The sequence below is a fragment of the Musca domestica genome, unplaced genomic scaffold (genome assembly GCF_030504385.1).
Source record: "Musca domestica strain aabys unplaced genomic scaffold, Musca_domestica.polishedcontigs.V.1.1 4, whole genome shotgun sequence".
Classification (NCBI taxonomy): domain Eukaryota; kingdom Metazoa; phylum Arthropoda; class Insecta; order Diptera; family Muscidae; genus Musca; species Musca domestica.
Window position 1 is genome coordinate 17,310,853 of NW_026712328.1, and position 101,394 is coordinate 17,412,246.

A 101,394-nucleotide genomic window follows, 5' to 3' on the forward strand; every position below is an offset into this window, starting at 1 on the left:
TTTTTATGTTTAAAAGCAAACATTATGTAAAATTTCACGATAAAACCTTGTGTCGTGTCCTTCGTTTGGATGATTCAGTCAATCGATCAGTCATCGCCTTATTCTTTTTTTTGTAATATGTTATAATTAATGAAATTAAAATGTTCTACTCGATAAATAAGTTTAGTTGCCTAGAAACCAGTTGCTATGCAATAAGTACAAATTTTAAATGAAAATTAAATTTTATTACTTTTTGTTAATATCATATTTTGAATAAAAATGCTTGAAACATTATTATTTTATTGTATATGTTGTTGTATGTCCTATATTTACAACCGATTAATTGTTTTTTTCTTTACTTTTTTAATTTTTCTTTTTATGAATATATATATATTTTTTCAACATTTATCTAATTGCTGGTTTTGTTTTTTTTTTTCTTCTTATGTGTCTGTTAAGTATTTCAGTGTTAAATTGAGTTTTGTTATTTGTTTCATTTTCATATAATAAATAATTAAAAAAAATGATAACTGAATATCACATAGATTGGTACGAGTATTAATTTGTTATGTGTTTGTGTTGTTCTTTTTCTCTAAATATATGTATATATAAATGTATAAGGATTATCATAACTACAAATATGTATATATTTTGTGTATTTAGTAAAATACATATTTAATTTTAATTAAAGCCATTTAAGCATGAAATTAAAATATTTTTAATAATTGAACAATACACATTTCGAAAAGTTCTATGTTGTTTGTTTTTGTTGTTTTTAAGTCTACATCAAATATGAAATTTCGATGAAAAATCTTCCTAGAACATCCAATTGTCAAATTTGCCGCGACGTGTAGGTTTCCTGTATTGTCATAGTTGCAGTTGTTGTTACAAAAGCCAAGGCGATGCAAGCGCATATTGTAAGCATAATTTTTTTAAGATTGAAAAATAGAAAAAAAGAATATTACACATATTATTGTATTTGATAAATTCGTATAAAACCAAGATTAAAGAGAGTAGAAAAAAAAAATAAAAATAAAACAAAAATATTTATTTTTACAATTTTTATTTCTTATTTTATTATCAATTTATTGTAGATTAACTTAAAAGATTAATAAGTATTAATTTCATGTAAAATATTAATTTATAATACATATATATTACATTATTAAGTTAAGATAGATTTAGAATTAAGTATTCTTTTCATATACACAATTAAAAATCAATCAATAAAAGTACATATATAAATTATATAGTTAAATATTTATAGGCTGATAATGTCCAGATACATATTTTTTGAAAAATTTTAAAACAATAAAAATACTATGCAAACTACGTGAAAGAAAAAATTATAGTGCTGAAGTGCAACAGCATAATTTTATGCTTTATGTTTATGATTTAAAAATTGATAAGTTATTATTGTTTAGAAACTTACTGAAAAAAATTCCTATAAATGTTTCCTCAAATAAAGTCATAGTGGATCCCATGGTACAATAAATTACCAGCTTATTACAATTGCTCTGTTCAGGAATTGCAAAGAATGTAAATACAATTCTATAGTGTTTTATGCCTAAAAGTATGCCCATACATTTATATTTCTTCGAGCTTGTACCAGGCGTTTACACAAAACAAATTGTCTTGGATCAGAGAAAGACAGTAAAGGTGGGAATACATAATGCGCTTATCTGGCTGGCTTAAGTCAGCGGCTGGCTTCTTCGGCAATGAACAAAGGAGCCTAGGGCCAAAATCTAACTAAGTCAACCTAAAACTCTTTTTTCATCTACGAAAAAGCCAGCCGATGACTTAAGCCAGCCAAATATGCGATTTATGTATTTCCACCCTAAGACTTATCAATGTTTTGTATTTTAACAATTAATACATGAAGTCTATTTGTCTTTGGCTAGCATTTTTGTAATGCTAGGAGAAAAACATAAACTTAGTATAGGTGTTGGTCGGATAGGTAAATCATTACAAAAACAATTTAAGGGGTAGCTTCAAGCTAAATTGACGTGAGAGAACCTATAGTACAATAATAATCTGAAAGTAGGACAGGTACAGTCAGAACTAAGGTTATGATACATAACAAGGATGGCATCTTGAAATGACCTACTTATATCAAACAAGTAAGCAAAGGCTATAGTCGTGCGGGGCCGACCATGTGATACCCTACAACACTACAATATGTTAGAAGCCCACTTTTGTCCAAATCCATTTTGGAAGATTTCCTTTGAAATGATGTCATAGAGCACTGCCCAGATATTACCCCTAGCAAATTGACCAGGGACATTTGCCTAATATTTACGCACTCCGTCATGCTGTTAGTTATTGTGGTCCATTTTACAGCTAAATAAAATCCAATGTTCATCCAAAATGCTAGACTTGTTTCCAGTCCTTAACCCTCTTCTAATGTAAAATTCCGTGCCGGTCTGTTAGTTATTGTGGTCCATTTTACAGCTAAATAAAATCCAATGTTCATCCAAAATGCTAGACTTCTTCCCTGTCTCTCTTCTAATGTGAAATTCCGTGCCGATTGGTCTCAATTTTGTGATCAGGAAAATTGTTCTGTTTTTAGTTCATTTGAACCCCTATATATTTTGCGATCATCTCCAAAAGCAAGAGGCCCCTCTGCATCTCCAAATTTAGACTCATCTATATGATTTGCTTGTCTATGATATTTGGCTATAATCGGCAACGAAATCAGCAAAAAAAGCCAGAATTCGCCTTTTTGTGTATTTTGGATATCGCCTGTGAGTTATTTTCAGCGTTTTGGTAGAATGGAAATGTTGGTATTTTTTCACACAAAAGTAGTGGTCTATTTAACTCGCTGTCCTAAACTGTTACTTCATTCGAAATTGCGTGTCCTTTAGTTTCTATTTGTGACCTTTATAATAGTTGCAAAATCAGTAACATTTTTAGTTGTTGGTCAATTTCAACCCCTAAATATTATGCAATCATCTCCTATTCAGGTCCTAGCCCCACCACCATTCTGAATTTCGTGAAGATTGGGCCATAATTGAGACCTGTAGAGTGATTACAAATTAACATGGACAGACGGACGGACGGACATACATAGCTAGATCGACACAGCTCGCCGAATTGGCATTCGCTCAATAAATTTGGTTGGAACTATACGAATAATATCATTTCAGAAGAGGATAAGCTATGAACAAAAACAATCAATAATTTATCTTGTACGAACGATTTTTTCAATTGACTCGATTTCTTGTGAACTGAAATTACAGACGGGTTACACTGAAGTGTAGTACCGAATTATGTGGAAACTGAATAGTTAATGGCGAAATAATTTAACGCAGTCACATCAAAGTTAATGGACAATTACTTTTTCAAAATCGCTAAAAATCAAAATCATTACAAAAATTTTAAAATCAGGAAAAAAATTGAGAAGCATTTTTCAACTTCGTAAAGACCTTGTAACATTTGCTGTAAAAAACCAGCGAACAAGTTGAAGATTTCTTTCTTTTCCCTATTTGTTTTTCTTTTCTGTCAATTTTATATAATGTACGTTTTTTTTTTTTTAATTTGGCTTTGAATTCAATCGTTTTTGGTGAATAAAATAAAGAATTATTTTCACCATATAAAAGAAAGTCGTGTTGGTTACTACACTTATAAATCAAGAACGGCTTGACGGATTTTGACAATTCATACAATTTCGGAATGGTATCTTGGTAAAAAATCACATAAAAATTTGCCAATAAAAAATATGAATAAAAATTGTGATTTTTTCAATTTGACATTTTTTTTAATTTGATTTGAATTCCGAATGAATAATATCAAAAATGAAATAAGTGCACAATACGATATTAAATGGCGATATTTCATGTCTAAATTGGCATCTACCTTTAAACTGCAGGACCTACATCGTGCTTCAGCTTGAAGATGCAAACACATCTATACAAACAGTGAACGACAGAGCATTATGGACCTCATTTCAAAACGTGGACCTACTTCTATAACCTCCAATGAGAACTCAAAATACCGAATATAAAGGGTGCAAAATATGAGAGCGAATCGTGCATTTAGTAAGAAACGGATTTCTTCCTAAACTTTCAAGATACCTTAAATCGCTTTTGTTGGTCATGATAGGGTCATAACTCCCGGATAAGGGCACATCCCGATTTCAAGTATATTTTACAGTTTAACTATATTTTTCGTACTAATATAGGCAAATGTTGGTAATTTGAGAAGAAACCACCCTTATAAAACTGACCACGTTTTGCTATAACTATGGTATGATTTAAGCTATTTTCGGGGTCTTGGCCACTTTATTCAATTTCTTGGGGCTTATTTGACATCTTTGTTTCTGAGGAAGAAACCTTAGTAATTATATTTGACTATTCTGAAATCATTCTGCCTTCAATTATGAGGTGAACATAACTAAATACCATGCAACACTGTATTCTAAACGTTGGAAGTACAAATTCCAAACTACAGGAATATGTTTGGTATTGTATATAAACATATATATATATATATATATATATATATATATATATATATATATATATATATATATATGTATGTATATATATATATATATATATATATATATATATATATATATATATATATATATATATATATATATATATCGCCCGACCTATCTACATTAAAGTTTTGTTCCAATATTTATTGTAACAAACAAATACGAAATAAAGGCCTGCACAAGACGAATTGTGTGAATTATGCTTTTTACGACACACTGATTTTGTCTATTCAATCATGCGCTATGTATTTGATAGGCAATGACAACCAACAACATCCCGATCGTGCCATGGCTGACTCGAATATTTGCATGGTGTTCTCCATAAATGCAGATGACATCGAACCATGTCATCGTCAAATTGTGAGGATGAGGATGTGTTTTTGTGTGTGCTGTAATTTTGAAGTAACAAACACCGCGTGAATATAAAATTGACTTCAATAACAAAATGTGCATAGACTTCAACAAATGAATATAAAAAAATGAAATATATACTGCACAATCCCAATTTATAGGTGATTATCATAAAATTTTGGTCATAAAAAAGAGGTAAATATTGTTTGCCTATTTTCTATCTACAGAAAGCGTTCTTTTAAAATTTAAGTTTGTGGGCAGAGATTTGACTCTCATTCAATAACAGAATATGCACAGAATTGAACAATGGAAGTATATAGTATTGTTACGTCTATTACAATAGCACTCATTCTCATTTACACCTCACTACCGGAGGCAAACTTTTATGAAATTATAATCAAAATAAGAAAATTTTTCAGGGGATTATTGTTTTTAAGGATTAACATTTTAGATTGTTTCGTCAATAACCACGAAATGTGAAAATTCTGTGTGGACCAATTAGAAATACCTTTAATATTTTAGTATTCGCAAAGAAATTGTACATTACAATTTTTTTTCACATATCGGAAAAGCAGGTAGCGATTGCGCTGTGCCTTCATCACGTGTGTGTCTTTTTCGGTGGCAATTGTTTCATAATTGTTGTTGGTTTTTTGGATAGAACATTTCTGTATGACACATTATTCAACATTCCCTTTTATTGGCCATTACATGTTATGACGATGGGTTTGAGTGTGACCGACATGACGAGACATCGAGCATTTAGTTGGATGTCAAGTACTGTATGCGTTTGATCAAACAGGGCACAACATGACGAGCGTTTTCTCTCTATGGCATAAATAGAGAAAATTGTCACAGTTGCAGCCCTTTAATACGAAATAGAATATCCAATAAACGCTACGAAGATACCTTTCATTTTGAATAGAAATTGGTTGTTTGTTACAAAATTACGCCAATACTGTATGTCCATCAAAATTTTCGATGGCGAAACTTTTCAATTTTATTTATTTTACAAAACATTTTGTTGTCTATGTATATTAGGTAGTTTTGACGCAAGTTACCCAACCTTAAACTTTTTCTTCTTGTTAATTGCTATATTTTACCCAGTCTCTAATTAAGTTAACTCGAAAAAGGCATACAGGATTAGATAGGTCCACCATAGGATTTAATGCAATGAATGTCCAGTGAAATTATAGTATCAGTTGAAACAGATTTCATAAGCATGCGAAGTACTCAAAATTGGATAAAAGTCAAATATCAGCAGACCATTAAAAAATCAGCTCCATACGAATTTTTCCTCTCTTAAATTGTGAATATTTTACGAAAGTGTCTGACATAAATAGTGGATTTTTTAAGAAAAAATTTTTTAATGACGATAATTAGAGTTCAGGTATTAATTATTAAAATAACGTGTCTTTGTGAAGAAGGCTTCCTGACAATTACAGAAACACAAATATTGTCCGCTCCTTTCTTTGCTTCTTTATCCTGTTTTTGATTTCGTTTTTCAGTAAAATTCAATTGTCTTCCTTTTTTCCCACATATTGTCTTTAAAAAAATGACAGGTAATGATGAAAATAATTGAACTTTTATGCGTGTTATTGTAAAATACATCTAAACTCCACGATGTTTTTTTTTGTATTGGAACTACACTCGTTGACCCATTGGTCCATTGTGTTCATCCTAATTTAGAGAAGAATAAGAATAGAATAATAAAAGGGAGGGAAACGAGTAGTGAAGAAGTTTGAATTTGAAGATAGGAATAGATAAGGTAGTCGGTTCGTATCGACGGCGTAATTAGCGTGTCGTCCTTAACCATTTTAGTCTGGAGAATGACCTCTGGCTCGGTTTCGGAGTCCTGACAAAGCCTGCAGTATTCAGTATCGTCACCCCCACTCGGAAGTCGTGACCCTTATGTTGCAGTTCTGTAATTAGGCCCACCACAAGCTTCAAGTCCACTTCATCATGGATCACTCATATCCTTGATCTTCTTTCGGAGTTCATCGGCCAAATATTTTTGGAGACATTACATCCCCTTAAAGTTAGCCAGTTCTTTTGAAATCAGCCAAAAATAATGTTTGTGCAGTATTTGAAAGAAGTGGCATAAAGGTGGCTTCACTGAACTCTCAATCTCTAGATCTACTGACCCAGATCCGCGTCTGGCCAATTCATCAGCTGATTCATTGCTAGATATGTTGCAGTGTCCAGGGACCAACAGAGTTTGACAAACGACTTAAACTTTTCCAGAGCATTCCTGCAATCCAGAACTGCCATAGATTTGATTGTAAAAGAAATTAAGAGCCTTCAGGGCTATCGACATATATAGTCACCGGTCCATTCATCTCATTGATTCTGTTTGCCAGCAGCTCTATGGCCTTCCTTACAGAAAGATTTCTGCCTGAAAAACGCTGTAGTCGTAATTTAGTTTAAAGGATCTTTGGATACTTAAGCTTTCACAAAAGACCCCAGCTCCATTTTTTTGTGGTTAGTTTTGATTACTTATTCATTCCTACTTTCATTCTCATAGTGTTGCCACACTGAATAATGAGATTTTCGTAGTTCACCAAATCGTACGAAATCTAAAGAAGCTAAAACAAAAACGATCAGTTTTGAATTACGGAATTCAAACTATTCCGATTCTGTGACATGCCTGTTTCTGGATTTGAAAACTTTGGACTAAAAATAATAACACCATTCTTAAAAATAAAATAAGAAAACATTACTTCAAAGGGGGAATGTCTTGATATTATGTATATTTGAATTATTTAAATATTACAATGGATTTCAAATCCTTTAATTTTATAATTGAAATTGTTATAAAAATTAGACATGCAATATACTAATTTAACAAAAGAAGAGTAATAGTAGTAGCATGATTATTATAGGAGTTTAAAATAAAATAAAAAAACAACACATTAAAAAACTTACAACAAATAATGTATATAAGGTAATGTATAGTATTTGGAATAGAATAAAAGCAGGGTATATATGTTATATGTATGAATTCATGCATTTGCATATATTGCAGTATAAGCTTTAGATACCACATTATTATCGCATTAAATATAAACTGTAAAGTGGAAAAGTTTTTGAAAAATGTACGCTCTCTCAATAATAAGTTACAATTTTAATAGATTTCAAATCGCCTTTAGATAGGGAATAATTGATTTAAGGATAAATAATTTCTTCTATACCAATATAAGATATTAGATGGCTATACTATAAATGAAGCACCTTGGTACAAAAATGTTTTATCCCCAACTTAAAAAACAACATGATATGCATGGGAAAATAAACAAGTACACTTCAGATGATAAAATATCAAGAAAAAGTGGTTACACTTTCAGATTGTTTCACTTATTATTTTCGATATGAACATTGTTTTAAAGCGCCTATCATGGAATGTTATTTGTGAAAGCAAAGAAAAAAAAAACACGATATTGAATGAATGTCCTTTACCAATATTATCCACTTTAAGATCGTACATTTAATATCGATAATAAAAGTGTTTGTTATATTTTTATGATTCTTGTTTTCAATTAAGTTGATAAGAAAATAATAAAAATACATGTATATGTGTATCTATCTGTAAGGATCGGGATGTATTCGTATATATACTATCTATTAACAAAAAAAATACTACTGTAAACGAGCATTATGTAACCACTCGATATATGTAAATAGTCTTAAAATATAATGCCACTTGCAAGGTGAAAATATTTTCTTTGTCCTTACACTATGAACAAACGACTGAACAAAAGTCGGAGGGGAAAAATAATGAGCATTAACAGGGAATATTAAAGTTTTAGTTCTAAACTGGCTCATTCATTGTCCAATAAAATTAGGGTGGCATCAGGACAAATCAGAAAATCAAATACATAGAGTAATAATTCATATATAACATCACACACACACAAATACAAAAAACAAATGCCATACATTATTCACTAAACAAAAATAAAAAAGAAAACACAATCTTTTTTAAACTTGGGTCACGCACTGTGCATATTTATCCAATTCAGCACGAAGAATTTTATTGCGATCACTTTCTTCACGTAATGACCGTACAAGATCGTCTATTGTACGCTGTTGTGCATGGACCAACTTTTCCAATTTTTCCACTCGGGATTCCAAGTCGCACACCCGTTTACCATCCACTTGCTGCTGTTTGGAGGAGGTAGCTGTGGCGGTGTGACTATTGTCCATTGGGTGATGTGAATGATGATGATTGTTAACAACGGTGGGAACATCGGAGGAGGTTGTGGAGGAAGAGGTGGTTTTGGCAACAGAAGATGGTGCATGCGAATTGGTGTGATGTGTATTGCTGCTGGTCGCATCGGCGGGGGAAACGGAGGTGGTGTTGGTCATTTTCAAAACGTTTCGAGATGCTCCACCCATTGAAGGCGAGGCACTGCGATTACGTATCGATAAACTATTTGGCCGAATTCTGACATCGTCCACGCCCGTGTTGGAGGTTGTTGAGCTGGTGGCGACGGTTGAGGCATTATTATTTGTGGAGGTTGCTGCTGCCAGCACAGCGGCTGCATCACTGACCATTTTAGCACTTAAACTCTTGGTCATGGCATCGGTGAGAGTTTTATTGGTTACATTGCTGCTGGAGCTACTGCTACTACTACTCTCCACTACCATTGATTGTTGCATTATACTAGTACTGGAAACCGATGAGGATTGCACTTTTGTTGACGACGTAGCCGTCAGTGAGGAGTTTGTACTCGATACTGTTTGATTGGTAGTCTTGATGTCTTCGCTGATCAATTTTGAGGTGCGATCAGCCAATAAAATACCCGAGGTACCCGCACCACCATCAACATTCGGAGATGTTTTCTTTCTCACTTGTGATGCTTTCAATTCTTCCATCCAAGGAGCCTTTTTCTTTTCCCATTCGCGAGGTTTTGGTTTGGCCAATTGTTCTTCTCCCGTCGAATTATCATCGGATTTAAGTTGATCATCGCTCTGTGCCGTATCACTGCCATTGCCGTTCACATACAATGAATTGTTATTGCTCTCGCCCATTGTGCTAATGGCTGCCGATGGTGGTCTACGCTTTGGCGCCTTAACGCGTCCAGCGCGCATATCAGTTAAGATTGAACCGCGTTCAACACGGTCAAAATCAGAATCAGCAGCAATTGTGGCGGCTCTTCTCATAACTACGCCGCTGTTGTCGGATGCCACAGCACTTGGGGATAATTTACTACTACCAACACCGTCGGCATAGTCATGTGATGCTGCTGTCGTTAATTTGTTTTCGACACTTTTGACCTTTTGTTTTATACCAGATAAAATATTGCCTGCAAAAGAGAAATAAATAAATGTTTAATTAAAACAAAATTAATTTTTTTTTTGGTTAATATGATTTCTCAAACTTAAGCCTGAAATAATTTTTGTAATGCAAATATCCTTGACGAATTGTTGGATAAAAGAGAATTTGAGTCTTCAAAACTGCATTTTTTAGGACAACTGAATACGAAGAGAAGCTGTTCTGTCTATGAATTTCCATATTATATCTTTAAATTCATTAAAGTTTTAGGAAAGTGTTATTGGTCAATACGACATATCTTTTAATTTCTTTAAGAAAATTTGGAGCAACGTTTTCAGACCAGGTTATATGTGGAATTTCCTTAGGTTAGGTTATCTAGACCGCAATATTAGGTCTATGACCAATATGTACATGTGGTTTTTGATGCAAAAGTTAATAAAAGTTAAGATTTTAGAAGCGCTTTGCTACTGAGCACTGCGTATTTGATTGTTCTACTTCAAGGCTAGGCAAAGAGTATCCCTTGGGATATCTGTGTATTCACCAACACAATTGTAAAAAATAAATTGTTTTGAATTTTCTGTCAAAATGGTTTTGGGAGAATATTTAGTTTTGTTCGAGCAGTCGATGGGGAGGGTGCTGTCGGACATTTTTATGAATACACCGTAAGAAATATTGGAACACATAAATATATCTTACTACATATTTGAAACAATTATTTCCGAAATTGTAGAAATTAGAACTGTTAAGGTTATCTTTTTCTATTGAATTCTATTTGACAGAATTTGTATACGAATTCACATGTTAGGAATATAAATTCATTTCATATTGATCGACAAATTTATTGTCCTTCCAAATTAGAGACATTTTCATATCCCTTGATTTCTATGAAATGATATATACGTTCTTTGTCATTCATACGTTTATATCTTTGTCATTTATACGTTTGTCATTCTGCTTGTGATTCATAGAAATAATCTTTTAGGACCCAACACAGGATATGAGTTTTTGATCAGAGTAAAATTCTACGACTATTTGCATATGTCTGTATGTCAGCCTGTGGTTTAAGGGTGGCTTTTTAAAGGGTCAACTTTGATGGTTATTAAACACAAATAACATCAAAATTATGTTAACTTATATATTTTTGAAGGACATTTATATTATTTTTTATACCCTCCACCGTAATATGGAGGGTATATTAAGTTTGTCGTTCCGATTGTAAGACCTCGAAATATACATTTTAGATCCCACAAAGTATATATAATCATGATCAGCATAAAATTCTATTTCGATTTAGTGATATCCGTCCGTCTGTCCGTCTGTAAATGAAGTAGATTAATTTTGCTCAAATGTATATTATGTCTGCAGAACTTTTGGTATTGGAAATGGGCCATGTAGGTTCACGTTTTAGTATTGCCTCCATATAACGGTACACCCCGATAATCGGTATTTTGATGATTTTAATTACATTATTCACCGTTTCTTTTATTCAAGTTTCGCAATTGAGTATTGTAATGGTTTATGACAAAAGTTGCCTGTGCAGGTCCACGTCGTCTTTTTGACTCTAATATAACGGCAACATTCGGTATTTTTAAGATTTTAACAGATTTTATTTTTTCGAAAATTGACAAATTCGTTCCAGATGGTGGAGGGTATTCAAAGTTCTTCCAGGCCGAACTTACAGCTTTGTTACTTGTTTTATATTAAAATTAATCATAATTGAAATAATTGTGCAAATATATCTCCGAATTGTCTAATCAAAATATTAATTTTTACCAACAAAGTTGTTTTGAAAACCGAAAATTTTAAATTGAAATTTTAAAGATAACAAATTATTTCTCACTCTGTAAATAGAGGCGAAAAATCACTTGTAATATTTTGTTATTTCAAAACACACAAACAATTTTTGAGGCGCTCTTGCTAGCCCTGCTCTACTTTTTCCTTGTTCTCATATAGACAGCGGTAATAAAGGATGCTACTTTCTCTGTTCGTTGATCTATACTGTTTGCTTATGGAGATTGGTAAACATATGATCAGATTATTTATTGATAGATGTCAATAGCATTGAATTGCATATAGTGGAATGAACATTGAACAACGAAAATATCAATATCAAGAAAGAGTATCGAGCCGAAAAATTAGTACGTGCATGTACATCGACTCAGGATCGCCAGTTGTAACGTCGGGTAATTCGAAAAATCAAAAAGTTTGAAGATAAGGAAGGCTGTGGAACGAACGAACGTAATGAGTTAAACCATTCGTTTGCGGAGTCACAAAATTTGGCCTGCAGATTCCTTCAATGAAAATACATACAGTACAATCGCATAGATGGGTTCATCAGCGCTCTAAGCTTAATTTTACACAAAATATATATGAATGAAAGTGGTACCATATGGTATTGTCGCCACAATTGGGTGAAACAGCGAAGTCGCCCAGGTCATATAGACATTCAACCGAATCTAAATTTTGTTTACTGTACAAAGCGGCTGACCTAACTTGCAGACATATCAAGAGTTGAGTGCAACAAAAGCGGTATGCGAGGCATTGGGATCACACAGCCATTCACTGGATAGGTCACTGAAAAAATTGGTGAACCAACTCTCAAGCATACCAAAGTAATAGAGTTGACAAAGTTAGTCTGTGAAGTGATACCAAATTCCAAAATAGGCAATACTTTTTCATCCATAAAAATGTGTAAAAGTTGCAAACATTTAAGATTTTCCCAATTACAAATTTCGACCTGTGTATTCTATTGCAGTGTTACCTTATTAGAATAAAGAAAAAATTATATTTATTTCAAAAGTATAATGCATTATTCCACTCACCTGTAATGCTTGTCACAGTTGTGGTCTTCTTAACGGGTAAAGTTGGCTTTTTATTAAGTACTGGCGGTGTAGTCTTTGTTGATTTTTCGTCCATGTTCTCCATGCTTTTGCGTAGCTCACTTGTGGCTCCTATTGACGAGGTAGTAATGGTGGTATTCGTATTGTTGCTGCTACTAATCGACGACGATGTAACTACCTTTGTTTCCTGGTGTTGGGTATGCATTTGCTGTTGTTTTTTAAGTGCCAAGCGTGTCGCAACATCGGATGTATTGGTCAAATCTAAGTTTTTGTTCTCCAGCGATTTGCGTTGGGCAGCTACATTGCCGGTCGGCAAACCGGTCTCCGATAGAATATCGTTAAGGGAATCACGCGAACCAAAACTATCCTTGCGATTTGACGATTGGGTCGATGAAGAACTGCCAGACTTTTTGATTTGAGTTTTTACCGTTGATGTCGTTGACCCGGTATGGGTGGTGGCAGTGCCCAAATTATTGGTAATGGTGGTGGAGGTCGTCGTCGTAAGATTTGATGATTTGGCAGTCCTGTGGCTTTGCTGAGGTTGCGTTTGTTGTGTGTCATTTAAAGGCGAAACTGGAAGAATACAAAAATCAAATAGTTATTTCAATATTTTAATGTAGAATTTCGAATATTTTAATCGAACTACTTTATAAAGCTATATATATTTAACAGTAGTTTTTAGTGTGAGCAAATAGCAGGCATAACTATGTATATTCAAATTTCAAATTTCTTGATTTTGTTTAATTTAGTTTTCTTTTTTATTTATATATTATTTATTTAAACAAATTGAACTCAACGCATTGTAACAGTAGCAGTTTGGAACTACTTTTCCACATTTCCACAATAACCATACAAACTCAGCAAACAAAGAAATTGTAAACACTAAAACAGAAAATAACAAAAGCTTGGCCAAACACTTTGCTGCCGGTATGGCTTTACTACTATCTTCTATTTCTAATCTCTACAAATGGGTGGGGGTATTGTTGTTGTTTATGCTTGTTTTAATTTCCAAAAGATTAATAAAAAATAATTTTTTTATCAGAAAAAGGGAAATGAAGAGGAGGAAGTTAGACATTTAGATATGCGGTATGGGAGGAGCCACCTTCCCCGCAGCCCAAAATGAACAATGAAAGAAAGAATTAATGTGGCGTACGGCTGAGTCTGATAGAGGAACTGATATTTGGTGAGTAAGTATAAATTAAAAAAAAAAATATTTGCCAAGGCAGCAATTCTATAAATGATTCATAAAGTAATTCATTAAATTTGATGCTATGGTTGTTAAACGATCTTCAGGAACTGGTTTGACGAGAAATTATTTCATAGAGAGTTTATCGGAAAGTATTCGAAATTAACGTTGGCTAGACTGTTAATTAGTTTGCAAAAAATGGATGGATTTTTTTTTTATAAAATTCGGTTAGATATATGAACCGTAAACACAATGGATTTTTACTCTGGGTTTTCACGACAAGAAATTTGAATGGTCTGAAAAAAATAAACAAGTTATTGGAAGATTAATTGGGTTGTATGAAATGCGGGCACTCAAATTTTTTGAGATTTTGTACTTTGTAAGAAGGCAAAAAGTTTTGTATAAAAATTATGCCTAGAATAAAATATAAATAGTCATGGTGGGATACTATCGAGGTCAGCTCTGGATTTTTTTCTGATGAGAAAAACATTGTATTTAGAAAGTATGAGTATGCGCAAGTTAAGAGTCCGGATGGAGAGATTCAATGGAAGATGAAAAGTCTTAACTATGATCTCGATGAAGGCACTAATAGGATATGAAACGATGAAGGAATATTTAACTGTGCATTTGCAGTCAATGTTGGAATCTGAAATATTTTAATTTTGTAATAACATTCAATTATAAAATATAACTGTTCTTGATGCTACCGAAGAAAAAATGTGAAAGTAGCAAGGAACTGGAAAAAGCAACATTCCCGCAGAAAGAAAGAATATCCGCGATTCAGCGGGATTAGAATGAAAGTCAAAAATTCTACTCACGAGTAAAAATAGTCAATGTTGATCTAAGATAACAAGAACAGCAAAATTATTGTGGAACGAAAAGGTATCTTGAAAAATTCTACTCACGAGTAAAATAGTCAATGTTGATCTAAGATAACAAGAACAGCAAAATTATTGTGGAACGGAAAGGTATCTTGAAATCAAATATGTGGGAACAATCCTAGACAATTGTTTAGGTAGTAACAGAGACTGACAGGGATAAGACTTACTCCTCAAGCTCAATAGGAAACACCTGGAAACACAGGCTCTGCTAGAATATACAGGAATCTTCGTCAAGGAAGCCTTGTTTGAAGACATGCTTTAGAACACAAAGCGAAAAGCTGTTGACAATTATACCAGCAATTTTTCTGAATAATATAACTCAATCTCTATCGGATTTGTCAATAATCAAGTTGATGTTATTGGAGTGTGCTTGGCACGGTTGATATAAAAACGCGCCACAAGCCGAAAAGACGTTTTGTGTTTTAGCATTAATTTGGATTTGAAGTTAGCTGTAGTTCGTATTTTTGCTTGGCTGAAGTGATGTAATCGGGGTTACAACCTATATTTTTCTGATCCAAAATTCCAAGGGGCAACATTACCATTTTATAAGGGGACGTTTAATTACAGGGTACCTAAATTCTTGACAGTTTTGCCATCTATATAGATAGCTCAGAGATAAAACAGGTGCCGAGAGTTTCTGTGGGGAGTCAATCCTGCAGCCCTAGTCAACTCCTTTCAGAGCATCGCTACACCTCTTTCAAAGGGCTTACCTAACGGCCTGCCCTTATGGATGTGTGCTATTTATAGGGTGGTAGTTCTAAAGTTTAGAAAATGGTGCTTTGTACATTATTGAATGGAAACATGACTCCATTCTCACTATTTCTGGCTTCTTGCGCAATCAAATCGGCGCCTACCCTAATTTAGACATATCCTTAGTTTTTTATACTCTTCCCCATCCGTCTGCATATGTATTTTTGAAAAAAAGTTAAATAGTATCAGTCGGTTTTGCTCATAGAAGCATACCTTCAGCCTATGTATGAACAAACAAGCCACACTGTTCTATTTATAGACAAGGCACGGTCGACGAAGTGGTTTTTGTTGTAACAGACAAAACCAACTTACATGGTTATGCTACTTCGTTCAGGTTGAACGAAAGCATAACAAGTGGAGAAAGATGAAAATGTTTATAAGTGCGGTTGTAAGATTTAGAAGACTTTCCAAAAGAATTTTAGTTTTATATAATTCTTTGGTTCCTCTTCTATTGAGCTTACGATCTCGTCACTTGGGTAAAAAATGTTTTTTGTCATAGAAGTTATTTTTAAAATAACTTCTGGGGAGAATATCCCAGACAAAAACAAGGGAACTGATGAGGATTGGTGGCTCTTTCCGAAACCTAGGTATTCCCTGCCTTACCCCCTGGTAAACATTACCATCGTTCTCCACTAATAAACAAACGTTGTTTTTATAAAAACAACAATAAAGGGATAAGCCTGACCATTTTGCAACAACAAAATATGTTTGATTATTTAAATATATTTTGACTTGTGTTATGATTATTCAACTTTTGACCCTCTATGGAATAGGCTCCAAATGAATGGGCCAATATTGTCCATTCCGTATAGAAATGGTCCGATCTATTGTTATCCTGTGTTGATGGAAATATTGAGATGTACTAAGCCTGGAATGGAATCGGATGTTAATTGATGAGCTTCATAATTATTCTGAATGTTGACCCTTTGTGGGGGAGGTAACAAAAAGAGTGGCCCGATCTCTACCATTTTTATAACATATAGGAAGGAATTTTCCAATCTCTACCGTCTTTATAAGAGTACCTGGTTTGATAGAAATATTCAGATATGCAAAGTATAAATGGAAGTGGATGTTAATTTTTATAAGCTTCATGGATAATCAGGTGCGAAAAAGGACAATATATATATATATATATATATATATATATATATATATATATATATATATATATATATATATATATATATATATATTGTCCTTTTTCGCACCTGACCAATGCATATATTAGGATTTAAAAAGGTGGAGCAAAATCGGATTATCGTTCCCCTTTCTGTGCAAAAAATATTTTTTGAAAATTTCGACCTTTTGTAGGGCAGATACCGGGAGGAGTGGACCGATATTGCCCATCTCCGAAGTGTATCTATGATTGATAATAATATTACGATGTACCAAGTTTGAACCAAATCGGGTACTCCCTTCGAGAGATATTGTGTGCACCATCCAGCCAGACAGGACGGACACCGCCAAATCGACTCCAAATTTCCTGAAACGGATTTAGTCCAAAGAGACCAAGGGTCTAAAACCGACTAGGCACGTTTTGACCGTATCAAGTGATATATACCCTCTCTAGCCATATGGCTAAAGGTGTAACTAGCCATATGGCTGAGGGTATAAAAAGAATGCGACCTGTACTTTATTGTCCGATTGAGATGAAATTTTTCACAAATCATTTGTTTCGGCTCAAGAAAGAGCCATATTAAAATTGGTGTTAATCAATCCAAATATATACATAGCTCCCATATAAATCTTCGTCCAATTTTAGTTTTATGGTGCGCCATATGTGTAATATTTGTGCAAATACGATGTACTTGGGCACATCTGATCGGATTCAGCCTAGAAGCAAGTACTTCAAATTATGTGAAATCGGTTCAGATATAGCAAAAGCTCCGATATATATGTATGTTACATCCGATTTTATGTTTAAGTCTCTCATAATCGTAATATGTACTCTACAACAACGATATAGCAGTTATCAGTTACACCTCAGAAATATCTCTGTCAAATTTGTCCTGATGGGTTCAGATTTTTTTGTGGTTCCTACTTATATGTTTATCCATTTTCACATTTATATCAGCCAGAATTGGGTGAATTTCGGCACATTCGACAGAATTTAGCCTGGAAGCAAATACAACAAGTTTGGTGAAAATCTGTTCAAATATAGCTATAGCTCGAATACCTATGTTTTCATTTAAGACTTTTCAAAGTCATATCATGCATTCTAAGGCAATGGTATTTCGTACGAGTGGTACAAAAGCCCCCGAAAAATTTAGTGGAAATCGATTCAAAGTAAGATTCCATACCATTAAATTTCAAACTGACTTTATTTTAAAATTTCACACAATGAAATCCATTACCGAAATTTTACATGGTATGTTTTCCTATATGAAACCAATAAATACTACCTATTTAAGTTGTTTTTGGACGGATCCCTATTTGAATGAAAAATGTTGTGTCTATTTGACAGGTTTTGGTTGGATGTAATAAGAAGTGGATTTAGGACCCTATGCCACAACATACCGAGTCAATAAATTCGTCACATAGCTAGGAGAGTATAAAAATATTAAAACGTAATAACAATAAAACAATTTTAAATTAAAATTCAAGCAAAATGCAGTCGTTGTTGTTGCTCATATACTCAGCGTATGTCCAAATGAGTCAGCGATATTTTTGTCATAAAGCTAATGATAAAATGGCGAGCTTTTTCAATACTATGATAGTTCGATTACACACGATAGAGCGCCAGTAGCGAGCAAATATTCTATGTTTTTTATTTACAAAATTAATTTGAGTTGTGACACAAAATTCTCAAAATAAAAAAAACACACACCCAAAACCGGATAGCATCGATTTCAATGTTTAGCTAAATAATTGCGAATATTATTAAGATTAATATCATATGCAAAAATTGTTTTACATATTTGACAATTTTTTATGTAAAGCCAGTCGGGTTATGGCGCAATATCCAGGGACGTAAATTGCAAATAGACCCTCATTACTAATCCCTCACACTGGGATGATGATGATGTAAGTAGTTGTTTTGAAGGTTATAAATGATGGCGATTGCAACCTAGGTATACGATTTTTTATTTCTGTTTAAAATACGTGACTGGATAACAAAATTTTTCGGCCGAGGGGGAGAAATACGAACGTCAAACTAAACAAGCAAACAAATAGGCAAACAAGATATTTCACATTGTTTAAATCAATGAATGAACGAAAAATCACAAAACAAAAAATGTGTCAATAATATTAGTTGCGAAAACTATTTTGTTTTTATAAACGTTATAAATAAAAAAACATTGTACTTCATTTCAATTTTTTCTTCAGATGTTCATCTTTAACAAGCTTAATTTACCCTTAGGGAAAAGCAGGGCAGTTCCCAAGAACGTTTTTTTTAATCAAACGAATCATTTCAAAAATATTTTTTTCTTCACAATTTCCAACAAACAATACCAACCATTCAGTTTGATGTCAGAAGTTTAGCAGGCGAGGAAGGAAATTAATCATCTAATTCCAGCACAAACTCCATAAAACACCGAAAGTATTTGTGTCTTTATTTGAATATCACACCCAACCAAAATCTTTTATTGATGATTTCATTTCATGGAGATAAAATTATTGATGCTTTGTTGTCTTCTTTTACTATCATTGGAATAAAAAATGACATCAAACGGCATTACCATATTTGGTTATTAAATTGTGTTTTGTCTTGGAATGCTGCCGGATTTGTGATTTCTTTATATTGTACAGTATCAACAAAATTCAATATTAAAACATTTTGGGGTTTGAACGAAACCGCATCGAACATTACTTTTTTGTGTTGTAGAAGTTGTTGTTATTGTTATTATAATTATTTATTGAAAAATCATCACTTATGCGACCAACCGACCAACCAACAAAACAGGTTGGGATAACAATAATAAACGACAGCATCACCAAAACAAATACAATAACTAGAATAAACACAAATTCAAAACCACTTATGTATATATATTTTTTTTGAATGATTCAAAACATTAGTTTTATATGTGTGTGTTTTTATAGATATTTATTTTTGATTTAAAGGTCACCGAAAAAGAAAACAAAGTTATTTCCCTTCTTGGGACACTGTGCAACATTTTTTTAGGTTAGTATGGGTTTGCAGGTCTGTGATAAGGAGAGTATTGGAAAATACCGTTTTTTTCAGTGAAGGCCTAAAGCTGCAATATCACTACAATTTTGAAGGTTTACGATAGGACTACCCTACGGAAAATCGTTCTTAAAGGGAACGAAGAGTACTAAGTGTTGTTACTGGGCTAGATACAACATTTAACATGTTAATTTGTGGATAAACAATATGCCATTTCACAATCGTTTAAATATCACAAAAACCCCAATATTTAATACTGTATCACTGGTTTCCATCCTGATTTAAAAAAGTATTATAACCGGTAACATACGAAGAAGAAGTCAAATATCAAACTAATCTAACATCGGGGAACCATATAAGAGATGCACAATTTTTCTGTATGTAGTTAACATTTTCATGGAATATTCAAAAAAAAAAAAATGATTGAGTTTTTGCCTTGTTAAGGCGACGATCATATGTTTTGTGATTTATGTGTTTGTTTTCTCTTTCGAGACGAGCTTAATGATCAGGAATTTGCAGTGAAAAGGAAAGCCAGATAGACACTATCACACACTCACCACTATGCGACGCGTTTCGCCGTTGGTTAAGCGGCTCATCAGGCATATTTGGTGTGGATGATGGCTTACAAGAGCCGTTCTCTGGAAAGTAGTATATATTTCGAACTTATTGCAAATTAGCATATGCAAATTATACACTAGAAACTCTCCAGGTTCGACTCAAGTTCTATTGGCAGATCTTTTTCACAGCAAAGTTTTGTTTTTGTAGTGATGGATTTTTTGTCCACAACAACTACATTGCTTCCAATGCATACACTTGTTTTAGTGCTGCTTTAGGAAGACGGGTTAATGGCTGGAGAGTTTCTAGTGTATAATTCGCATATGCTAATTTGCAATAAGTTCGAAATATATACTACTTTCCAGAGAACGGCTCTTGTAAGCCATCATCCACACCAAATATGCCTGATCATTAAGCTCGTCTCGAAAGAGAAAACAAACACAAAAAAAATTATTGCTAAATCCGTTGTAAATGGAATTAATACCTTCAAAATAGCACAAAACTGGCGGTATCGTTGTTTGGGAGCTATAGGAAAACGTGTGCTGATGTAGATTATTCGATTATTTTCCCAACATTTTCTGAATTCAATGAGATTTTAAATATAAATGAAAAGCCAAACGGAACGAAAATTATGATATGACCTCCATACTATATATGGCGCAAGGTTTAAAAATTGTAATTCAAATAAGGTTTATTTCTTAAAATAATCCAAAAAGTGTCAATATGTCAACAAATTGGGAAATATGGGAAATAAAAAACGTCTCGTTTGCGTACATTTTCGTAAAAAAGTAAACAAAAAGGTACTGAATATGGTAACATATTTTCCCTCCATAGTATGGAGGGTATATTAACTTTGTCATTCCGTTTGTAACCCTCGAAATACTCATGTTAGACCCAACAAAGTATATATATTCTTTATCAGAGTAAGATTCTAAGTCGACATAGCGATGTCCGTCTCTCTGTCTATCTGATGTAATAACGCTAGCTTTCGAACGAATTGATATAAAAGGCTAATTTTGCACATATGTGTATTTTGTTAGTAGGCAGGTTAACTTCGTAAATCTATACCGGTATTCGGTATTTTGAAGATTTATATCAAATTTTCTAACAGAATTGTTTCAATCTCGGTACTTTGCGTTATTAACCACCTCCTGCGGCAAAACATAGTCTATATAGGTCCACGTTTTCCTGTAGCCCCCATATAACGGTACCTCCCGATATTCGGTATTTTTACGATTTAAGACACATTTTCAAACGAAATTGTTAATAGTACTGGAGTTTGCAAAGGGTTCTAGTTCCGATTTTTTGTCCATATAAGTCCACGTTTTCTTATAGATCCCATGTAACGGTACATCATGGTATTCGTTGTCTGATGATCTTAGACTCGTTTTCTATTGGATTTGTTTGTAAAAAATTCCTGTGGTAGGCCCATGTTCCGGTACTTTCCAAATTTTGTAATCTGACGATTTTAGCCAAATTTCTTAGAGAAATCTTTAAAAATTCGGTATTTAGACTTTGCAATGGGTTCTGTCTTCTGTGGCAGATTTTTTTAGCAGTTTTTTATACCCTCCACCATAGTATGGATGGTATAGTTTGTCATTCCGTTTGTAACACATCGAAATATACATTTAAGACCCATAAGATCAGCACAAAATTCTATGCGATATGAAATCACACCAGCTTTCGAACTGGGAAATGAAGTAGGTTGATAAAATTTTACTCAAATGTATATTATGTCTGCAGGACTTCTGGTATTGAAAATGGGACATGTAGGTCCACGTTTTGGTATAGCCCCCATATAATGGTACATCCCGATTTTCGGTATTTTGGTGATTTAAGCGACATTATTCACCTGAAATGTTTTAAATTTGGCATTTGAATATTCGTAATGGATACTATAGCCTATGACAGAAAATTGTCTGTGCGGGTACATGTCTTCGTATAGCCCCCATATAACGGAAAATCCCGATATTTGGTACTTTGCTTATTTTAGCTACATTATTCACGATTTTTTTTCGCATTTGAATATTGTAATGGCTTATGACAAAAGTTGCCGACAGGTCCACGTCGTAATATAGACCCTTATATAGCTGCTACATTCGGTACTTTTAAGATTTTAACAGAATTTTTAACGGATTTTATATTTTGAAATTTGCCAAATTCGTTCCAAATGGTGGAGGGTATTCAATGTTCGGTCCGGTCGAACTTCCAGCTTTTTTACTAGTTAAATTTGGTATTTAAAACTCACAATAGGTAACAATCACTTTAGCCATCGATTTTACGACATTTTTACCAACTGATTTCACAGACAAAAATGGAAGTGAATCCTATTTTCAATCCCGATTTTTTCATTATATAAAGTTTTCTTTGTCGGTAGTTAGTACAACAAGATCAGATTTTTCGACATCAAAATGTTCTACAAAACAGGCAAATGATATATGGATATTTTTACTTATTTTTGTTCAATGTTGAAAATATTCATTGTAGATTTTGTACATGTTGGGAACGCATGTTATCCATTAATATACATTGATTTCAATTCATTCGATTACAACGCATATCGATCGGATTTTTGTTTGTTTTTTAATATATGTCTAACAATTATGGAAGGCATGAATAGTGCATATACAAAAATTCACTTTGGAACGATGTGCAATGCCTCCGAAAAATTATGCAGCACATGTCATGTCAACAACACTTTCACTTTACCTTTTACAAAATTTCTTTGTTATTTATTATTTTTTAAAAGCTAAATCCAAAAGCAATGCATTATTCTTTTATGGCATTCTATTGTTGTTATTTTCATTTTACACAGGGCGACCTACCATTGTCGCTTAGCCACTGTCTGCTTTGAATAACAACGTACATATAACGTTGTTAGAATTGATTTTATTTCGAAACAAATTTTGGTTGTAATAACTTAACACGTTCGAAGGCGGCGACTGAGACACGACTAAATTTAAAATATTCAAAATTGACATTTATCATGGCAATAGAGCCAGCTACTAGTACGTCATACACACACAGGCACGTAAATGAGAACGAACAAAATTGGTTCGCGCAATGCCTATTTGAAACGGTGGAATGTTGATATTGGTTTGAATTTGTCAAAATAAATGTTGCAAACGAAGATTTTCAACTGCGAAATTGCATGGCATTCAAAGAAAACCGGTAACCATCAAGGCATTGAGTAATAGCGAGCATGGATATGCAAAAAAAAACAAACAACAACAAAATATAGTGCATGGGGAAATACAACTACGACCAGATTAGAAGAGAGTCAATGCGAAAAAATCGGGAAATCATATAAAGGGAAAACGCAAAAAACATACAGGCCTGAGATAAGTTCAGACTAACATAGGAAAAATATAGACCCTATGCCAGCAAGGGAAAGGAGAAGCAACTGGTACACCTTTTCAAATATGGTTTGACAGCAGTACAGGGTGAGATGAAAAAATCTACAACCAACTTCAGACTACTGTCATTTTTAAGCCACTCGTCCGACAGCTGGTAAAATTAGTCCATTGACAGCTCATTATATTGTTTACAAGCGTACAAAAGCATTTTGGTGAAAATTTTCAAAAAAAAAAAAAAAAAAATATTCCTGATATTTGGCTGGAAAACCACAAATGGCTATGGTTAGAGCACTCCATCATTTAAATGTGAATAAATCTTTTGTGTCTCATATCATCGCTAGTTATCGTGATATTGGTAGCGTAGCCCGACGTCAAGTAAGTGGTGGCCGAAAAATGGCTTATGAGCTGAACATATCGCAATATTCCATTCGGCATATATTGAAAAATGAGCTCGGAGTAAAGCCATTGAAATTCCAAAAATTGCAAGAACTTACACCGCCACAGAAAGAAAATAGACACAAGTAAACTAAAGAGTTGCTTCGCTTGGCCGAACGTAGTGAACTACCGAATTTGGTTTTCTCCGATGAGAAAACATTCGTTGTCCTTTTGCCAAAGGTGACCGATTCGAATAAATCTAAACTTATTCTAAAATTTGATGCTATTTCCGACATTTTTTACTTTCATTCAATAAAGTTTAAAAAAAAAAGTTAAAAATAATGGCTAGGTTCACCTTTCATGGTAGCAAAAGGAGATATATGATAGCAGTACAAATTATGGTAGGTATGTGCACTGATGTAGGCTTCTTCGCACTAGATGTTAGTTAGGCAATAATACTAATATCGGAAGGAGAAGGCCAATACTGTCTCCTTAATTAAATGGGATAAAAATACCTATTTAAAATTATAATTTCAAACGTTTATTTGTGAGGTATCAGAAACAGTGAACGAACATGCTCTAGCTTCACATCATATTTTATATTAGTAGAAATATTGAAATAAGAGTGTTTTAAAGGTAATCGGAGACTTATTTTTCATTTAACTGGAGGTTATGATATTCATAACCTTGTTATTTTTTACCAGGAGAAGTAAACTGGCATTAACCAATTTTTTACCTGACCTAAAATTAATACTACCATTAAGATGCAAGAAATTTGGAGATAAGGTACCATTTGTGGAAAAAGAGGATTGAGGCCATATTACCTATCTTTGATAAAATAGTATAATGTGCAATGATTGGACCAAATCGGATACAACCATCGAGAAATGATTTTTCCCAAAAGATATAAGGTCTACAATGGATATTTAAGTGAGAAATTTTCAAACCGAATTAGGTAATACGCCATGTCTAGAATTAAGGCAGTAGTCTGTCGGTAATGATATATAGTGCTTATGTCATAATATTTATTACGATGTATTTATATATTGAGAACCAATATGTCAAATTTCAATTGATTCAGCTAAAAAATATATCACAAATCCTTAAAAGCAACATCCTGTATTCATCTTAATGAGCTTCTACTCTACCTATTCATCTTTCCATGAATGTATTGTCGATATACACTTGTAGGATAGAGCTATAAAAAATATCTAGCTGCTAAATACTACAGTCGTCATTGAGAGGATAATGCAAAACTTTACTCGACTGGTCAGCTATGTAGCCTCTCACCCTCTCTGGGAACGATAACATCAAATATTCTAATCTTTATGAGCGAAGTGATGTAGATGTTTTTTGCTCCTACTCCCCACATTAACTTCATTAGGCTATATTCCTTTCAATTGATTGGTATTTTTTAAGACTATTTTCATGATTTAGGATTTTATATTAGGATTTTTTATATTCCAGTGCATCGTTTTTATTATTTCTAATAACAATATTTTTTCACTTTAAAACACTGTTCTTTTGGAGGTTATTGAAATAAAACGAAAGACTTAAGACACAAACTTGACATCAAAGTCATTCAAAGCAGTGCATAGAAAAACAGCAGCACCCACACACACATACGCACAATGAACACAGATACACATTTTTTTATTTTGTCGTTGCACTTTCAGTCACAATGACAGTTCCGCCTATTTTAAAGATGTTGAACTAATTTTCATTTGTCAAGCATTTGATCACTGCAGGACGACATTGGCTACTGAGGAGGACAACTCCTGTTTTTGACATTTGAAATATCATTTCCTCGATTGATTAGATGTAGTAGAGGCCCGGTTATTCGAAATTGAAATCAATAAAAACGCGGACATTGAAAACTTGAAATACATATATTTTTTTTATTTAATTTAAGTTGCAGTAACACACCACTGCAAATTGAATTGATTTGTTTTTTCCAGGAGAGAAGTGAGTATTTGGCACACTTGATAAGCAGCAGAAGCAAGCAACACGTTTTTTGAAGCGAATCGAACGAAACACAAAAACAAAAGAAAAACATTTTGGTAGGAAAACAAGCACAAGGAAAATTAAAGGTAAACGGGAATAGGGTAGCCAACCAGGCGGACGGGCACTCATGCACACATAAAAGCCAGCAAGTTATCGACCTAAACCCTAAGTAGTGGGTACTGGTACCCTCCTCTTCTTTTGGACACGATTGCTGCTTACTTTTATTTTTACACAAATTATTTGTTTAAATGATTTGCTTGAGCGTTTTTTAGTCTGCCTGTCTGTCGGTTCGACGACGCTCGTGTTGTGGCCGTAACAAATGCACGTATCAAACTAACTTTGAATTGTTTGGTGGTCGATGATGTCTCGACCATAATGGGCAGAGGAATGGATAGACGTCGACGTCTATTTTTACTGATATTATGGTATTTGTTATTGTTGTATTTTTATATTATTATTATGATTACGCTAGAATATAGGTGGCAGTACTGTGTGAAACGAGTGAGGGTCTAGAAGTTAGGGAAAGAATTACAATTAAACATTGAATATAATTAGGGAATATGTTCTTTTTTGCATTTGTATGGGATTAACTCAACATTTTTGAGTTATGGGCAATGAGAAAGTGGTGTTGTAGTCATTACTCGCAGTGCGATAATAGGCTAAGTTGGCTACCACATCTTTGCTGGGATGCTTCAGGGGTCTATCAAGTGCAAAGTACAAAATTGTTTTGGACATATATTGTTTGATAGAACTTGGAGATTCATTTAAGATTCTATGAAAATGTTTACATTTTTAACGTAATTTTATGGCCATGTTACAGCCATACATTTTAAATTTATCACATTTTATGTTTAGAATTTTTATAGAAAATAAACGCAACACTCATAGCTTTGTGCTGACATATAAAAATAAAATACACGTTCGAATTCATATAAAGAGTAAAATTCGCTCGACATGTGTCATACATAAACATGAAAAACATAAAATGTAGTGTAGTATTGAGATATGGAGGAAGTTTTGAAAATCTGTACTTATGCGCAGGAAAAGTACAAAAATTTGATACAATTTCGGTTCGGGTGAATCTATGAAGCTGGAATGCTGAAATTTGGATTTTTTTAAATTCGTACCTATGTGCAATAAATGGTACTAAATTTGATACAATTTAAATTTTGGGAGAACCGATAGAGTTGGAGTCCTGAAATAAGTTAAATTACTATTGCATTGTAGGATTGAGTAAGAAGTTTTGGAAATTCGTACTTATGTGTACTACATTTGGTACAATTTGGATTTGGGTGAACCAATAGATCTGGATTTTTGAAATTGGTCTTATGTTTACTGAAGGAGTGTAGAATTGGGATATGGAGATAGTTTCAAAAATAAATTTGTTATTAGGATCATTGTTAGCGTGTAGGGTTGAGATTTGGATGTGGTTTTAGAAATACGTACTAAAAAATACTAAATAGTATTAATTTTGGTAAATTTTGTATTTGTGTAAGAGATTAAGTTGGAAGACTAAAATTTGGCATAGGATTAATTTTTGTGCGGTTTGGCTGATACTTGGAAATACGTAGTTAAAAGAAGGAAATTTACTCCATAGTATTAACTTCGGGATTTGGGGAAGGAATAGAGAGGGAAATCTTAAATTTGGAATTAGTCTTTGATGCTGTGTAGGATAGGTAAACTAAAAGGTTTTTCGAAATTCGAACAATATCATAAGTACTAAAATGCACTATGTTTGGTACCATTTGGAATTATGTGAACGGGTAATGGTAAAAACTTGAATTTTGATATAAGAATCAATTCCCGAAAATTGTGTTGATATAAGTGGGTGGTTTTGGAACTGTGTACAAAGAACTTAAAGATAGAGTAGGAAAGGATATAGAACTATGCATTTCGGTATAAGGATCACTTCGAAGTATATGCAATTGAGTTATATTTTTCAAATGAAAAATACAAAGCTACAAAATCTGTGTACCCATATTTAGAAATGAATTAGACAGAAATGAACCATTTTTCAAACACAAAGCAACTATTTTCTATGTAAACTGAAATTAGTGCTTCAATTTATAACTTGTAATGGTGGATGTTTTATTTAATACATTTCAAATCCATTTAATATAAATTCATATTTCCGCATACGAAATAGCAGGCATTTGTTAGTTATGAAATAAACATTTGATCATTTATTTATATTTTTATTTTTTTATCCCCTTATTTTATTTTCATTTATTTATTTATCCCCTTATTAGAAATCATTTTCACTGTTTTCTAGTCATTTTAGTGGTAATCTATATATTTCTAAGCCAACCCTCCCTCGTTAATTTCCACAAAGAACTACAAACGTGAAAGCATAAGAAAAATGAAAAAATCGTGTAAATATGAAATAGTTGAAGTTTACATTTCGTAGACTCATAAATATTCAAGGAACAAAATCAAACCATTCATATCAACGAAATGAAAAAGAAAAGAAAGGAGTAGTAGATATACAAAAAGAAAAAAGATGTGGTGGCAGTGGCAGACAGACTGAAGTAAAAATGTTTGCCATACTTCGCTGGCTTGCCAAAGCAAATAGAGGTTTATATAAATAGGTTTTATCTAAAGATGTTTATAGCAATTAAGATCGTTGAGGTCGTTACAAAATTATTGCACCTTTTACTTTCGAGGTTTTATTGTTTGTTTGTTTAGGATAAGTTTACATTGGTTTTTATCATATAATCAACAAGCCATGGAAGTGAAAGATACAATTAGAAAATATCCATAAAGATGATAAGTTAAGCGAAGGGTGGGGATTTTAAATTTAAAGAGAAAACCTGTTGCAGATTATTCTTCTGGAATATGAAGACTGTACGAATTATATCTTCTCTGATAGATGCAGAGAAATGTTACCATAACTAACAAATATAAGCCCGTAATTCAGAATAGAAGTGCGACGATAGAAATGTCATTCGCCGATAGTTATGATGTCATACTTTCAGTACCAGATTAAGTAACATTAACAAAAAATTTTTTCTTTTAAATGACCAGCAAATCAGTGCTTTAATCTTTTCCAACAATTTTAAATACACTATTCTTAGTTATATTCTCTGAAAATATTAAAGTCACACAACTTTTTGTTATTTGATCTTTACTTTCTAAAATTTGTCTAAATACACTGCTGATGTAAGAATATCTCAACTGTGATTCAACGCTCAATCGAGGGTGAGAGAAATAAAAAACGACGACACACACCGCGCATGTGCAGCTAGTCAGCCAGCCAACCACCAAAGTTGTTTTGAATTTCTTTTCCACAGTTTTTTGTACTTCTATCACTTTTTAGCCTTTATTTTTTACCGCCACAACATTTTTTATGGCTTTCGTAGTGAATGTTCTTTTACTCTCACCGTCTCTCACAGCCCATTATAATCTATTTAAAGATCATAAAATGTTCGTGGGAGAATGAGGGGCGACAAACAAATGTTGTTACAAAAACAACAATAAAAAAACTACAAAATGTGACGCCTCATACCCGTAGATTTCTCAATAGGCAAGCAGCTAGCCAGTTTAATACAATACTTAATGGTCAACAAGCTACCTTGTTGACGGGCTAATAACAAATATATTGAAAGGAGCCAGCGGTAGGTGCTTGGGAAGGGAAGACACATAGACTGGTTTTTCTTATATTTTTGTTTTGATTTTCAAATTCGTTGGTTTTTGTTGATGCAGTTGTTTCTTTCTATTTTGAGTGGAATGCCTGCCATCACTAGTGTCTGTGGTTTGGGTATTTTTTGTGTTGTTTTGTTTATCTATTCGCTTCCATGCGTTGTTAGAGTGTAGTCAGTGGTATTCAGTTTATTTAATTAATCGCCATAAGACAATATAAAAACAAAAAAGAGAACGACTCTTTAGGTAGAAACAATTTCTGCGGTTTTATGGAAATTAAATTGAGCACCAAAAAGTATGCAATGAAAAATTAAAAATATAGGTATAAAATTCGCTTTGTGGGAAACGACAGTGGGACAGCAGACAAGTCATAATAATATATTAATACATAGGAGCGAGAAAACTGGAACGATTTTTGTTGTTATTTTATTTTTATATGTTTTGTATTTTTTATATTAAAAGCAAAAAGATGTCTCTGTTCCAGAACCTCAAGTATCACTCGGTTTTCAGAATATGGCTCCAACATACACTTACAGGGAGAGATGAAAAACTGCAACCAACATCAGACTGCTGTCATTTCTAAGCCATTCGTCCGACAACTGTTAAAATTATTCCAGTGACAGCTCATTATATTGTTTACAAGCGTACAAAAGCATTTTGGTGAGAATTTATCAGAAAAAAAAGTTATTCGTGATGGAATTCAAGCGTGATAGTGTGATTTCTTTATATTTGACTGGAAAATCACGAAAATGGCTCGTGAGCTAAACATATCGCAAAATTCCATTCGGCAAATATTGAAAAACGAGCTCGGGGTAAAGCCATTGAAATTCCAGAAAGTGCAAGAAGTTACACCGCAACAGAAAGAAAATAGACTCAAAAGAGCTAAAGAGTTGACCGAAAGTGGTCAACTACAGAATTTGGTTGTATCCGATAAGAAAACATTCGTTGTCTAGCAGTTTGTAAACAAACAAAATGATCGTGTTTACTTGCCAAAGAGGCCAGCTGAAAATGTGCACCTTCGGTTGGCCACCAGAACTCAAGGGCCGGCCATGGTGATGGTCGCCATAACAGCCGATGATCACTCTCCGCTCGTATTAATCGACCGAGGCATCATAATAAATGACGAATATCATCGCGAAAATATTCTGGAGGGTGTATTAAAGCCTTGGGCACGCAGACATTTTCACCGCAGACCTTGAACATACCAACAGGACTCAGCACGCGCCACCCAAAAATGGTTACAAAATGAGTTCTTCGCTTCATTTAAAGCGCACAATGACCACCAAAATCTCCGGATACCAATCCGTTGGACTATTGTGTCTGGAGTATTTTGGAAAGTAATGTTGGCACTAAAAAATACCAAAGTGTCGATCACCTCAAGCAAGCGCTTCGCCGGGAATGGGCCAAAATACCGCAGAGCAACATTCGGGAAGGGTGTGACAGTTTCATTGGCCGTTTAAAGGCCATAATTCGTGCCAAAGGTGTCCAATTCGAACAAATCTAAACTTATTCTAAAATGTGATGCTATTTCCGACATTTTTTGTTTTCATTCAATAAAATTTTAAACAAATGTAATAATTATGGCGTTTGACTTTGTTGCAGTTTTTTTATCTTACCCTGTATATGTGTATACTAAGCGTATGCGATCAAAAGATATGATTTGTATTATGTACAAAGTACTATAGGAATTAAATTCTTTAAAAATCCACTCTTTCTCGTCAGAAAGCCTTATGAAAAATATTTCGTACCTAGAAAATCAACAATTTTTGTACAGGAAGACATTGTAACTAATATTCTTAAAAAACACGTCATTTATGTTTAAACGAATATTCTTTAAAAAATTAACAATTCTTAACCCGGAGGCGGAGGTTCAAGAATGAGTGAAATTTTAATTCCCATTATTGCATATCATCTGATTTTGGTAGACATATTGACATGAGTGAAGTCTGCAAAGATCCCAAAACGGGATATGTTTTTTTTATGCACTCCACCGTAGTCTATATCCGTAGAACTCTTGGTATTGAAAAAGTGTCATATAGATCCACGCCTAGCATAACCCCAAATAACTCTACCAGCAGAGTTAAGGCTTTTTTGGTTGTTTTAGTCACAAATTTAACCCGAATTTGCTGTGAATTGGCAGTTTGTGTTCTAAGTATGTTGAAAATTAACTTGCATAAACCTATATAATTCGAAGTTTTTGTATTGTCCCCATGTAATATTCGGTATTTTGTTTATTTGCGTTACACTTTTCACCAAATTTCAAATTTTGTATTTGATCGCTCAAAATTACCTAAACAGGTTCATATCTTTGTTTGCCAGCCCCCATAAAACGGTATCTTCCAACATTTGGTATTTTGTTGTTTTTTGGGTATATTTTTCAATAGAATTATCTGAAACTTTTTTTTTTCTTAAAAAAAACTGCCTTCTCTGGCAGATAATTGACTACGGATGTCCACGGTTTCGTATAGCCCCATAAAATGTATCACACTATATTCGGAACTTTTAAAATTTTAGTTGCATTTTTATAGGAATTTTGGACCATCTTAACACTAGGTATCGATTCAGTATTGAGTATCGATTTCAGATTTATGAGAGTTAGTTTCATAAATAATTATTTTTATAATCTCCACCATTGTATGGAGGTTAGATTAAGTTTATTATTCCGTTTGTAACGCCTCGATTTATACATTTTAAAACACACAAAGTACATATATCCTTGATCAGCATAAAATTCTATATCGATTTAGCGTTGTACGTCCGTCTGTAGAAATCAATATAGCTTCCGAACGAAATGAAGATACAATTTAACTCAAATGTGTATTAGGTCTGCAGGATTTTTGGAATTGAAAATGCGACGTAAAGGTCCACGTTTTGGTATAGCTCCCATATAACTCTAAAGGGCGATTTAAGTCCTATATCGATTTAGTTGTGATTATTTTAATCACAATATTAGTCCCAACTTTCTTCCAAGTATATAGGGAACGTTCTTGCAAAGGACTGTCTATATAAGTCCAAGTTTTGGTATAGTCCCCATATATCTATGCCTTGAGTTATTCGGTATATTAATAATTTTAGTCACACTTTTCACCAGAATTGGTTAAAATTTGGTATTTGGGTTCGTAATAAGTACTACCTCCTATTTTCGGTATTTTCTGATAATTCTGATACAACAAATTTATAAATATTATTATAACTTGATATTTGGAGTTCGTTATAGGCCTCGCCTTTTCCGGTAGATATTTACAACTTTCTTACCCGATCAAAGTTTAGTAAAATATATTACGATGTGCCAATTTTGGACTAAATCGGATGCTTTATACGAGAGTTAGCGTGCGCTCCCACAAGCCAGACAGACGAAAAGGTGGACATCCCTCGATCGTCTCCAAATGTCCTGAAACTTCCTAACGAGAATGATCTCCGTGAGGACCTCAATTTAGTACATCGGATGCACTACATCTGATAGAAAACTTCAAAATATATGTCCTTAGACTTATTAAGATATATTTCCGTGAAGATAAATTGAAAATTATAGGAGCAAAGATGCAGACCACTTGCATTTTATGTTGGTTTATTTTAAGGATTTTTATAAAGAAAAGTAAATAATCGATATTATTTTAGGATAACATAAAACATTAAAACAGCTTCAAATATTGAATAAAATATATATAACCTTCTAAGTTCCGGCCGAAAAGAAAGATCCAAATTGATTTTAGATACCATGCAAGTAAAGATGACTAAATGTTTATAATTAATGTTCCATTGTACCTCAATTCTCTTTTTATTTGTCTACTGCTGGTATTGAAGTCACAATCTTTTGATGGTTACGAACATTAATGGCTACATTCATTCTCAAATCTACATCAACAATTAATATTAATTCTTTTCTTTTTCCTACGCCAGGTCTCGAACTCAAAACCTTTGGTTTTGTAGTCGAACGCCAACACACTATGACGAAGTTACTTATTTCTTGGTAATGATGAAAATAGTTTTTTCATTTTGCAATATTTAAATTTTTCTCCAATTTTTCATTGACATTGGTTCATTTTTCATCATTTGTATTCTATTGACGATGAAGAAGATAGTTTGCTTACAATGAGTTGTTCGGCTCATGAGCCTCCCAATTTCTTACTGTTATGTTACGGTACATCTTGATTTGACGCATTTTCAATAGTTTAAGTGTTGTTATTCACGAATATGAATCAGGGAAATGTTTCGCCGATCAAATTTAAAACGTTTAAAAAACGCTTTTCTTAGGGCAATATTAAGTTTATTAATTTGGAATTAATTTGTACGTGCAAATATTTGAAATGATATAAATTAAAAACATAGCGCAACACATTTTTACTTAAAACACTCCTTTAGACCATGAATATATACAAAATATGATTGTAAATGTAGGGTTTGGGTCATTGTGGTATCTTATCCGCAACTAACGTTACATTTAGTCATAAATACTACGCAAATAAATGCAATGCCATAAATTTGTTTTTATTGCATCATAATACAACAACAACAACAACAAAACAGCAACAGCAGTAGTACTTAGAAATACAATCACGAACATAATAACAACTAAAACAAGATGAAGCTAAAAAATCGTATAGTATCCTCACAAGACCGACCATTCATTTCTTCTTATGAACGACAAGAAAAAAAAAACTATTCACTATTAAACAAAGTATAAAGTGTTTATGTTGCCGGATTATTGAAATGGGCCATGATCATTGGGTCTGAGTCAAAAATCCAAAAATCATCATATCTATCGGCAATACCAAGTGAAGAGTTAAACTTGCTCGAATTCGAGCAAGTGCACTAATATGAGTAGAAATACGTAAAAAAATTCCGCCAGACCGAAATATTAGCACCCTCCACCATTTTGACGGAACTCGAAAATTTCCAAAAAAAATTCCGTTGAAAAATACCGATATATGGCGGCTATACGAAGACGTGGTCCTGCAGAAGAATTTTTTTCATAAATTAGAAATTCCGGTTAATAATGTCTCTAATTTTATCAAAATACCGAATATCGGGAGGTATCGTTACATGGGGCCTTTACAAAAACGAAGACCGACATGGCCCAATTAGTAATTTATTCTGCCTACATGGCAAAATACACATGTGTGCAAAATTTTAGCCTCTATTTTTATTCGTTCTAAAGATAGCGTGATTACAACATACAGACGGACATCGTTATATCGACTTAGACTACGACTACGCTGATATGAATAAATATGTATTCTTTGTTGGTTCTAACATGAGTTTTTCAGAAGTTACAAACGGAATGGCCAAGTATATATATATATACAAATAGGGTATAACTCTATTTCGTCTATGTCACTCGAATAATAGCTGGTACTCGCTTGTTTCGAGTGCATTTTGTCACAGCTGCAAAGGAAACAAAATCAAAGACGCTGAAGAGTATTGCCGCCAATCTGTACCAGCAAAGCTTGCTTTTGCCGTTTCTGTATATAAAACCATAGATGGGCAAGTATGCACGCTTGCGTTTATACCTCTTATTTCCTGTCGTGATTAAAACATCAATGAACTGATATATAAGAATAATTTTCAAAAATCGTTTCTATAAAATAATTTATGAGCTAATTTTGAATATATATTTTGGTTTAAAAATTATTAAATAAGTCAAAATTCAAGATTCTCGTAAGACTTTCTCCTTGATAATTTTTTCCATCTATTATTAAACCCACCGGCCCCAGCTTCTGTTGCTTTTCTTGGTTTTTGTACTTCTACTCTTAGGCCACTCCCGCTCGCGAGTAAAAACAAGTGTTTTGGCGTTTTCCAGCAGAATGTATATTTCGACCTGACATGTAAGGCATAAAGTTAGGTCGCCCAGTTAGGTTGATATCTAGTCAGTTGGGAATCATTGAAAATGTCTTACATCAACATTTCTGACAACGTTCCCTAATCAGCCAACGAAATCCTTCAGGATAAAATTCTAGGGTAATACAATATAGATTGGAAGTTGAGGTTATAAAAACCACCGAGATATCCTTTCAGGATAAAGAAAATTAGTCAGTGGGTACACAAATGTAAGAAGAAGGAGCTTCTTCATGGGTCATAAATCTGACGCCATGAAGTACTTGATTGACAGGGATACTGCAGACTACATAAAAAATAACAATGTTGTAGAATTTCTGACTGGGTTCCGCTTTCACGACCGACTAGGTCAAAATAGGTGCCGACCTTCTTATTCCCCTAAGTAGGAATTCGACGACGATACTATGACAGATGGATGCTCCTACCCAGTAAAAACTTTAAAGATGTTTGAACCAAATGACCCATTAGAAGGTAATGTAAACAAACTACCCCCTATATTACCAGCAAGTTTAAGAGTAATCTATTTTTTTTTATAAAAGATAAAAACAAAGCGAAAAACTCTCTTTCCTCCTTACCAAGTGTCGAGTATCGTCGACACTGAGTGCGCGCATCCGAACACAAAACCGAAATGTGGTAAGTTCGAAAATTGTCGAAAAATCATTATTTGATATGGATGTTTTGCTGAAAATGAGCCTAAAATATTGTATATTTTGGGTTAAGCTGTAAAGAGCCTGCTGATTCATCAAATACTTCGGTATTCCGTAAGCGGATGATTTTTTAAAAGGTGAGACGGAAAGGAAGATCTTTGATGAGATCATTGACCAGGTAGTGGGCTTCGTATTGGCCCGATACACTTTTATGGAAACAGTTATTCTGCATTACTATTATACTTTATCTATAAGCTCAATATGTCAATATGGTCTGTATCTTAAGCTCCTAGAATTCCGATGCAAAAGATTTCAAAAGACAAAGGACTGCTGTCGGTCTGTACTTCTGTTCAGCAAATTCGAAAGTCTGTGTCTTGGAAATGGTAGAAGATATGAAATAATTACCGATGTCATAGACTTCTGAAGTAACAATTTCTTTTATTCCGTCAGCGTATATGCGGCGAATCGGGTTCTCAGCAAGCTTAAACGTTTCCTTTAGCAGTGTGAAATGAAACATGTTAGAATTTATTGGCACCAGAAAGATTGGACCGATATAATCCAATTTCACATCTCATTTAGTACTAAATGACATATTGGAATGTGCCAATTTTAAAGAAAATAGGAGACTAATTTATGGAGCGCTATGTGAATATTTGTTAATCAAAATGTTGATGCTTTTTGTGGAGGTTGTACCAGAAGGAGTGAACTGACGTATCCTATACTTACAATGGGTATATGGTTGGTAGAAATATTGAGATACACGAAGTTAGAAAAACCCCCTCTGATTTTTTCGGCATTTTATGAGACTTGTTATTATTCAAATTGTTTACATCTTGTAATAGAAACATTAAGAAGATATTCGAAGTTTGAAGAAAATCTGAATTATCTCGCATTTTATGAGATATATGGTTATTCAGAATGTTTATCCTATGCGAGAGAGGAACCAGAAGAAGTGAAGCTATTTCGTCCATCTTCTAAACTGACTTAAGGCTGATTCAAATATTATTAAGTATTATTACCTCCAGACGGTACGATATCGTTGTCATCATGGCTCATACGAGTAAAACTGAACACCTACATCGCGGTGCTTTCTTCCTCGCCAGGAATATGAAAATATCCGCCACTAATCAACGGCCACACTCTTCACCGCATTGTCTGCGGAGATGAGAACACAGACGAGGGAAATTTCATCCCGATCACGAACATATTCCGATCACAATATACCAGAGGTCACATTCGATAGGCAAGAAAATGAAATGTACGAACGACATTCTCAATGCGTTAGCAGGCAGTGTTTGGGGTGCAGATAAGTAGACTTTGTTGACTTCGTATAACGCGACAGGTCGGTCTATGGTCATCTATCTATGCGGCCCCAGGTTGTCGTGAAGATTATCCAGACCTGCCAAAATGCCGTCCTAAGATCTGCAACAGGGTGCCTTCTCATGACAGGAAAATCTACAAGATTAAACAAAGGCACATCTCGTACGTCAACTCCTTGCTTTCGTTGCTGTACCTGCTTGGGTACTATCGCGGAAGTCATCCAAACCATCATATGGGGGATAAAACTCCTCCATCTAGGCGTACCAAGAAGGACATACACCATCTAGAGAGGGAGAGGGAAGAAGCTTTTCTGTAAGAACTGAGTAGCATTTATTCTGATGCAGTCACTGATGCCATCAACAACAATGGTAGCTGAAGAATGTCGGCTGCGTAGACAATCCAGGGTAGTTTTGTGACAATTACTTTTAGGATGGTGCAGTTGTCTGTCCGGCGTGTGATAAAGCCCCGCAAAATATGCCCTGCCAAAGCTACCATACTCACTCCAGAAGATCTGTGGTTAAATCCTGCGAAGGTAATTTTAAAAACGAGTTATAACCGGATAAGCAGAAATGGAACTAATCATGTGTGGATATTAAAACAATTACAAAAACTCTAATTGTCGTAAAACGGATATCGTCCAAAGAGACGGTAAAAAATACAATCATCTATCCAATATTATTGTTTCACCTTTGCCTTCCTTTTCTTTTTCATTTAAACTTTTTTGGGGCTGATTTCCACCCCTGTGGCAACACCTCCCATGCTGATAACTTGCAGAACAACTTAACTTAAAGTCATAAACAATTTGGAAATATTTCCTGCAGTCAAATTGTGCTGCCACTTTTCGTGCCCCTGTTGCAAGTTGTGTGTGTTTGATTGTTGATGTTTGCGTCGTTACTGTTACTACAATTCCCTATTTTTTCTGTTTTGCCCAAAAACTCGTTTAGTTCAACATATTCGTACCAACCAAAAAACAAAAAAACAACGCATTCATGTTTTCAGGTTATTGGTTTGCATTATGCGTGCTTTTTTCCTGCAGCCATGGTTAGTGACACTATATATCGGTCGGTAAGCGGTAAAGTGGACTGTGCAGCGAGAGCAAGCGTAGGTTAGCAGCAAGGATGGATGGCTGTTTAAATTCTGTTTCCTGACTTTATTTTGACATTTGCAAACAGTGCAAATGACGACGACGGTGGTGTATGTTTGTTTACCGGTCTGCCTGGTGCGGCGTGCGGTGGCAAAGTCTTCGGCATGGTCTAGTGTGCATTAAGTATTGACTTTATGTTTCAGCGCGAAATGTCAATAAGTAGTGGTGGTTGCATAAAAAGTGCAGTTATAAAAACATGCAAAATGTTGCAAACTTGTTTTCCACTCTTCTGCTGCTTCTTCTTTGTGTTTTTGTGTGATGCAAATTCATTCATTGGCCAGCCAATATGCCGCAGATATCTGTTTCGTCTGTATTTCCGTGTGGCAATATTGAAATAAACAAATTACGTTTCTTTTTCTTGGCCACGATATTTTTACATAACTGTTGAAAAACAAACTCCATGGGTATGTCCACTTGTTACTCTTGCATTTAAATTAGCCAAATATTAATAAATTAGTTAAGGAAATGGCACCAGAAAATATTCGCTAATTAGTTGCAAGTTTTTAAAAGGGAAATAGATTTTGTTTCCGTTGACCATATTTCAACACGTTTTCAATAAATGTACATTTAAATAATTTTTAATAATAATAATTCATAATTTATGAGAAATTTGTTGGGAGAGATGAGCTTCTGTAACTTTAAATTGGTGGCATTTCGTCAAAATCTCAAGTCAAGATTTTAAAATAAATAAAACCAATTTTTATATTTTTTATTAATAGTAAAATTAAACTTTTGTGGGTTGGTGATTTATTTCCAAAATAAGTCTTCACAAAAATATGTGTTTCAATTCGATTTTACAAACCCAGCGTGATGAAAAACTTTTACTATTTACGTTAATAACATAAAATATATTAAAAAGATTATTTTCCAGTACTGTCTCTAAATTTAACATATGGATTTTAGCATGGGAACTTTTTAAGGGGAAATGAAGCTGCCGACATTGCAAAAATGCTCAAAAACTACTATGATAATGAAGAGAGCTGCTCTCATATTAAAGGGAAGGAGAAGGAGATCAATTAGCTACATTAAAATTGAAAGCATTTGTTTTTGAAAGCGTTATTAATTTGCTTGCAGATTTCGTCAAACGTGAACCAACAATATTTTTCGATATGCGTTTTATTTAGCTAGTAACAAAACAACAAAAAACGCTACTACTTTGACAAAAAAAATTAAATAATTAAAAATCTTATCTTTAGAACAAATTTCTTTGTTTTTTTTTTTTTCTTTGATGTTTCATTTTACATACAAAAATTATTGAAAAAGTTGGCCATACGAGTGCCAAACATTTCAATAGAAGCCTTTTCCAAACTGAATTCTGTAAAAAGTTCAAGTATATAAGTGTGAAAGTGTTATAAATTTATTATTGTGTAAACTAAAAACGAAAAATAAAAAACAAAGTGAAAACAGAACGAAAGGAAATGAAAGAAATGCAAATTCAAAACTAAAACTAAAATGCTTCAAGTTTCAAAGTAAAAACAAGTGCATAATAACTAAAAAACAGAAAAGTGTGATTTGTATGAAAATGTGGGCCTTGTTGGTATTTGTAAATCCAATGTGAAGTGGAACACCGCAGAATTTTTTTATAGACGTGGTTTTATTACGTCTTTTAATTATTATAATTATATTACCTAATTGCAGAGGATATTCTATATTGAAAAATAAATCTACATATTTCTGAGGCTATGTCTATATTTTTGATATAGGTATTAAAATGGATTTTAGATTTGAAAGACGTATAATAAAATAAATTAAATTTATTTTATAACTTGCCATGTTAAAAGCCTGCAAAATAAATTAAAATTATTTTATAACTTAGCATGGAACCCATACCATGTTAAAATAATGCAAATAAATCGTTAAAACTGTTGAAAATAACTCCTAGAGAATTTTCTAAAGATTGTCGTAGTAAATATTTATCACGAAGGAAAACGATTATGTGCTAACCCGGATTGCACACTGTGATGGAAAAAGAATGAAAAACTTTTGCGAGAAACGTGGTCAGAAAATCTCGTTGTAGAGAAAGGGAGCTTATTTAGCTATTATTTTCTTGGCAGCACTGGTTTAAACAGCTCACGCACGTTTCGTGTTTTGTTTCACTTTCGAAAATCTTGACCACCATGAATCGTCTTACAAACAAATAATGCTAGCAGATAATTGAGTTCTATTATCAAAATTCCCAGCTTGTTAAGAAAGTTCATCACGCGCTTCAGGTGTTCAGCGACAAAACTAGTTTTTGGTTCAATGAGTACGTAAAAAATCAGACTTGTCGATTTTAGGCTGAAGATCAGCCAGTAGCATTGCAAAAGTTACCAATGCATCTAGAAAAAGTGACAGTTTGGTGCGGCTTATGGGCTGGTGGCATGATTGGAGGTACTTATTTAAAAATGCTGATAATCGTAACATAATTGGGAATGGTAAGCAAATGCAAGATCATGACTTGCATGACATGCGGTTTCAACAAGACGGTAACACCCAGCACGCGTAACAATGGATTTATTGAGAGGCGAGTTCGGTAAACATTTTAATTCACGTTCGGGACTGATCAATTGGCCGCCTAGAACGTGCGATTTAACGCCTTTAGACTTTTTTTGTTGGGCTATGTTAAAGCTCATATCAATAGAGACGAGGTCCCTTCATTTGACGCATTGAAAGACAACATTGAAGAATTTTTTCATAAGATACCGATCGACATGTTGGTAGGTGTATGCCAAAATAGGACTAAGCGGATGGACCATTCGTAAAGATGCATTTAAAATTTATTTAGCAAAATTTGAAGTCTTTTTGCCTTTCGGATGTTAGAGTTCAAAGGGCCCACCGTACATTAATTAAAAACGATTAGACCGGGCACAAATGAAAGATCTTTGAGACTGCTTTCAGAATATATTTCAGGCAAAAGGAATTTCAAATCTTATTTTTTTTCGAATTGTCTGAAATTTTATCAGCAGACTTTTTATTTAAGCCCGATATTTTTACAGAAGATTTGAAAAATGCCTAAATCAGAAAACTTTTTTTCTGAAAATACTCGATGAGGTATATCTAGAGCCCATTCATAAGCTCGCACCATTTTCAATTTTTATATTATGAGTCTTAAATAAGCTAAGCGGTTCTAATTTCGTTCGGATATGTTTATACCCTACATCATAGTATAGAGAGTGTATTAAGTTTACCATTCCGTTTTTAACACTTCCAAATATATATTCTTGATCAGCATAAACTTGATTAAGCGACGACCGTTCGTCTATCCTTCTGTGGAAATCACCCTAGCTTCCTACGAAATTAAGTCGGTTGATCAAATTTTTTTGAGATTTTTTTAATTCGACAAGACTTTTGGTATCAAAATAGGATATGTAGATCCACGTTTTGGTATAGCCACCATATAAGTGAACGGCCACAATTAAGTTGTTTTGGTTGTTTTAGACACAATTTTAACCCGAATTTGTTGTAAAATGGCAGTATTTCCCAACATATAGGCAATATGCTTGCATATAGGTCACAGTTTTGGTACCATCCCCAAAAAACTGCACATCCAAATATTCGTTATTTTAGGACTTAGCTACATTTTTCAAGAGAATTACCTCAAACTTGGTATTTGGAGTTGTTGATATGTACCACCTTTTCTGGCAGATAATTTGCTGCAGGGGTATACAATTTCGTATAGACCTCATATAACTGTACCTCCAGATATTCGGTACTTTGATGTCTTGTTCGGTATTTTTATGTTTACCTTCCATGGCAGTATATTGCCTATACAAGTCCACATGTTCGTATAGCTCCCATATAACTGTACCTCCCTATATTCGTCACTTTGACGATTTTAGACACACTTTTTACTATTTCAAATTCGAAATTTGCAGTTCACAGTGGGTACTGCTTTCTATGGAAAAATTGCCCACACAAATTCACGTCTACGTATACCCCAAGCATTTTGCAGCATTATGGTGAGAATTTCCCAGAAAAAATGTTATTCGTGATGGAATTCAAGCGTGATAGTGTGATTTCTTTGTATTTGGCTGGAAAACCACAAGTGGCTATCGTTAGAGCACTCCAGCATTTAAATGTGAATAAATCTTTTGTGTCTCGTACCATCGTACGTTACCGTGATACTGGTAGCGTAGCCAGACGTCAAGGAAGTGGACGGAAGAATAATACAGCAACAGAAATGGTTCGAAAAGTAAAGGAGCGACTTGATCGAAACCCGCGTCGCAGTGGAAGAAAATGACTCGTGAGCTGAACATATCGCAAAATTCCATTCGGCAAATATTGAAAATTAAGCTCGGGGTTCAATACTATTTTCGACATTTTTTACCTTTTTTCAATAAGATATTACAAAATAATGTATAAATTATGGCGTTTGACTTTGTTGCAGTTGTTTTATTTCACCCTGTATTCAAAATAACCTAACTGTGTTTGAAGCATCTCGTAACACAACACATTGGTGTTGAAACTAATTGATCCAACATTGAATTTAACCTTACTCGAAGATTATTCCAATCATTCGATCTATGAAGAAATTGACAAAGCTTCCAAAAATGTTGACAATGTCAGATATATCTCAGATTGGTTTGTGACTTTCATGTCGTTTACATTTTATAAAAGTTGGCTAAACTACCACAATTTCTCAATTATTATTATCATTAGTTGCAACATATCGATCAATAAATTAAAAATCATCGGAGACGCCAACAATCACAACCGTGCTGGTTTGTTCGTTCATTCCTCCCATGCCAGTCACATTGGAGGTTATTAAATATTTTTCAGCGGCAAATTGGTGCCGATGGTGGTGGTGATGGAAACTGTCACTATTTCGTTGTTGTATTAGACGGTCGGTCAGTCGAACAGTTCGGCGATATTTGTTTTTCTAGTTTATGATTATTGGCAAATGATGGTTGTGGCAGACCAAAGCCATCTAAATGCGCTGTTATCTACTACCTGGCAATATGAGGAGGCATAGCTATAATGCTTTAATGGCGGTTGACTTTCTTCGTATAAGAAAAAAAAAACTATATTATGGAATTTAATGGAAATATAAACGATTATTGATATGACAGAGGAAACAGTGGAACCTCATAGAAACAGCCCGATGTTATATATAGGAAACATGTGATTGTCGCAATGGCTTCCACTGTTTACAATTAACAAACTATGCTGGATACAATTTTTGAAACCGAGCAAAAAAGCAGGAGCTTAGCTAAAACTTTCACTTAAGAAAATATGAATCGTTGACATCAATTGAGCAGAAATTATGATTATATCAGCCATAATTGATATGTATTATTGTTGTTGTTGCTGTTGTTGTTTGAGATTAGACAACATTGTAGCTTCCTGTGGAGCGAAAACGACAAATGATATTTTAAATTATTTTTGCGATTTTGTACGGAGCATACATAATGTCTTGTGACAAATCCGAATTAATGGCATATAAGAAATATTGAATTCCTAAAAAGTAAATTATTCCTGAATGGAAAATGCATAAATCATGCTGAACGCCACATATACTGTGGCTTACACAGAAGGCTAAACTAATCTGGCCACTAGACCCAGTTTGCGTATTGACATCGAGCACGATTAGGAAAAAATATCCCTCCGAATCTCAGTGGAGACATTTACAATCGTGACAGAACAATGCACTCCGAGTTGCAACAGGAAACACAGAGTTCCCAAAGGTGTGTTGAAATCTTCGGATCTGTTTAAACTCTACCTTTCCGAAATTCCGCGTTCTCCAAACGGCATCGAGGTCAATAACATGTGGATACAAAAGTTGCTGTCTTCTTCTAACCGAGGATTATGAAAATATCCGCCACTATATCACCGGCTACACTCTTTAGTATATACACTGTCGAGATGAAAATGCATTTGATCGTGCAGATCAAAGGACGCCTAATCCCAACCAAAAACATGCGGTATTCATGGAGGTAGCTGGCAGCTTGGAGAAGTAGCCCTTTTTCTACATTTTATAATGCGATAGGTTGCGGTCTGTACTTAGCTATGTTGCTCTGCAATTAATAGTGGAAACGTAGTTAACATGAACATGAGGGTGCCTCCTCATAACACCAGATGAGGAGACGATTATACTTCCCATACGTCAGTATAATCAAATCTTTCATTTCAATACTGTTTGAGTGTTACAGTGGGAGTCATATGGTGGATAGAACACTTTCACCCAATGGAATAAGGAAGGACCTTTGCGATTTAAGCGTGTCAGGATAGACCTATACGATCTGTCAATCATCTTATGAATGCCGTTCTCAGAGTCTATCCCCACCCATTACAGACAAGAACGTAGGCTGCCTAGACACACCAAGGTCCAGTTAGGTTCTGACTAAAGCATTCGTCTAGATGCACATCGATCGCAAATTGATACCCCACACGATGACACAGACTCACACACACAAAACATCCAAATTCACTCCAGAAGGGCTTTGGTTACACTATGTATAATCCGCAGACTTTTTAAATCTGAATGTAGAAGTAGAACTTAATTAGAAGATTTTTGAAAAATGAATGAATTGCTATAACAATAAATAAAACAAAGTTCCCCTCAACTCAGTCACTGACAGGAAAAGTGAACTCAGTCACTGCCAGGGAATTCGAAACCTTCTCAGATATGATAATAAAATCAAATCCACCGATTAGCAGGGGGATATGCTAATATTCAGTGGTTGCAGGATAGACCTTTGATTAAGCAACAACGAAAGGCGGTTAAGGAAGAATAGAAGCATTTACACCAATATGGCGTCTTAGGAAATAAACTAACCGTAAATGTGTTTTTTAGGATGACAACTTCTGGAAGTTTGAGTCGAATTAAGCACTAAACCAAATAGCATATCATAGTTATAAGAAAATACCACCCAAGTATTGCGAGCTCTATTGGGAGAAATATCGTCCACGGGTGGAACTGGATCCATCAACCTAAAAAAATGTACACTTTATGGGACCTTAGGTGAATATTTAATACCAAAAAGTATAGGAGATTGCGCAATAAACTTGTAATCATGCCATACAAAATCGGGAATTTATTTACAAATTTAAAATTTATCCATTTGAATAACAAAAAGTACTTTAAAAAATATCATACCTTGAGAAAATAACACTACATACGAATAGTTGTAGCAATAATAATAGTCAATCTCACCACCCCACATAATATTGCATCATGGCAATGTTTATAAGTTGACGGCGGCAATATGTTTCCATTGAATTTCTAATAAGGTCTTGTGAATTTGATACTCAAGTATAGTCCACTTTTCAGTGGCACAAATAAATTCATATATGGGTGTATTTATATAGACCTCCTCTAAAAATATAATACCTCCTCCCCCAACGACCCACTAAAGTGACATACAACTGTTAATTTACACACCACGTGCTGCAAACAAAGCTCGACTGATGTGAACTGAAATGCAAGCCTTGTTATTGGCCGTCCGTCCATAGCCATAAATTGCTTGGTTCGTATTACAATGACCGATTGTGTGTATGCACCCAGAGCTTCGCACTTGTTATAGCAAATATTCACTAGTTATGGAATGATTCAAACCAAAATATTGATAAGAAAACTAAAATAACACAAACAAACTTAGGATAAAAACAAAAAATTTTTTTCTTTCTTGATAAAGCTCAACTAAATATAAATAAAAAAAAACAAAACAAAAAATAGTCATACATAAGAATTGAAGTGATTTTAGTGCAATTGGTGACTCACCTTCGGTCGGTGCTATAAGCTTAACAAAATTATCGGGGAATACACCAACTTTGCCTCTCAGTTCACCTTTCCACCAGCCCTTATCGGGCAACTCCATACTGTGAATGGTAATGATGTCGCCCACTTTTAGCTCCAATTCGTCATCATTTTGTGGCGCATAGGGAAATTCCACACGACAATACTCTCTTTGGGGTTTCGGTGGTAAACTCGGAGCCACATCATCTGCAGCAGCCGTCAGTGTTGTAGAGTTGGCCGCAATTGTGGTGTCTGAATTGAGTAGATCCTCTTTGGAATTATGAAAACTAAGGCGGTTCAATTTCTTCGTTGTCGAGGTGGAGGTGGATGTTGCAGCCGACGCCACGTTAGATGCTGCGGTTTGTGTGTTCAATATTGATGTGGAGCCCAGCACAGTCCCACTGCCAGCGCCTGCTGTTGTTGTTGTTTTCGCCAAAGATGGTGGCCGTTTGCTGGCAAACACCGGTGATGGTTCTATGACTTTAACGAAATTTGAAGGAAAAACGCCAACTCGATTATAAAGACGTCCACGCCACCAGCCTTCTTCGACCTAAATAGTTGTAGAAAACGAAGAAGGAGCCAATTAAAATATAATGAAAAAAGATTCAATTGAGGCCACAGCAACAGTCAAAAGACACACAACCCCTCAAGAAGGAAATGCAACTAACCTAACCAGGCAACCAACGCCAGCCAACGAACCGAAAGGAATTGCTTTAGTTGTTACTAAAGTTTGAGCAGCTACAGCTGTTTTATGTCCTTGTTCGTACGTTGTTGTTGCTGTTTGGTTTCCGTTGAGGGTGTGTTTTAACGATTCCTGTTTTATTCAAGTTGTTCTATTTTTTGTTTTGTTTACTAACCTCCCCAAGGAATTCAATGACATCACCCACAGCCAGTGACAGCTCGTCGTCATTGACTTTCGTATAGCTGTAGATAACTTTACAGCGCCGATTACTGGTCGATGTTTTGTCTCTGAAAAGAAAGCAAGAAAGAAAAAATAAACAACAGGCAATTAGTTTATAAGGATATAAATGAGTGACAGTAAAAATGTAAAAATCTGTTGAAATATATGAATATACGTTGTGTTGTAGGTATGTGTTTTTTTCTTTTTGTACCTTGAGCCTTATGAGTACAGAGAGTATATATCATTTGATACGACCATAAGTCTGTTTGAACTTAACATCTGCTTGGGCTTAACGTCCGTTTTTTGGGACATTTGAAGTCGACATAGCTGTGACTGGTTCGCAGTGTAACTTTCACGGAAAGTATCCGATTTAATCCAAAATAGGTACGTGCTAATATTTTTATCAACTCCAGAAACGTTCAAAATTTTGCGAATACATTTTGAAACTTTTTGTTACAGTTCTGCGACTTGGTGACTGTAACGGTTAAAATCATAAAGTATGTGCCGCCGCACTGACGTCATGAGGGTGATTCTGTAACAACTATCGGGGCAGAATTCTTTCGCAGTGTTAGATTTTAATTTACAAACGAAACTCCCAGTTCGTCATTCGTTTTTAGCTTCTTAAAATAATCATTTTAGATCACACAAGTTACAGGGTGAGATAAAAACAGCAACAAAGTCAAACGCCATAATTTTTATTTATTATTTTTTTAATTTTATTGAATGAATGCTAGAAATGTCGGAAATAGCATCCAATTTTAGAATAAGTTTAGATTTTTTAGAATTGGTCACCTCTTTTAGTGCCAACCTTGCTTTTCAAAATACTCCAGACACAATAGTCCAACGGATTGGTATCCGGAGATTTTGGTGGTCATTATGCGCTGGAAATGAAGTGAGGAACCACATTTTGTAACCATTCTTAGGTGGCGGGTGCAGAGTGCGATGGTGCTGAGTCCTGTTGGAATGTCCAAGGTCTGCGGCCATAATGTTTGCGTGCCCAATGCTTTAATACATCCTCCAGAATATTTTCGCGATAATATTCGACATTTATTCTGATGCCACGGTCGAATAATACGAGCGGAGAGCGACCATTGGCTGTTTTGGCGGCCCACACCATTACCATGGCCGGCAGTTGACCTCTTTGGCAAGTAAACACGATCATTTTGTTTGTTTACAAACAGCTGGACAGCGAATGTTTTCTCATCGAAGAAAACCAAATTCCTTAGCTCTTTTGAGTGTATTTTCTTTCTGTTGCGGTGTAAGTTCTTGAACTTTTTGGAATTTGGAATTCAGCTCATGAGCCATTTTCTGAGGGTTTCAATTAAGTCGCTTCTTTACTTTTCGAACCATTTCTAATGATGTTGCTGTTTTCTTCCGTTCACTTCATAGACATCGAGACACAAAATATTTATTCACATTTAAATGCTGGAGTGCTCTAACGATATCCAGTTGTGGTTTTCTAGCCAAATATAAAGAAATCGCACTATCACGCTTGAATTCCATCGCAAATAACTTTTTTCTGGAAAATTCACACCAAAATGCCTTTGTACGCTTGTAAACAATATAATAAGCTGTCACTGGAATAATTTTAACAACTATCGGACGAGTGACTTAGAAATGACAGGAGTATGGAATTGGTTGCAGTTTTTTCATCTCAGCATAAAATTCTACATCGATTTCGTGATTTTCTTCTGGTTTACATATTGAAATCCCTATTGATTCCATACGATATAAAGTAGATGGGTACAATTTTATTTGTTTTAATGGCTTGTTTGCTCAAATAGCGACATATCACAAAAAAGTAGATTTTGCACATTTATGTTTATAATGTTTATTTAAAAAAGAAGACTCTACATTAAAAAGGTGATATCTCGTAAACGATATAATCAACTTGGTTTATATACTGCACAGAGATTTAGGGGTATTGAAACTGATAATCTGCACAAACGTTAGTAGAGGTGTAATACGAAACCCCGGCTCAAAGATTATTGTGTACCCAGTAAATAATGGCTTTAAAAATTTATCTCTAAAATATTTTTTAGGTTTAAATTAGTAATTTGTATTGCTAGTGGGCATTCAATGAACTGTTAGTATATAACCAAATTATGGCATAGACCCTATATTACAGTACCTCCAGATATTCCACATTTTGTTAAGTTTAGCAACAAATGTGGTATGTGAAGTAGGCAATGGGTATTACTTTCTCTAGGAGAAAATTATCCATACAGATTCACGTTTTCGCTTAGCCCCTATATAATGTTACCAATTCCCGTTATTTGCTGATGATTTTACCCATATTTTTCAATGAATTAGATTGAATTGTAATACCATATATTCTGGCATGGCCCTCACATTCGGGTTTTGATTACTTTCGTCGCAGTTGTAAACTTGTTTGCAATAGGCCTTTGAAATAAATAGTATTTCGAAATTTTCTCCTCAACATGTGATTTGACCTTAGTCTGCATATATTGCAATGAGTAAAATTTGGTCTAAGTTTGATCAAAATGTTGATCGTTTGTCTGAAAGATACCAAAAGTAGTGTACCTATATTTTCCATATACCCAGCTGACTTTAGCGTGAAAATATATTTCGATTTACGAAGTTTCACTACATGAGATTCTTACTTACTATATTGATTTTTTAATTTCCAAAATTTTTTGAGTATGTAACGAAGGAAGTGAGCCGATATGGCTCATTTTCAAACAAATTTCATATATTTGGGAGTCGCAATTCTTCAAAATATTGACTTTTTGTGTCAACACTCGAGAGAGTGACATATTAGGCGGTTTGTTTACAGAATCAGTGTTGCTGCTGGAATTCTGACCTCAGAAGCGGCACGAACCTCTCCAGCGATTCCCATACTGTTGCAAGCGACAGTTTGTTTGACTATGCTCCAATTACCTAGGATCGGTCCCATACTTCATACCCGAAAATAAGACAGGTTAGCCAGTTCTATGACCCCAGGTGTTGTCATTTAAAGTAATGTTTCAGGCCTATTGTGTTGAAAATATGACTACTACTTCTAGTTAATTTTTTTTTTTTTGAATTTTTTTCGTAAAAATTGTCATTCCTCATTGGGTATATTTGGCTTTATTTATATTAAAGCGCCTAATTCTAAGAATTTCTACCTAGGTTGCCATAAACTGACCTTCCGCAGCAGGTGATATTTCAAAGGATTTTTTAAGTGGTCCAATTATGTATACAAATACCTTGAGGGATTACTTCATTTTAGTCAAAATGTTAATGTAGTGTAACACAAGATCGGACCGCCTGACTATAGGCTTTGGTCACCTGTATTGAAACAATTTTGGCAAATAACTTCTACATCAAAAGTCCGTTCTTGCTTAAGCCTTTATCTCACATTATATGACGTTTTTGATATACCTCAAATTGGTGATTTTCTACACAGTTTGGTTTATAATAATTTTAAAATTTGTTTGTTTCAATTATTATTACACCTTCCTTTTACTCACCTCAAGACGACAGTATTATCCTCGTTCATGTCGACGACACGCACAAAATTATCGGGAAACATTCCTGTTTGGCCAGATGACTGTAGAGTGCCCTCCCACCAGCCGCCAGGCATTTGTTTAATACTGTGTATAATTGCATCTTTTACTAGATCAAGTTCATCCGGCTCCTTGGCGGTGTAATCGTATACGACAATAGCGGTTACTAAAAAAAAGTAAAAAGAGAGAAAATTAATAAAAAACATAAATAAATAGAGAAGAAATTTATCAGACAACATCATTAACAGCAGTGTAAAATATTTTAATATTCAAGGCATGCCGTGGCAATAACATACAGACATACTAACTGGCTTGCTGACTGACAGACTGGTCTAATCGACAACAGTTAAAGTAACCCACATACACACGGGGAATAAAATCCGACACTAATATAGGTAAAATTAATTAATTATTGTTTAATTGAAAACAAACAATGTATAATGTGAACAAACGTGTTTTTGTTTTGTTTTTTGTTGTTAACCGATTTGTTGTTTTGAAGAGGATCTTAAATGGAATACCATTCAAGCCGCCGCACACAAGCAAAGTATTTCAATCCCACCACATAAAGGAATATGCGTTTTAAGTCAAATCACATTAAGTTGTAATGTCTGACCAATCAAACAATAAATAATTTATGACTATAAAAAGGAGTATATCTTTGAAGGCAATTTAAATTTGAAAAGGCAGAACATTTGGGGAAATATGATAAATTACCTATGATTCGGGCCTAGTAGTTACATTCCAGCAAAAACTTGAAAGTTGTTCAAACCTAATAATCCAATAAAAGGTAATGTAATCAAATTACCTTCAGAATTAAAATAATAATCTTCTATCTATATATATAAAAATCAATTGTTGTTTGTTGGTAACGGAATCAGTTGAAAACGACTGGACCGATTTGCATAATTTTTTGTACAAACGTTCGTCATACCCCGAGTTAGGTTTTTAAAGAAAAAAATATTGACCACGCCTACTTTTACGCCCACAATCTTGATTTATCTAAAATCTTTATATTTACCAGATAATGAAGATATCGGTTTGAAAATTATTACACGAGATACTGTTGACTTTCCCTCCAAACTTAGGAATTTATTTGGGCGCCAGGGAACTTACCTCGCATTCTTCTAATCTGTCTATATATATAAGGAAGTTGTGTTAGTTACTACGCTTATAACTCAAGAACCGCTGATCTGATTTTAACGATTTACACAAATTCGGTATTGTCTCTTGGCAGAAAAGGATAACATCCAAAAACATCGCGTAAAAATGTGAAATTTTAAAATTTTCATTTTGACTTTTGAAATGTACAATAGTAATGTTGTATTTTGCATGATTTTTTTTCCATTTAGACTTACTATTTCGGAATGTACATTTGTAGTGTTTTTTTTTTTTTTTTTTTTTTTTTTTTTTGAATTCTAATATGAATTGTAGTCTTTTTGGGTAGTACAAAGCGACGAAAATTATGGAGTGGCGGAACTGAATAGATGATGTCAAAATAATTAAACGTGGTCAAACCAAAATTGCTAAAAAACCAAAAAAGAGCATATTGCACTGCAAAAACTCTAAAATAGGGAAATACTGAGAACATTTTTTCAATGGAATCAAATTTCAGAATAATAGTAAGGACCAAACTTCGTAAGGACCTTTAAATATTGGCTGTAAAAAAACAGCGAACAAGTTGAAGATTTTTTCAATTTGTTTATTAGTTACTATGCTTATAACTCAAGAACGTTTTGACGGATTTTCACAATTCATACAACTTCGGAATGGAATCTTGCAAAAAAAATTACGTAAAAGTTGCCAATAAAAATATAAAAAAAGAAATCCTTTTGGCGTGAAATTTTTTCAATTTAAAAATATATAGAAGACTAAATTTTTTATTTTTTTGAATTCTGAATGAATAATATCAAAAATGAAATAGTACGCAATAAGATGTTAAATGGCGATCTTTCATGTCTGAAACTGGCATTTAGCTTTCAACTCCAGAATCTACATCTTCCTAAACTTTCACGATACCTTAAATCACTTTTGCAGTTCATGATATGGGTCATAACCCCCGGATAAGGATACAACCCGATTTAAAGTATATCTTACATTTTAAACATATTTTCATACTAATTTCGGCAAATGTTGGTAATTTGGGAAGAAACCATCCATGCAAAAACTGATCGAGTTTTGTATAACCATCATATGATTTAAGGAACCGTACATTTGTTTAATCGTCTTTGAATTATACCTTGATAAAAGATATGGAAATTATGGGGTCTCCAACGCGCAATTTCAATGACAAATAATTCATATTACTTTAAAAACAAGTAAAAAAATTAAGTTCGCCCGGCAGAATTATTACTATCATCCATCTGAGGGTAAAGGAAACATTTTTTATATAAAAGTATCTAAATTCAAGCGTGTTTCACTTTAAACTTCATATCCCAGTAAGACTGTTTGGATAATGCAGTTAACTTATCAAAAAACCATAAAGTGAATGAGGTCGTTATATGGGGCCATTCCAAAACGGGAACCTCTGTGGACAATTTTATACTTCAAGGATTGTCACCTTCTAAAATACCAAATTTAAAACAATTATACGCGTAAATGTGTGGATTATCAACATACCCAAAATAGGTAGGTATCGTTATATGTGTTAGACAAATCCGAGGAGAAATGTGGCAAAAATCATCAAAATACCGAATTTCGACAGATACCGTTATATGGGGACAATACCAAAACGTGAACCGATAGATCATTTTCAATACCAACCATCCTATACACATTACAAATTTTTCAGCTAAATTTTGACGCTATACGTCAAATAATGTGGGCTGTATCGTAATTTAAACAAACAGACATACAGACGGACAAATCGACTTAGAGTTTTATACTGATTATGAATATATATGCATATTTAATGGGGTCTATGACGAACATTTAGTGATGTTACAAATGGAATTAAAAGTTAATATACCCTCCTTTCCAAGGTGGATGATATAATAGCATTAAAGACTAAAATTACGGGCCGGCAACGCGGACCGGGCCAACTAGTATTTCTATAAAAATACAAAGCAAAGTGAAGTATTTTCTTCATTACTAAATAATGTGTAATATCGGCAAAGAGGTTACGCATCCTACTATAAAACCGAAAGTTTTGTGTTCGAGGCCCGGATTCAACAAACGAAGAAAGACATAATAAAATTTGATGTTTTCATGATGTACATGTAACATTTAAAGCATGTCTTTTATCTAAATCTATATTAATAAAAGAGTAAAATAATTGACAGACTTAAAGATCCATCAATGCCCAGACGAAACGGCTGAATCTAGAATCTTGAAATTTTGGGAGAGGGTCAGACTTGGTCCGAAGAGGCCAGATAAGGCTGGTTTTTTTTTTTTTAATTCGTACAAGAAAGGTACGAAAATTACTAAAAGGTACTAAATATGATATCCTTTGTATTTGACGAACTTAAATTTGGAATGAGAATCATTAATGGAGGGTATGATCGATGTACTAAAGGGTTATCGGAAATCCGCACTATAAGTGTAGGAAAAGTACAGAAATGTACTACATTTGGTTTTATTTCTTATAATGTGGACGCTCAGAGCCAAAAACTCGAAATTCGGAATGGGAATCAAGGTGTAAGGAGGTAATTTTGGGAGTGCGTGCTTATGTACATGAAAAGTACTAAACGCTACTAAATTGAGTACAATTCTGAATTTTGAAATTAACATTATTCGCGGAGTGTAGTATTGGGATATGAAGAAAGTTTTCAAATTGTGTACTTATGTGCAAAAAAAAGTACCAAATTATACTAAATTTGGTACAATTTCGATTTGGGTGCGATAGAGCTGAAATTTTGAAATTGAGAAATAAGATTACTATTACATTCTCAGACTGAGGAATATAGCTATTTTTGGAAATTCATACTTATTAGTACAAATAAGTAAGATGGCATTAAAGATGGTATTAAATTTAGCACAATTTAAATTTTGGGACAACCATTCGAGTTAGAATCCTGAAATTTGGAAATTAAATCACTATTGCTTAGTAGAACTGATATATGTAGGCAGTTTTGGAAATTCATACTCTTGTGTACTAAATGGTATTAAATTTGGTACAATTTAAATTTTGAGTAGGCCGAAAGAGATGGAATCTTGAAAATTGGAAATAAGATTTCATTGGACTTTATGATGTATGTAGTTTTGGAATATTGTATTTAAGTATACTAAACGATACGAAAATTGGTACAATTTGGTTAAAGGTGAACGAATGAAGCTGGAATTTTGAAATTTTGTATTGAAATGCCTATTGGTGGTACAAGTGCACGCAAAAGTACAAAATAGTATTATATTTGGTACAATTTAGCATTGGGTAAATATATAGTGCTTGAAATCAGAAATTTGGCATTAGTGTCGCTATTCATGTCGTGTCGCGCTATATACGACGTGGAACTGCATAGGCATTGTTTGTTATAAGCCATTACCATATTATAAACGGGTATAATGTAGCATCTTCAAAATATCGTATATAAGGAGGTACCGAAGACCTGGACCTGCATAAACAATTTTCTGTCACAGGCTGTAGCATCCATTACGAACTTCAAATACGACATCTCAAAAAATTTCGATGAATATTGTTCCTAAAATCGTCAAAATACCGAATATAGGGTGGTACTGATATATGGGGCCTATACGAATACCTGAACCTGCATATAAAATGTTGTGTCACAGACTGTAGTTCCCATTACAAACTCTGAATACGTAATTTGAAACTACTCCGGTAAATAATGACGCTAGAATCATTAAAATACCGAATATCCGGAGGTACCGTTATAGGGGGGCTATACGTGGACCTGCATAGACAATTTTCTGTCATAAGCTGTAATATTCATTACGAACTTTAAATGCCAAATTTGAAACAATTCCGGAAAATAATGTCGCTAAAATCATCAAAATACCGAAGATCGGGAAGTACCGTTATATGGGGGCTATATGAAAATGTAGACCTACATGACCCATTCACGAACTTAGCCTGCCTACTGGCAAAATAAACATGTGTGCAAAATTTTAGCCTTCTATCTCAATTCGTTCGAAAGATAACGTGATTACAACAGACAGACGGACAGAGAGAGAGAGAGAGAGAGAGAGACATCGCTAACTCGACTTAAAATTTTACGCTGATCAAGAATATTATATATAAATATTTTAATATTTATAGCAACCTTAAGTCCAACGTGAATGTGGAATGGATCAACCCAACCTGTCTATCACTTTCCCTACAAAATTTCAACATTTTCGATAGTGATAACATTCGAATAATTTAAATTGAGTACCCGATACCTTCAAACTTCGCACATCTTAAAATTTCCATTTCTATTAATAATAACAGCATTATAACAGAAAGTAATGTTATTTACTACGCTGCTAGTACAGGGTTGCCCATATTCGACGGACCTTTGGGCCCTTTGAGCCCATTCCAATCGACGAGGCTTGTCCGCAAGCAACATTCTTTGCGTCAATTGAATTTTGTACGGGAACAAATGAAATCAATGCGAATAATCCGTTGTAAAGTGGACCGAGCCATGCCCATCTGCTGAGAACGGCGTTTTTGGGATTTCTTGGGGACCTCTCAACACTGGCTCGTACGGCAGCGATATTCTCGGCCGAACGCCTTGGTCGACTTTTATATGGCCTCTTCGGATTAGAAAGAGCCTTGCCAGTCGATAATTTTTCGTATAAACGCTTAATGGTGTTCTTAGAAGGCGCACTTCTCACATTTTTTAAAAGCACGTTGAGTTTTCACAATTGACTTCTTCTGTTAAATGTAAATTTCAACTATTTCAGAGCGCTCGCGTGGCGTGTTTTGGTTCATGGTAAAAATCTGCTTGGACTGACCCTTCAAACGCGGTATGTCATTAAGCGATGTGACATCTCTGTCAAAAGTTATGGCGTTGCCAGATGGGTCCGTCGAATATGGGCAACCCTGTACACAATGAACCATTCGGGTCAACTTTTTTCTCTTGCCTCTGCCACAAACATTTTGAATAACTAAAATTAAAATTAGCACATCCCCATTTTTTTCCTTATATACAGGATGACTGCTGTCATATCGAAGCCACTAGACCGACAGCTGTTAAGTGGCCGAAAAATGGCTCGCGAGCCGAATATATTGCAATATTCCATTTGGCAACTATTGAAAAATGAGCTCGTGGTAAAGCCATTGAATTTCCAAAAAGTGTAAGAACTTACACCGCGACAGAAAGAAAATAAACTCAAAAGAGCTAAGAGTTGCTAGGCTTGGCCGAAAGTGGTGAACTTCCGATTTTGGTTTTCTCCGATGAAACAAACATTCGTTGTCCAGCAGTTTGTAAACAAACAAAATGATCGTGTTTACTTACCAAAGAGGTCAGGTGAAAATGTTGGCCACCAGAACTCAAGAGCCGGCCATGGTGATGGTGTGGGTCGCCATAACAGCCGATGGTCGCTCTCCGCTCGTATTAATCGGCCGTAGCATCAGAATAAATGCCGAATAATATCGCGAAAATATTCTGAAGGGTGTATTAAAGCCTTGAGCACGCAAAAATTTTGGCCGCAGACCTTGGACATTCCAACAGGACTCAGCACCATCGCATTCAGCACGCGCCACCCAAAAATGGTTAAAAAATGAGGTTCCTCGCTTCATTTCCAGCGCACAATCCAAAATCTCCGGATACCAATCTGTTGGACTATTGTGTCTGGAGTATTTTGAAAAGCAAGGTTGGCACTAAAAATACCCAAGTGTCGATCACCTCAAGCAAGCGCATTCGGGCAGCGTGTTACGGTTTCATTGGCCGTTTGAAGGCCGTAATCCGTGCCAAATGTGACCAATTCGAACAAATCTAAACTTAATCTAAAGTTTGATGCTATTTCCGACATTTTTGCTTTCATTCAATAAAATTTAAAACAAAAATGTAAAAATTATGGCGTTTGACTTTGTTGCAGTTTTCTTATCTCACCCTGTATATACATTCTTAAAAATTATAAAATTTCAAAACCATTCTAGCATCTGAACGGATGTAGTCAGTAGAATTTTTGGTAATAAAAATCGAACGCCTACCACAAAAATTAAGATGTTTTTGGGACTATTGTCATATTTTTCCATCCAATTCTCAGTAAATCTGAAGTATGTACCACACATAACCCACAACGGAATTTTCTTGATGTTGGTACATCTGTCCTATAATTGTCAATGCAGGCCCATGTGTACATAACTTCCGAAACACAATATTTTGATGGTTTTAGCCATGTTTTTTCAATAAACAGTTTTTAAATTTGATATTAAAAGTTCCGTAGAATCTCCTATGTTTTCATGTAGCCCTCATATATCGGTGCCTCCCTGAATTTAGTATTTTGATGGTTTTAGCCACATTTTGAACCAATTTTTTTAATTTGGTATCGCAAGTTCTTAACACAAAACACAATATATACCGTTCAAATACGGGGCCTCGGCACTTAGAGACATATTTTAAGCAAGTGTAAATTTCCAAATGGAGGAGGTTTTTAAAGTCCGGCCTGTCTGTACTTAACGGAACTTAAGCAAGAAAATGTATTGTTTTAGCTAGAAAACTCTTTGTTGCAACTTAAGTGGGTTTATGGAATATAAATAAATATATTTTTTTTTTGGATTTAAAATGACTGACTAAAGTTTTTACCAAAACTATATAAAGAATGTAGCAGCTTTTAGCTTTTAATCTTTACTGATTAAATATATTATATACACGTGAGAGAAGTGTTTTTGTTTTTTTTTTTTTTGTAAAAAAAAATTGTGAATATTATGAAAACCAAAACATATTTGAGTGTTAAACAAAATACAAATACACTTTGCTGGCTTTTAAAAACTTTTTTGTACTTCGTCATTAAAAATATGAACTAAAAAAAGAAACAAAAACAAAAATTCATTTACATACAACAAAAGCAAAACTTGGCAAATATGAGCGCCTCCATGCCAAATCTCTAGGCAGTGCAACTGTGCGGTAACACAGTTGAAGCTGACGCCTACTCTTCGCACATCCACATGCATACCTTTAGACAGCCGCGAGAGTTGTTGTAAGCCAGTCGTATATAAATGGATTGATGGTCGAATGGATGGATGGATGGTTGGTTGAATGATGAATGCCATGCATCATGCCCACCATTAAGGCACACTATTTTTGTGCGGTGAACTCTCAAAGCCAAAGCCAAGTGCATTCATCCTCCAACATTGGCATATTTTTCTGCCTTCAGTTCATCTCCACTTTACATGTATTCGTGATATAAGTTCAACAAGAAAAAAAAGCAAAACCAAAATAACACGAAAAAGCACAAGTATTTTATTTCATGGTGACGAACTGACAGACGCTGTAGTGTGACTGACTGAATGGCTCTCTGCTTGGTTGTCTACTACTAACTATTCGTTCATTTGGTCGCGTTTGGTGTGCGTGCCAATCTCGTATTGTTCGTCTGTCCGCCGTTCGTTGTTTGCATTGCATTATAAATATTTTCATATTTCAGATGTTTTGACGAACAACACCACCAACAATAAGAAATGTAGTTCAAGAAGAAATGGATATGATGTGTGTTGTAGAAGCAGAACGAAGCCACACTTTGCCGAACACGAAACAACACAACACAAGGCAAGGCAAAACATAACAATGAAGCCTTGATCAGCGGTAATAGCCCACATACCCCAACTCAAAATCGAAGATAAATGCTTTGTTTGTTATTTAAACCAATTATAGGCATATGGACCGAGTCACACCCACGTTTTATTTTCTTATTTTGGTTTTGACTTTTACAAAATTTATGGAATTTATAGAGCAGATAAGGGTAAAGAGAGCAAGGAAAGATATATTTTTTTACGGCACACTACGCAATATAAATCGGAAAGGTATGTTTGGGTAAGTGTACTTAAACTTAGTCCTAAATTAATATTAAGAAGTCTAAAGTAACCATACAGAGAAAACTGATAAAATTGAAAATACCTGCAGCAATAAAGGCTTTACGCAAAATGTGACTCATGTACATATTTCTAGTTGTATAGTTTATGAACGAAATAGGTTGGTTCAACGTATTTTTTAAAAAAGTTCGGATCAGTCTAGAAACTTCTAGATTACTGAAATATCCAGAATTTAGTTAAGAATTTCATTCACCTTTAAAGCAAAGGTGTTCTCTGCGCCGAATTCAGTCTAGAAGTAAGTACATCAAAATCCGTTCAGATATAGCTATAGCTCCCATATATATGTTTCATCCGATTTGGGGTTTAAAGTCCCTCCCATGCGAAATATGAATGATATTTGGTGCCGGGCATCACATACCGCTCGAAAATGCGTATGCCAAATTTTATCGAAATCGGTTTATCATTATATATATCATTATCCGATATCAGGTTAACTGTGCACCAAAAGGCTAATATCAGCACCAATGGACTGAATTTTGGCAATTACGACAGAATTCAACCTAGAAACCAGTACTTTAAATTTGGCGTAAATCGGTTCAGATATAGCTATTGCTCCTATATATATGTTTATCCGATTTGGGTTTTAGAGTCCCTCACAAGCGTAATATGAATTCCACAACAATGATCTTTAGTACCAGATATCAGATACAGCTCTGAAATAAGTGTATCAAATTTTGTCAAGATCGGTTCAGATTTGGATATAGCTCACATATATATCTTCAATCGATTTCGGGTTATTTTTGCAGCAAATTTTTCAATTTTGGTACACCCGACTGAATTCAATCTAGAAGCAAGTACATCGAATTTGGGACATACATTTCCGATTTATATTTTTTAATAAAATCCTTCTCGAAGTGCATGATGCACTCTATAGCAATGTTATCTATATATATTAAAATCAATTGTTGTTTGTTGGTAATGGAATCAGTTAAAAACGGCTGGACCGATTTGCATAATTCTTTGTACAAACGTTCGTCATACCCCGAGTTAGGTTTTTAAAGAAAAAAATAATGACCACGCCTACTTTTACGCCCACTATCTTGATTTATCTAAAATCTTTATATTTGCCAGATAATGAAGATATCGGTTTGAAAATTATTACACGAGATACTGTTGACTTTCCCTCCAAACTTAAGAATTTATTTGGGCGCTAAGGAACTGACCACGCATACTTCTAATCTATCTATATATAAGAAAGTTGTGTTAGTTACTACGCTTATAACTCAAGAACCGCTGATCTGATTTTAACGATTTACACAAATTCCGAATTGTCTCTTGGCAGAAATGGATAAAATGCAAAAAAATCGCGTAAAAATGTGAAATTTTAAAATTTTCATTTTGACTTTTGAAGTGTACAATAGTAATGTTTTATTTTGCATGATTTTTTTCCATTTTGACTTACTATTTCGGAATGTACATTTGTAGTGTTTTTTTTTTTTTTTTTTTTTTTTTTTTGAATTCTAATATGATGTGTAGTCTTTTTGGGTAGTAGAAAGCGACGAAAATTATGGAGTGGCGGAACTGAATAGATGATGTCAAAATAATTTAACGTGGTCAAACCAAAATTGCTAAAAAATCAAAAAGAGCATATTGCACTGCAAAAACTCTAAAATAGGGAAAAACTGAGAACATTTTTTCAATGGAATCAAATTTCAAAATAATAGTAAGGACCAAACTTCGAAAGGACCTTTAAATATTGGCTGTAAAAAACCAGCGAACAAGTTGAAGATTTGTTTTCAATTTGTTTATTTGTTACTATGCTTATAACTCAAGAACGTTTTGACGGATTTTCACAATTCATACAACTTCGGAATGGAACCTTGCAAAAAAATTGTGTATAATATGCCAAAAAAATATAAAAGAAAAAATCCTTTTGGCGTGAAATTTTTTCAATTTAAAAACTATATAGAAGTGTAAATTTTTTATTGTTTTGAATTCTGAATGAATAATATCAAAAATGAAATAGTACGCAATAAGATGTTAAATGGCGATCTTTTATGTCTGAAATTGGCATTTAGCTTTCAACTCCAGGATCTACATCGTGCTTCAGCTGGAAGATGCGAACACATTTAAATAAACAAAAATAACCGACAAAACGTTATGGGGCTCATTTCAACACGTGGACCTACCTACTTCTATCACATGACAATAATCCGTCCAATGAGAACTCAATATGCATAATTCATTGGGACTGCAATCAGTGAAATACCGAATATAAATGAAAAAGGATTTATATTTTTTCAGAAATTCTTCCTAAACTTTCACGATACCTTAAATCACTTTTGCAGTTCATGACATGGGCCATAACCCCCGGATAAGGATACAACCCGATTTCAAGTATATCTTACATTTTAACCATATTTTCATACTAATTTCGGCAAATGTTGGTAATTTGGGAAGAAACCATCCATGCAAAAACTGATCACGTTTTGTATAACCATCATATGATTTAAGGAACCGGACATTTGTTTAATCGTCTTTGAATTATACTATGATAAAAGATATGGAAATTATGGGGTCTCCAACGCGCAATTTCAATGACAAACAATTCATATTACTTTAAAAACCAGTAAAAAAAATTAAGTTCGGCCGGGCAGAATTATTACTATCATCCATCTGCGGGTAAAGGAAACATTTTTATATAAAAGTATCTAAATTCAAGCGTGTTTCACTTTAAACTTCATATACCAGTAAGACTGTTTGGATAATGCAGTTAACATACCCAATATAGGTAAGTATCGTTGTATGTGTTAGACAAATCCGAGGAGAAATGTGGCAAAAATCATCAAAATACCGAATTTCGAGAGATACCGTTATATGGGGATTATACCAAAACGTGAACCGATAGATCATTTTCAATACCAACCATCCTATACACAATACAAATTTTTCAGCTAAATTTTGACGCTATACGTCAAATAATGTGGGCTGTATCGTAATTTAAACAAACAGACGGACAAATCGACTTAGAGTTTTATGCTGATTATAAATATATATATGCATATTTAATGGGGTCTATGACGAACATTTAGTGATGTTACAAATGGAATGAAAAGTTAATATACCCTCCTTTCGAAGGTGGATGATATAATAGCATTAAATACTAAAATTACGGACCGGCAACGCGGAAAGGGCCAGCTAGTTTGGTATAAAAGATTAAATGTCTCCCTCAAATGTAATGAAAGTCGATTCAGAATTGGATATGTCTCCCATATATTAGTTTCGTCTGAAACCAAACTGTAACTGCTATAAAGCTAAATGTTGATAGGTGGTATGATCTACTTCAAATAAATTCTTTTGTTACGGGAGCTCTGCAGAATATGCATAGAGGCGTAGGGTATTATATAGTCGGTCCCGTCCGTCTTTTCACTTTTCCTTAAAGGTTTGTCATAGGATGTTGTAGTAACCATTAGGACCTTCTAATACGAAATTTAAAACAATTCCGTTCAATAATGTCGCTATATCATAAAAATATGGAAAAAAGGAAGGTACCTTTATATGTGGGTTGTGCGAAGACGTGGACATGCATAGACAATTTTCTGTCATAGGTTGAAATATCCATTACGAACTTTAAATATGAAATTAAAAAAAAATTATCACTAATATCATCAAAACACAAAATATCGGGAAGTACCGTTATATGGAGGCCTTTGAATTCAGATCCTTTTTTTTATAAAAATGATTACTTTACCCAAAAGTGGATTGTTTTTTAAAGTTCGGCCCGGCCGATCTTAACGTTTTTTTCTTGTTTTACTTTCGCAAATTTTTGATTTTTTGTGGAAGATGTACCTGAATGATTGAACCGATATTGCTTAAATCATACCCGATTTAAGCTTAGTTAAACCATTGTGATGTACATAGTTTTGACATAGTTTTGTGCACAATCGGGAAAGGTAGGCGAACGGGAATGACTACATCGACTCCAAATGTGCTAGAACGGATTTCTTCAAAAGATTTCTAGTATATAAGCCGATAATTTCGATTAGGTTTTTTATCAAGTGATATATGTCCTCTGTAGCCATAAGACTGTGAAGGGTCCATAACTCAAAAAACCAAATTTTCGTGTTATTAGGTGTGGTCCATGGTTCAATTTCATATTTCATATTTTTAACACTCTTAACTCGATATACAATTTTTTCGAGTAGTAAAAATTACACAATAAAGCAATATGTGATTTAATGAGGCTGTATTAAACCTCAAATTAAGTACGGTTACAACAAGTTCATATTTTCCGTCAAAATATTAAAATGCATTTTGGTATCAACTTTTTTCAGTTAAGTAATCGATATGTTTTCAATAAGCTCTTCGATCATAGAAATCGTGTTCATAATCTTCTGTTTCACACACACAGCTGTCTCATCTTCAATGCGAAGCAAAATTCCAATTAATATTCATATTCTCTGCTTAGCTTTGAAACGCCTACATAAATATTTTTGACGATGTTTAGTTGTTTGAGAATTGAATACTACATTTTGCGTCCTACAAAAAAGGTGATGATGCATTTGAACGTACGGCGATAACAACATAGCTATAGAGAAAATTGAAAATGTCCACTCTTTCTGCTACCCCTGTCGACTTAATAAACTCAGCATTTGGTAATGAGATTCTTTGCCTGGTAGGTGTTCTGAAGGTGGTACTAAATGACAGTGCTACTCGCAAGGTGTAAAACTTGTAGGCATTGGCCGAGTTGTTATTATTATTGCGTCCTTGAAAACCCCAAATAATTTTCGAGGATTTTAGAGAAAGTTGTATATTTTTTCATTACCATTGCAAATAGATTCAACATTTCTCCGATAAAACTCGAGAGTTAGATTCTCATGTAATATCAAAAAAATCTTTAGTTATCCCTTAATTACAAATATCTATCTCTGCAATTCATTTTCTAGACTCGTTTATTACCAAAAAAAAAAAAACAAATTAATTAATTACTCACACCCCAATTTGTATTGGAATCCATCTCCAAACAGAAAAAAATTAACGCTAGCTAAAGCTCATTGCGATTTTTTAATTACTTTCGTAATAAACATTTCAACAAAAGCAAAAAAGTTGATAATTTGCCAAAAACAAACAAACAACTGACTTTGCTCCGATTCTTATATTTCTGCTTTGTGTTCTGGTTTAGTCTATATGGGGATTCCTCCAGCATTAGCAGATGATGAGTGAGTGTACCCCTCGACAATGCCATGTTGTTTGCATCAGCTTGAGGAAAAACGTGGACAGAAGAAATGGAAAAAATTACAGAAAGAATGATAAGGAGTTTTTAAGATAACATTTAAAAGAAAATGTACCTGGATTATTTCGTTTTCAATCATCGAGCAAGAAAAATAAAATGTCATTGGCTTTTAGCAAATATAATAATTTCAGTTACAGTAAAATATGGTAAAAAATATAATTCCATGAACATAAGCCATTAGATATTATTTTGGAGATTATGGAAATAAAATTTGACTAATTTATAAACTAGTGCTGCAAAAAAACATCAATATTTAAAGGAGAAATAAAAACAATCCGATGCACAAAATTGTTGTATTTTCCCCACTGAAATTTTTATGGCCATATACCCATACACTTTTTGATTAAAATTAACAGGCTACTCCGTTATCGTCAGAGGCTTTAAACATCCTTCTTCATTCATATAATTTTTCGAAAGGGACGAAAAAAAAATTCGCTTTATATCGGTTTTGAGGCCAACAGTTCAGCATTCAATGACGAACAGCACGACGACAACGACAACAAAAATATTTCAATCTTAGATAGTTAGGCGAGAAAAATACAAAACTTTAACGGACTTTTTCTTTCTGTTTGTCATGATTGTAAGGAAACCCCTTTTAAAGACGTAACCGATTGACGCCATTTACTGACGGCAGTCGTTGTGATCGTGATGGTCTTCGTCATATTTTAAAGCTACATATGTTGGATTATTTCTTTTTATATACGAGGTGCGCTTATTCGAAAATGGAGAAGAAAATGTTCAAACTTCTCTATGGGAAAAATTATGACGATTATAATCCTATCTAAAGGTCAGATCACATATCATATTAGAGTCATATGTAAAGTGACATACAGGGTGAGATGAAAAAACTACAACAAAGTAAAACGTCTTATTTTTTTATATTTTATTGAATGAATGTCGGAAAAAGCATCAAATTTTAGAATAAGTTTAGATTTGACATTTTTGCTTTCATTCAATAAAATTTAAAAAAAATTTATGGCGCTTGACTTTGTTGCTGTTTTTTCATATCACCCTGTATGTATTCTGGATCAGCATAAAATTCTAAGAAGATCTAGCGAGGTCCTTCTGTCTGTTCGTCTGTTGTAATCGCGCTATCTTTCGAACGAATTGGGATAGAAGGCTAACATTTTGCATACATGCATAGTTTATCAATAGGGCCATGTCGGTCCACGTTTTAGTATAGCGCCCAATCGTTTCAAATTTCGTACTGGAAGATCCTAATGGGCATTACAACCTATGACAAAAAATTTCGTATGCAGGTCCACGTCTTCGTATAGCACCCATATGACGGTACGTCCCGTTACTCATTATGTTGAGTAATTTTGCGACATTATTTACCGGAAATGTAACAAATTTCGTATTTAAAGTTCGTAGTGGGTACAACAGCCTATGACAAAAGATTTCGTAGGCAGGTTCACGTTTTCATATATCGTTATATGGGTACCTCCCGATATTCTATATTTTAATGATTTTAGCGACATTATTCACTGGAACTGCTTCAAATTTCGTATTTGAAGTTCGTAATGGGTACTACAGCCTATGACAAAAAATTTCGTAAGCTGGTCTACGTCTTCACCAGCACCATAGCACCATATAACGGTTTCCATTTAAGACGTAGTTTTCGGTTTTTTTGAAAATTTTCAAGTTCCTTCGAAATGGTGGATGGTATTAAATGTTCGGCCCGGCCGAACTTAGCTGCTTTTTTTACTTGTTTTACTTTGACACTTTTGACGCCAAAAGTTAATGTACTGCCGTGGAATTTTTACAACATAGAGTTCCTAATGCAATTGCAACTATTTTCATCCCAAAACGGAAACATCTGATCTTCCCAAAAGCTGTAATATGAATTTTAAATTTAATTTTAATAATATTAATCAAAACAATACATACACATACAAAAACTGTATACATGTTTTGACATTACAAGACTACCAACAGAAAAAGTTGTATCAGGTGATTGCTGTGCCATACTCTTCATTGTACAATGGTTGTTTTTTCTTCTTCTTGACTTTTGTACAAGATCGCCCTCCCGTCCAGTCCACAGCAGCATCAAAACCTATATGCTGTTAAACAAAAAAACGAACACAAATCAGTAAACAAAATAGCATGTTATTTCACTCTCAGAGTAAACTCTTACTCTATTTCGACATCCACTCTAATTTTTCAAACAGGAGTAACTCGCAAGCGCTCCCACATAAAATAAAAGGGCGGAGAGAAATTTCACATCAAACTCGTACTCTACAAGCACTCCCGCTCGCAAACAAGATTCACTCGCGTTTAAAAACGAACAGATCTGAGCAATGATGTTTTCCTTAATTGTTTGTTTGCTATCCCACAAATTCTAACCAACGTCTTTAGGTCTTATAGGGCGCTCTGTGCTGCCACATTACATTACTTAGTATGATAATATGAAATAACACATTTGTTGGGTTACTGGTAATGCAGAGTGCATGCAGTTTTTATTACAAGTAATGTTGAAACTGACATGTGGGGCAACCAAATATTTACTGGGCAGTAGTTAAAGTTTTGGGTAGGCAGGCTCACAACACTATACTCACTATAGTTTTCGTGAGAAAATCATATCGATGATAGACAAGTGGATGCTAAAAATGGACTATACCCGTGTTTCCGTTTTTTAGTATAGCAACCATTTCAGCTTGCAGTGTTTTAAACATTCTAACTCTACTTTCATTCGACTTGGCTACACTTTATTTGACATCTCCCGTGTTCATTGGTTATCTTGAAGTAGCAAAATGGCGCATGGAACACTTTAGCATTTAGCGCAGACATTATGTTGTACTTAAAGATTTAGGTTTGGTTACATTTCCTTCTCTCGCTACTGCCCTCTGTCTATTTGCCTGTTCTAGTAAGCGGCAGCGTTTATTTTTTTTTTCTTTTCTTGTCTTTTAACTTGTGTTTTTGTGGTTCTTTGACTTGGTTTTATGCTGGCGTTGTCATTTGCCATTGCCTTCATCTCCTTCTTTTGTTAAGCTGTGTTGAGGTTAAACTGAAATATGGTCTCACTGACCCACTTTTATGTTTGAATGTGTTTTTTGTTGTTTTATTGTTTTCTTCTTAATAGCAAACAAATGTTGTCCCTCTTTTTTCGTCTGATATGATTTCTGTAGACATTGTTCAAAATTCGTGAATAGAGAAAACGATTTTTTTTCTAATGTTATGATCTTGGCAGAGAGTGTTTTGGAAAAACTATACTCGGTAGGATATTTAGATTTTTTAAATATTTGTAGTAATTTGATTCATAGATACTCCTGTGTTTGGATGTAAGGATATTTTTCATGGGATATGTGCTACAACGGCTGTTGCCAAGTATCTCTGTAAACATTCTATGACACGTCGATTCCATTATATTTTCTTTTAAATACACGACTCATATTTTTAATATCAATAACTGGAAATACTTAAAATTAGAAAAATCCTATTTAGAAATATAACAAAATCGGGCAAACTTTGAAAATTCCGTTTCACATTTTAAAATTTAATTGGGAAAAAATTTGTTCTAAGTTTCATCTACTTTCAATTTTTTTTTTTTTATTTTATCAAACATATGTAATTCCCTGGCTATTTTGTCAAGGTTTTTTTTATTATAAAACTTGATTATTCTTTAATTTTGCATTCATAGTGGGATTTTGTAAAGATAAGATAGGCATTTTTATTTATCTTATCAATATTTTCCGGCCTCCTTATTTGATAATATTATTGACACAGAAATGGAATTATGTAATTTCTAGTTGGCGAATTTTGCTGGACATTTATGAAATCTTATCAATTTCCAATTCGAAAAATAAACTTATACATTTTTATGATATTAAAACCAGTAAAAAAAGTCTTAAAGTCGGACGGGTCCGACTTTATGGCACCCTACACCACTTTGCATATGTAGTAGAGCTTCACATAACAATTAAACATTTTTTGAGAAAATTAAATCATACAAGCTATGATTATAATTACAATTTAAAGTTCAAAGGACTAAATTTACCGAAGAATTTGCATCTTTTTCAATTGGGACTTGTAATGCCCATTTGGTGCACAATTAACTTGAAATCGGATAAAGATATATATGGGAGCTGTATCCAAATCTGAACCGATCTCGATAAAATTTGGCATAGATATTTCTGAGCTGTATTTTATATATGTCCCTGAATATCGTTGTTACCGAGTGCATATTACGGTTGTGGGAACAAATATTACAAATCGGATGAACAATATATATGGGAGCTATAGCTATATCTGAACCGATCTTCACCAAATTTGACACACTAGCTTCTAGACTAAATTCGGTCATAAGTGCCAAATTCCATACCATTTAGTCTAATATTACATGTTTGGTGCACAATAAAAGGCAAATCGGACAAAGTTGTGTATGGGAGCTATATCCAAATCTGTCCCGATCTCGATAATATTTAGCAAAGTTATTTCTGAGCTATATTTGACATATTTCCCCAAATATTATGTGCATATTTCGGCTACGGAGGATAAAAATAAAAAATCGGTTGAACAATATATATCTGAACCGGTTTCGATCAAATTTGGTATACTTTTTTTCTAGGCCTAATTTGATTGTATGTGCAAAATTCCATACTTTTGGGCTGATATTGCACGTTTTGTTCACAAAAAAGGCAAATCGTACGAATATATATATGGGAGCAATATCTAAATTTTGACCAATTATATCCAATTCGTCATAGGGCCAAACAAATGACTTGTGCAAAATTTCATCTGGATCGGGCAATAAATGCATAAATTTGTTTACAAAAATACATGGATAGACGGACGGACATGCATAAATTGACTCAGAATGCGATTCTATGCAGATCATAAGATCGTTTCTTTTTCAAAAAAAAGCACAAAGACATAATAACCTTACCAAATTGTGGTGTAGGGTATAATAATATCTTCCACTATATAAATGTGTCCATGAGAAATACCACAAGTAGAACACTAGGGATTATCTATAATATTTACCCAATTTAAATACGGATAAGATACGAAGTAGGAGTGGACCCAAAAGGTCACACAATATACCATCGAAATATCGCAATCAAATAGGAGAGTTATATATAGAGTTTGCAAAAAATATCGGGCATCATATTTGATTTTTTCAATATATATAAAATTGCCAAATTTGGTCAATGTGATAGAAATTGAAATTCTTTAAAAAAACTAGTTAAAAAGTATGTCAGTTATGGCGACAGATACAGGGTGAGATGAAAAAACTGCACCAACTTCAGACTCCTGTCATTCCTAGGCCACTCGTCCCACAGCTTTTAAAATTATTCCAGTGACAGCTCTTTATATTGTTTACAAACATACAAAAGTATTTTGATGAGGATTTTCCAGAATAATAATATTTCATGATGGAATTCCAGCGTTATAGTGTGATTTCTTTATATTTTGCAGAAAAACCACAAGTAGCTATCGTTAGAACACCCCAGCATTTAAATGTGAATAAATCGTTTGTGTCTCGTACCATCGCTCGTTACCGTGATACTGGTAGCGTAGCCCGACGTCAAGGAAGTGAAATGAGAAGAAATGGTTCGAAAGGTAACGAAGCGACTTGATCGAAACCCGCGTCGCAGTGGCCGAAAAAATAGCCGAACATATCGCAATATTCCATTCGGCAAATATTGGAAAATGAGTCGGGGTAAAGCCATTGAAATTCCAAAAAGTGCAAGAACTTACACCGCAACAGAAAGAAAATAGACTCAAAAGAGCTAAAAAGTTGCTTCGCTTGGCCGAAAGTTGTGAACTGCTGATTGTTTTTTTACGATGAGAAAACATTTGTTATTCAGCAGTTCGTAAACAAAGAAAATGACCCTGTGTGGGCCGCCATAACAGCCGATGGTCGCTCTCCGCTTATTAATTGACCGTGGCATCAGAATAAATGCCGAATATTATAGCGAAAATATTCTGGAGGGTGTATTAACATTTTGGCCTTGGGCATGCAAACATTTAGGCCGCAGATCTTAGACATTCCAACAGGCCTCAGCACCATCGCACTCAGCTCGCGCCACCCAAGAATGGTTACAAAAAACGAGGTTCCTCGCTTCATTTCCAGCGCACAATAGCCACCAAAATCTCAGGACATCAATCCGTTGGACTATTGTGTCTGGAGTATTTTGGAAAGCAAGGTTGGCCCTAAAAAATACCAAAGTGTCGATCACCTCAAGCAAGCGCTTCGGCGGGCATGACAAAAATACCGCAGAGCAACATTCGGGCAGCTTGTGATTGTTTCATTGGCCGTTTGAAGGGCATAATTCGTGCCAAAGGTGAGGTGGTTATTCTGAAATGTGATGCTATATCCGACATTTTTGCTTTCATTAAATAAAATTAAAAAAAATGTAAAAATTATGGCGTTTGACTTTGTTGCAGTTTTTTTTTTATCTCAACCTGTATTTAGGTGATTCCTATGCCCTACCTTGAAAATGATTGGACTATGGCTCCCCCCAATCGGTATTCGATATTGCCATGCATTACAGTCTCTTCTTAGAACAAGTACAATATATAAACCGTGAGTTATCCTTGAACATGTATTCTCATCAAAAGGAATCAATGAACTTTTGTGTTTATTGCATTCCGGCATTGCGGCCAACCCATTCCTTTGATTCATCATTAATTTCGCTATCATGTTCAATTAATGTGAAAGCAGTATCGAAACAAAGGAATAATTGTTTGTATTTGCAGTTATAAAAACAATATTTATAGAATATATTTTAAAGTATGTAGGTATGTAAAATATATAAGGTCTGTTTGCCTATGAATAGAAAAAATGATGTGATAGACCGAAAAAAGGTAAGAATAGGAAACGGACTACTTGTACTCTTGTGGTATGGTGAAAAGAAAAGTTTTAAAGTTCTAAAATGGTACCATTTGGTATTATGTGAACGGGAAGAACGGTTAGAAAGTAAGTTTGATTGAAGAAGGTGGTTTTAAAAATGTGTAAGCTGGAATTTTAAAATTTTGTATTGTGGTCCCTTTTGGTGACAGGTTTGTGATAAAAAGGTGGTTTCGGAAATGTATACAATAATTGTATGTAAAGATTTTTTTAAAAAGACAAAATTTTGAAACTTGATTTTTAGATTACTGATGGTATATGAGTTCGAGATTTGGCGGCGGTTTGGAAATGCGTCCTATGCATTCAAATCTGTACTAAAACTACTAAATGTTACTAAATTTGGCAATAGGGGAAATTACAGAGCTTAAATCCTGAAATTTGATATTAATGTCACTGTTGGTATTTGAAGTTCAATAATGGAAATTGTTTCGAAAATGTGTACTTTAACAGTAAGAAAAGAAATGGTGAAATGGATTTTACTGTTGGTGCCAGTATTTGAGAGAAGGTAGTGGTTTTGGAAATGCGTTCTATAAACGCAAAAAGTGCAAAATGCCTCAATACATGCCGTTGGGTGTTGGGATAGAGATGGAATTCTGTCTTTTAATATGGAGTCCAATGTTGGTTTTTAGAATTTATATATGCTAAATGATCGAATCTATATTTTTAAGGGGGACTTTTCGCTGACGAAGTAGCGTAAATATTCAAAAAAGATGTGAAAATTGCGTGGATTTTCATTTGGGATTGTTGATGACGTACGAAATATATGAAACGGCCAGGTTGCAACATCTTTCACAAAACATGGGTATAGCATTTCTCCACTCCATAGGTTCATATACCAAGAGGTATATATCATTTCATGCGGACAATGGCCAATGGTTTTTATTGGCCCTTTGGTTTGTTCCATAGTTATTCGTTAAAATGTACGTTTATTGCCAACTTGTGCTAGCGCCTTTGACATTTAGTTGTCACTTGTTTTTCCGCCTTCCTTAAACTTCAGTAGTATTTCGCTGTCATTCGAACAAACAACACCCGCAATATCTTTTGCAAAGCACATATCGTTGTGCATAGAAAGGTATATTGTTGCCAAAGGTAATATCGTTACCAAAACCAAACAAAGAATAAGTAGATGGATTTAATACTAAGAAAAACTCTTGTATTTTATTTATCTTTTTTCATATACCATAGCCCTAGGGCACCTCTGAGCTTAACAGTAATATTATAACCAAACTCAGATCGACTTCGGAGATGGGCAATATCGAACCAATTCCTCTCGGCCCAAAAAAAAATAAAAATCTCATATTGAGCGAGGCGTATATCCGATATAGAATCACCGTAATATTTAGATAAGACTTAAATGAGGTGTAAAAAGACAATATTGATCCACTCGTTCATTCCCCTCTTCCATAAAATGTGAAAATTATAAATACTCTCTTAAAGTGGTCTATTAATGTCCGATTTTCTTCTAATTTTGCACTTCCCCTATTTTGTCTATATTAGAGTGAGTATTAAAATGGAATATATCGGAGCACACTTTCTGATACTTTCCCGAAAAAACATATTATTTTTAAAAATGTTACGAAATCTTTCAAACAACATTTTTCTTCACAATATTTTACAATTTTTCACGTGCATTCATATATAATATACACTTGCATATCAAGTGATAAAAAAATATTCTTTTTCCCCGCTACAAAACTTACAATTACAACAATACAATTTAGTCACACAATAGCCTTACAATGTCAAGGTCAACACTAATTGAGAGCATGCGTGCATCAATGGATGGATTGTCACCTTCATGTTACTGCACATTATGGGACAACCCCACATTCATATGAATATGAATAAATGCATGAAGAATGTGACAAAGGTTGGCCGTATCGTATGTGGCACTCAATGTAAGAGATGAATTCTATACACTGAGTTTTAGTATGCCCCACCAAACACTACTTCATGGGATTATCATTTAAACATCGGTCATCTCTTTTGTTGATGCCACAATTGATGAGAAAGTGGCTCCTCAATAATCACAAATTACCACAACAATAACAAGAGCAAAAATAAAAACAATCCACTTTGTCCAGATATATGTGTATTGTAAAGATATAGCAACTTGATAATATCAAGAACAAAAATAAAAACAAAAAAAAAATCAACTTTATCCAGATATATGTGTATTGTACAGCTATAGCAATTTAATTATAACTTGTAAAACAAACAGCAACAACCAACCAACAAATGCAATAGCAAGCAAAGATGACATAAATATTGACTGTTTGTCATTGTGACTGTAGCTGTTGGTCGTTGTGGTAGTCTTAACACAAGAGCTGAGTCATTAATGGAATTACTACCCTCATAACGAGGGGACATCCCACCACCCAGGCCCATGGCTAAATATAAATGACGCCGTTTTTGCTTATATTTAATTCGTATTTATTTTTTGCTAAAAAATGTACGTTTAGTCCCCATGTCATCACTAACAGCGGCAGCAACAGTTGTTCTTGAGTGCATCTGAAGCCATGCAAAAAAAAAATATCAATACAAATGGTAGCTGCTAGTCTAATGGGCTGTTTGGACAGTGTTGGAAATAGTGGGTTCAAATAACAAAAAAAATGTTATATGATAAACAGTAGACAAGATTTGTATTGAAATATATAAAACAGAGCCAGGAGCTTGAAAAAATATTGACTAAAGTTCATTAAATTTGCACTTGGCAAACTCTAGCCATTTTTTGATACGAAAACAAAACTCGTATCAATTCTTCAAATAACAAGTAAAAACCTTGTAAGTTCGGCCGGGCCGAATATTGACTAAAGTTCATTAAATTTGCACTTGGCAAACTCTAGCCATTTTTTGATACGAAAACAAAACTCGTATCAATTCTTCAAATAACAAGTGTAAAAACCTTGTAAGTTCGGCCGGGCTTGAATACTCTCTACCATTTGGAACCAATTTGGCAATTTTTAAAATAATAAAAACCATTAAAAATTTGTTAAAAACTTAGAAATATCGAATGCAGCCGTTATATTAGGATCTTTTGTAATAAGCCATTACAATATTCAAATGCGAATCTTTAAAAAAATGGTTAAAAATGTGGCTAAAATCATTTTTATCATAGACTGTAGTATCCATTTTGAACTTCAAATGCCAAATTTTAAACAATTCCGGTGAATAATGTCGCAAAAATAATAAAAGTACCGAATATCGGGAGGTACCGTTACAATTCCGGTGAATAATGTCGCTAAAATCATCAAAATGCCGAAAATAGGGAGGTGCCGTTATATGGGGGCTATTGAAAGTCGTATACCTGCACGGACAATTTTCTGTCTTAGGCTGTAGTATCCATAACGAACTTCATATACCAATTTTTAAACATTTCCGATGAATAATGTCGCTAAAATCATCAAAATGCCGAATATCGGGGGCTATACAAAGACGTGGATTTGCACAGACAATCTACTGCCATAGGGTCGCTAAAACCAACAAAGTACCGCCACCCAGGCCCATGGCTAAATATAAATGACGCCGTTTTTGCTTATATTTAATTCGTATTTATTTTTTGCTAAAAAATGTACGTTTAGTCCCCATGTCATCACTAACAGCGGCAGCAACAGTTGTTCTTGAGTGCATCTGAAGCCATGCAAAAAAAAATATCAATACAAATGGTAGCTGCTAGTCTAATGGGCTGTTTGGACAGTGTTGGAAATAGTGGGTTCAAATAACGAAAAAAATGTTATATGATAAACACTAGACAAGATTTGTATTGAAATATATAAAACAGAGCCAGAAACTTGAAAAAATATTGACTAAAGTTCATTAAATTTGCACTTGGCAAACTCTAGCCATTTTTTGATACGAAAACAAAACTCGTATCAATTCTTCAAATAACAAGTAAAAACCTTGTAAGTTCGGCCGGGCCGAACTTTGAATACTCTCCACCATTTGGAACCAATTTGGCAATTTTTAAAATAATAAAAACCGTTAAAAATTCTGTTAGAAGCTTAGAAATATCGAATGCAGCCGTTATATTAGGATCTTTTGTATAAGCCATTACAATATTCAAATGCGAATCTTTAAAAAAATGGTTAAAAAATGTGGCTAAAATCATTTTTATCATAGACTGTAGTATCCATTTTGAACTTCAAATGCCAAATTTTAAACAATTCCGGTGAATAATGTCGCAAAAATAATAAAAGTAACGAATATCGGGAGGTACCGTTACAATTCCGGTGAATAATGTCGCTAAAATCATCAAAATGCCGAAAATAGGGAGGTGCCGTTATATGGGGGCTATTGAAAGTCGTATACCTGCACGGACAATTTTCTGTCTTAGGCTGTAGTATCCATAACGAACTTCATATACCAATTTTTAAACATTTCCGATGAATAATGTCGCTAAAATCATCAAAATGCCGAATATCGGGGGCTATACAAAGACGTGGATTTGCACAGACAATCTATTGCCGTAGGCTGTAGCATCCATTACGAACATCAAATACCAAATTTGAAACAATTCCGGTGAATAGGGTCGCTAAAACCAACAAAGTACCGAATATCGGGAGGTTCCGTTATATGGTAGCTTTACGAAGACGACAATTTTCTGTCTTAGACTGTAGTATTCATTTCGAACTTCAAATACCAAATTTGAAAAAATTCCGGTGAATAATGTCGCCAAAGTCAGCAAAATACCGAATATCGGGATGTACCGTTATATGGGGGTTTTACCAAAACGTAGACCTACATAGCCTATTTTCAATACCAAAAGTCCTGCAGACATAACATACATTTGAGTAAAATTTTATCAATCCACTTCATTTCGTTCGGAAGCTAGAGTGATTTCCACAGTCGGACAGACGAACATCGCTAAATCGACATAGAATTTTATGCTGATCAAGAATATATATACTTGTGTATATTTCGGTGGAGGGTATAAAATCCCATCGATTTTGAGGTATATTGACTTTATCAACCAGACTGAACTCTTTATTTCTCCCAACCTGTGGATATTGTGAATAAAGTACCTTCAACATACCAAAAAAATAAGACGCTATTATTTTAATTCTTAATTCCGGATTCTGTTCTAGCCAATAAGATTTTAAATCTTTGATTGATTTTGATTTTGAAATGCTCTTTTTCATACCATGAGAATATCACCCAGGGAGGTATTATATTCTTTGAGAACCTGACTCGACAAATTACAGTTAATTTAATTGAAAAATACATCTGAATACTTAGACGATAGATTTTATAATCAAAAAAATCATCAGGTATTATTACATATGGGCTATAGCTAAACGGGGACCGATACCCAATTTTTAATAATAATCATCCTGATAATACAAAATTTCGAACCAAATTTCAAAGCCCCCCACAAATTAGGCTCACCAATATAAAGTTTAAGGGATTAATAACGAAATGACAATCTCGACAATCTCAAATTTCAGTAACATGTATTTTCATAAAAAAAACATCGAAAGCAAATTTAAGCTAATTTCGTCTTTTTTACAAGAAAAGTAATTTTCCATTAGTTTACACTTCGTCTTTATCCCCAAAAACGTCCAAACAGCAAAAAAACGTGAACCTTGCGTTAAGGAAATCAATGAATAAAACGTTTTTTTTTTTAATTTTTTTCTTAAAATTCAGAATTTTGCCTATGATTTTAATCAACAAACCTCCTAGGAGTGATACTTAAACGTCAAAATGTATTTGAAAATCGCCGGCTTTTGTTGGTAACTAAAAAAGGTCAGAAAATCTCATTGTTAAACACTCGCCGGTTTTTACACATCTAGGAAGAATCTAAAATATAGACCAAATTTTCGATCTCATCCCTTCATCTATTTTGCCCCGTCCCCGTTAATGATGAAAATGTATGTTGTATTGCCCAATTTCTTTTCTGGTAAAATTATAACAACTTCAAGGCCGACTTAAACAATTTTTCTACAACATCTTACACTGTGGCATGGCAAAGAAGTCACTTTGACACATCATATTATAATGTTGATGATATTGTTGTATGTAGTTGTCTCATAAACACCAGCAGCTCATATCTTTTCCGAGAGGCATAATCTTCGTCAACATCTTTATGAGTACGAATAATAAATCATTTGGCATGGTGCCAATTAAAGAAAAATAACAAAAAAGCAACAGCTAGCAAACTTAGTAAGCGTTTCTCTTATTTTTTTTTTTTTTTTTTTTTTTTGATAGCAACATTGCTAGGCCCCACAAAACCACTAAGCAAAATGTTTAGTGAACAACAAAAACATTACGCCGAGATAGATATCATCTTGAAGGAAGCCCTCTCAAAAAAATACAAGCAAAAAACACAAAACAGCAAATCCATTAACATGACGACTTAATGCAATTACTTACAATTATGACGAATGTCTGCAAATAAAATTATAAAATTAACGCTTTTCAAATGCGGCAAATGGATTGTTTTATTCATCATATAGCCTGAGATATATTTGTGGAAGTTTGAGTAGAGACTTTGAAAAGTTTCTTGGCATGTCAATGTCATAACATGCCAATGTTTGGGATGAAACAAAATTTAAACATGGCCTAATTGTATCATTTTCAAACTAGTCACTTCTATTCTACCCATTTTTCTTCCAGCCTTTTAGAGGTTTTCGCTTACTGCAAATAATTTTCTGAAGTAAGATCCGTTGATACTCCATTTAGACAAATATTTTTTTAAGTAAATGTTATTAATAAATTATTGTAAATAAGATTTACTTATAAATTAGATCAAGTCTATGTATCAAGAAATCTTCTTACTAAGGAGTGTAAAGATAACGAGCTATTGAACTAACATTGTTCGATTTTTTTAAAGATTGTGAGATCAATGCAGACAACATTGTACATATCTGTGTTACAAGCAATTCCATGACTAAATAGCAAAAAGACTGACTTTTACATATTAGCTAGGGTCAGCCAGATTCTGACAAATTGTTACAACATAAACCCATTATTTATTGACCTATTCTGGATAACTAATTCCTTTCCGCATTAATTACATTTGTAGATCAGCATTTCATGATGGCGATGATGATGGTGTTGATTAGTTGGAAAATAATTTTTGGTAAATAAACGTTTTGTTGTTTCATAAAAAAAACATCGAAAGCAAATTTAAGCTAATTTCGTCTTTTTTACAAGAAAAGTAATTTTCCATTAGTTTACACTTCGTCTTTATCCCCAAAAACGTCCAAACAGCAAAAAAACGTGAACCTTGCGTTAAGGAAATCAATGAATAAAACGTTTTTTTTTTTAATTTTTTTCTTAAAATTCAGAATTTTGCCTATGATTTTAATCAACAAACCTCCTAGGAGTGATACTTAAACGTCAAAATGTATTTGAAAATCGCCGGCTTTTGTTGGTAACTAAAAAAGGTCAGAAAATCTCATTGTTAAACACTCGCCGGTTTTTACACATCTAGGAAGAATCTAAAATATAGACCAAATTTTCGATCTCATCCCTTCATCTATTTTGCCCCGTCCCCGTTAATGATGAAAATGTATGTTGTATTGCCCAATTTCTTTTCTGGTAAAATTATAACAACTTCAAGGCCGACTTAAACAATTTTTCTACAACATCTTACACTGTGGCATGGCAAAGAAGTCACTTTGACACATCATATTATAATGTTGATGATATTGTTGTATGTAGTTGTCTCATAAACACCAGCAGCTCATATCTTTTCCGAGAGGCATAATCTTCGTCAACATCTTTATGAGTACGAATAATAAATCATTTGGCATGGTGCCAATTAAAGAAAAATAACAAAAAAGCAACAGCTAGCAAACTTAGTAAGCGTTTCTCTTATTTTTTTTTTTTTTTTTTTTTTTTGATAGCAACATTGCTAGGCCCCACAAAACCACTAAGCAAAATGTTTAGTGAACAACAAAAACATTACGCCGAGATAGATATCATCTTGAAGGAAGCCCTCTCAAAAAAATACAAGCAAAAAACACAAAACAGCAAATCCATTAACATGACGACTTAATGCAATTACTTACAATTATGACGAATGTCTGCAAATAAAATTATAAAATTAACGCTTTTCAAATGCGGCAAATGGATTGTTTTATTCATCATATAGCCTGAGATATATTTGTGGAAGTTTGAGTAGAGACTTTGAAAAGTTTCTTGGCATGTCAATGTCATAACATGCCAATGTTTGGGATGAAACAAAATTTAAACATGGCCTAATTGTATCATTTTCAAACTAGTCACTTCTATTCTACCCATTTTTCTTCCAGCCTTTTAGAGGTTTTCGCTTACTGCAAATAATTTTCTGAAGTAAGATCCGTTGATACTCCATTTAGACAAATATTTTTTTAAGTAAATGTTATTAATAAATTATTGTAAATAAGATTTACTTATAAATTAGATCAAGTCTATGTATCAAGAAATCTTCTTACTAAGGAGTGTAAAGATAACGAGCTATTGAACTAACATTGTTCGATTTTTTTAAAGATTGTGAGATCAATGCAGACAACATTGTACATATCTGTGTTACAAGCAATTCCATGACTAAATAGCAAAAAGACTGACTTTTACATATTAGCTAGGGTCAGCCAGATTCTGACAAATTGTTACAACATAAACCCATTATTTATTGACCTATTCTGGATAACTAATTCCTTTCCGCATTAATTACATTTGTAGATCAGCATTTCATGATGGCGATGATGATGGTGTTGATTAGTTGGAAAATAATTTTTGGTAAATAAACGTTTTGTTGTTTGTACGCGCTGTGTTCCTTTGCTCTTTATGTTCAATTTTACTCTTGTGTGTTGTTACAACATAACCCGCAGTATTTGGTTTGACAAGCAACATCACGTACTAAATAAATTGAAGTTATCTCATTTGTTCTCTTGCGTTTTGTTTTACTTGTTGTTGTCATATACATATATACTATTCATATATGTAATTGGTATTTCATAGTGTTGTTGGATTTTTGCTACGGGTATTTAGGTCGCTGACTTTAAATTGTCTTTTGTTCTTTAAATATCTATGAGAACAATTTATCTGGAATTGTTTCTCAATGTGTTTAGAACCATGTTTTTTTCTGAAGTTTAATAGTATTACCACATACAGGGTGAGATGAAAAAACTGCAATCAACTTCAGACTGTTGTCTTTTCTATAGCTGTTAAAATTATTCCAGTGACAGCTCATTATATTGTTTAAAAGCGTACAAAAGCATTTTGGTGAGAATTGTCCAGAAAAAAGTTATTCGTGATGGAATTCAGCAACATCAGCAGAAATGGTTCGAAAAGTAAGGAAGCGACTTGATCGCAGTGGCCGAAAAATGGCTCGTGAGCTGAACATATCGAAACAATGTGCAACTTCGGTTGGCCACCAGAATTCAAGCGACGGCAATGGTGATGGTGTGGGCCGCCATAACAGCCAATGGTCGTTCTACGCTCATATTAATCGTCATTGACATCAGAATAAATTCCGAATATTATCGCGAAAATATTCTGGACCTTGGACCTTGGACATTCCAACATTACTCAGCACTATCGCATCTTTCAGCACGCGCCACCTAAGAATGGTTACAAAATGAGGCTCCTCGCTTCATTTCTAGGCACAATGGCCAACAAAATCTCCGATTACCAATCCTTTGGACTATTGTGTCTAGAGTATTTTGGAAAGCAAGGTTGGTACTAAAAAATGCCAAAGTGTCGATTACCTCAAGCAAGCGCTTCGCCGGGAATGGACCAAAATGCCACAGAGCAACATTCGTGTAGCGTGTGACGGTTTCATTAGCCGTAGGCCATAGAAGGCCATAATTCGTGCCAAAGGTGACCAATTCGGACAAATCTAAACTTATTCTAAAATTTGATGCTATTTCCGACATTTTTGCTTTCTTTCAATAAAACTTGACTTTGTCGCAGTTTTTTTTATCTAACCCTATATATTTTGGAAGCAAAGTTTTAGTTCTTCGGGACAACCGGACACTTTCGTTTGACTCCCGAAACGGTTTTTGAAAGATACACACTCTATCTAGCCATTAAGCTGAAAGCATAAAAATAGTCCGATGGCCAACATGTCTTTTAAGCTATTATACATCAAATTATGTCGCCTCCAAACTTCCATTTCCCAAAATTATTAATAATACGTTGTCAATATCCCCACTCAAATAGGTATATGCCTAATTTAAAGAAAAATATAAATATGCCTCATTTTCTTAAAGATCGCAAGTTGGATATATTTGGGTGTGTTGTAGAATATTATGTACCCCATTTTCCAATTACTTGTAACAATTTTGGATACCAATTTTTTATATCAAATGCGCGCCGATGGCAAATGTCATCTGCTATTTCGAACAGAATGGTTGAGATATGTCACATGAATAATATAATTGACTGATTCTAATCATATGGGATAGTCGTTAAGCCACAATTTTCTTTTTAAAATAATTCAAAAGCCAAGCCTTTTGATGGGAATTATCATGAAATTGCGGATCTCGGTACTAAGTGAGTGAATCTTGTCGAGAATGTGCCGTGCATGACAAATAAATTAATTTGTTGAAAGAAACAAAAAAACATGCATTGCCAATTTGAGTGCGTATGGTTCAGTGTATAACACCAACAAGTTAGCTGGTGCGCTGGTGTTGATTGCTGCGGTGTTAAAAAGTTTGCCGGTTGAGTTTGTTTTGGCTGGTCGGTCGGCATTGGCATTTGTCGTCTATTGGTGATTCATTCAACCAACCATCCATCAGCCGGTGCAACCAGATATCAACAGTCACGAACAGGGAGGCAGATAGGCTACAGTTTTGCTGACAGCATTTTTGTGTGTGTACCCAGTAAACAATTTTTTCCGACTGCTCTGATTTTAGATTTTTTTCCGAAATTTCTGACGTTTTTTTCAGAAATTTCTGATAGAAATTGGTCCGATTTTCTAAACGTTTTTTTTAGAATTTCTGCATTTTTCTGTGTTTCCTGTGTTTTTAAGCGAAAAAAACTCGAAAAATGTACAAACGGAGAGAGTAGATTGTCTATTGCTCTGGCATATTCTCTCCCACATGTAAACGGATGGTGGTGGTTTGACACATTCTCTCCCATAGTAGTTGTTGTTGTGATCATTCATTTCAAGATCTCAACAACAACAAAGCGCAAAGCAAAAATGCTATTTATTATTGTTATTGTGAACTGTTAGATTTTCCGTTGTAAAAATGTGCGTTTTGTTGTTGTTGTGAATCAGCCTCTTTCTCTTTCGTTCCCAAAAAAATATGATGGAAAAAAATTGCAAAAACACCTACATACCTGTTTTCTGTGTGCACTGCTTTTTATTTTTGTTCTTGTTTAGCAGTTGAAGCAGATACAGCAGATACAGTGAATTACAAAAATTATATATATGTATATAATAACAACAAATAATTGAATTATCTGTTATCTGTTCAACTCTTTTGTGCATTAAAATACTGTATGTTATGTTCCTAATAAAAATAATATTTATAATGTAAATGTATTATAGATGTAATATTTAAAATACATTTTTACGAAACCCGAAATAAATTGTTTGTTTTTTAAATAAATATGTGTTTTTTTTTTTTTTTTCATTTTTAAGTGGTGTGACGATTTTTTCGATATTTCTTCCGAATTCTGAACGATTTCTTTCAGAAAATCGGAACTTTCTCCCGAATTCTGAGCGATTTTTTCAGAAAATCTGAATTTTATTCCGAATTTTCTTACGAATTCTGACCGATTTCTTTTAGAAAATCTGAATATTCCGCCGAATTTCCAAACGAATTCTGCCCGATTTCTTTCAGAAATTCGGAGTTGTCCTCCGAATCTTTTCCGAAAATCTAATTTTTTCTCCTATTTTTTCAAGAATTTTCACCGAATTCGGACCGAATTCGTCCAGAAAATCTAATATTTTTTCAGATTTTTTTCAGAAAATCTTTCCGAATTCGGTGACCACGTCCATACAACTTTCGTACCGAAATCGGAAGGAATTCGGAATCAGAATCGGACATTTTTTCAGAGATTCTGACAGAAATCGGACCGAATTCGGCAAAAATTGTTTACTGGGTATGGACATTTTACTTATGAATATTGTTGTAGTTGTGGTTAAAGTTTATTTATGATTGTGGATTTTTTTAGATTTAGCCCTGCTAACACACACAACGCATACAACTTCAAATTCACCATTTACATTTCATGGAGACGAAAAAAGAAACAAAAAGGCAAACTGCCAAAGAATAAACCCACAACAAACCATGACTCATAGATTTCTGAATATTTTCGAAATGTAAAATAATCTTTGTGCGATGGTATCTTTTTACAATTATTTGCCATTTTTGATAAATGAATATTTAAAGAGCTTAATTACTGCATATGGGTGTGTATTTTAAGTTCTTATTATTTTATTAAATGTATTATTGATACAGTTGTTTGTATCGCCAGAAATACAACATTGAAATTAAATAGTAACACGATACATATGTTGTTGTTCTTGAAATGCTTAATCTCTGTAGTTCATAATATACGTTTCCCAATTTTCAAGTTTACTAATCGAACTTTACCAGTAAGGAAGATAAATCCCGCCAAGGTATTTCTGACCTCCTAGAACAATGGGATCATTATCATTTTTTTTTTTTTTTTGGCGCACATCTTGAAATGCTTTTGCTCTTAACACTGCTTAATTACACGCGGTCTTTATAAGATTTATTTCTAGAATATTAATAGGTAGGTCAAGTTATTAATTTCTGCAACAACTTATTTCCTTCAAAAATAAAAAATGCTTATTTTTAAAATCTTTCTATGCTTAACTTTAAACGCCAGCCATGTTGGCATTCTCTTGATTAGAAAACACACAAATATTTATTATTTCAATTTGATCGTGGTTTTATCTTTAGACAAAAAATACAATTTCTTATCTTATCATTAGACAGAAGAGTGAGTGTGCGTGTCATTGGTATAAGCAGAGTATTTGTATTTGTTTGTTGGTTTACTCATTTATTGCCTTCGGTTGTTGTTTTATTCTTTGGTTTTGATTCTCTATCTTCAATTCTTTCGCTATCGTATTTTCAACTCTTTTTTCATTTTCTTATCGTTCTCCTACGTTTCTTGTATAATTTGTTTATTATATTTATACCCTCTGCTTTATTGGCTGCAGAGAGAATATATGAAATAACGGCTTTAGACCCCATCCATATCTTTTTTGGACGAAGGCAGTTTCCGGACAACCCTTCTGATACTTTCCCACTTGTTTTCATTGCAATTTGATGTCTTGTTGGCATTCATAATAGATCAAATAAATTTAATTCTTCCAGCGTTTGGTTTTTCAAAATGGTCCGAACTCTCCCATCTTTATAACAGATCTTGTGTTGATGGAAATATTGAGATATACTAAGGATGTTAATTTCGACTTTTATGAGCTTCATGGATACTCAAAATGGATACTCTTGTGGGGGAGGTACCAAAAGGAGTTGACCAATATATCCCATCTTCACACCATACCTTGGGTTAGTAGGAGAACGTAATGGTTATTTCGGATTTTTTGATCGTCTTGGTTATTCAAAATATTGACCACTTGTGGGAAAGGTACCAGAAGAAATGGGCCGAGCTCTACCATCTTTCCAACTGATCTTGTGTTGATAAAAATGTTGAAATGTGTCAAATCTGAGTGGAATCGGGTAATAATTTCGTGTTTTCTGAGCTTCATTAATTTTCAAAATTTTGACCCTTTGTGGGAGAGGTACCAGAAGGAGTGGACCGATATATCTTCACACCAGACCTCAGGTTAATAATCGCTAGATCGACTCCATATGTCCTGAAACGGATTTGGTCCAAATATACCTAGGGTTTAAAATCGTTATCAAATGATATATACCCTCTCTAGCCATTTGGCTGAGGGTATAAACGGTTAAAAAACTTTATTGATTTCAACACTTTTTTTCATTGCGGTTTCATTCGCCACGAAATTTTATTTTATTTATTTTATGAATATGATATCGCTGAATGTGCAGGTGGACGATGTTTTAATTCCGACCACCAATTAATCCAACGTTTTAGGGGATAGTCTCTCCAAGTCGTCCGCGCATACCACATCCATCTGCGATAAGATTAGAAGTTGGAACAAGGTTCTCAAGTCTCTTGCCAGCAGCAATTAGGTGGCTGATAAGGAAACTTTGCTGACCTTTTACAACGCAATAGGTCAGTCTGTGGCAAACTATACCGCTCCGGTGCCAGAATGCCGGCCTTAGAACCGCAATATGATGCTCCATCATGACATCCATCTGGACCATCTGGAGGATAGGCAACCTCGGCACATGTAAGAAAAGACTTTTACGATCTAGAGAGAGAGGGGTAAGGAGGTATAAGAAAGAACCTCTGGGCCAACATAACTATAAAGCAGGACTAAGTAGTTTTCACTCGAATGCGGTCACAGCAACTAGCTTCAACTAACCACAGAAGTTTTGGCACAACTGAGATCTGGATGATGCACAGCAGCCTCAATTCGTATTGGGATCGAATTTACCACAGAACACTGCTCAGCACGTAGCACAATTCCACATGACACGCTAGCCAAATCTAACTCACCTAACTCATGTTACGCAATGGACTGAATATGTCACGGACAGATTACATCCTTTTTGAATTCGGAGTTAGAAGCAGATCCAGCATAGATCCAGCAACAACAACAGCTGTGAACATCAAATAACAAATGTATATGTACATATGTATTAAAGGTACCGTTATATACGAAAATATTTACGGATGAGATCCATATACAAACCTGACCTGTCTACTGAAAAACTACAAATATGAGTTAAATTTTAGCCTTAATTTTAAATTAATTTGAAAGACGGACAAGGCATAATCGACTACAAATGTTACGCTGATAAAAATATATAATCTTGTGGGGTCTATCGTGATTATTTCAGGGAGCTACAAACGGAATAACAAGGCTTTTATATCCTCCAAAAGGGTAAAGTTTGACTCATTTCTGTGGTTTTTCATAAATGGCGAACTGACAAAAAATGCCTCACAGTATTCGCTGGAGCCATGGACTCGTTTTTCGGTGGGGTTGACAAAAAAGTATGGTACGGCCGTAGTGCAAGTTATCGCTTGAACTTTGATAACCAAATGGCATAGTTCTGTGGCTGTCTTTTTCTTGCGAGTAGAAGATTACGAATATGAGATAAGATAAACACTTCAAACTCTCAATGATTATTTTAGTAGACTCTTACTATTACAATGGCTCGATCAAAACGGACAAGAATGTCTAGATATGACATACTAACAAAATCCCAGCAGTTAAAAGTACTTAAGCCAAACCTGAATCAATCCATGGTATGCTCACAGTTCAGCCATTTGTAGAAGAACGTTGATTTATGTCTGATTTTTTAAATAATCTTATACATACAGGGTGAGATAAAAAACTGCAACTTCTGTCATTTCTAAGCCATTCGTTCGACAGCTGTTAAAATTATTCCAGTGACAGCTCATTATATTGCTTACAAGCGAACAAAAGCATTTTGGTGAGAATTTATCAGAAAAAAAGTTATTCGTGATGGAATTCAAGCGTGATAGTGCGATTTCTTTATATTCGGCTGAAAAACCACTAGTAGCTATCGTTAGAGCACTCCAGCATCTAAATGTGAATAAAACTTTTGTGGCTGTACCATCGCTCGTTACCGCGATACTGGTAGCGTAGCCCGACGTGAAGGAAGTGAATGGAAGAAAACAGCAACATAAGCAGAAATGGTTCGAAAAGTAAAGAAGCGACTTGATGGAACCCCGCGTCTCAGTGTCCGAAAAATGGCTCATTAGGTGAACATATCGCAATATTCCATTCGTCAAATAAGAAGTGCAAGAACTTACACCGCAACAGAAAGAAAATAGACTCAAAAGAGCTAAAGAGTTACCTCGCATGGCCGAAAGTGTTGAAATGCCGAATTTGGTTTTCTCCGATGAGAAAACATTCGTTGTCCAGCAGTTTGTAAACAAACAAAATGATCGTGTTTACTTGCCAAAGAGGTCAGCTGAATATGTGCACCTTCGGTTGGCCACCAGAACTCAAGCGCATGCCATGGTGATTAATGCCGCTCGTATTAATCGACCGTGGCATCAAAATAATTGCCGAATATTATCGCGAAAATATTCTGGAGGGTGTATTGAATGAAGCCTTGGGCTTGCAAACATTTTGGCCGCAGACTTTGAACATTCCAACAGGTATCAGCACCACGCCACCCAATAATGGTTCCAAAATGAGTTCCTCGCTTCATTTTCAGCGAACAATGGCCACCAAAATCTCTGGCCACCAAAATCCCTGGCCAACAAAATCTCTCTAATTATGGCGTTTGACTTCGTTGGAGTTTTTTTTATCTCACCCTGTATATGGATATTTAGATCACATGTGTAACTCAGCAAATTATAATAAAACAATGTTTTACATCAATTAACATGTTTTTTTTTTTTTGTCCTTTTGTTTGAGTGATTAACTAATTTTGTTAATCATATCTAATCAGCCTGAAGGCGTTATATACATGTTACAAATACAATCTTTATCATAAAATTGTTCTACATGTTACGATTTCGATGCCTCTTTTAAAAGCTGATGATGCAGATTGATGAAAATGCTCTTAGTTTTTCATATTTTTTCTTCAAATATATTCCACTCGTACATTAAATAATTGACGTATACGTTTATTTGCATTATAAATTTCCACAAATTATTTCACAGATTGTTGTTATAATTGTACCCTGGTAGTTACTAAACAAAACAAAAAAACTTATAAATAGAAAATAAAAAATATAGCTTAAAGAATACTTACTACCGCTACATTTTGTGGCATCGACCATATTGAAAATTGATGTGGCAAAATGGCAACAAGAAAACTCAAACTTCAACGTTGGCCTCAACAGTTTTCAAATAGTTTACGACACTAGTATTCCCGATTCTGCTTCTCTCTCCACTCGTTGTTGTGCAGCTGCAGCCAGTGCAGCTTTGTTGCTGGCTGTTGTTGTTAACGTTGTTTTGGTAGATTTTTAGCCAAGAACCAGAAATGTTGCAATATTAAATGCAATGCTTTGGACGATGATTGTTAGCTTGTAATGGAGACCGAAAGACCACAATTAAATAGCACAACTCGATCGTGAAACAAGTGAAAAAAACGATGAACGACCAGTTAAGATGGAAAATGTAACTCACAAAAAGTCACAAACATGCAATTCTTAAAACAAAAATAACAACGAAAAATGATTGAAAATTGTTGGCTTTTGTATTTCGTTTCAACGAAACTGTTGTGGTTTAAACGCGTTTTTTGTTTCTCGTTTTTGTTGCTTTAAGATTTATTTGAGTTTTGTTGTTGTTTTTTGTAAAACCTATGATTCACACACTTTTTTATGGCTTATCTTCATTGGCTTTTGAATTCCGTTACTGTTGTTGTTATCTATTTAATTTTCTTCTTCTCCTTTCTTCATTTAAATTTCTACTTTACTCAACACTATTCTATTTTGATTTGTTTACTTTTTGATCGAAAAGAAAAACAAAAGCCAAGAGAGAAATGAAATGATGGGATGATGGCAATAACTCCTCGTCGTTCTTGTACTTGTCTTCGATGGGGAATTTTGATGGAGTGGTTGATTGTTGGTAGTACTTTCTGGGATGACTACTGTGAGCGAGTTGATGGTCACCACTTTGTTCGAGTTGTTGTAGTTTGATGTTAATTGCTTTCCCCTTTGTATTGTAACCTTATTCGTTGCCGTCTAAGCGCTTTTGGTTTTAATTTCTTGAGAAATTGTTAGTTGCTGTTGTTGTAGCCACTCATTCATTGTTTAACACCAAAATCTCGTAACGAATTGTCGTTGTTGCTGCAGAAAGGAATATAAAATTGTAGACTTTTCTCTCTCCCCCGAAAAGAAGAATATTCGAAACATTCGTTGTTGTTGTGTTTCTCTTTAGGGCCGAATGCATTTGCTTGAACCCGTATTAAAAATGCTTGCTTGGATGAAACAATAACAACAACCACGAACGTAAATAATTAATTCATGTCACGAATAAATGAAAATAAGAAATAAAGAAACAGACGCAAACACGGAAAAGCAAACGACAACAAATGATCACGCGTAAAAGAACGTTTTATCAAAAAAAGTAACAACTTTTTATTTCTTCTTTCTCTTTTCTTCTTTATCTTTATTTTCTCTTGCTAGCTAACGACGACTTCAGAGCAAAAAAAAACAAATGCAACATTTCCACTTCCTCCCGGACAAACGTTAAGAACTATACCGTAATTCAACAATTGAACTTCCTTTTTGTATTTTCGGCTCTTCTCGACACTTTTCCTTAGTACACAACTATTAATTTCAATGCACTGCCATTTATACGCTCTGTACAAAAATAGCTCTTGGATTTTTATTCATTCTAACATTTTAGCTTTACATATTTTCTTATTGTAATTTTCACCACTTAACGTTCGTTTCGTTTTGTTATTGATTTCCACATTTCACACCTTTTTTCCTTGCATTCAAATGAAGTAGGAAAAACCACCGATGTCTTACGACAACGACAACCGAAGAAGAGAACACGCCTTCTCAGCTTAGTTTTTTCGAAAATCTACGCGGACTGACCTTTTCACTTTGTCATTTGTTTATATTTTTGTTTTATATCTTTTTTTACCAATTAATAACGCACTATTTTTGCCGAATTAAATGGATATAAATTTGCAAAGCCAAACAAAGCTTATAATCTTCCTTCTCAAGTCGCCGCGTCTTTCTCTCAGTAAAAAACATTTGCGAGTGAATTTTTGTTGTGGATAGAGAATGGAGATGGTTATTTTTAAATATTGACGCCGTCGAAAAGGCGTAAACAATTGCGGCTATTCCGGACTTGGCCACATTAACGCCGTTAAATAAATTGTCTAATATGTTCACTACTGAAATTTATCATCCAACAAAATTATAGGTATGAACAGGGGGTAACTGGTGAAATTATGCTAAGTTCACATGACGCGTGATTCGCTCCCTATTCGTTTTTAATCATGAAATATCTACATGATTCCCACACAACATTTTGTCCCATCCAAATCACAGAGAGCATTTATCGAAAAAATTTATAATGACATTTCAAAATGGAAAGAATTAATGACATTTTAAAATTTTTAGGAAGACTGAAAATTATGAATGAAAGATATAATGTTGAATGGCGTATGTGCGTTCAAACGAAAGCAAATATTTTTTTCTCTGTCATCCGAGTTGGAATTTCAATAGAAAACTAGAAAAAAAAGAGGAAAAATTTTCAAAAAAAAGATAAAATAAATCTTTGGAGAAAAAAAAATAATTTCTTCTGTTATTATTATTGCTAAGTTCATGTACTTTCCGTGGTAAAATCGAGAAGGTAAAGTCATTTCTAATAAGATTATCCATCTCCTTCACTGAATAAAAAAATTTCCCATATCTAATTTCTGTGCACACAATAGATTTATAAATATAGTATAACAATGAGATGTTGACAAATTAATATTTTGAAAAAAAATGTAAACATATGATTGAATGACTTTACCTTCTTAATTCTACCATGGTACTTTCAGAAAAAAAAATCCTATAAAAATCAACAAACAAATATTTGAAAAGAGGAATTATGTTACAGTCAAGGTGTATTTAATAAGTTGTAATTGACATTAATTCATTTTAGTTTGTAAACTAAGTTGTCAATTTTAATATCAACATAACCTTCCTTGAAAGTAAATAAATATTTATTTCAATGAATTTCAAAAATAAAACAGAGAACGTGCATTGCCTATAAATAGAAGCTTTGGGAACAGATAAATGTTTCGTTCCAAAAGAAATGAAAACATATTTAATGAAAAACCAGTAAAGAAAGTCCTAAAGTCGGGCGGGGCCGACTTTATTATACCCTACACCACTTTGCTAATTTAATAGAGCTCCACATAACAATTAATAGTTTTTATGGGAGAATTCAATCATGCACGCCATTATTATAATTATAATTTAAAGTTCAAAGGACTAAATGCGCCGAAGCATTTGTATCTTTTAAATTCGGATTTGTATTGCTCATTTGGTGCAAAATTAAATTGAAATCATACAAAAATATGTATGGAAGCTATATCCAAATCTGAACCGATCTCAATAAAATTTGGCAAAGATATTTCTGAGCTGTATTTGATATATTTCCCTGAATGTCGTGGTTACGGAGTGCATATTACGGCTGAACCGATCTTCACCAAATTTGGCATACTGGCTTCTAGACTCAATTCGGTCGTATGTGCCAAATTCCATTCTATTTGGGCAAATATAAGACATTTGGTGCACAATAAAACGTAAATCGGACGAAGTTATATATGGGAGCTATATCCAAATCTGAACCGATCTCGATAAAATTTACTGTATTTCTGAGCTGCATTTGATATATTTCCTCAAATATTGTTGTTACGGAGTGCATATTACGGCTGCGGAGGACAAAAATAACAAATCGGATGAACAATATATAAGGGAGCTATAGCTACATCTGAACCGATTTCGATCAAATTTGGCATAATTGTTTTCAGGTATAATTATATACGACAGTATTCTTAATAGTTTTGCTATATTAAAAATGCTTCGCAGAGAGAGTTTGGTTGGAGAAGGCACCTGAAACTACCAGAATAGTTCCCAAAAGCATAATCTTTAATAGTTTTTCATGCAAAACTCAAACCACCTATCTTAATTCCTTCGAAAAATAGCCTACTGAACAGATTGACACAAAGACAAAAGGATAAACGCACAGAAACACGGACATATCAAAATCGTCAAAAATATAGTTGCAGCGTTTCTTTTTAAATAATATTTTTAAGCAAGACAATTTGTTTTTGCTACAATTATTTGTTTTTTCTTTCAAATTGAATTTTCAGAATGATTTTATCGTTTCTAAAACAACAATCTTGTTATTGTAAAATGTTAGTTGTTGTAGCTGATGCATACACCTTATAAATAAACCTTGGTTATAATAATGGCGCAATAAAAAAGGTTGCTCAACTTCAAAGAAACTAGAAAAATGGAAACCTGTGCTGGAGTCTTATAGTGTCAAATAGAATTTAAAAAATTCGACAGTAGACTTTGTTTAATTTATTTTTTTTAACAAAATTCTTATATTGGAAAAACCCGCGAAACAAAGATGGAATTTCGGGGTTATTCCACATTTAATCTAAAATAGTAGAACAACATAATTTTATCAATTGTACAATTTGTTACCCATTTCGTCGAAAATTTGCATTTATTTTGCAACCAAATTTGAAACAATTTCAAAGTGTTGAATTTTTCATACACAAAATGTGTATATGTTTTGACAGAATAAGAGCACCAAAAGAAAAAAAATGTATTTAGCATGGTAGAAAAATACAGGTAGATGCATCAACGCTTGGGAACATTGATATGTCAAAATTGTTTAAATATTTCTGCAAAAATAAGTACATTTGTCAATGTTTTACCACACAACGCCAATCGGAGGTTGTTATAATATGCATTTTTTAATAATTTTTACAAATTTGAGTGATTTTTCATTCAAAAATTTCGATTCCAAAATTGGTTGACAGTTCATTGTCCCAGCAGCTGTGTCGAAGCGGGTACCTATATTCTTCTACCATGGTATTTAGGGAGTAGCTTTGTTCTACCTTCTGTAAATATGTCATGGTTACAATGAATTACGAATCGTGCCATATGAACGGGTTAATTCGTGTACCTAATTCTAAGAGCGAACAACGTGATTGTAAGTGCAATGAGAACATAGCATAAATCGAGTGGATTTCAACTGTTAATTCAATTGCGTATACCATGGTAGAAGAATACTGGATTGTTATGCGTGTACGACGTTTATATTTACATTCATTCATTTGCTTTGTTCCAGTACCTGCTAGAATCTACTAGTTTTGATATTATCTTCTTAAAAGGGAAATCGGTTATTGTAGTAAACATTTTTACATTCTTGCAGTTCTGGAGCAGACCAATTATTGCTCTGTTCCAGTACCTGCAATTCTTCAGGTTCTGGAACAGACTATGTTTCATACTAAATTTCTCCCATTCTGTGGAAATATTGAGCAAAGAGCCTTTTATATGGATTAAAATAAATAAGGAAAATAATTGTCCTTTTTCCAAGACAACTATTTCCAATATTTAATAACTATTATAAAAAATCTACTGAAGAGAAATATGTCTATTTTTTATACGGATGTGTGCCTTGGAATAGAAAAAATTAAATTGGTTTCGTTTGAATGTCTATAAAATAACACAATTTTGATTCAATTAAACTAAAAAAACTTTTAAAATCAACAACAATTAGTTTTCTTTTAATTACAACTCACAATTTTGTACAGGATAACCGATTTTCAAAATTACAAAACTAGTCGATAATTGTATATACTGGAACAAAGCAAACAAGAACGATTTGAAATTATTTAAAATTCAGCTGAATGAAAATATGTTGTGACAAAACAATTGATCTGTTTCAGAACCTGCAAAAATTTACTAGTTTAGCAAAAACTTTTCTGGAATAAACTAGAGGTTAGTAGACTCTTGCAGGTTCTGGATCAGGCCAGAAACTAATAGATTCTTGCAGCGTCTGAATCAGAGCCATTGTCACATTCTTGCCGGTTCTGGAATGGTGCAAGTAACTTGTAATTTAGTAAGTTTTACTCGAAAAGTTAACGAACAGAGTTCATATCGATACAAAACATTTCAAATCTACATGCTCTTTTAAAGTAAAGTATTGATAATATCGATATTGTCATCGATTGTATGCCAGCTCTACTATTCACGCCGGTTGTTTCAAACAGCTGTTACGCCGTATTGTCTCTTCCACTTTCTATACAAATGTGTCGTGTTGCTTCATCCTTCTTTCGCAACTCTTTGTGTGTGAAAAGGGATTTTAATTTTTAAATTAATGATAATACTAATTGATAGTAGTAAAAAACTAATAAAGCGAAGATGTCTTTCTCAAAGCGAATTCTAAAATCAGTTGATATACGATGGCGATGTCAACGATTCTACGCAGCCAAGACCGATTTGAAGACTTTTGGCCAGAAGAAGCAACATTATGGGAACTTATTCCCAGACAAGTTACTTAGTAAAAAACAGAAGACACCTGCTACTATGTATTTGGCTAATTACAAGGCTGCTACAGCTGTGGATGAATTGCTCGATCCATACATTAAACATAGTTCTTGCGACACCATATTGGAAATGAATCCAGGAATTGGTTTATTTACACGGAAATTGCTTGATAGGGAGGATAAGTTTAGGAAAATTTTACTTATGGAATCAATGGATTTCTTCATGGATAATTTGCAAGAAATGCATTCTTTATATCCGCATAAGGTTAAAGTGAAAAATTGTGATTTTGCCAATATTTGGAAAGTCGTCTATCAAGACAAAATAGATAATGGCACAAGAGTGGAAGAGCTTTTTCGGGATATTCCGAGAAGGCCTTATAATGAAGGTAGTTGCAAAACATGTCATTGGTTAATATAATTCATAATAACATTTAAGTTTTATTGTATTTCAGACTGCAATATGATGATGTTCGGCGCTATTGGTTCCTATCCATTTTTCAAGCATCTTATCAATTCCATTGTCTTCCAGAATAGTTTTCTTAACATTGGTAGGGCGGAAATGTATTTTGCACTACCACCACCCCTTTATTTGGTTAGCATATCCTTATTTTATTTATTCCTAATACTAATTCATATTGACTTTTTATTTCATTATTAGCATTTAACCTGCTCAAACGACATTGGTTACATGATATACAGATCGACAACGATATTATTTCAAATACTTTTCGAATACAAATTCATAGGGTGTTTGCCACGGGAAGACTTTTTGCCACAACAAACCGAATATAATACATCGAAGGGCAGCAAACTGCGAAGGGTATGTGTGATTTTTTCGAATACAGTAAGAAAGAAACCGCATTTTTAATCTAAATAGTCTATGAACAAAAAATAGTCATCTGTATTTTTATAATTCAGACTCGATTTTTACTGTGGTCACCATAGTAAAGCGCAATCTTACTGCTGTAAGTCGAAAATGTGATTTTCGTAATATGAGGAATAGTATCGATCGAATGGTATGAGATCTATCCATAACACTGCTTATAAAAAATATAGAGTAAACTACCTATGGAAGCACAATAACAATAATGTATTGGTATAACAAAATATACATGTTACTGTCTATTATAGGTCCGTTCTATAAACCCGGAAAACCTATACCTTGTGAGAATCGTGCCGAGAAAAAATATATTTGATTATGTGTCAACTGAAGATTTGCCAGCTCTTTGGTACTTTATAAAACAAAATTGCGTTAGTCGTCGAAATCGCATCATACCAAATCTCGAGTAAGTGGCTATGGAGTGTACCAATGCATATATCTACTAACATATGTACTTGTATTGTGTTTTTATGTTTTCAGAAAATGGATACCCGGCTGTGGCCCAAGACTTATTGTAAATAAACGCCAATCTGAAGTCTCAACAATGCTATATCCCGATGAAGATATAAGTAAATTGCCCAAATATTCAATACCATGCAAGACAATTAGCAATCAGGATTATTATCCAAATATCAATATATATACACAATTTGGAGATTTAGCGCCGAGTCAATTTCTAACATTGTTTTCGATGTTTCGCAAATGGCCAGAATATGGGGAAAGCTCTTTCTTGGCTTCATACGAGAATAATATGTTGAAAATGGAAGCATCGGCGGAAGATTCTGTAGATGGTATGGTTGAAGAGGACGATGATGATGTGTCAACAGAAGAAAGATCACTAAAAGACGCTCCACTGGAACCAGAAACAATTCAAAAATCGAAAAGAAGTCGCATTAAAGATAAAGAGTCATAAAATTTTATTGAATATTTATTAAACGTTGTTTTCTTATCATTTTGTTTATAAAATTGTATTTGTTAATTTTTACTGTCAATATAGGTGAAATAAATTTCGTTTATTTTGTTTTCAATTTGGACATGAGCCTTGTACTGATCTCTTGGAACCACGTGCACATATTTCTGCTTTAGATAAATCATATGGAGAAGGGGTTTCCATACCGAATCTGCTTGCCAACGACATGAATGGTATGACACAGTCAATGTGCATCGTTTTTGGATCTACGCCAAGTACATAATTAAGATGGGCATCTGGACATGGCCCCGCTTTTCCCAATTCGTAGCATACCTTTTGTATTTGGATTTGTCCGTCAACTTTGCATGCATTTGGTATGCATTCAGGAATAATGGCATTATTACCAAGCACTAATATCTCATTAGGTTGACATGGACCTTGCCGAAAGGCTGGGAAACAGGCATCACTTTCGGGATAATAGAGAGCAGCTGGTAGGAAAATGTATAATTAATTTTAGGATTAATAAGTATTGGGATTGGCTTTTAATTTACCTGGAGCACAATCACAGACCCAATCATCTTTTTGATCTCCAGGGTAAAGCAATTCGTGCGATTTACATCTCGAGGGAATATAAAGAGGTGTACGACCCTGAAATATAAAAAAAGAATAATTAAAATAATCATCTGAGCTGAACTAGGAGAGAAAATTGGATTCTGAGTCTCTGAGATACCTAATCAGCATTAGAAAAAATTAAGAAATATCAGAATAAGAAAAACCATAAATTATGTTTCTCTTGATATTCATATCACAAACACATTATCACAAAAAAATTGAAGCTAAAAATGTAGCCTGTCCATATTCTATGTGGCAAAGAATTGCCTAATCCAAGGCAACCGCGTCACATAATGGTGAGTGTTCGGTATCGGTCCGACTTTTCGTTTTTGAGGCAAATTTTAGATAGCTATGCGAATCGAAAAGACCCGCAAATGGCAAATTATCTCTATTCCAAATATCTAAATTCAGAGATTAAATTCGAATCACATATTCAATACCAAACACTTGCGTAATATCGACGCCTGTTAATTTCATTGCTTTATCTTTAATATTGAGATGGACTTTTTTGTTGGCCAAGGAATATTTTAGAGTTCACAATAAATTATTAAAACATTTTGAAAATTTCCTCACCATTTTTTACATGTTAATCTACATTTTACAAATGTTCATAATGATTGACCAAGAATTTAAAATCAAGACAATTTAAATTCAGACTATTTATGTTAATCTTTCTATTTAGAATACGATAATATATTAAAATACTGACGCTCCATTGTGTGATGTCTTTATTCCAATAGTCTGAATCTGTAGAATGTTTCTTGCGTATATTTTAAGAGACTGTATTTATATATTGACACCCACAAACATATATACACTTCGATGTAAACGTTCGATTTATTTACATATTTTAAAAACTCACGTTTAAATTGGCTTTTAGTTTATCTCCATCCCCATTTTCGGGAAAACCAACTATTTGGCCCAGTACCAGCTGCAGGCCAATAATAATAAGACACAAACCTCCACAAAATAAGTATTTAAAGCCGGACATATTTGTTAATGTATTTAGAGAAAATATTAAAAAACTGAATGCAAAAGTTTCCAAGACACTCTAGCCGAGACTCTTTTACAACCGATGTATTGATGTATTAAAGCAATCGTTGATAACTAAATTGAACTGTTTATCAGCCAGTCAACGGGGAGGTACCGCTTGGTGAAGAAGAGACAAAAATAAATCTCTCAGTATTTGTTGTTGTTTTCCTATGTTTGAAAAACAACAGAATCTTTTTTATAAAATTTTCTCAATCCGGTTTTTGATTTTGTTTTGGCGCGTATTGAAAACAAAATAACAAGAAAAACAGCTATGTTCGGCCAGGCCGATCTTTAAATACCCTACTCCAGTAAGAAGTAACAAAATAAAAAAAAACGTTAAAAAGATGTGGGCCGAAATCATTATAATACTGAGTATCGGGAAATACTGTAAATTTTTCTGCCAGACTAGTGGTTACCTATAGCGAACTTCACATACCAACTTATTTTGACAAATTTGGACAATTTATTTACAAGGTAATTTTCTACCCATCGAAAAGACAAACTACAGATTTACAACAACTTCGGTTGGAAAACTAAAAAAAAAAAACGGGCGATTTTATTAGCATAGCAAATCGTGGACCTAAAGTATTATGTTCAATGCCAAAAATTAAAGGAGCCTAAAGTGCAGGGTGAGATGAAAAAACTGCAACCAATTTCAGACTGCTGTCATTTCATTTTCATTTTAGGCCACTCGTCCGATAGCTGTTAAAACAATTAAAATAATAATTCTCAACAAGCGTACAAAAGCATTTTGGTGAGAATTTTCCTGAAAAAAAGTTATTGGTAATGTAATGCGAGCATGATAGTGTGATTTTCTATATATTTGGCTGGAAAACCACAAGTTGCTATCATTACAGCACTCAAACTGAATATTTTATTTTTGATTTTAAATAAAACTTGTTTTGAATTACCATTAATCAATAACACATGGATATAGTCCAATATTAAGAAGAGAACAAGGGAAAGATTGTCACTAAACTACTCGTTATTTGTAGCATCATCAGATATATAGTAAACTATAAATCAAACTTTCGGTATTGTTAGCTTTTGTATACAGGGTTGCCCATATTCGACGGAAGCGTTTATACGAAATTTTTTCGACTGGTAAGGCTCTTTCTAATCCGAAGAGGCCATATAAAAGTCGACCAAGGCGATCGGCCGAGAATATCGCTGCCGTACGAGCCAGTGTTGAGAGGTCCCCAAAAACATCCCAAAAACGCCGTTCTCAGCAGTTGGGTATGGCTCTGTCCACTTTACAACGGATTATTTGCATTGATTTCATTTGTTCCCGTACAAAATTCAATTGACGCAAAGAATGTTGCCTCGTCGATTGGAATGGTCCCAAAGGTCCGTCGAATATGGGCAACCCTGTAGTGTTTGTACCTATCACCAAATTAGGTTAGGATAAAGGTGACCTGGTGGTCCATTGTGTTCATCCTATCTGACGGAGAATTGATTGAGAAAAAGGTAAGAAGAGGAGGTAAGAAAATAGAAAAGAAATATAGACGTAATTAGCGTGTTGTCTTCAGCCATTTCAGTCTGGCTAACTGAAGCGTAGCTGCTGGTTCACATTAAGAGAACGAGGACAAGTCGGGAAGAATTGGCTTACTCAGTAGCTTCTGTCTGAGTCCAAAGGGAGTTGGACAGTGGCAGAGTAAGTGCTCTACCGTCTCGGTTTCCTCCACGTCCAGAGAGAGCCTACAACCCCCCCCCCCCCTCTTTCAAGTCAGTGTCCCGTAATTACACCAACCATAAGCCTTAGGTCAGATTTCGCCAATGAAATGAGCGACATTGATCTCCGCTCAGAAGTCACTGGCCATATTTTTTTGGAGACATTACAACCCCTTCCAGTCTGCCAGTTTTGATTGAATCTCCCAAGGTAGTGCATGTTCAATACTAGGAAGAAGTGGCATAATGGAGGCTTCACCGCGCTGTCGATCTATATACCTACTGACTCAGATCCGCGTCTGACCATTTCATCTGCTGATTCATTGCCATATATGTTACAATGGCCAGGAACCCAACAAAGTTTTACCAACGATTTTTACTTTTCCAGATCATTTCTGCATTCCAGAACAGCCATAGATTTAATTAATAGATGGTATTACATTATACTATGATTAAAATTTTAATAATAAAATATATTTATAGTAAAGTGCATACCTTATATGCAGTTAGTCATTTAATACGTAGACGTTTTGAAAATAATATTATATAATTTATGTACATTTTGTTGATGAGATTTCTGTCTTTAAAATAAGATGCAATATATTTAAACGATGAAAGATAATTCGTACCATTTAAAGCATCAATTGCTTCCATGGTAGAAAAATACAGGTAGATGCATCAACGCTTGGGAACAATGATATGTCAAAATTGTTTAAATATTTCTGCCAAAATAAGTACATTTGTCTATGTTTTACCACACAACGCCAATCGGAGGTTGTTATAATATGCATTTTTTAATAATTTTTACAAATTTGAGTGATTTTTCATTCAAAAATTTCGATTCCAAAATTGGTTGACAGTTCATTGTCCCAGCAGCTGTGTCGAAGCGTCTACCTATATTCTTCTACCATGATTGCTTCACTGTCTGAGAGGGTATTTCCTTTAAGTTACACTCCTAAATTTTGCATAAATTGGTCATTGAAATTCAAATGAAGTAAGCCACATCTGGGTTTAGCATAGCTGACAATTCTGGTAATGTGAGAATTTTGATTGTATTCTAAGCGTGGATATTTGTCGTGACATTGGGATTTCTGAGCACGGTTAAAAAATTATTAATTTTGCCCAATAAATTTCCTTTTCAATGGCGTTTTCTGCTATAAGGTTTGTCTGGTTACCCTAGAATTTGTAACAATTGTTAGAAATTATTATAGTTAACCCGATAGTTCTGGAAAAGAGAGCAGTTGGAGAGAGACATTTTGACAGCTCTTTCAGTGAGAGTTTGCAAACTCTTGCTGGACA

General features: G+C 34.1%; 3 protein-coding genes across 20 annotated transcripts; 1 reads left to right on the forward strand and 2 right to left on the reverse strand.

The window, feature by feature from the left end:
- Positions 1–399: 399 nt before the first annotated feature.
- LOC101899936 (serine-rich adhesin for platelets) lies at positions 400–90,726 on the reverse strand. Of its 18 annotated transcripts, none has more exons than XM_059126750.1 (9): positions 90,404–90,693; positions 89,504–89,765; positions 88,727–89,000; positions 50,850–51,051; positions 47,333–47,444; positions 46,461–47,025; positions 12,923–13,513; positions 8,823–10,131; positions 400–835 (listed from the first exon to the last, which is right to left on the reverse strand). In XM_059126750.1, the coding sequence occupies exons 3-9, from the start codon at positions 88,752–88,754 to the stop codon at positions 793–795; spliced, it is 2,850 nt and encodes a 949-aa protein (XP_058982733.1). In that variant the 5' UTR covers positions 88,755–89,000; positions 89,504–89,765; positions 90,404–90,693; the 3' UTR covers positions 400–792. The 18 variants fall into 18 exon arrangements, with proteins under 18 accessions (XP_058982733.1, XP_058982729.1, XP_058982726.1 ...); XM_059126746.1 differs by having other exon boundaries at positions 88,727–89,276; positions 89,422–89,765; XM_059126743.1 differs by having other exon boundaries at positions 88,727–89,765; positions 90,571–90,726.
- A 4,015-nt stretch (positions 90,727–94,741) lies between these two features.
- Positions 94,742–96,907, forward strand: LOC101901488 (dimethyladenosine transferase 2, mitochondrial). Its single transcript, XM_005188762.4, has 5 exons — positions 94,742–95,379; positions 95,446–95,585; positions 95,652–95,813; positions 96,125–96,279; positions 96,354–96,907. Exons 1-5 carry the CDS (start codon positions 94,869–94,871, stop codon positions 96,784–96,786), a joined length of 1,401 nt encoding a protein of 466 aa, XP_005188819.1. The 5' UTR covers positions 94,742–94,868; the 3' UTR covers positions 96,787–96,907.
- On the reverse strand, positions 96,767–98,515 carry LOC101901650 (uncharacterized). The gene is made up of 3 exons (XM_005188763.4): positions 98,258–98,515; positions 97,335–97,431; positions 96,767–97,271 (listed from the first exon to the last, which is right to left on the reverse strand). The coding sequence occupies exons 1-3, from the start codon at positions 98,384–98,386 to the stop codon at positions 96,898–96,900; spliced, it is 600 nt and encodes a 199-aa protein (XP_005188820.1). The 5' UTR covers positions 98,387–98,515; the 3' UTR covers positions 96,767–96,897.
- Positions 98,516–101,394: the final 2,879 nt, after the last annotated feature.

What these genes read in the sequence shown, in the direction of transcription:
- LOC101901650 (XM_005188763.4), bottom strand. Translation starts at nt 98,386, where the DNA reads ATGTCCGGCTTTAAATACTTATTTTGTGGAGGTTTGTGTCTTATTATT. An exon ending in AACTAAAAGCCAATTTAAAC is followed by an intron (nt 97,432 to 98,257) that starts GTGAGTTTTTAA and finishes TTTATATTTCAG; the next exon opens with GGTCGTACACCTCTTTATAT. An exon ending in GGTCTGTGATTGTGCTCCAG is followed by an intron (nt 97,272 to 97,334) that starts GTAAATTAAAAG and finishes TTTTCCTACCAG; the next exon opens with CTGCTCTCTATTATCCCGAA.
- LOC101899936 (XM_059126743.1), bottom strand. Translation starts at nt 88,754, where the DNA reads ATGGTCGATGCCACAAAATGTAGCGGTA. An exon ending in TCATTGAATTCCTTGGGGAG is followed by an intron (nt 47,026 to 47,332) that starts GTTAGTAAACAA and finishes ACAACTATTTAG; the next exon opens with GTCGAAGAAGGCTGGTGGCG. An exon ending in GCTTATAGCACCGACCGAAG is followed by an intron (nt 13,514 to 46,460) that starts GTGAGTCACCAA and finishes GTATTCTTCCAG; the next exon opens with TTTCGCCTTTAAATGACACA.
- LOC101901488 (XM_005188762.4), top strand. Translation starts at nt 94,869, where the DNA reads ATGTCTTTCTCAAAGCGAATTCTAAAATCAGTTGATATACGATGGCGA. An exon ending in AGGGCAGCAAACTGCGAAGG is followed by an intron (nt 95,814 to 96,124) that starts GTATGTGTGATT and finishes TGTCTATTATAG; the next exon opens with GTCCGTTCTATAAACCCGGA. An exon ending in CGCATCATACCAAATCTCGA is followed by an intron (nt 96,280 to 96,353) that starts GTAAGTGGCTAT and finishes TTATGTTTTCAG; the next exon opens with AAAATGGATACCCGGCTGTG.